Source organism: Mustelus asterias, chromosome 7 (genome assembly GCF_964213995.1).
Source record: "Mustelus asterias chromosome 7, sMusAst1.hap1.1, whole genome shotgun sequence".
NCBI classification, from domain to species: Eukaryota; Metazoa; Chordata; class Chondrichthyes; order Carcharhiniformes; family Triakidae; genus Mustelus; species Mustelus asterias.
The window spans coordinates 55,277,454-55,421,632 of record NC_135807.1 but is presented as its reverse complement, the minus strand read 5'-3'; the positions used below and the strand labels follow the sequence as shown (position 1 = coordinate 55,421,632).

Below are 144,179 nucleotides of genomic sequence, written 5' to 3'. Positions count from 1 at the left end.
AATAAAAGCCTTTATTTCCTGAGCATCAAGCCTCGTGTGTGATAACGCGCATCAATGACCGAGCAGACAACCGTGATGATCAGTAACAGGGAAGGTAAGGTCAGGAATTGTTGGTGAATGGGGAACTTGGGTTACGGTTAATGGTATCACAGTTGACCATGGACAGCCTGCTCAGAAAGGGGCTATGTTGGTTGCCTCAACTCTTCCTGCTCCTTTGTTAGTTGCCATATTGCTGGTGGCAAGGGCAAGTTTGTGCAAGGTTGATGGCGAAGTTGTGTAGTATGCAATGTATTTTGACACAGGCTCTGCCAAGTACTGTTGTGCTTCTTCAAGGTGATCCAGACAGTGGAAGCATTGAATAAACACACCAATTATCTGCATTGTCACATTTCATATGGCAGCATGAATTTTGTTGTATACGTGCTGTCCTTGCCTGTGTGGGTTCTGTACCAAAGGCAAGAGCCATATTGTCAAAGAATTGCCTTTGTCATCCAATTGCCACTCTGGTTTTTCCTGGTGACTCAAATGCTGATGGCACAATAAACTGCATTGCATCATGACTGCTGCCAGGATACTGGATATTGACCTGCATGATACTCCATATGGTCACCCACCAACTGGATGTTGGAGAGTAGGATTTCTTTCAATTGTGATAAGAAGTGTTCACATGTGGCACTTGCAAAGTGATGTACATGTAGTCATAGAGAAGCTTGCAATCCTGGCGATGCCATGCAGTTGCTCTACCTGCTTTTAAAAAATTTATTCGTGGGACATGGGCGTCGCTGGCTGGCTAGCATTTATTGCCCATCCGTAGTTGTCCTTGAGAAGGTGGTGGTGAGCTGCCTTCTTGAATTGCTACAATCCATGTGCTGTGGGTTGATCCAAACGCCGTTAGGGAGGGAATTCCAGGATTTTGACCCAGCGACTGTAAAGGAACGACAATATATTTTCAAGTCAGGATGGTGAGTGGCATGGAGGGGTACTTGCAGGTGGTGGTGTTCCCATGTATCTGCTGCCATTGTGCTTCTAGATGGAAGTGGTTGTGGGTTTGGAAGTTGCCGTCTAAGGCTCTTTGGTGAATTGCTGCAATGCATCTTGTAGATAGTGCACACTGCTGCTACTGAGCATCAGTGAAGGGAGTGGATGTTTATGGATGTGGTACAATCAAGCAGGCTGCTTTGTCCTGGACGGTGTCAAGCTTCTTGAGTGTTGTTGGAACCCATCCAGGCAAGTGGGGAATATTCCATCACATTCCTGACTTATGCCTTGTAGATGGTGGACGGGCTTTGGGGAGTCGGGAAGTGATTTACTCGTCGCAGTATTCCAGCCTGACTTGCTCTTGTAGCCACTGTATTTATGTGGCAAATTCAGTTGAGTTCCTGGTCAATGGTAACCACAAGGATGTTGACAGTGGGGAATTCAGTGATGGTTACACCATTGAATGTCAAGAGGTGGTGGTTAGAGTGTCTCTTATTGATGATGGTCATTGCCTTGCATTTTTGTGGCACGAATGTTACTTGCCACTCGTCAGCCCAAGCCTGGATATTGTCCAGATCTTGTTGCATTTGAACATGGACTGCTTCAGTATTTGAGGAGTCACGAATGGTGCTGAACATTGTGCAATCATTGGCGAACATCCCCACTTCTGACCTTATGACGGAGGGAAGGTCATTGATGAATCAGCTGAAAATGGTTGGGGCGGGAACTACTGTGAGGGACTCCTGAAGAGATGTTCTGGATCTGAGATGACTGACCCTCCATAACCACAACCATCTTCCTATGTACCAGGTATGACTCCAACCAGTGGAGAGTTTGCCCCCGATACCCATTGATCCCAGTTTTGCTAGGGCTCCTTGGTGCCACACTCGGTTGAATGTGGCCTTGATGTCAAGGGCTGTCACTCTCACCTCACCTCTGGAATTCAGCTCTTTTGTCCATGTATGAACAAAGGCTGTAATGAGATCAGGAGTCGAGTGACCCTGGCGAAAACCGAACTAGGTGTCACTGAGCAGGTTATTGATGAGCAGTGCTTGATAGCACTGTTAATGACGCCTTCCATCACTTTACTGATGATTGAGCGTGGACTGATTGGGCGGTAATTGGCCAGGTTGGATTTGTCCTACTTTTTGTGTACAGCAATTTTCCATATTGTCGGCAAGAGAGAATGAAATGTATTCATCTCTCTTGAGGTACCAAACTTCAGTGACCTCTCTCATATAACACTGGCTGGCAAACTGTGTAATATTGTAAATATTGTCTGCTCCAGCCTGAAATGGAGTTGTTGAATATTTTATATTTCTCTGAGCAATGCAGAGAATACACTATTTTCTAAGTGTGCAACAGATTTATTTGCAAGAGTTTTGAAATATCCCTGCAATCAGAAAACTTCTGCAATCATGCTTACAGCTCAGCTTCTAGTAATCTCGTAGTGTCTGTTTATTTTGCCTAGTCTTCAGTAAAGTGAGCATGGGTCAGTTACCAGACTTGCATAATCAAACACAGAATAGTGTAACATTGGAACACAACAGGAGCTAGATAAAAATTTCAAGGCCACATTCATCTTCACAGCCACTGGCAATATCAGAGGGATGTTAAGATGTGGAATTGTTGGTGAAAGGGGAATTGGGGTTGCATTTGCTGGAATCAAAGTTAGATGACTCACTACTGATGCTTGGACCTCTTCCGGCTCTGAGGTTGCAATTCTGATTTCAGCAGCTGGAATCAGCATGGAGCTGACCGCATGTGCAGGAAGTTGTAATAAGTCTGCGGAGGCAGAAGTCCCTTCACCAAAATCCCTTTATTTACAAACAACAGCAGTACACAGAGTGCTATCAGTTAGCAGTCTGTCTCCGGGGGCGTCAGAGGAATTGACACTCACGATTTAGTACAAGGCAAAGACTCCCTGATTGGCCCATCAATTGAATCCTTAATCAGGGACTTCTTTTGATTTTTTTTACATCTTTTGATGAATCCCTTAATCAGGGAGCTCATACTCCAATAGACTAACCTCAATGGCCTGGTTGAAGTCATTACCGAGGCGTCATCAGTTGGAGGAGATCAAATTCCAACTTCCAGAGCTTGAGCAACAGCCGACTTCACTGCCGTACATCTGCAATTGAGAGCTAACACTTTCCAGAAGGTGGTCACCCCACAGCTTAACAGTGCAGAGATGGAATGGTTGATTACCAGACTGACAAGGAGTGGAGGACAAAGCAAGTAGAGCAGGCAAACATTCTCTAAACAGTATTCAATTCTGAGGGGGAGAAGGAAGGTCAGGAAAGTAATAATGATGGGTTATTCAATCATAGGGAAAAATGGGCATTCCTCTGGCTCCAGATGTAACTCCAGAATGTACATTTTCTCTCTGGTGCCAGAGTCAAGGATGTCACTGAGTGGCTGCGGGACATGGTGGGGTGGGAGTTGGTGGTGGGAGTCAGTGGTGGGAGTGGGTGGGGGGGAGGGGTATGGTGAACATTCAAAGGTCATGGTTCATACCAGTACCAATGACATAGAAAGAGGGTGAGGCTCTGAAGGCAGGTTTTATGGAGCAAGAAATTAAAAACCAGGTCCTCAAAGTTAGTAATCTCTGATTACTCTTGACACCATGTGCTGGCCAATGCAAAAGGAGTGTGTGGCTGGAGAGATGGTGCAGGAGGGAGGGCGTGAATTTCCTGGAACATTGGGACTGGTTCTTGGTGTGTTGGGACCTGTACAAACCAAATAGGCTACACCTCAGTAGAGCCAGGACTGATAGCGTCACAGGGAGGTTTGCTGGCGCTGTTGGGGAGGGTTTAAACTAACTTGTCAGTGAGATGGGAATTAAGTGTGATTTGAAAAGGAGAGAAGAAAAACTGAAATGGAAGACAGGAAATTCGTAAGCAAGTATGGAGGTAGAGAAAACAATGGACAACAAAGGAGTTGTTAAGTAAATATGATATATAATTCAATGCCCTGAATCTAATAAATAAGGCAAATTAACTGCACAGATAAACACTTGGAAGCATCATAGCTGCTGCTGAAACATGCCTTCAAGAAGGGCAAGGACGGCAGCTCAACGTTCCTGGTTACGGGGTTTTCAGATGAGATCGAGACAGGATAAAGAAAAGTGGGCACATCACAATAGCTTAGTGGGCCATTTAATATATCTTCCAACACATTGTGAATAATATGGGAAATCCACTGTTCGCTGTACTCTGAAAATAGCGTAGAAAATAAAAAACAAAAAACTCTGCAATGAAGATTCCTTTTATCTTTTTCTTAAGGATCTTAATTGCTTTTATACCGTAGAATGTAGTTCTTTTGTGGGACTGAAGTCATGTTACAATTGTGGAAGTCACAAAGTTCATTGAATTCTTGGCTACACAAGCAGTTTACAGCATGCCTGCCTCATTTCATATCTTTTTTAACAATAGAAATTGCTCTCCACAGTGTCCTGTTTCTTATTGGCAGAACAGCAAATTGGATACTTCACTCTGCTCTTGGGACCAAAAGTGCTTCCTGGGTTAGATTAGTCAGTTTAGCAAGTTAGCAACTCAGTTCACAGATCTGAGAGGCCCCACCCAAAATGTTTGCTTATCTTTCAGATTTTGATTGATTTGTTTTACACTTCCAGTATTTTTTACTTTGTTCAGGTTTCCAGGATGTCTGTCCTCAGAGGTTCTCTATGTCAGCCAAAGTTATAGTGAGAAAGTGGGAGTGGCCCCATGGAAATTCTACCCCTTTATCTCTGATGCTGTAGGCAGTTACAGTATTAGCATTCCTTAGTCAGATACTGTTAGAATTCTTATCTTGATTATAAGCAAGTAATAACTTGATTTTGTACTCAACCATTTTTTTGCTGCATTTATAGCTCCTTAACCCTCTCTATTCAGTCCACTGCTGCGCAGGGTCTCCAGTGACTGATTGGTGATTATGGTGATTATAGTTGTAATGGTTATGATGCACTTATGTTCCTAATCTTATGTAACCCAGAGTTATTTTACAATATTGAATATTCACATTTAAATCATCAAAATACACTCAGACCCAGTGGAAGGAACTACCAGGGGAAGACTTAATATTGCAGTTTAAATTAGTTTACTCACTTTGGAGAGCGTTAGTTCAGCAGAAGCAAGTTGTAATAATGAGACTTGACTGCTATTGTTTTAAGAGGTCACATGGATTGATTTAGAAATAATCCTGATTTAATGTCGAGATTTATCACTTTATCTGTACTCTCTGTTTGAAAATATATTTAAGATGTAATAACACTATATTTCACCAGAGGTCCCCACAAACCTAAGCTATGTGACAATGATGAAAAAACTGAGTTGCCACATAATAATGTTCTTGGGGTGTGCATGAAAGAAATTTCCAAGTGGCAGGTGGTGAGAGAACCAACAAAAGTGAAAAACTTGCTTGTCGTTGCCCTCACCAACCTGTCACAGAACGCGTGCCCATGAAAGTATTGGTAGGAATGACCACCTTACAGTTTTTGTGGAGTTGAGTGTCATTTTCACTCCAAGGATACCCTCCATTTTGTTGTGTGGCACTAACACCATGCTACATGGGATAACTTCAGAGCAGACCTAGCAGCTCAGACTGGATATCAATGAGGTGCTGTTGGCCATCAACAGCAGCAGAATTGCATTCACCGCTGATGGTCATCATATCCCTCACTTTTTCATTACCATTGAGCCACGGGATCAACTCGAGTTCCATGAAAGGTGCAGAGAGTATGCTAGAAGGAGAATTAGGCATTCCTAAAAATGAGGTGCTAATCTGGTGAAGCCACACCACAAGACCACATGCATGCCAAACAGCAGAAGCAGCATGCAATAGAAAGAGTAAAGCGATTCCACAATGAAGAGATCAGATCAAAGCTCTGCAATCCTGTCACATCTCGTAAATAGTGGTGGACAACTAAACTAATGAAACAGCAGGCTGCACAAATATCCCATCCTCAATGAGCAGGGAGCTTAGCACAACAGAGCAAAAGACGAGACTGAGGCAGTTGCAACCACCCTTTCAACCAGAAATGCTGAGTGGATGATCTATCTTTGTCTCCTCCTGAGGTCCCCAACACCACTGATGCCAATCTTCAGCTAATTCGTGATATCAAGAAATGACTGTAGGTGCTGGATATTTGAAAGGCTCTGGGCTTGTTACAAACAGATGAAGAGGAGTTGAATGTCTCCACTCTTTCTCTTCTCCGTGTTTGACCACAATGGATACACTTGCCAATTCCATATGATTAACTGTTTATGTGCTGTGATCATAAAAGACATGATCAAACTGGAGTTTTTTTTTAAAAAAGAAAATAAGTTAGTTTTTATTCTACTTAACCAGGTCAAAGCAAAGTAATAATAATGGACACACACACACACATAGAATGGGGAGGATAGATTAAGTAATTTAGATTCCAGTAAAATGAATGGGGTTTACAGCTCTTGAAGATTGGTGACTTGGCTGGTTTCAGGCTGAATTTGTCAATCCTACTTCTTACACTTGGTCCTTTCAGCATTGACACAGATTAAAGATGCAGACTGATGATTTATCTGTTCCGAAGACAACAGCGCTGGGCTGAGCTTTTAAGAAGGCATCTGTCTGTGGCATCTACATAGTCAAAATTAGTAGTTAAGGTTCAAAACATGTTGGTTGGATGGAGATAAAGAAGGAACGAACCCATTCACGATCTTGTTCCTTCAGTGTCTCAGTTGCTTGTCCTGTTCTGCAAAAAAAGGTACTTAAACACAAAGGTCAGATTGATCTCTCTCCTACTGCCCAAATATGGTCACGGATCATGTATCCTAATGGTAGCTTGATTAGGCCTTGACTAGGAATTCCTCTCTCAGCCAGGGTCCCATTGTCCAAGTGATTATGTCAAATGATATTTCTCCATTCAGTTGAGTACCCAGATGATTATCTGGACACTTTGCTAATGGGACTCCACTTGCCTGGATGAGTGCAGATCCAACAAGAAACGCAACACCATCCAGGATAAAACAGCCCGCTTGATTGGCACTCCACTGCCTTCAACATTTGCTCCCTCCGCCACCTGCGCACATTGGCAGCTGTGTGTATGATCTACAAGATGCATTGCACTGGCTCTCCAAATGAGCATGAAGACTCAGAGGATGGTGGAAATATGGAACGCGCTCCTTGAGAGGGTAGTGGATACAAGCACTCTCACAACATCTCACAGCATCTGGATGAACACTTAAATCATCAATGCAGATCAGGCTTTGAACCAAGCACCGGTAAATGAGATTTTTAAAAATTCATTTGTGGGATATGGGCATCGCTGGCGGCCAGCATTTATTGCCCATCCGTAGTTGCTCTTGTTCAGGGGACAGTTGAGAGTCAACCACATTGCTCCAGAGTCAAATGTAGGCCAGACCAGGTAAGGATGGCAGATTTCCTTCTCTAAAGGACGTTAGTGAACCAGATGGGTTTTTCTGACCATCGACAATAGTCTCATGGTCATCAGTAGATTCTTAATTCCAGATATGTTTTATTGAATTCAAATTCCACCATCTGCCGTGGCGGGATTCGAACCCCGGTCCCCAGAACATTTGCCGAGTTTCTGGATTAATAGTCTAGTGATAATACCACTAGGCCATTGCCTCCCTTTAGTATAGATTGATATTTGGTGGTCAGCATAGACTATGCTGTATCACTCTATGACTTGTGCCATTTCCCTGTACCCCTGCAAATTATTTCTATTCAATTAATCATCTAATGTCTTTTTGAATGCCTCGATTGAATCTGCCTCCACCACACTTCCAGGCAGTGTATTCCAATCCAAACCACTCATGTGAAGAAGGATCAAATCAAATGGAAATGGGAAGAAATGGCAAGTTTTTCTTGTGATCAGTGTTCAAAAATCTCAATGATGCTGTGGGGCAATCATTCATTCTGGATATGTGCCACGTACTTCAGATTTTCAGCTTTCTTGGCGAGAATTCCGAATATTAAAATGTTTTGTTCATACCAGCACTAAAATACATAAAGGGGATTTTCACAGTAATTTCATTACAGTGTTACTGTAAGCCGACTTGTGACTGATAAATAAACTTTAAACTTTAATAAATAAACTTTAAAAAATGTATTGCTGCCATTTAGACATTCTGGTCTCGAGTTACTTCTAGAACTGGAATTTTGAAAGTATAATTTTATTTTGCGTGCCAGTGAAACACTGTGTTATAAAATCAAGACAGTAACAAATTAACAAATTACATAATATTCAAAACATTAACAGAAGCTGTTCTGTGAATGAGTGCAGTAGGAAATTAGTCACAGTCCCTGCTCCTAAATACATTATGCAAACAAGAGACCATTAAATTACAAAAATATTCAGTGATCTGTAGCCCCGCAGGAGGAATATAAACAGCAGCCAGAACATTTCTGTTTAAAACAGCATGTCTTAAAACTGCATGGATACATTTCTTTGAAAACGGATATTTTTTGATATTGTTTCAATCTGAAAGCAATGTCCTATGATGTTTGAGGAAGCACTGTAGAAGTTTTGTTCTGTACACTGGATATGGCAGGCCCTTTATTGTCAGAGCTTTTTTCCCACAGCATATTTCAGAAAAAAATCACTATGCTGGAAGGCTGTGTAACAGGAATTAATTAAAAAACATCCCATTAGGCTGAATGAATTTTGTTGTTTCATTTGGAAATGATCACAAATCTTTTTCAAGCCATTTGGTTCGCACTTGAATTCTGATTTTTATAATATATTTATTCCTGATGTATTGCTATTTCTCTCCCCACTTCTAAAGGTGCTGACTGTGACTAGGGTCTGGTTTCATGGGATGTTCCTCCAATTGAATTTTCTTCATGCACCTAGATTGTGAGTGGGGGCATTTAAACCTCAGTCTGGGTGAAAAACTGGTGATAGTGAAATGGTTGCTAATTTACATAATGCTCAATTTTCATTTTGAGGTAATGGCTAACAAAATTTAAAATCTAAAATAAATCAGAAATCTCTGGCTGGGAATACTCAGCATATCTGGCAGCATCTGTAGGGAGAGAAACAAGAGTCAACGTTAAAATTTAACCCAGTCACTGGTGCAGACAAGCCAGTGGGTATCAGTGCTGGCACCAACCTGGATAAATGAGGAGGGTTAGCAGCAGGAAGGACATCTGGCCATTAAATCAGCCTCCAAATCCAAATGATGGTTGATATGAATGAAAATTGCACCCATGTTAGGGCTTATCCTGCAGGCGACCTGCAGGGACCCTACCTGAACCCTGTGAAGAATGGGCAAGGGTTACCATCCAATGGACAAGGATGGCTAAAGAAGAGGTGAAAAGATGACCAAACTCAAAATATCAAGTCTAAGTGGCAGGGAGAAGCAGTAAAGTCACTTCCCCAAAGCAAATTAATCATATTAGAGTTGAGGGGAATATTAAGGCCAACCCTGGGAATTGAAGGGGGACAGCAAGGAAAATATAACTCACTTGAAAATTTGGGGAACTACATGTCTACTTCACCCCCTCCAATGGTTGCAGACGTTTGAATAAATACCTTTGTGCACTGTGACTTGCCATGCTCATGTGACTATGTAAATGAAAGTTTTAGGCAGAATCTATTTTATGCACCACATGGAACGTGGTGTCAGACATGTGTAGAGTGGATTTTGATAGCTGTGACAGAAGCAGCCATTATAAGCATTCGATGTTGTCCAGGACATCAGCTGCTGGGTGAATCATTTTGAATATTCTAGTACAGCTCCTATAGAAATGAGGGGAGATTTGAGACTGAAATGGAACTTCTTCCAGTCTCAATGGCAGAATTATGGTGATGAATATTACATGCACAATCGGGACTGTTGCCAACCTGAGCATGTGTCAAATCTGGTATCATGATAGAATCATAGAATGCCTATAGTGCAGGAGGAGGCCATTCGGCTCATCAAGTCTGCACTGGTCTACCATAATATAAAAGTCAGGCAGGTGTCGAGATTGGCAGTCACCTGCTATTTTAAAAATGAACTGAAGCTGTTAAGCTTGTTAACAAGACTATTGACCACAATTTTAAGTTTCTCACACCTTAATCTTTTATCAGGAAGTGTTGCAAAAGTGGGTATAAAGTCTGCAAGCGGGACTATGGCTGACTTCACCAGAACAGAGCTGGGAGATGGGAAAAGTGTAAGGTAATGCCTTTGGGGAGAGGAAACAATGCAAGGGACTACTCAATAAATGAGAAGTAATTGAGAGTGGTGAGGAATTGAGAGACCTTGGAGTACATATCCACAGGTCCTTGAAGGTGACAGGACAGGCGGATAAGGTGGTCAAGCAAACGTATGGAGTAAGGTCAATTACCAGGGGCATAGATTGAAGGTGATTGGTAGAAGGATTCGAGGGGACACGAGGAAAAGATGGTGGGTGCTTGGTATTCACTGCCTAAATTGGTGGTTGAGGCCGAAACGTTCAACTCGTTTAAAAGGTACCTGGATCTGTATGTAAAGTGCAGTAGCCTGCAAGCTTCAGACCAAGTGCTGGAAAGTGGGATTAAAATGAACGACTAGTTTCTTTTTTCTCTTTTATGGCCGGCACAGATGTAATGGGATGAATGGCCTCTTTCTGCGCCATAACTTTTCGATGGTTTTATGGAGACCACACTACTGCTGATAATTTGGATTTTCATTCATTTGAACACTGCATGAGGGCTTTTCCTGCGGGAAGGAATCAATCAGGAAGTGCTGCTACCAATACTTTGCAGTGCAGGATTTGTGCTGAATATTGCTGTTCCCAAAGGGAAATTGTACATTCTCTGGGAAGCTCCTCCTCCAGTGAGAAGCAAAGGAGGAGAAACAAAAGGCAGAGGAAAGCTAGCCAGGGACAGATGCACTTCAAGGTCCAGCAAGTGGACAATCTGCTTCAAAGCAAGGACCTGTGGAGGGGAAGCAGCAGCAGCCAAACAAGTGGAAGAGAAGATAGTATCCTGCTAATAGAGTCTACTGGACAGGACACATACTTACACATGACAGAGCGCCAGTGCCTCCGAAGACTCCAGCTATGGCATGATGGCTGCTGACATTGCATCCAATTGTTTTGGTGGACTCCTGATACCTGTGGCTTTGGAGGTGACTGTGGCCCCACTGGGCCCTCCCAGTCCTCAACTGAAGAGCTGTGTGGGATTTCACAGCCGGTTACACATCACTGCATCAAGGTAGAGACTGATGTAGTATCAGGCTTGTGCATGAATTTATTTCATTTACAGATGACAATGCCAGTCAGGCTGAAAGACTTTGCCAGCACTGCCAGTTTTCCAAAGGTACAGGGGACTGCATGCATATGGTCACTAAAGTGGCTTCCAGACAGCCAGTGGCTGTCATAAACAGAAAGGGACATCATTCCCTTAATGAGCAGCTGGTATGTGAGCTCAGGCAATGCACCATCCAGGTTTATGCATGCTATCCAGCCACAATACCTACACACTGATTCCCAGGAACATTCAGCGGGCTGCAGCGTTTGGATAGCTGGCTCCTGAGGGCAGAGGCTGCCCTCTTATGGGATGATAGATGATGTCAGTATGAAACCCATAGATAGAGGCTGAGAGCAGATACAGTGAGAACCACGCACACATCACTGACCAGACCATTGGTGTACTCAAAACGTGGTTCTGTTGGCTGGATCGATCAGGTGGCACTCTGCAATACGCCATCTGGAAGAGTGTCAGTGCCTGCGAAGACTCCAGCTATGGCATGATGGCTGCTGACATTGCATCCAATTGTTTTGGTGGAATGGTTGTGGTATGCTAAGCATTACACTACCTGGCCTCTGTAGAGAGAAGAACGATGTTATGAAGAATGCCCCCATCTTCTGATGAACAGGAGGCTGAGCCACACCAGGCACGCCAGACTGCAGGAGGGTCTGGATGCCGGGAAGATGAGATTTATGAATTATGAGCTGATTCCATTAGCAATGTATCTGCAACGCAATAATATCTTCTTGGCCTTGGCCACCTTCTCATCTCCCTCATGAATACTAGGGCCATGTCTGCTAAGGGCAATGCAGAGACAAAACAATAATGCCATGCAGAGGGCCCCGCATGAACATAAACTCCCCTAAAACCATCTAGTATATCCAATTCAAAAGCACACAGAGGTAAAACATTAGTACAGCTAGATCTTCATCAAACAACACTCATTTAATAACATAAATAAATAGCATCAATCCAAAATCACATATGAAAATCACCAATGTGAATGCATGTGTGACTAATGAAGTGTTTTCTCAAATTGTTGTGGGTATTATGGCATGGTGCATCCCCTTCACGGCTAGTTGTGCTGGCAGCCGGCTTCTGACCCATTTGCCCCTCCTGTGAGAATTTTGGTGCACATCCTCTGGTCATCTAAAGCCATGAGGGCCCTGGCATGCTGGGAGTCTCTTGCACGATGGCAATTAGTTCACCTTCACTGCTGCATTCAAGAGGCATCTGTGTCAATGGAGGGGGGGGGGCGGTGTGGTGGTGGAGGAGAGGCTGACTTCACCCAAGAGGTGCCCCCAATGGCAGCACCAGCTGCTCATCCACCACCATGAGGTCTATTCTGATTTTCCTGCTTTCCTGAGAAGATTGGACATAGATGTGACTCCAAGCTTCATGTTTCCCTCTCTTGCCCAAGCTCGGGGCCCCGGAGCTCAGGGACAAGGCGATGGAGTCCGGATATCCCATCGACAAGCTACTGATTTTGCCCCTCCATGACAGTCACTAGCCTCTCAATGGAGGAAGATATGCATTCTGAAGAGTGGGCGATCGCTGCACTGATGGCCTGGATGGACTATCCTACTGTCCATGGCAAGCAATCCCTCTGGAATCCTTCAGGCTGTACATCCAGCATCTGCTGCCTGGTGAATGAGTCCAGAGGCTCGTCATTCGCCTGGAGCTCAGCATTTAGGTCACTTCCAACACGCCGAATGCCAGATGTCCTGCTCCATCTCAGTCTCACAAGCTATTCTTATGACTGCGATGTCCAGTTTCTCTGGAAGACCCTTCAACCGCTGACCTCTGCTGCAAACTCCAGTCAGGCTAGTTTTGTCTGGCTAGGGGGTCTCCTTGTCCCATCATGAGGACATCCTACACACTGTTAAGAGGCGATCTCGCAGGGAGACATCACCAAACTGTGGGGCCGCCCTGGATTGGGACCCCTTAGCGGATGGTGGCTCCATCTCTTCATCTATGGAGAGACAAAAAGAGAGGGTTGAATTTAAAATCTTTTCACAGACGCTTGCTATTCATCGGGGGAATGGGTCAGCTGTATTCAAATCTCCTTTCCTCCCTGGCAGTTGATTCACTATTAGCACAAACACCAGACTTTTACTTGAATTCAGACTTTTACTTGCTGCAATTCTTCAAATAAAATAAACATCTTCCTGCAAAACACTTCAAAGTATTAGTTGTGCTGCAGCTGCCACAGTTGTGTGACAAGTGTACCTTTAAGTTGGTAGCAGTGACTGACTTCTGGTGCACAGCCTGGCCCTTCTGCCCCACCCCCTGCTGGAGCTCCCTGCTTGCATTTTTGATTGGATGTGCCATCTCGCTGCCATTGGTCAATGTCCCACCAGGTGCCTGATAATTGAAGGAAGGACACATTATCAGGCCTCATTCAATGGCAGGGCAGGAGTTGGTGATCTCCCCACTTCTGGCCGGTCTCTCACCCGCCAGAGAATAATGTAAATTTCACCCCATGAGATTGCTAGACAGTTGAACAAGAAACTTGAACAATAAGAGTAGCAACTCTATTTTCACTGCTGGGAAAAGAGCGCTACAAGCTGTATTGCACCCTAGACTTTGTGGATGAACAGAAAAGCAGACTTGTTCCTTTTAGAGGCCTTGAAGACCCCTTTGAACCATGTACTGTTATTTATAAATGATATGTGTTTAACATTAGAGCTCAGGAAGAGAGGGAGAATATTGATCAGTCTGTGACTGCAGACATCTAACTGGATTCTGTGAGTTTGGACAACTGAAGGATGATTTCAGAGATTTAGGGTCAAGGAATCCTGCTGTGAGAGCACGTCTGCTGAGAGAGAGAAACTTTTTTTAAGTTGAAGTTTATTTATTAGAGTCACAAGTAGGCTTACAGTAACACTGCAATGAAGTTACTGTGAAAACTTACTGTCAACAAAACTATTACCATATGCAGAAGCTGTGACGTGGTTAATCATCAGCTGAATAGCATTGACAGGAGAACTGAGGAGGCTTTGCACTGTGCTGAGAGGCAGTCCAAGCACAAAATAATAGAGAAATGGAAGGATATTTTACAGAAGGGACAGCAGAACAACCGAGGCCTGAGTACTGGATGTACACTGCACAGAAGGAAAGGAAGCATGTCCAGCTTGATGAAGGCAATGCTCTAACTGCAACAAGCTGAAATACTTGGCACATAAAGTGTCTTGCTGGAATGGAGTAAAGCAACCCAATAAAATGGATGCTGCAGAGAAGTCAGGCAATGATTCTGGAGAATTGTTTCACACCAAGAACAGGTTGACATTGTCAAGTCTCAAGGTAAAAAAGTGCTTTGTGACTTTTGGAATGCAGAAGGAGGGCATCATATGAAGTAAGAAGTCTAACAACACCAGGTTAAAGACCAACAGGTTTATTTGGTAGCAAAAGCCACGAGCTTTCGGAACAGGCTGTCCCTTCGTCAGTTGGGTGGGAGTTCGACAAAGGGACAGCCTGTTCTGAAAGCTCGTGGCTTTTGCTACCAAGTGTTGTTAGACTTCTTACTGTGTTTACCCCAGTCCAACACCGGCATCTCCACATCATCATATGAAGTGTCAGATCGACATTGGTGCTATATATTATGTCATGAGCTTTGCAGATTTTTGCAAAGTTGCTCAAGTTGGTGACCCGAAAATGAAGCTAAGGGGAGGAGTTAATCAAATAGACAACACCCACTGCTGCTAAAGAGTGATGTAATCTGGTTTAGAAGCGTATAACTGTTCAAGTTTCTTTCTATAATAACAGGAATATTGTAGAAGGGTACAGAGAACCCTCTCACTATTTCTCAGGTTGTTGAGCATTTGGATATCGTAAAGCAGACAGCTTTTGTATCCAGCTGCCCAACAACTGATTCACTCAGGAATTCAGGCCCAACATTACTTTGAATGTTGATGGATATTCTTAAATTGATATTAGCTGTGGCATTGTATTTTTAAAGTGTTAATGGATTCAGTATTAGAACCAAGACTATCTTTTATAGTCATTAACTTTGTGATGTACTTATCAACTATAAAACTGTACTGCATATTAAATAGTTCCAAAATAAATGGTAAATAAGTTAATAAAGTATAATGTCTCTTGTAGTCTTCTTCATGCAGTATAAGAACTCACCTTGCTTATATTTTCTGAAGGTGGGAAGATACAATTTTTGTCGAGAGCAAACCACCCCCGCCCCCCGCCCCACTCCTACCACCCAACCCTTATATTATCTGGGTAGTTAAAACTTGACCAACAAATTATTTAATGGGTTTTCTGGGAAATATCTCTTAATAGTTGCTTTCCTTAGGGAAGACATGGTTCATTTTCTCAGACCCAAAGTAAATGTTCGTGTGAATTGGCTGCCTTGAACTCAGGTGAACGTGATTGTTGAGGGAGTGCTCCCAATCGAGGATACTTTATAAATAGGGCTAGAGTTTTAATTCACCTCAACAGGGAGAAGGCAGGGGAACAGGACTGCATGATATTGCTCATTTGGAGAACAGGCGCAATGGGCTGAATGGCTTCCTTCTGTTCTGCAACAAACCTATGTTTCCGTGATTCACTGTAGGACGGAGTTCATCGATATTCCACCAGAATCAGAGCATTTTGGTGAAAACCTCAGAGAAAAGCTATTTGAGCCTTTCTCTGGCGTTCCAGCTAAAGTTAAAGTGGGAGATTAGGAGTTTAAACCACTGTAGAATTTAAGCCGGCTAAGCACAATGTTGATGTGAAGTGGAATCCTTTAGCTCTGTGTCGTTGGTGTTGTGTTGGATTTCATGTGTTCTGCTGCAGGGGTTGAGGTTGGGACCAAGACTTACAACTTCATTTCAGTTGCAATCCTGACACTGGTGAATTTCCTGCATTAAAGGACATTTAAATACTTACAATGGATACCTGGGTCATTTCTAGTGCTACTGGAGTACCTGCCTTGAAAGGGTGTGCATAAGGATAAAAGCTGTAGCACTTTGTTGTGCCATAAGTGGGACAAAGCCCAAAAACACATTTTAAAGTTGGAAGACATTAGCTTCATCAAGGGAAATTGGTCATTTCAATTTTAAATTCCTTCCTCCTCCAAAGCTCTTGGCAACATTAGGTAACAGAGACACTGGTGTCAGGCCATTTCAGGGTTCAAATGACGAGAGATACTTTGAATTACACATGCTTTCGTTTACATGTTATCATGATATTTACGTCACAAATATGGTCTTTTTGGTGTAGCTAGGCTTAGAAACTTTGTAGCCATCATATACTTTTTTTCCTCAAATATATTTTATTCACAAAAATTTGTAAAACTCTGTAACAGTTCAAATTGGACATTCCTGAAAGTGCAAGACAGTTCAAGTTCTTTTCATAACAGTATATGATACTCTGACCTCAATACGATTGCAATTACATGTGATATTTACACTGTACAATGACAAAGATAATGTCCAATGGGCTCCAGTTCCCAAATATGCTATGGCAGGTGGACCTTAGAAAATGCCCTCCCCCCAGGAACATGTTAGTCCACAGAACTGGAAGAGCAACAAGTTCCAGGCAAACAAAAGAGCATCTTTCAGAAAGTTGATAGCTCCTGTGAACCATCTGTGGATCACAGAGTCCTGCATTGCAGAGCTATTCGGGATGAACCTTGACAAAAACCGCTGCAACACCATCTAGTCCTTCTTTGCAAAGGCACATTCCAGAAGTGGGTGGGTGGCAGTCTCTTCCTCATCACAGCTGCTTCAAGGATACCATGGGGTGGCTGGTTAAGATGCTCTTTCGGAGAAGCGTGCAGACAATGGGCCAAATGGTCTCCTTTTGCACCGTAGGGATTCTATGATTTCAATGTAGACTCAAGCATACAGGAAGGATCTGATTGGGGTCTTTCTTACCACCAGCTAAGCTACCTGTTGGTGCTTGTTTGAAAGTTCTGGTGATGAGGCATTCTGCCAAATGACTTTGACAGTCTGCATAAGGGACCATCTGACAGGATCTACCATCTTCTTTTCCCTCAAGGCCTCAAAAGTATGTTCAGACCACTTGTTGCAAATATATAAATGAACCCTTAAAATAAGGAAAACAGTAGCTAGGAAGGAGTGTAAGATAGATATTGGCTCGGATGACAGTAAGCAGCTAAACGGATGGATAATTGCAGGAGAGAACTTTGCTGTAGATAAGATGAAGCAACAGCAAAGACTTTGGGTGGGATTTTCCAGCCCTGTCCCTCATCGCCCGCAGCATGATTTTCAGCCATTGGCTGCCGGTGGGATCTTCTAATCCGGTTGATGTCTATGGCATTTTGTGTGGCTCGGTGAGGGAGGGCGGCGGGGGGGGGGGGGGGGGGGGGGGGGGAAGCGGGTGGGGGGGAATGTTGCCTTCAGCAGGGGGGGGAGGCAGGTGGGGGGGAATGTTGCCTTCAGCAGGATCGGAAGATCCTACCCTTTAAGTCAATGTGAGTCAGTGAACAATTGAAGAGCTGCATTTTAAAGTAGCTCCAACACAGTCAGTGCCTGTAAACCATAGCTGTGAAATCTAAATGTTTATTCCATCTCAGGTGTTATTCGAAACAATTGTAAGGGATATAAATTGTAATCTGATTAACTCTGCTTAGGGTGCATGAACATAGTCACAGATTTTATTCTATTTTTAAAAAACTCAAATCTGGACATCTGGAGACTGAATAATTTTCAAAGATTGCGCATCATTGCAGCGAAACTGTTTAATGGAATAAAAAATAGTCGCGAGCAGGAGGATGAAGCAGATAAAATTTAATTACCAGTAATATCAGCTTTACCAGTGATGTCAGGGAATTGGTGGCTAGAGGGAAGAGTCCAGGTAATGTTTGTTTTGAAATACAATTAGTGTCGCTTTGCAGTTACAGGAGCATAATTATAGTCTGTCCTGTTTTTCAAAGCTAATAAAGGTTGTTTCACCATTCAGAGATCCAGTTAATGTCATAAATGTGGGGCAGAATGGTGGCACAGTGGTTAGCACTGCTGCCTCACAGTACCAGGGACCCAGGTTCAATCCCAGGTTGGGTCACTGTCTGTGTGGAGTTTGCACGTTCTCCCCGTGTCTACGTGGGTTTCCCCTGGGTGCTCTGGTTTCCTCCCACAGTCCGAAAGATATGCTGCTTAGGTCCATTGGCCATGCTAAATTCTCTCTCAGTGTACCCAAACAGGCGCTGGAGTGTGGCAACAAGGGGATTTTCACTGTAACTTCATTGCAGTGTTGATGTAAGCCTATTTCTGACACTAATAAACAAACTTAAAAACGTAAAGCTTGAGCACATTGCAGAGTTTTCCAGCTTCCAAATTGTTTTTAAAAAATGATATACACTTTGGAATTTGAACCTTACCTTCTTCAGGCACCCTAATGATATTGGGAAGCAGTTCTGCATCACACAAGGAGGAAATAGCTTTATTACCCTTATCTGCTTTAGAAGGAGACTTGGGAGGCTGTGTTATACGCTACCCAGCTGATCATGTGCTACAGTTGCCTTGTCAAGGATGAGTATGGAAAGATGGAAACAGCCTCTGGAAGAACCTGGATGAATGATTAGTGAGCCAATCAGAACAGCCATTTGGAACAGCTCATGAGAGGATATTGTGTCTGACGATTCTCTTTAAATTAAATAGATATCCTTTATTTAGATTGTATCACCAGGATGACTGTGCAGTGTCACAGAGGAGATTAGGTTAGAAGGTAATGATTCCAAGTTTACACAGAGCACTGTTGGTCTGACCCCAAGTGAAGTACTGTGTGCAATTCTGGTCTCTGACTTAGAAAGGATACAGCAAAGAATAGCTGTACAGATAGCTGGGATTAGGCACCCAGGCAAGAATCAGCAAATTCAATAGATAGTTTAAAAAAGCCGAATGTAATTTTTCCAAGATTTCGGTGGCTCTTCTGCAGATGTTTTAGTGAATGATTGGGAAACAATTGATAAATGTATTCCTATTCAGTACAATTGTAATATATTTTCTCTGCTATTTTAAAGGAGGCCTGAATCAATTTAAAGTAAATTGCTAATTTGATAACATGCTTTAGAATTTCACATGATAATATTACACTATATTTTACACAGGTGCAACACTTATGTATCTATCTTTTATACAGAGTAACATGAGTGAAACTATTATAAGCATATATTACGGAGAGTTAATTCTTAAAGCAAATTACCATAAAATCATAGACATTTACTGTACGCAGTCCATTATGCATGTGCCTGCTCTTCTATGGAATAATCCAAACTGAATCCCAATGTCCACACTCTTCCCATAGCAATATATGTCTATCAGTTTAACCACTGGTTCCTTGAAAGATGCAACATTAAAAAAAAATCACTGCCAATGTTAAGTCCAGTTATTGTATATGGTGAAGGAATAAGTGGGGCAGAACGGTGACACAGTTGTTAGCACTGCTGCCTCACAGCACCAGGGACCACAGAAGCTTGTCTTTTACCTGAAGCAAGTTTATTCTCAGACCAGTTTAGGAGAATAACAGCTTCTTTCTCTTCCTCCAAATCCAACTGTTCTAGCTGTATCCAGTTCTAGTTGCGCTAATAATGATTCTCATCTGTCTTTAACAATGCAATTGGTTTAACGGCATAATTACCAAAGAATGCAATTGCTGATACATTGACAGGCAAGGGTGGCATTTAGCCTAAATAATTCCCTGTGGCAAACCACATTTGCTATGTAATAAAGATCTAAATAATTCCCTGTGGCAAACCACATTCGCTACATAACAAAAGAGCTTTCCTGTCAATTATTTTCTCCTCCCTTGCCCTCCTTACCTAAAGATTATTTTTTGGTTTATGGTTTTGTAAATTTTGGTATCTTGCTTAAGAGGTCATTATCTGGGTGTGATCCTTAAAAGTAAGTGTTCGCAGATTATTTCACTCCTGGACCGTCATCAGGCAAGATCCTTAAAAACGTAGACCATTTTCCGTATTTTGGGAGCCTCCTCTCGACAAATGCAGACATGGGTGACAAAATTCACCATCAGCCTCTAATGTGCCAACTCTCTGAGGAAAAAGGATATCTTAGGACCAGGATCTTAAATCCAAAACTAAGATCATAATTCATCAGGTTGCATTGATCCCCAAGCTCCTATATGCTTTGGAGACTTGGACGACCTACAGCAGGCATGTCAAAGCACTGGAGAAGTACCACCATGTTACCTTCATAAGATCCTCCGAATCTAGTGGCAAGAAAGGCTAGTTAACAGCAGCACCCTCTCCCAAGCCAACATGCCTAGCTAATCAGTCAAAACCATCAGTCATATGCTTGATGTCAGGAAATAGAGGTATTTTAAGTAATTTATATTTGTTTCTGTGGGTGTTAGAAATAAGGTATAGCTTTAAGTAAGCTTAATTTTATGTTTCTCTATTTGTATGTTAAGAACGGGTTAATAATTTCAGTTTGGTTCAGAGGCCTGTGTTGTAATGAGGGTTTTATGATGTTGAAGCAAATAGGGTTGAAAGAAAAATTAGGCTCTTGCTTAGCAACCAGGGGGCACACTGAGACAGCAAGATCTTTTGAGTTAGCTGTAGATAGAGCCAGGAAGAGTTAGGCAGAGAACAGGAAACTACAGAGAGCAGATTTCCCAAAAGTCCCAGAAAGCAGGAAAAGGGACAAAAGAGATTTCCAGGAAGATTGTGAAGTCAAAGGAGCAAAACCCAGGAATCTGAGCAATGTCTTGTCCAGGGAAATTAAAAGTAAAGAGCAGAGAAAGGGCTCCAAATTAAAGAATCAATCTTTTTATTAGCTTCAGGAAAGAGGTTTAAAGTCAACTTGCAATAAACCATATGTGCAAAGCAACCAAAAGGTTGGTGACACCTTACTACAGCCTGAAGCAATGGTGTTCTGTTGGTGTGTCTGGGGACCTGAGAGATTACATGCAAGTTTACAATTCTGTATGTATCTGTAAAGATCATAGAATTCCTACTGTGCAGGAGGCCATTCAGCTCATCAAGTCTGCACCGACTCTCTGACGGAGCATCTTACCCAGGCCTATGCCTTGCTCCATTCCCTTAACCTCACTAATCCCCCTAACCTACTAATCTTGGGACACTAAGGGGCAATTTACCATAACCAAACCACCTAACCTGCACGTCTTTGGACTGTGGGAGGAACCTGAGCTCTTGGAGGATATAGGTGGGGTGAAAGAGTGTATTGTAATTAATCTTTTCTTGTTTAATAAATGTTTTCTTTGTTAAATGTTCATTGGCAGTCTTGTGACACTGTTCATCCATGTATCTAAACAAGAAAAATAAACATTAGGATCTATCAAGCAAAGTTCCATCCTAGAATCTGACTTGTCCAATAATAACATCAGCTGGGATTGCAACACCTAACACCAGACTCCCGAAGCAACACCTCTACTTGGAATGTGGCCATGACAGGATAACCCAGGGAGGACAGTGGAGAGGCTTTAGGGATGCCCCTGAAGAAGTTAAACATACTTAAACCAATTTATAGCAGACCCTGACCAAAATGGAGAAGGCCCCAAAATCAGAAAACCCCACCTATAGTCAATGGACCTTTCCATGGTCTGCCCCTCGCCTGCTACGATTCCCGTGGCTGCAGAAGGGGAAAATTAGCCCCTTTGACATTGTTGCAAGAAGTGAAGTTGAGGCATCTGACTGAGTGCACAGACCTCTAAACAATCCTTAGTTTTGGGTTTGAGATCCTGGTCCTAAAATGCTTTTTTTCCTCAATGGAAAACTAAGATCACACGTTGGTGGTGAAGAAGAATTTTGTCAACTATGTCTTCACCAAAAGGAGGCTCTCAAAATATGGAAAATAGGTCATATTTTCCAGGATCGTATCATTAATGTTAATTGACATTGTGGGAGGTGTTTTGCTGTGTGTGAACTGGTTAGAAGAGGACCGTAGTTTTCTGCATTTTTAGTGAAAGGCCAATTTTCTCATATTTTTCGGAGGAGTAGACAATGACCTCAGTTTCGGAGTCAGCGCACACCCAAACATAATTGTATACTTAAGATTTAAGGCTTGAGGGAGGAGTAATTCCAGTTTTAGATTGAAAGTGGTGTAGGTTGAAGAGTTTTCTTTCCACCTGTTCTGTAGATTACCTCCAAGCCTGTGGCTGATTTGCCGAAGGTGAGATGCAGTATTGCAGTGAGGAAAATCGAGTAGAAAATTTGGTGCAATAAACAGCCTTACATGACCCCAATTTTCACTGAGATAGGATGGTTGGTGATGTTATTAAACTTAAGGGACTAATGAACACCTTAAACATATTTAGTAAGGCGTTAAAGAAAAAAATTAGATATGCAAATCTGTATGAAATACTCTGACTAAAAGGAGTCAATGCCAAGCTTGTAAAACGTAGGCAAAGAACAGAAAAGGTTAAAAGTCAGCCTCACTCAAATTTATCCAACCTAATCGGCCTTTTGGCTAAGATCAAGTGTAGTATGGTTGGCAGCCCATGGTCGGCCGCACTTGGTTGAGGTCATTGGGTTGCACTGAAGCTTCATATGTTTCATATGAAGCAATTTTTTAAAGCGGCATCTCGGCCTTTTGGCTAAGATGCAAATGAGCTCAAGTCTTGGAGGAGGAACCTCCCCCTTCTCCAATCAGCTTGGCTCATGTAGATCAGGCCCAGGACAGGGTGGTTTGGTCGCTCGCCCTGTCTTGTCAGCCTGGATCTGAAATGTCTCAACTTGTTGAGACTCTGAATTGGATATGATTTGATTGAATTGGAAAAGTATTTTTAAAAAAAATTGATTCAGCTACGTCCAGAGCCCGGCTGGAAACAGTCAAAGATGCCAAGCTGCTCAACGTCTTCAGCAACCCAGCAGATGGAGGGCAGCGTAGATACACGTGGTCGCGGCCAGACGGGTCTGTCCGCTCCAGGATCGACTTCATGTTTGCATCCCGCGTGCTCACGGTCAAGTCCACCGACGTCAAGCCGGTGTTCTTCTCTGACCACTGCCTGCTGCTGGCAGACTGTCAGCTGGCGGAAAACCAGAAAGTGGGCAGGGGGTCCTGGAAGCTAAATGTAGAACTGTTGACCCCAGAGAACCTCGAGGAACTCAAGAGGGTTTACCACGGTTGGAGAACCGTGAAACCCTTCTTTGAGTCTCCATCGCTCTGGTGGGAAACCATCAAGGGCAACATCAAAAGGTTTTTTATCCGCAAAGGGGTTCAGAAGGCCAGGGAGAGACGGGGGGAAATGTCCCGACTCCAGAAAAGCATGCAGGAGCTACTCCAACTGCAGTCGATGGGGGTTGATGTCAAGGAGGATCTCCAGGAGGTGAAGAGCCAGCAAGCCTCGCTCTTTGCCTCGGAGGCCTCCAAGGTTATCTTCCGGTCCAGGGTCCGCTCCGTGGAGCAGGACGAAACGTGCTCGCGTTTCTTCTTCCAGAAGGTGCACAGAGAAACCTGTGTGATCAGTAGCCTGAAGGAAGAAGATGGCTCTGTAAGGTCATCGCAGCTGACATTCTGAGGATATGCAAATCCTTCTATGCCGGACTGTATGACCTGAAGCCCAGTAAGAAGTTTAACAACACCAGGTTAAAGTCCAGCAGGTTTATTTGGTAGCAAAAGCCACACAGGCCTTCGGAGCTCCAAGCCCCTTCTTCAGGTGAGTGGGAATTCTGTTCACAAACAGAGCATATAAAGACACAAACTCAATTTACATGAATAATGGTTGGAATGCGAATACTTACAACTAATCAAGTCTTTAAGAAACAAAACAACGTGAGTGGAGAGAGCATCAAGACAGGCTAAAAAGATGTGTATTGTCTCCAGACAAGACAGCCAGTGAAACTCTGTGGGGGTTACAAATAGTGTGACATGAACCCAATATCCCGGTTGAGGCCATCCTCGTGTGTGCGGAACTTGGCTATCAGTTTCTGCTCAGCGACTCTGCGCTGTCGTGTGTAAATTGAGTTTGTGTCTTTATATGCTCTGTTTGTGAACAGAATTCCCACTCACCTGAAGAAGGGGCTTGGAGCTCCGAAAGCTTGTGTGGCTTTTGCTACCAAATAAACCTGTTGGACTTTAACCTGGTGTTGTTAAACTTCTTAATGTGTTTACCCCAGTCCGACGCCGGCATCTCCACATCATGACCTGAAGCCAACAGACAGCACGGCCTCCCAGTCTTTCCTGTCGTCTATCACGCAGGTCTTAGACGACGGCGAACGGGAGAGCCTGGACAGACCGGTAACTCTGGATGAGCTGACAAAGGCCGTCGAGTCCCTTCAGAAGGGTAAAACTCCTGGAAGCGACGGCTTACCGGCTGAGTTTTACTCGGCGTTGTGGGACTTGACGGGCCCGGACCTCCTGGAAGTATACGAGTGTATTCTTCTGGAAGCCAGCATGTCAGAATCCATGTGGAAAGGCATCATTACCCTCATCTACAAGCAGAAGGGGGAAAGGGGAGAAATTCGAAATTGGCGACCCATTTCACTATTGAACGTGGACAATAAAATTCTGGCCAAGGTCATCGCCAACCGGGTCAAGTCTGCTCTGGGGTCGGTGATGCATCCTGATCAAACCTGTGCTGTACCAGGCAGGAAGATCTCTGATAGTCTCGCGCTACTCAGAGATATGATCGCCTACGTGCAGGACAGGCAGGTGGACTCCTGCCTCATCAGTTTAGACCAGGAGAAGGCGTTTGACAGAATATCGCACAGCTACATGATGGATGTGCTCTCCAAAATGGGCTTTGGGGAGGGAATCCGCAATTGGATCCAACTGCTCTACACAGACATCAGTAGCGCAGTTTCAATCAATGGGTGGGAATCAGATATGTTTCAGATCAGGTCTGGAGTCAGGCAGGGCTCCTCCGTCCTTTTTGTGTGTTGCATTGAACCCTTTGCCGAGGCCCTCAGAAGCGGCCCAGGCATCAAAGGGGTTACAATCCCAGGCAGCGGAGGGACGCAAGTCAAAGTCTCCCTTTACATGGATGACGTGGCTGTTTTCTGCTCAGACCCCTCGTCTGTTCGCAGGCTCCTTCAAGTCTGTGAGCAGTTCGAACTGGCCTTGGGGGCCAAAGTCAACCAGGGTAAGAGCGAGGCCATGTTCTTTGGGAACTGGCCTAACACATCCTTTGTCCCCTTCACTGTCAGGGTAGACTACTTCAAGGTGCTGGGGATATGGTTCGGAGCGGCAGGGGCATGCGCCAAAAACTGGGAGGAGCGCATCGCCAAAGCCAGGCAAAAATTGGGATTGTGGGAGCAACACTCCCTCTCTATCACTGGAAAAAACCTTGTGATTCGATGCGAGGTTCTGTCCGTGTTGTTGTACGTGGCGCACATGTGGCCTCTCCCCAAATCCTGCGCAGCAGCAGTGACCCAGGCCATCTTCAAATTTATCTGGAGATCAAAGATGGATCGTGTCTGGAGGGAGGCAATGCACAAATCTCCAGAGAACGGAGGGAAAAACGTGCCCAACGCCACCCTCATCCTGATGGCCACCTTTGTGTGCGGCTGCATCAAGCTGTGTGTAGATCCTCGGTACAGTAACAACAAGTGCCACTATTTTTTGAGGTTCTACCTGTCCCAAGTGTTGTGGAGGATGGGTCTGGCCACATTGCCGCGGAACGCTCCAAGTAGTTGGACCGTACTGCAGCACCTGTCCTTCGTGGAGAAATTTTTCCGGAAACACACCTTTGACCACATGGCTATCAAGCAGTGGTCAGCACATAATGTCCTTGAGGCCCTGAGAGGAAAGGAGATGGTGGATCCTGTCAGATGGTTCCCTGAGCAGACTGTCAATGTCATCTGGCAGAATGTCTCATCACCAGAACTCACAAACAAGCACCAAGACCTGGCTTGGCTGGTGGTGAGAAGGGCACTTCCAGTCAGATCCTTTATGCACGCTCGAGGTCTCAACCTCACCGCACGCTGCCCTTGAAGCGGCTGCGGGGGTGATGAGATGGTCGCACACCTCCTTGTGGAATGTGCCTTTGCAAAGAAGGTCTGGAGTGAGATGCAGTGGTATTTGTCACGGTTCGTCCTGAGCAGCTCGGTGACGCAGGACTCTGTGCTCTACGGGCTGTTTCCGGGGACGCACACCGAGACAAATATCAACTGCTGCTAGAGGGTCATCAACTCGGTGAAGGACGCACTTTGGTCCGCCCAAAACTTGCTGATCTTCCAGCTGAAAGAATTGTCCTCGACCCAGTGTTGCAGACTACGTCTGAGGGACGCGCTCAAGCTTGGGACAGCCGCCGCAAAGGCACAATGGGGAAAGGCCTCAACCGAGGCAGACCAAGGGCCCGGTAACTGCAGAATACCCTCGGCCTGCGTAACTGTGTCCCAATCTGAAAAATAACAGCACACAGTAAACTCTGATGTATGTACATCATTTTAAGTAATGAAATGTAATGAATGTAATGTTTTGTAAATAAGCACTGTATTGTACTGTAAAAATGATTCTTTTGGATCTGTCGTTTTGCAATGTTTTATTTGAGGGTTTTTTTTATGAATAAAATATATTTTTGAAATTAAAAAAAAATTTGGTTCAGCCTTTTGGCTAAGATCAAGTGTAGTATGGACAGGCTACACTTGGTTGAGGTCATTAGGTTACATTTAAGCTTCATTTGAAGCAATTTTTAAAAGCGGCATCTCGGCCTTTTGGCTAAGATGCAAATGAGATCAAGCCTTGGAGGAGGTGAGTCTGCACCTACTCCAATCAGCTTGGCTCAGACAGGAGTGGAGGCCCTGTCTTGTCAGCTTGGATCGGAAATGTCTCAACTTGTTGAGACTCTGAATTGGACTTGATTTGATTGAATTGGAAAAGTATTAAAAATTTTTTTGACTCAATGGGGGAGAAATCCAACCTTGTTTCATCAGGCTATTAGGTGAAAGGTTAAGACTGTAAGAACCAATTCTGGATGTCCCTACCTCTGACTATGCAAATCAGTGTCTTAGCACTTGTCTTAAACCCAGTAACAAAATTAGTGAGTAAATGAGTAGAGCATGATGTACCATGGAGTTCATAGAATCATAGAAACCCTACAGTGCAGAAGGAGGCCATTCGGCCCATCGAGTCTGCACCGACCACAATCCCACCCAGGCCCTACCCCCACATATTTTACCCACTAATTCCTCTAACCTACGCATCCCAGGACTCTAAGGGGCAATTTTTTAACCTGGCCAATCAACCTAACCCGCACATCTTTGGACTGTGGGAGGAAACCGGAGCACCCGGAGGAAACCCACGCAGACACGAGGAGAATGTGCAAACTCCACACAGACAGTGACCCGAGCCGGGAATCGAACCCAGGACCCTGGAGCTGTGAAGCAGCAGTGCTAACCACTGTGCTACCGTAGATCTTCCGCAGCCTAACCAGCGGTCCCTTTAAGAACTTTTAAATCATTTGGAGGTCATCCACGAAAAGATAAGCAAACTTTTCCATTGTTTCATTTTTGTGGAACCAGGATGTGAACATATTTTATAATGGATGTCCATGGAAAGAGAGAGGAAGATAAGATTACATATCTGTCATCCAGTAAAAAAATGGTGATATATAGAGGGAGGTGGTGGGAAAGAGAGAGTGAGAGAGAGAGAGGTGGAAAGAGATGGAGGTGTAGTCAGAATGACACTATTAATCCAGAGACCCAGGTTAATGTTCTGGGTTCATATCCCATCATGTAATTTATCAATTAACTAAAACTGGAACTGAAACGTAGTCTCAGTAATGGTGGCATGAAGTTATCTTGATTTGTCATTAGTGAACCAGATGGGTTTTTATGTCCATTAGTGGAGGAAATCTGCCGTCCATACCTTGTCTGGCCTATGTTTGGCATTTGCTACCAAATAAACCTGTTGGACTTTAACCTGGTGTTGTTAAAACTCTTACTATGTATGACTCCAGACTCGCAGCCATGTGGTTGATTCTTAGCTCTGAAATCAACATCCTGGGGGTCAGCATTGACCAGAAATTGAACAGGACCAACTATAGCTAGTCTAGCTATACAAATACTGTGGTTACAACAGCTGGTCAAAGTCAGGTAACTCATCTCTTGCCCCCCCACAAGCTGCCATCATCTACAAGGCACAAGTCAGGAGTTTGATGGAATACTCCCCACTTGCCTGGAGGTGCACAGCTCCAACACTCTGGAGGCTTGACATGATCTAGGACAAAGCAGCCTGCTTGATTGGCACCCCGTTGACAACCAATCACTCCCTCCATCACCAATGCAAAGTAGCAGCCATGTGTATCATCTACAAGATGCCCTTCAGGAACTCACCAAGGTGCCCTAGACAGCACGTTCCAAGCCCACAGTCACCACCATCTAGAATGACGAGGGCAGCAGATACATAGGAACACCTTTACCTGGAGGTCCCCTCGAAGCCACTCACCAACCTGCCTTGGAAATATATTGCTGTTCCTTCACTGCCACTGGGTCAAAATCCTGAAACACTCCCTAACAGCACTGTGAGTGTTCCTACACTACATGGACTGCAGTGGTTCAAGAAAACAGCTCACCATCAACTTCTCAAGGGCAATACATGCTGACCTAGCCAGCGATGCCCACATTTCTGTGAATGAATTAAAATATGTTCTAATAAGCCATTCAGTTCAAAGGCAATTAGGGATTGGCAACAAACGCTGGCCTTGCCAGCAACTCTCATGTCCCATCAGAGAATAAAAATGAGATCACTCCAGCCATCTCCTGCACAATGTCAGCAAACTAAGAGGACATTGCTGAGTTTTTGCTCACTGTTTTGAAGAATCCAAAGCAATTTCTACACAAGATAAATATAGACACTGCAGAGCTGCACACATATATATCCCCAGATAATAGCTGTGGGTCGTAGGAGACATGCTGCAAAAGGTACACATAACTCTTTACAGCTGCCAATGAGAAAATGATATGGCCTGGATGTTGTGATCAACAGTGAAGCAAGGGTGCTTGCCACAGACCATGAAGTAAGTGTTGGACTTTAACCTGGTGTCGTGAGACTTCTTAATGAAGTAAGTCTCTCAGAGATCAAGCGATCCCTCTGCTGATAATTTCCAATGCCGGCATCTCCACATCATAATTTCAGCACCATCATTATGCAATGGTACATTCAGATATACCACATTCACCGGTTCCCCGTTGTCCACCGCTCTCATAATGTCCTTAAAGAATTCCAGTAAATTAAACATGACCTGCCTTTCATGAACCTATGCTGCGTCTGCCCAATGGGACAATTTCTATTCAGATGTCTCTCAATTTCTTCCTTGATGATAGATTCAAGCATTTTCCCTACTACAGAAGTTAAGCTAACCGGCCTATAGTTACCAGCCTTTTGTTTACCTCCTTTTTTAAACAGTGGCGTCACATTTGCTGTTTTCCAATCTGCGGGAACCATCCCAGAGTCCAGCAAATTTTGGTAAATTACCACAAGTGCATTTGCTATTTCCCCCGCCATGTCTTTTGGTACCCTGGGATGCATTCCGTCAGGGCCAGGAGACTTGTCTACCTTTAGCTCCATTAACTTGCCCAACACTACCTCTTTCGTGACAATGATAGTTTCTAGGTCCTCATCTGCCATCGCCATCTTGTCATCAATTTTTGGCATGTTATTTGTCTTCCACTGTGAAGACCGACACAAAATACCTGTTCAATGCCTCAGCCATTTCTTCACTTCCCATTATTAAATCCCCTTCTCATCCTCTAAAGGACCAATGTTTACCTTAGCCACTCTTTTGCATTTTATATATTTGCAGAAACTTTTGCTGTTTTTATGTTCGGAGCTAGTTTACTCTTATAATCTATCTTACTTTTCTTTTTAGCTTTTTTCGTGGCTTTCTGTTGATCTTTAAAGGTTTCCCAATCCTTTAGTTTCCCACTAATGTTTGCCACTTTGTTATTCTTTCAATTTGATATCCTCCTTTATTTCCTTAGATATCCATGGCTGGTGATTCCTTTTTCTACAATCCTTCCTTATCACTGGTATATACTTTTGCTGAGCACTGTGAAAAATCACTTTGAAAGTCCTCCACTGTTCCTCAATTGTCCCACCATAAAGCTTTAGCTCCCAGTTTACCTCAGCCAACTCCTCCCTCATCCTATTGTAGTCTTCTTTGTTTAAGCACAAGACACTGATATTGAATTTTACCTTCTCACACTCCATCTATATTTTAAGTACAACCATACTGTAATTGCTTCTTCCGAGAAGATCCCTAACTATGAGGTCATTAACTATTCCTGTCTCCTTACATAGGACCAGATCTAGGATAGCTTGCTGCCTCGTAGATTCCATTATGTACCGTTCGAGGAAACTATCCTGGATATATTCTATGAAAGCTTCCTCAAGGCTGCCTTGACCGATCTGTTTTGACTAATCGACATGTAGATTAAAAGCCCCGTATAATTGCCATACCGTTTTTACATGCATTAGTTATTTCTTTGTTTATTATTCGGTCCACCATGATGTTATTATTTGGCGGCCTATAGACTACGCCCATCAGTGACTTTTTCTCCTTCCTATTTCTAATTTCCACCCAAATGGATTCAAACCTTTTTCGCCATAGAATCTATATCATCTCTCACTATCACCTGATGTCATCCTTAAATATCAGAGCTACCCCACCTCCCTCATCTTCTTGTCTGCCCTTCCGAATAGTCTTATACTCCTGGACATTTAATTCCCAGTCATGACCACCCTACAACCATGTCTCTGTAATGGCCACCAAATCATACATTCACGATGATTTGTGCCGTCAACTTGTTTACCTTGCTTCGAATGCTGCGAGCATTTAGGTAAAGTGCCCGTATGCTAGTTTTTATACCTTCCTTTTGAATCCTAACATTGCCATTAATAATTTCTCCTGAGTTCTCCTTCCTTTTAACTTTTTTCATAATTTTCCATGTAGTTGAAACCTCCTCCCCTCATGCTAACCTGCTGCTTTGCTTCCTATTAACCATTATACTTCCCATAGTTTTATCCTTCCCTTATATAAAAATGCGTGGTGTGGCAGAACATTATAAAGCTGAAACAGAGCGCAAAGTTTATAAATGTCACAAGCGCCATTCGTTGTAACTCAATGTAAAGTCAAGGACTACCCTGTAGCTCAAAACGCTATTAATTAATCAATTAACAGCATTTCAGAATTGCAATTTATTCTTTCAAGGCAAATTCTGTTGTTGTCAAACTTAATACAGTAAGACATCTCACAACCCCAGGTTAAAGTCCAACAGGTTTATTTTGGAATCACGAGCTTTCAGAGCACTGCTCCTTCATCAGGTGAGTCTGCGATCTTCTTGGAGATCCTCTCCACTTCAATAAAAACAGTTGCCCCTGACTTAACAAGGTGCAATTTCTTAAAAGGTTTCAAGCGTGATGTGGGAAATGGCAAGTTGAAGTTCTCATTGATTTCGGGGATTGCCAGCTCTGCGGAAGTCCACATTAGAGCCTACATCCGAACCCCAGATCAGAACTGCAAGGTTTCTGTGCTAATCTGCACATTATTGACTTTCTGAAGTTGCAGTTAGCTTCAGATGGGTAAAATTGCCAGTTCTGCATCAGCAAAATTCAGACCAATGAATCTTAAGTGACTGTCTTTGCTGCCCTGGTACACCGAGAGTGGCGAGGTTATTTAATTTGCCAATTGTGACAAGGTAGGAAATTAACAGGTTCTATGCTGTTGTCTGACATGTCTGATCAGGTGTCAGGTGAAGGAAGCTACCCTGAAATGAGGGCCTGAACAGGCCAAAGATTCTTTTTGGCTTTAACTTGTTCTGTTACCATCTGTCTGGGGCCTTTACTGTGATCTCCAATATATTATGTGGGAGCCAAAACAAAGTACTCGAAAGAAGGTGGAACTCTTTTTATAGGAAATCGCTGCAATTAAGCATTCTTATCAAACGCTGGAGAGCAAAACAAACCAAGTACATGCAATGCTGCAGCATTACCGTAAAAGGAATAATGACTTGCATTCAAATAATGCCTTTAATGTAATATATCCCAAGGCATTTCACAGAAGTGAAGTCAGACAAAATTTGACACTGAGCCACAAGACACATTAGTATAGGTGAGCAAAACCTTAGTCAAAGAGGTAGGTTTCAAGGGAGAGTCTTAAAGAGAGATAGAGATGGAAGGGTTTCAGGAGGCAATTCCAGAATTTAGGGTCGAGACAAATGAAGGCACAGCCAATGGTGGACCAAAGAAAATTGGTGATGCACAAGATCTCAATATCTCTGAGGGTTACAGGGCTTGAGGAGGTTACACAGATTGGGAGTGGTGAAGCCATACAGGGATTTGGAAACAAAGCAAATAACTTTAAAATGAAGGTTTTGATGTAGAGGAGTTAATCTAGGTCGGGGTGATGGGCAAAATAGGATTTGGTGTGAGGTGGCATTAAGTAGCAGAACTTTGGACGATATCATATTTACAGAAGGCGAGGGGGCAGCAAGAACATATCGGAATAGCACAAATTACAGTGTGGATTTTCAGCTTCATATTAAGAAAGGGTGCCACATGAAAAAAATGACTCTCACCTGTAGATTAAAGGCTTTTTCTTGAGCATTCATGTTCCAGTGATTTGCTATTAACATAAAAGCCTCATTTATAATCCTGTAGGAAGCTTTAGAATAAAGCATTCAAGTCATAACAGTCTTAAACATTGAGATATAATGGTGGATGACTTGAAATATTTTTCTCATTTTTTAAACATACCTCCTTCATCCAAATAAATAGCCCATTATTCAATTAGGAGATAAACGATTGGTGCATTGTTCTTTGTCAGCTGCCTCCATGCAGAAGCTCGCTTTTGTATGGTTCTTTCTGTTGCTGTATTAAATGTGGTCTCAATGTGACATCCAAATTCAGCTCCCAAGACAAGGCAGCAACAAAGCTGATGCAAAATACCCACAAAACACGAGAAAATATGGTCTGCGTTGTCAGTGAGATAAATAAAAAGGGATTCTTGTATGAGAGTTTGCTTTAGATTCAAACAAACAAATGCATACCTATAGCATTCAGTTTATGACAAAATTGGCAGCCTTCATGCTATTTATTAGCTCACAAAATACTTTAATTGTTGAACTTCACAACTTGCCCTGGTAGCATTTGAACTTGATATCTATCTTTGGATTACATGCGCTACTACTGTAACAAATACATTACCATTACACATGTTGTAGATCGTCTCCATAGATTATAACATGATGGCTTGAGGTCTTGAAGTAGTTCAAGAAAGATTTGAATGCTATCATATGGATAGTAACAGCTCAATCAACATAGAAAAATGTTCAGAAGCCTGTCGCATGAAGAAAATTCTCACCATGCCAAGAGGAGAAATCAGGGAGAGGTGAGCAAAAAGTTAAAATGGTGGCTCCTAAAGCAGGAGAGGAAAATGCATTGGCAGGAAGATCTAGTACAGGCATTTTGGTCAGTTGGACTTGGCAGTTGAAAGTGTCTGGTGGGCCAATGTTGGGTGAAGGAAGGTAAGAGGGTGCAAGAGTACTGGTGTCACAGGAAATTTGGGTGGTTTGTAAGAGTTGGAAGACATGAAAGAAATCAAACATTACTTTAAAATGGATTTTGCTGGATCAAAAACATGGCTTCTAAAGGTCATATGATTTGCAAATTAGCTACAGTTCTGGAAACATCCAACAGTAATTACAGGACAAAGCTCAACCCTCATCCTTGTGGAATCTCACACTTATCATTACGTGGACCCATTACAACCAATAAAACAAGGGAAGAGCAGACAGTCTTTTGATGATTTATTATTGTCACATGTATTAACAGTGAAAAGTATTGTTTCTTGCACGCTATTCAGAAAAAACATACCGTTCATAGAGAAGGAAACAAGAGTGCGCAGAATGTAGTGTTACAGTCATAGCTAGGGTGTAGACGAAGATCAACTTAATGCAAGGGAAGTCCATTCAAAAGTCTGACAGCAGCAGGGAAGAAGCTGTTCTTGAGTCGGTTGGTACGTGACCTCAAATTTTTGTATCTTTTTCGTGAAGGAAGAAGGTGGAAGAGAGATGCATGGGGTCCGTAATTATGCTGGCTGCTTTGCCGAGGCAATGGGAAGTGTAGACAGAGTCAATGGATGGGAGGCTGGTTTGCGTGATGGATTGGGCTACATTCATGACCTTTTGTAGCTCCTTGTGGCTTTGCGCAGAGCAGGAGCCATACCAAGCTGTGATACAACCAGAAAGAATGTTTTCTATGGTGCATCTATAAAAGTTGGTGAGAGTCGTAGCTGACATACCAAATTTCCTTAGTCTTGAGAAAGTAGAGGCGTTGGTGGGCTTTCTTAACTATAGTGTCAGCACGGGGGACCAGGATAGGTTGTTGGTGATCTGGATACCTAAAAACCTGAAGCTCTCGACCCTTTCTACTTCGACCCCATTGATGTACATTTCCTGAAGTCAGTGACCATCTCCTTCATTTTGTTGACATTGAGGGAGAGATTATTGTTGCCGCACCAGTTTGTCAGTTTGTTCACCAGTCTGTCTCCCCAGTTTGGACTTAAAACAACGAGCAAGCCAGCAAAACTCGTTATAACTGTGGATGCACTACTAACCACCATCTATCTTCCAAGGTGAACAATGAATTTTGACCAGATGTGATATGTATGAGGGTTTCAGCAGCAAACAACCTGAGGCGGATGCAGTTATGGCACTGAAAATAGGCCGTTATTGTGATGGAGTTAGAAACACTGAGTTGGGTTGGGGAACATACTATTTGTGATGGGAACTTCCCAGCATTTAACTGCAAGAAATTAAGACTCAGCTGGAGAAAAGGTGTTGGACAGTCTGACAGCAAAGAGTTGAGAGCAATGGAGAGCCAAGTATTATTAATCCGCATGTGGAAGTTGATCTAGTTTACAGGTGATGTTGCCAAAGAGGACGAGGATGACAAAAAATGGTTCTGGGAAGATTCCATATTTGGCAGTAGAGGGGAAAGAGAAACCATTGCTGGAGACGCCTGGCTTAAAAGATAGGTAAAAGTTAAAAGATAGTTTACCCTAGTCCAACGCTGGCATCTCCACATTAAAAGATAGGTAACAGTGCAAAAGAGGAATTCAAATGCATCCTGATACTTTCCAGAGATATGTGTATTATCATTGTAAAACTCTAGATACTAAATCTTCAAAGGAATTTAAAAACTTCTAGGTTACAAGGATGAACTAACCTTGGCTGAAAATCCAGGAAAATCTGTTCCAATTTCACCCTGATTGGCTATGTGCATGTTAATATGATGGGGGAATAAATTCTCACGTCAGTAGTCAGCAAATGCAGTTACTCAGAAAGGAACATAAGAACTAGGCACAGGCAATTTAGCCCCTCGAACCTGTTCTGTCATTCAATACGATCTCATCTTGGCTGATCTCATCTTGGCTTTAATATCCTAGTTTATGGCTGAGTCTCTGGATGTGCACCCAATTTACAAGTGTCAAGTGCTTTAAGCATCACATGAAATTATCGTCTGATACAGACAGATGATACTTTTCCCTTTGAAGAACTACTTAAAGCTATTAGCCAAATCATGACTTGCAGTAAGAAAATGGAATTGTACCCTCAAGTGATATGTGCCTTGTTAATGCATTTACAAATATGGTTTAATATTCACCAGTCAATCCTTGTGGAGATGCAGGAAATCACCACAAATTCTAATTTGAGCTTAAATACCAGTAAGTGCTCTAGTAGCAGGTGGTATACATGGTGCATCTGTCAGGGTAATGAGATTTGGCAGTTGATCTTTTGAGTATTGCTACCTTTATGGTATTTGCTTTGGGTGGCACCAAAGAAATTGCTGATTATTTGAGGGTCTTACAGATTCTGAAAGAAACTGAGGAGTGTCAAACTTGATACCTTTAACAAGTTAACTCTGCAGCTACTGTGGAACAGACCTGGACAGTCTGAAATATAGCTTTACAAGTACCATGGACTAAAATTAATGAACTTGCACTAAGTTTTGATTAGCTATAAAGCTCCACAGGTACTAAATCCCCAAAGGAAATTTGTGACATTTGAGTTTAAACTTTTTTGGGTTCCAAGGATTTTATATAATTGATCAACCCTGGCTGAAAATGCAGGAAAATCTGTCCCAAGTTCTCCCAGGTTTGTTTAAGGCATGTTAATGTGTGGGGTAATAGATTCTGACATATCAAAGTCACCAAATCCAGTTGTGCAGCTTAAGTTGCACTTATAACTTCCTGCATCATTCCCCAATGTGGGAGCAGTCAAATCTTGGAGTAAGCAAAATAGAGCACAGCCTGACTGGAAAGCTGGTTACTTTACTTGTATGTTCATTAAGCTAAGGGACATTAATGCCAGATAATGGAAACAGCATCAAGCCAGGCATCTCACAAATATAAGTAAGGTCCACTTTATAATGTGCCTCACACCCCAACATTAAAAAAGCAATCTGGCCAATGTTGTTGCACATCACAAACTAGATTACAATTAATGCTAAATTAGAGACATTTTTGTGCTGTCAGTCCTGGTTTACGAAGGAATCTTCCATTCCATCAGCATAGGCTGGATTTGAATCCAAGCCCCAGAGGTGAAAAGGGGAATGTTCAACCCACACCAAGACTTAAACCCCCAAAAGTCAGCATATAAACATAAATGAAATCTTCACCAAAAGTCTCAAACAATTCTAATGTTTCAACTGTGTAGCATTAAAAACAATGAAAACAACACAGATTAACATATAAATTTAAACAACAGGGCACCTTTCTCTGGTATCCTAAATATTTTAACAAAAAAGTGGAATTACATTAGCTTAGCTCCTGTAATGTATTAAAAATAAGGTAAGAGACCATGTAACTCAAATGCAGTAGTGATATCCATCCTCCTATAGGGCTCAGAGATGTGGACTATGAACAGCAGGCATCTCAAAATCCTGGAGAAGTACCATCAGTGCTGCCTCTACAAGATCTGGCAGTCCATTGGCAGGATAGGTGCACCAATGTCAGTGTTCTTGCTCAGGCCAATCCCAGCATTGGACATGCTTGATCAGCTCCGCAGTGTGAACCACATTTTCTGCATGCCGGACCCGAGACTCCCAAAACATGCTTTATTGTGATCATCGACATAGGAGGTGATCCCCAGGAGGGCAGAGAAAGTGCTTCAAGAACACCCTCAAGCCTCCTTGAAAAAGTGAAACATCTCCACCGATACCTGAGAATTTCTGGCCTAAGACTGCCCGAAGTGGAGGAAAAACATCAGGGAAGGAGCTGAATACCTAGAGTTTCATTGCCATAGAATCCCCTATAGTGCAGAAGGTAGCCATTCAGCCCACTGAGTCTGCACCAACTCTTTGAAAGTGCATCTTTCCCAGGCCCAGCGAAAAGGGATCAAAATGTGAATTGCCTAAAATGAAGCCATCTTTTTCCAAGTGAGGCATTAATTAAGGTGACACAAATTAGTGTTTATTGACTGTACAAATGCTATTACAGGAATGATTCAGTTTACTAATTAAACAAAATGACATTACCAGAGAACATTTCTGGCAGTGGAGTTCTGATATTCGTACAGAAAAGACAACCAAGCTTGCTTATTTTCAATGTTACAAAAATCATAGAATCTGTCATTTCATAGAGACTTTTAAAACTGCTATCACAAAATAAATTGGAGGAGAAAAATGTACAAATGATGGCACTGATTAGGGTCTGTAGAACAATTTCCACAGCTAGAGCAAGTCCTGTAAACATTTGAAAGTTAGAATTCATTATCTGGAAATGCTGTTGCTCATTTTCAGGGCATTGTGCTTCACAATGATAAGATCATGACTAAGTTTCAGCATTCCTTCCCACAGTAGACAAAAAATCTGGCAGCTGCAGTTCACACATCATTGACACATCTTGCTTGGTCACTATCACAATTGCAGCAGTACCACTCCATTAATTATTGCTCGATATGTCTGGATCTGCAAGTTAGGATTATTTTGTTCATGATTTCTGATTTTCAGCATGTGTTTCTTTAGTAGAAATAAGCTATATCCTTAAATATCAAACCTTTTACAGTCACTAATGGACATTTGTTCATTCTGAAATCAACTATTCCTAACAAAAAAAATCAAAAAGCACCCCATACCTACCTCCATGAAGCTAATTGTACATGATTTCAAGTTTAAAAGAATTGTAGTTTAGTTTATAAACAATGTTACAAAACATTAGTTTCAATGAAATCCAAGCAAACTATGTATAAAAAATCTCATGCTGCATTTCCAGTTACATCAGTAGAAATATTGAACACAGTGCAATACTCACACATACGACCAAATTATTGGTCTCCCAATAAATCAAGATTAACTCTTGCACTCATTCTACATTTAACAGACCCTTTCAAATTTAGACTAAGTCAGATTGTTATATCAATACTCTAAAAAGTTAAAGACTTATTCCTCTCCAAAAATACAGGACTTTAGTTAATACCTAGGTTAGAATTTTATAAGATTGTATAAGTCTTCACATTTAGAAACATGGGCCTTGATGTTCCTACACCAAATTTAACCTAAAAATGATTAGTGTTCACAAAAATTCCTTTAATACCCTGATGTGGAATGGCAAAAGGATGAAAAGTGTTCAGTTCATGAAAAAAGTGGTTCTGTGCAACCGCGCAGTAGCATTCCAGATTGTGTATATCAATGTTGGTTCAGTATTGAATAGCAAGACACCATTTTGGAGTCCTTCAGTTTTGCAAACCAACAGCTTACTGCAGTTGACTTGATTTATAGATTATCTCCAGGTTGGTACTGGGGCTCTGTAGCAGTAAAGTAGTCTTCTAGGAAGGACTGTATATATTCAAACGTTGGCCTTTCATCTGGGTCCTTTTTCCAACACTGTTTCATGAGCTCATGGAGAGACTCTGGACATCCATGAGGGCAAGGCATTCTGTAGCCCCGTTCCACTTGCTCTAGAACCTCCCTGTTCACCATACCTAAGGAGTAGATTTGAATAATTAGCAAATGACATTTCTCTTTAATTAAAAGATTTCCCATTCCTTATCCAAAATGAAAAACCAGTACAATTTTACTGCAGCGATGACAAACTTGCACTGTGAATCCATTAAACAGAAACAAAATTCAAGGACAGATTTTACGTAGAATTCTTAAAAGATACCAAAGAATACCACTTTGAGTGTCTGGTTTGGCCTTAAAATCCCAAAACTATTTTTAGCCGTGCATTTTTATAAGCAAGATGATTGTTAGAAATCATAATTTCAACTATCCAATACAACAAAGTATTCATTTTACACCTTTTCTCAGCAGTCCACATTTTGGAGTTATGACAAAATGCAAATGCTGGCAAATTTGCCCAATTTTATCTTCTGAAAAGGCTAAATGGACTCTTTTCTCAATCGTGAGTGCCAGACTCCCCTCTCCTAGCTTGTAGTGTTACTTCACATTCTACTACACACTTCTGCATTGGCCTACAGATTTTCTAAAAGACTTGAGTCCATAAATGTAAGCTGATGCTTCAATATAGACTGGGAAGCTCCTATGACATGGTTCCATTCACAAGACCACATTATAGTTGAGACTGCATTATAAAGTGGTGTTTATAAAGAGGCGTGCGTGCGTGCATGTAAAGCAGTACAGGTTGTTGATGATCTGGATACCTCAAAATTTGAAGCTCTCGACCATTTCCACTTCATCACCGTTGATATAGACAGGGGCATGTCTGCCACTACATTTCCTCAAGTTGATGACTATCTCCTTTGTTTTTTTCCCCATAGAATCCCTACAGTGCACAAGGAGGCCATTCAGCCCATTGAGTCTGCAGTGACAACAATCCCACCCCAGACCCTATCCCCCCAGCTCCACACACTTACCGGGCTAATCCCTCTAACCTACACATCCCGGGACACTAAGAGGCAATTTAGCATGGCCAATCAACCTAACTTGCACATCTTTGGACTGTGGGAGGAAACCGGAGCACCTGGAGGAAACCCACGCAGACAAATCTGGGGAGAATGTGCAACCTCTACATAGACAGTGACCCAAGCCGGGAATCGAACCCTGGTCCCTGGAGCTGTGAAGCAGTAGAGTTAACCACTGTGCCACCCTAAATTTTTTCTGACATTGAGGGAGAGATTATTGTCATCATACCATTTCACCAGATTCTCTGTCTCTTTCCTGCACTCCATCTGGTCATTGTTTGAGATCCGACGCACTACGGTGGTATCAGCAAACTTGAAAATGGAGTTAGAGCAGTATTTGGCCACACCGTGATAAGTGCATAAAGAGTATGGGGCTGACGGCACAGCCTTGCAGGGCACCCGTATGGAGGATAACCATGGAGGACGTGTCGTTGCCTATCCTTACTGATTGCAGTGGGGTGATGAAATCAATAATTTAAAACTGTTTGCATTTATTCCTTGCCTCTGCCTTTGTCAGGTGTAACATGTTTTGAAGTTGTGTCACATCTGCAGCACTTGATTTTTCGTTAGTTTCTAACCATGTCAACAATTCATCTATGTAATGGATGACCGTATGGAATGAAGACACTCGCTTTGAGTCAGCGATATCATAGTCATCATCATCTTCATCTGGCCAAGTTCAGATGTTTCACACAGGCCAAAATTTAATCTTATTATCTCACTGGTAGCTGCTTGCATGTTGATATTGAGCTATGCGTTAATGTTGGCAGTAATTAGTTTGACTCCAAGCACAAACCTGATATTGTTATTGTGGAACCAGTCTGTAAATTGATGAAGTCATCCAGGCTGTGATGCCCAACGAGTATTAGCCTGGTTGTGATTTCTGATGATGGAAGTAGTGTGGTTTGGTAAATTTTCTGTTGAACAGAGTCAGCTTACGCAGAGTAGTTTTGATGTAACAAAAGTGATATGATTTCCTACAGCATCCGTTCTTATGGCTTGAGTTCCAATTTTGGACTGGTATCCATTGGGAAATGACAGTGTGTGTGTGAATTGTACTATAAATGGCAGAACCCTTAGGAACATTAACATCCAGAGGGATCTGGGCGGACAGGTTCACAGTTCCCTAAAAGTGGCAACACAGGTGGCCAGGGTGATTAAGACGACATATGCCATGTTTACTGGGGCATTGAGTACAGGAGTTGGCAAATCATGTTGCAGCTACAATGGGCGGCACGGTAACACAGTGGTTAGCACTGCTGCTTCACAGCTCCAGGGACCTGTGTTCGAATCCCGGCTCGGGTCGCTGTCTGTGTGGAGTTTGCACATTCTCCTCGTGTCTGCGTGGGTTTCCTCCAGGTGCTCCGGTTTCCTCCCACAGTCCAAAGATGTGCGGGTTAGGTTGATTGGCCATGCTAAAATTGCCCTTAGTGTCCTGAGATGCCTAGGTTAGAGGGATTAGTGGGAAAATATGTAGGGATATGGGAGTAGGGCCTGGGTGGGATTGTAGTCAGTGTAGACTCGATGGGCCGAATGGCCTCTTTCTGTGCTGTAGGATTTCTATGATTCTACATAAACCCTTGGTTAGACTGTATTTGGAGCATTGCAAGCAGTTCTGGTCACCACACTACCAAGACGTGGAAGCTTTTGAGTGTGCAAAGAAGGTTCACCAGGATGTTGCTTGGTCTCGAGGGTGTTGGCTATGAGGAGACCTTGAATAGACTGGGATTGTTTTCACTGGAAAGACGGAGGCTGAGTTAAAGTTAATTTATTAGTCACAAGTAGCCTTACATTAACAATTCAATCAGGTTACTGTGAAAATCCCCTAGTTGCCACACTCCGCCGCCTGTTCGGGTACATTGACTGAGAATTTAGCATGGCTATGTCTTTTGGACTGTGGGAGGAGACCGGAGTACCCAGAGGAAACCACGGGGAGAACGTGCAAACTCCACACAGACAGTGACCCAAGCTGGGAATCGAAACTGGGTTCCTGGTGTTGTGAGGCAGCAGTGCTAATCACTGTGCCACCCTGAAAGAGGTCTGATAGTTTTGTAGATCTCTATCAGGTCTCCTTCTATGAGAGGCATAGACAGGGTGGATAGTCAGAGGCTTTTCCCCAAGGTGGAAGTGTCAATTACAAGGGGGCACAGGTTCAAGGCGAGAGGGGGAAAGTTTAAAGGAGATGTGCGGGGGAGGTTTTTCACACAAAGAGTGGTGGGTGTCTGGAATGCGCTGCCAGAGGTGGTGGTGGAAGCAGGTACATTAGCAACAAAAGAGGCATCTGGATGGGCACATGAACAGGGAGGGAATAGAGGGCTATGGTTCAAGTAAGAGCAGAAGCTTTTTATTTAGCTTAGTTAGGGCATCATGATGGGCATGGGCTTGGAGAGCCAAAGGGCCTGTTCCTGTGCTGTACTTTTCATTGTTTTTTGACAATGGATTGTAAAACTGATTTCACATAACTGGTCAATGTTAGAGCCATTCTTGATAAATATTTGGGAAAAAGGATTAGTCTGCATTAGTCACAGAATCTGGTAAAAATCCCAGTCATGGATAATTTTAATCATACTTTGGGACAAGATGCAAGATAATCAAACCATCAAACAACTAGGAAAGAGCATCTCATGGAGCATAAAACCTTTCTGCCTCGGAGGGTGCAACCAATTTTAATATTTTGTTTCTACATAATTTGCTCATTTTCTTTTCCTGTTCACCATGGTTAAAGTGGTAAAGAATATGGTTATTCCTGATTGGTGGCACCCCAATCTTTTGGTTTATGGGACAGTTGGGGGAGGGGCAGAAAGAGAAAAAAGGATGGACTGGAAGTTTTGGCACATTTATGCACACACTAAGCTTTTAATGGCACTTTTCCATGACTCTGCTGTTAATAATACTTGCGTCATTACCATAGATCCTGACTGGAGGACATGTGCACTCCTCCCAAAGCAGTGGTAACTGTCTTACTTTGGAAATAAATATTTTTAATATTCATTCACTGAACAGTGGTAGCGTTGGAATGGAGAGTTGGCATTGTACTTGGCAAGTGTACGCTGGAGAACAGCATGGAAAAGACAGTCAGCTAATGGAAAAGGCAAATCTAATGCTAAAATATGAAAAAAACCACCTCAGGCCATCGTTTTTTTAATTATGCTTCAAAATCATGGAGCCACACAATCCATAAATAAGGTACAGATTTAATTTTGACATGCCAAAAATGAGTGACAGCATTGCTGACAATGTTAAAACTTCCACAAACCAAAACAACAATTCCAGTTAAAAACGCTATTGCCTTTGTTGCACGTGTTCCAAATTAGGTCAATTGAATTATTTAAATATGCATCGTGGATAGGGGGTGCCTTGGGCAAGCATGTAACCATAAAGGACCATTGTAAAAACATTAAGGAGATGCAGCCACTAAAGCTAAATAAGTGAATCCCTGTAACTAAAAAAAGTCAATAGCTTTTAAAATTCTCACCAATCAGATGGATCTGTCCATGACAGTGTCAGAGTGACTACCACACAGTCCTTGTGGAGGCAAAGTCTCGACTTCATATTGAGATACCCTCCATCGTGTTGTGTGGCACTGCCACTGTGTTAAATGAGAGGGATCTCAAACAGATCAAGCTTGGGCATCCATGAGATGCTGGGGACCATCAATGGCAGAATTATACTCAACCACAATCTGTAATCATGGCCTGACATATCACCCTCTCTACTATTACTACCAAGCCAGGGGATCAACCTTGGTTCAATGAAGAGTGCAGGAGGACATGCCAAGAGCAACACCAGGCGTACCTAAAAATGAAGTGCCACTGTGTACAGTCCTGGTCACCCTATTATAGCAAGGATATTATTAAAGTAGAAACAATCCTCAGCCAGAAGTGCCAAGTGAATGATCTATCTCAGCCTCCTCCAGAGGTCCCCAGCATCACAGATATCAGTCTTCAGCTAATTTGATTCACTCCATGTGATATCAAGAAATTGCTGAAGGCACTGGGTACTACAAAGGCTATGGGCCTTGAAAATATTCTGGCAATAACACTTGTGCTCCAGAACTTTCCGTGCCCCTAACCAAGCTGTTCCGTACAGCTACAGCACAAGCATCCACCCAGCAATGGGGAACATTGCCCAGGTATGTCCTGTATGTAAAGAACAGGGCAAATCCAACCCGGCCAATTACCGTCCCATCAGTCTACTCTTGATCATCAGTAAAGTGATGAAACTCCCCAACAGAACTATGGGTGTACCTACACCTCAGGTATTGAGGTGGTTTAAGGCAGCAGTTCACCATCTCCTTCTCAAGGGCAATTAGGGATGGACAATAAATGCTGATTTGGCCAGTGACACCCACATCCTGTAAATGAATTTAAAAATAGCTTTAAAGTGCGGTGGAAGCAACAGCTGAAAGTGATGGGACGAATTCTAATAGGGAGGGTTAAAACAGATTGGTGGGACAATGGTGCAGCAGCACGAGCACTGATCCCCTTGCTTAATGGCTGAAGTGGACACACTGCTGCAGGTGAATGTGAAGACTGTGAATCCCGTTCAGAACTCAATAACATCCCAAGAGGACAGCAGTGCTTCACAGCTGTCAGGAATAGGTGATATGCTCAATTTCTAATATCAGAAGAATAAGAACTAGGAGCAGAAATAGGCAATTCAGCACCGAGCCTGCTCCACCATTTAATACGTTCATAGCTGATCTCATCTCAGCCTCAACTACACTTACCTGCCCATTCACCAGAGCTCTTCAAACCCCTAACCAATTAAAAATCTGCCCAACTCTTCCTTAAATTTACTCGAAGTTCTGGATCCACCATGCTCTGGGGTAGTGGATTCCATAGACTCACGATCCTTTTAGAGAAATAATTTCTCCTCATCTCGGTTTTGAACATGCTATCCCTTATTCTAAAACCAAGACCTCTTGTTATAGATTGCCCAACCAAGAGGAAAAATCCTCTCCACATCCACTTTGTCAATTCCCCTTATTCAATGCAACTACATCTGTCCTCAAATAAGGGGAACGAAACTGCACACAATATTCTAAGTGTGGTCTCATCAATGCTTTGTACAGGAGCAGCAACACTTCACTATTTTTATATTCTATTCCTTTAGCAATGAATGCCAAAATTCCATTTGCCTTCCTTATTACCTGTCATACATACTAGTTTCTGCGATTCATACACGAAAACACCCAGATCCCTCTGCACCGAAGCACTACGAAGTTTCTCTCCATTTAGATAGTAATTTGCCTTTGCATCTTTATGTGCTTATAGAAACTTTTGCAGTCTGTTTTTATATTTTGTGCTAGTTTTCTTTCATAACTTACGTTTGCTCTTTTTATTACTTTTTTTAGTGATCCCTTGTTGATCTTTAAAAGCTTCCCAATCTTCCAGTGTGCCACTGGCCTTTGCAATATGGTATGCCTTTGTTTTTGTCTTTATGGTATCCTTAACTTCCTTGCTTAGTCATAGAAGTCTTTCTCCCCCTCTTACTACCTTTCTTCCTCTCTGGAATTTTACTTGTGAGGACGTGAATGTCTCCTTATATTTCTGTCACAGATCATCAACTATCTTACCTTGTAGTCTTCCTGCCCAGTTCACTAGGGCCAAATCTGTCCTCATGCCTATGTAATTTCCTATGTTTAAATCCTGAATGCTAGTGTGGGACTCCAGTTTCTTGTCCTCAAACGGAATTTGAAATTCTAGCATGCTATGATCACTCTTCCCTAGAGGATCCTGAAGAGATAATTAATTAATCCCTCCTCATTATACAACACCAAATCCAGAATAACCCACTCTCCGGTTGGTTCCACAAAATATTGCTCCAAAAAACAATCCCTAATACATTCAATGAACTCTTCCTTGAGGCCACCCTTGCTAATTTGATTATTCCAGTCCATATGCATGTTGAAATCACCCATGAGTATTGCCGTTCATTTCTTGCAAGCCCTCAGTATTTCTTAAAACCCCTCAGTATTTCTTAAAACCATGTGCCACTGTGGAACTACTGTTTGGAGACCTTTAGGTTACTCCCACCAGGGCCCTCTTTCCCTTGCTATTTCTTATTTCTACCCAGAGCGATTCTATATCTTGGACTCCAGTTCTATATCATTTCTCACTACAGCACTGATCGCTGCCTTCACCAAAAAAGCTACACCACCTCCTTTTCTTTCTCTCCTATCCTTCAAAAATACTGAGTACCCTTGAACATTCAATTCCCAAACCTGGTTTCCCTGCATCCATGTCTCAGTAATTGCCACTAAATCATACCCACTTCTCACAATTTGTGGATGTTAACTCAATTTTATTCTGAATGCATCGTACATTCAAATACAAAGCCTTTAAATTCATTTTATTATCCAATTTCCCTCCTCTTGTTTGATCCTTAGTGCAAAATGACTTTCATAAGATTTAACACTACCTTTTGCTTTCTGTTGACACTCAGACTCATCACTAACCTGTACAACTATCATTAACTTGTACTGCTACTTTCTTTAACCTTGACTTCCTAATTTTCCATGCAACTGAACCCTCAGCCCCACTCTTTAGTTTAAAGCCCTCTCTACTTCTCTAGTTATATGGTCCACGAGAACACTGATCCCAACATTGTTCAGATGTAGACTATCCCAACGGTACAGCCCTCACTTTCCCCAGTGTTGATGCCAGTGCCCCACAAACTGAAACCCACTTCTCCCACAACAGTCTTTGAGCCACGTATTCATCTCTAATTTTTTGTACTCTTTGCCAATTTTCATGTGGCTCAGGTAATAATCCAGAGATTCTAACCTTGAGGATCTGTTTTTTAATTTAGTGCTTAATTCCTCAAACTGCCTATACAGAACCTCTGTCCTTGTTCTACCTATGTCACTGATACCTATATGGACCATGGAATCCTCCTCGTCCCACCGCAAGTTCCTCTCCAGCCTAGAGCAGATGTCCCGAATGAACCCTAGCACCGGGCAGGCAACATAGCCTTTGAGATTCTCAATTCTGCCAACACAGAAAAATGTCTATTCCCCTGACTATAATATCCCAAATTACGACGACATTTGTCTTTTCTCCCTTGACTTGAATGGCTCCCTGAACCACAGAGCCATGGTCATTGTGATCATCTTCCCTACAGTCCTGCTTTCATCCACATAGGGAGCAAGAATCTCAAACCTGCTGGACAAGGGCAAGGGCTGAGGTGTCTGCAGTGCTCTCTCTTGGATCCCTTTCCCTGCTTCACTTGCAGTCACATCCTCCTGTCCCTGACCACTGACAGAATATAGGCAGTTAATCTTACTGCCTCATGAAACAGCAGTCAGGTAACACTCCCCTTCCCTGATGCGTCACAATGTCTGAAGCTCAGACTAGAGCTCACTGACTCTGGGCCAAAGTTCCTCGAGCAACCAACATTGCTGCAGATGTGGTCGCTATGAACCACAATATACCAGCAGCATATGGAAGAAATTGGGCGTTAAGCAATCTGGCAAGGCTGAGCAACAGTTACATGCAAATACCCCATGATGTAATGCCACAAAGTGTTGTCTATCGATCAGTCGTATTTTCAGTTTGCCATGAGAATCCTTCACACAGTTTTACAGTTGTGTCTTTGCATTGCCTGCAAGGCATACAGTCAAAATGCAATGTCCAATTGACAGCCTTATTACATGCACATTTACCGTTGCCCTCACATATCAAAGCTATGAACGAACCTTCCCATTTTTCAACACCTGGGAGAAGCTCATGTTAGGCTCAGGGCAGTTGTAAGCTTGCATTTTAGGAAATGCGCCAATGTGGTGACATCCAGTAGAAGGGAAAGGAAACGCAAGCAGCAACCATGCTGACTGACACATTATTCACCTGTTTAATTTATGCAGGGGCAGCATATTAGTTCCTTTGCAGCACTAGCCAGAAATGAATGATTTACATGCACAACTGTAGAATGCAGTAGAGGTCTTGCAAACTGGTTGCAAATGTTCCTACCACAGATGGGAAAGTTCTGCTCTCCAGACCCAGAGCAAGCTGAAGCAGCTGTCTCGTCAGTAGCAGTCGTTGCATCAAGTCTAGATCAACTCATTTTAACGCAAATCCTGCAGAATTATGCTAGGTATTAATTTAAATATTTTTACATCAATTCTGGGAGCTTAATAAGACCTAAGGCATAAAATGCACAAGCATTTCCATTTACTAAATATAGAAAATTGACTTACAGCTCAGAAAGAAAGTGGGGTGGAGTATACTATTCCAATTACGCACTGCCTGATTTGGGAACACACCTACTTTCCTGATGTACAGGACCAGGACATAGGCACTCAAGTTACATCTCTGAAAATCAACTTCCCTCCATTAAATGAAACATCTGAACATTTTAGCATTTTATTGGAAGACCGATCAGTCAATAATTTTGCCTTTTGTTTACCTGGATATGGCACTCTTCCCTTAGTAACCAGCTCTATCAACAGAATTCCAAAAGACCACACATCAGATTTGATTGTAAATCGCCCATATAAAGCAGCCTCTGGAGCTGTCCATTTGATAGGAAATTTGGCTCCTAAATGAGAGGAACATAATTATTGATGGGACCAATATAGCTTTACAAACTTGTGCATGCTTCGAACAAAGATGGAATAACCAATCTTTACCTTGTCTTGCTGTGTATTCATTGTCTTCAATCAATCGTGCCAAACCAAAGTCTGCAATTTTACATACGAGATTGTCACCTACAAGGATATTGGCTGCCCTCAGGTCTCTGTGGATGTAGTTCATTCGTTCAATATACGCCATGCCATCAGCAATCTTAGTGAACACAAAAGTTTGGATTTTAGCAGGAATTTCACAATTTATCAATAATAAGTAGAATGATACAAATTCAGCATTTGTTGTTAGAATAGCACTTTTTTTTTACTATCAAGTAGAAACATCGAAACAGAAAATAGGGGCAGGAGGAGGCCATTTGGCCCTTCGAGCCTGCTCCAGCATTCATTACGGTCATGGCTGGTTGTCCAACTTAATAGCCTAATCCTGCATTTTCCCCATCTTTGATCCCATTCGCCCCAAGTGCTGTATCCAACCACCTCTTGAATACATTCAATGTTTTGGCATCAACTACTTCCTGTGGTAATGAATTCCACAGCTCACCACTCTTTGGGTGAAGAAATGCCTCCTCATCTCCATCCTAAATGCATCCTTGTATCCTCAGACTGTGACCCCTGGTTCTGGACTCCCCCCCCGCTCCCTTCAACATCGGGAACATCCTTCCTGCATCCACCCCATCTAGTTCTGTTAGAATTTTAAAAGTCTCTGAGATTCCCCCCTGCTCATTTGTCTGAACTCCAGCAAAAACAATCCTAACCCAGTCAATCTCTCCTCATACATCAGTCCCGCCATTCCCAGAATCAGCCGAGTAAACCTTCGCTGCACTCCTTCGAGAGCAAGAATATCCTTCCTCAGAAAAGGAGACCAAAACTGCACACAATATTCTAGGTGTGCTCACCAAGGCCCTGTATAATTGCAACAACACATCCCTGCTCCTGTACTCGAAACCTCTCGCAATGAAGGCCAACATACCATTTGCCTTTTTTACCGCCTGCTACACCTGCATGCTTACCTTCAGTACTGTTGCACAAGGACACCCAGGTCCCGCTGCACAATCCTCTCTCCCAATTTACAGCCATTCAGGTAGTAATCTGCCTTCTTGTTTTTGCTTCCAAAGTGAATAACCTCACATTTATCCAAATTATACTACATCTGCCATTGATTTGCCCACTCACCCAACCTGTCCAGATCATGAAGAAGGATCTCTGCATCCTCGTCATAGTCCACCCTCCCACCCAACTTGGTATCAACTGCAAACTTTATGTTACATTTTGTTCCCTCATCCAAATCATTAATACATATCGTGAATAGCTGGCGTCCCAGCTCTGATCTCTGTGGCAGCCCACTAGTTAATGCCTGCCAATTTGAAAAGGACCCATTAATTCCTGCTATTTGTTTCCTCTCTGCCAACCAGTTTTCTAACCATCTCAATACACTTCCCCCATTCCCAGCTTTAATCTTGCTCGATAATCTTCTATGTGGGACTTTGTCAAACGCTTTCTGAAAGTCCAAATATACCACATCAACTGGCTCCCCCTTGTCAACTCTACTCATTACATCTTCAAAGAATTACAACAGATTTGTCAAGCATAATTTCCCCATCATAAATCCATGCTGACTCTGTCTGACCCTATCACTGCTTTCTAAATGCTCTGCTATAAAGTCCATGATAATGGATTCGAGAATTTTCCGCACTACCGATGTTAGGCTTCCTGGTCTATAATTCCCTATTTTCTCTCCACCCCACCTTTTGAATACTGGAGTGACATTAGCTACCCTCCAATCTGCAGGAATTGTTCCAGAGTCCATAGAATCCTGGAAGATGACCACCAATGCATCCACTATTTCTTGAGCCACTTCCTTAAGTACTCTGGGATGTAGATTATCAGGCCCTGGGAATTTGTCCACCTTCAATCCCATCAATTTTCCCAGCACCATTTCTCTACTAATATTGATCTCCCTCAGTTCTTCCCTCTCACTAAATCTTGCATTCTCCATCATTTCTGGTATCTGATTTGTGTCCTCTTTTGTGAAGACAGAACCAAAGTGTGTATTCAGTTGCTCAGCCAGTTCTTTGTCCCCTATTATACATTCCCTCATTTCTGTCTTTCTCTTCACGTATCTACAGAAACTCTTAGATTTTATGTTCCCTGCAAGCTTACTTTCGTACTGTATTTTCCCCTTCTTAATCAATCCCTTGGTCCTTCTTTGCGGAATTCTAAACTGCTCCCAATCCTCAAACCTATTCTTTTTCTTGGCCAATCTGTATGCTTCTTCCTTGGATCGGATACTCTCTTTAATTTCCTTTGTAAGACATGGATTGGCCCCTCTTATCTATTTTGCTTTTGTGCCAGACAGGAACAAACAGTTGCTGCAGTTCCAACACACGTTCCTTGAATGTTTGCAATTGCCTATCCATTGTCATCCCTTTAATTAACTCTCCTCAATCTATCAAGCCCAACTCATGCCTCGTATCTTCATAGTTTATTTTATTAAGATTCAGCACTCTAGTCTCCGAATCAACTACTTCACTTTCCATCTTGATAAAAAATTCTGTCATATTATTGTCACTCATCCCCAAGGGGGTCTCGCACAGCTAGATAGGCAATGATTCTCTTCTCATTACACAGTACCCAGTCTGAGATGGCCTGCTCTCCAGTTGGTTCCTCCACATATTGGTCAAGAAAACCATCCCTGGAATTGCTCTTCTACAGCATTGTGGCTAATTTGATTTGCCCAATCTATGTGCAGATTAAAATCACCCATGGTCAACAATATTCCCTTTTCACATGCATCTCTAATTTCATGTTTAATGCTATTCCCAACATCACCACTGCAGTTCGGGGGTCTATATGACACCCATTAATGTTTTTTGTCCCTTGGTATTTCTCAACTCTACCCATACGGACGCCACATTGTCAGAGATAATATTCTTTCTCACTATTGTGTTAATTTCCTCTTTAACCAGCAGTGCCACTCCACCACCTTCTGTCTTATGTCTGTGCTTCCTGAATACTGAATCGCCTGGGACATTCAATTCCCATCCTTGGTCACCCTGCAGCCATATCTCCGCAATCCTAATTATATCGTACCCATTTACATTTATCTGTGCAATTAATTCATCCTCTTTATTGCAAATGCTCCATGTGTTAAGGCACAGAGCCTTTAAGCTCGCCTTTTTAACATCGTTTGTCTCGCTTCCAATATTTTTCTCTATAGGCCTGTTTGAATTTTGTCCTTGGTTTCTCTTTTCTACCTTTTGTTTTTGTCCTTGCTCCCTCCTTCTCAGACTCCTTGCATAGCTTCCCATCTCCCTGGCATATTAGTTTAAACGCTCCCCAACCGCTATAGCAAACAGTCCCCCTAGGACATCAGTCCCAGTCCTGCCCAGGTGCAACCCATCCAATTTGTACAGGTTCCACCTTCCCCAGAACCGGTCCCAATGCCCCAGGAATTTGAAACCCTCCCCTTGACACCATCTTTTCAGCCACGTATTCATCCGATATATCCTGTCATTTCTACTCTAATTAGCACGTGGCACTAGTAGTAATCTTGAGATCGCTACTTTTGATGGTCCGATTTCTTAACTTTCTTCCTAGCTCCCTGTATTCTGCTTTTAGGACCTCATCCCTTTGTTTTTTACCTATGTCGTTTGTTCCGACCAGTGGTTGTTCACCCTCCCCCTCCAGAATGTCCTGTACCCACTCGAAGACATCCTTGACCTTAGCACCAGGGAGGCAACATATCATTCTGGAGTCTCATTTGTGGCCACAGAAACGCCTGTCTATTCCCCTTATAATGGAGTCCCCTATAACTATTGCACTGGCACACTTTTTAACCTCTCCCTTCTGTAGCAGAACCAACCGTAGCTGGGACATAAAAATGAATCACTTGCGAGAATTAGCGAAATTACTACAGGTCGAGTAACCTTTATCTGAAACCTTTGGGGCTAATTGTGTTTCGGTGTTCAGATATTTTTGGCTTATTCTTGAAATTATTGTTGGTATTATTCTTGGAATTTACACACTTAATTTTACCATCTGCAGAATAATGACAGGAAGAATAAGGGATAACAGATTGTATTAGCAAAACATATAAATCAATGACAAAATAAGTTTGGATATGTCAGAATCATTGTTTCAGCTGATACTCAAATAAGGGCTTGACTGACCAATAGAACTTAAGTTTTTCAAATCTAAAACTAGACAGACTGAATGGGGAAGAGAGATTTATAAGTGATAGGAATGTGGATGCAGGAGATCCCAATTGGTATTACTGTAATGATGAGAACTGCAATAAAATCAACACCTTATTTTTGGCAAAAGATATGTATAATTTGCCCTGATCATGAATCTTGGTTTACGGATTTAAATTAGTCAACTCCCACCATCCATGGGGATTACATTCCCACGCGGTTTCGTGGAGGGTGAAATCACAAACAGTGAACAGTTTATAATGGAACTGAATTTGATGTGTTCCAGCCATCTCCACATCACCATTTTACATTAATGGAGTCAATAAAAACTATTTTTTGATTAAATTGGAGAATTCTACTGAAAAAAATTATATGTCAACACAAGGAAACAAAAACAATGTAAAACCTTTCAATTACAAAATACAGCAGCAGTTTATAAATCATAGTACATTACATCAAAGGCAATTTTACTGAAGAAATTTTTTGTCAACACAAGAAAACAGAAACAATTTAAAACTGATCAATTACAGAATGCAATACATACTTGTAGTACAATTTATAAATCACAGTAGTGTATATTATTGACTAAACAGTACATATCATAGAATCCCTACAGTGCAGGAGGGCATTCGGCCCATCGAGTCTGCACGGACAACAATTCCAACCCAGGTCCTATCCCCGTAACCCCACATTTACCCCACAAATCCCTCCAACCTACGCATCCCGGGACATCAAGGGGCAATTTAGCATGGCCAATCAACCTAACCTGCACATCTTTGGACTGTACGAGGAAACCAGAGCACCCGGAGGAAACCCACGCAGACACAGGGAGAATGTGCAAACTCCACACAAACAGTGACCCAAGCCGGGAATCAAACCCAGGTCCCTGGAGCAGTGCTAATCACTGTGCCACCCTAAATGGAAGCATCCCTGCAATTCTATTGAGTATTCACAGCATAGTAACAGGTTTTACATGGAATACGGTTCAAATCTACTTGTTACTCCAGTACCTTATTTCTCTCTATAACTCTCTAATATACTGTACTTGAGACTGGATGTCAATGGAATTGACACGGGTGATTCAGCTGAGATTTTGTTGGCTGTTTCGCCTTTTGTTTTTCAATTTTGCAAGTTCTCTGTAAGGAGCAACAGCTGTGTCAATCGCTCTACAAAAGGCAATCCTTCTTTCCAAGCTTGTATCATGGTCTTTTCCTCCTTTTTTCAAATCTTCGGCTAACCGCACAAGATCTGCCATTTACTTGATGAAGTGCCTTTTTAGGTTCTCCTTGCTGCTCCTGCTTAGGCTCACTTAGTTTCATGAGTTCAACCAAATCTTTTGTAGAGAGTTCTCTTGATGAGATTGAAGCAAATCATCCACTTCAGCTGTGGTGATGGTCTTGAACTCCCTCTCTTCTAACTTGTTTTGTGAAGTCAACAATCCTGCCACTTCAGCTTCCACATTGGACAGCCCTGTGAAATCATTCACAGTTCCGGGACAAACTTTTATGCATGATTACTTAATTATGCCAACTGCTGGAGGATGTCGATTTGATTCCAACAGTCACAGGCTGTGGTTGAGTGGTCTGCTCTCAGAATATGAAGGATGTGCTACCATTCAAGGTCTTTGTTTCAAATGAATGGACCATTAATTGTGGTACTGCTTTGATGCTGGTGCTTGATCCGCACATTGAGTAATCTCTCCATGTTCTTTAAGTATGGATCTCTCCTGCTCACAAAAGTTAACTTGGCAGTACGATTACAAGAAACGCTGACCCTTATTCTTTCATCAGACGGCCTAATGTATCTGATTGTGGATTCATTCACAGAGTATTCCTTGGCCAACATGGGAGCACTTGTACCATTTTGCAGTCTATCTAGGATTGTGACTTTTTGTTCAAGTGTCATTACCTTCCTGGGATGTTTGCTGCTCGTCTCCAACTCCCACTTTCTTGTTTATTTAAAATTCATTTATGGGATGTGGACATCACTGACTAGACCAGCATTTATTGACCTTTCCTAGTTGCCCTTGCGAAGGTGAGTTGCTTTCTTGAACCACTGCAGTCCCTTAGGTGTAGGTACATCCACAGTAATGCTAGGGAAGGAATTCCAGGATTTTGATCCAATGACAGTGATGAAATGGCGATATATTTCCAAATCAGGATGATGAGCGACTTGGAAGAAAAATTCCAGGTGGTGGCGTTCCCAGACATCTACTGCTCTTGTACTAGATGGTAGTGGTCGTGGGTTTGGAAGGTGTGGCTAAGGAACCCTAGTGAGTTCCTGCAGTGCATCTTGTAAATGGTACACAGGACTGCCACCGTTCATTGGTGGTGGAGGGATTGAATGTTTGTGGTGGAAGGTGTAGCAATCAAGCCAGTTGCTTTGTTCTGGATGGTGTCAAGCCTCTTGAGTGTTGTTGGAGTTGCACTCATCCAGGCAAGTGGAGTGTATTGCATTACACTCCTGACTTGTGCCTTCTAGATGGTGAACAGGCTTTGGGGAATCAGGTGGCAAGTGACTTGCCGCAGGATTCCTATGCTTTGACCTGCTTGGGTACCTAAAGTTTCCATATGGCTAGTCCAGTTCAGTTTTGGTAACCCCAAGGCCATTGACGGGGGAGGGGGGGGCAGCAATGGTAATGCCACTGAACGTCAGTTGATTTGATTTATTATTGCCACACGTATTGGTATACAGTGAAAATAATTGTTTCTTATGCGCTATACAGACAAAGCATATTGTACATAGAGAAGGAGACAGTGCAGAAAGTAGTGTTACAGTCATAGCTAGGGTGTAGAGAAAGATCAACTTAATGCAAGGTAAGTTCATTCAAAAGTCTGATGGCAGCAGGGAAGGAGTTCTGTTTGAGTGGCTGGGTACGTGACCTCAGACTTTTGTATCTGTTTCCTGACAGAGAAGGTGGAAGAGAGTACGTTCAGGTTCATCAGGTCCTTGATTATGCTGGTTGCTTTTCCGGGGCAATGGGAAGTGTAGACAGCGTCAATGGATGGGAGGATGGTTTGAGTGATGGACTGCGCTTCGTTCACGACCCTTTGCAGTTCCTTGCAGTCTTGGACAGAGCAGGAGCCGTACCAAGCTAAGATACAACCAGAAAGAATGCTTTCTTCGGTGCATCTGTAAAAGTTGGAGAGAGTTGTAGCGGACATGCCAAATTTCCTTAGTCTCCTGAGAAAGTAGTTGGTGGGCTTTCTTAATTATAGCGTTGGCATGGAGGGACCAGGACAGGTTACTGGTGACCTGGACACCTAAAAACTTGTAGCTGTCGACTATTTCTACTTCATCCCCATTGATGTAGACAGGGGCATGTCCTCCACTATGCTTCCTGAAGTCAATGGCTATCTCCCTTGTTTTGTTGACATTGAGGGAGAGATTTTCGTCGCACCAGTTCACCAAATTCTCTCTTTCCTGTACTCCATCTCATCATTGTTTGAGATCCGACCCACTGCGGTGGTGGTATCAGCCAACTTGAAAATTGATTTGGAGGGGAATTTGGCCACAGTCATAGGTGTATAAAGGTATAAGAAGGGGCTGAGGACACAGCTTTGTGGGCACTGGTGTTGAGGATGATCATGGAGGTGTTGTTGTTGCCTATCCTTACTGATTGTGGCCTGTGGGTTAGGAAGTCTAGGATCCAGTCACAGAGGGAGGTGCTGAGGCCCAAGCCACGGAGCTCGGAGATGAGTTTTGTAGGAATAATAGCATTGAAGGCTGAGCTGTAGTCAATAAATAGGAGTCTGGCATAGGTGTCTTCGTTATCTAGGTGTTCCAGGGTTGAGTGTAGGGCTAGGGAGATGGCATCTGCTGTGGACCTATTGCGGCGATACGCGAGCTGAAGTGGATCCAGGCAATCTGGGAGGCCGGAATTGATTTATACTATGACTAACCTTTCGAAGCACTTCATAATGATAGATGGTAGAGCCAGCGGACGATAGTCATTAAGGCATGCTGCCTCGCTTTTCTTTGGTACTGGGATGATGGTCGTCTTCTTGAAGCAGATAGGGACCTCAGATTAGAGAGGTTGAAGATGTCAATGAATACCCCTGCCAGCTGATCCGTGCAGGATCTGAGTGCTCGTCCACATACCCCATCCGGGCCAGTCACTTTGTGGGTTGACCTTCAAGGCGGCTGCTCTGATGTCTGCAATGGTGACCTCAGATACAGGTTCGTCCGAGGCTTCCGGGGTGGAGGATGTGCTCTCGCTGACCTCTTGTGCAAAACGGGCATTGAATGCATTGATGTCATCGGGGTGGGGTGCTTGGGGACTGATGATTTTCTATTCCTTCATCTTGTAGCCTATTATATCTTGCATACCTTCTATAGTCGGCGGGAGTCCATGTGGCTTGCCTGGGACTCGAGCTTGGTCCGATACTCTCTTTTGGCATCTTTGATGGATCTCCATGGCTTTCTTGTATAGATAATATCCGCATCATGACATCCACATCATGGCTACCATTGACACCCTTGGTGGATCTCCATGGCTTTCTTGTATAGACGATATCCACATCATGGCTACCATCGACACCGCAAACTGCCAGCTCCAAGTGGAGAGGATCTCCAAGAAGATCGCGCATATCGACTTCTTATTCTTTGTATAGGTCAGGGTCACCTGACTTGAATGCCTTAGACCTGGACTTCAGTAAGCAGTGGATATCCTTGTTCATCCATGGTTTCCGGTTGGGAAACACACGGATTTGCTTCTTCGGATGTCAGGGGGCGATGGTTCTATCCTGTCCTGTCGGAAATGGTCATTACCTAGCACTTGTGTGGTGTGAACATTATTTGCCACTTATCAGCCCAAGTGTGGATATTGTCCTGGTCTTGTTGCATTTGGACACGGACTGCTTCTGTATCTGAGTCATGAATAATACTGAACATTGGGCAGTCATCTGTGAACATCCTCACTTCTGACCTTATGATGGAAGGAAGATGAAGCAGCTGAAGATGGCTGGGTCTAGGTCACCACTGTGGAACACCTGCAGTAAAGTCCTGAAACTGAGAAGATGGACCTCCAATCACCACAATCATCTTCCTTTGTGCCAGATATGACTCCAACTGACAGAGGGTTTTTTCCCCTCAATTAAATTGACTCCAGTTTTGCTAGGGCTCTTTGATGTCATACTTAGTCAAATGCTGAATTTATGTCAAGGGCAGTCACTCACCTCCGCCATTCAGCTCTTTTGTCCACGTTTGAACCAAAGCTGTAACGAAGTCAGGAGCTGACTGACCCTTGTAGCTGTACTGCAAATAACAGTGAATCACAGCAACATGCACATGTAGACTGCACATGTGGGGAGGCACGGTAGCGCAGTGGTTAGCACTGCTGCTTCACAGCTCCAGGGTCCCGGGTTCGATTCCCGGCTCGGGTCACTGTCTGTGTGGAGTTTGCACATTCTCCTTGTGTCTGCGTGGGTTTCCTCCGGGTGCTCCGGTTTCCTCCCACAGTCCAAAGATGTGTGGGATAGGTTGATTGGCCAGGTTAAAAATTGCCCCTTAGAATCCTAAAATGCGTAGGTTAGAGGGATTAGCGGGTAAATATGTGGGGGTAGGGCCTGGGTGGGATTGTGGTAGGTGCAGACTCGATGGGCCGAATGGCCTCCTTCTGCACTGTAGGGTTTCTATGATTTCTATGTGCAATGTATGGACCTTTGCACTGCATGAATTCTTCAATGACAAGAGGAAACACTTATATGGTTTCTGAAGAATTTAAGGTACAGTATGTTATTAATCTTTCGCAACCAGGTGCATGTACGCTGTTTAAATGCAAGTGTGAACCTGTGGCTTTCTGCAGGTTTGATAAGCTGCATGAACTTGAAGCATGGAAGCAGCAAGTCTGCAAAAGGAGACAATTTCGTATCTCTAAAGTGTCTTGTGGTTTTTTGGTGCGAGTTTTTACATTGATGGCATCTGGTTGTTACATTTTTAATCACGGATGAGTGAACGTTTGAGGGTGTGAACCACAGGAGTTGACTGTCCTTTCAGCAGTACTTATAACATATTACTGCAAAAGCATTTGTTAATCTAATTTATAATTTCAAAGTGGCCTGTTTACTTATAGGTAACAATTCTGCTAGATGGGAAGTTCATTAATTGATTAGGCACAGAATAAACCCCAACAAAGTCAGACAAAACTCTCATGCAAAGTCTTCCACACCTATATACTTGCCAAAAAGGCAATCACTGAAGTTTTGTATGTTCAGTTAAATCTCAATTTCATGCATGCTTCTATACTTAAACAATGTTAAATTTGCTTCAATATGTTTTCTATAATAGACAACTTACCTGCGCCGCCATATCAACAAGCTGAGGAAGTTTCAGAACTTTCCCATCACCTTCCTTTACAAAATCCAATAAGCTTCCTATAACAATAAAAGTTAATCTTCAGTTAATTTTTACCAATTTCATTCATTTTTTTTTTAATTAAGTGAACATGACTACAGCCACTTTATTTACTTTTAGGAGTGCTGGACCCCAACTATTTACAATCTATATTAATTACTTGGATACAGGGATAGAAGGTACTATAGCCAAATTTACAAATGGATATGGACAGGTTAGGTGAGTGGGCCAAAATGTGGGCGATGGAATTTAACGTGGATAAGTGAGAGGTTATCCATTTTGGTCAGGAAAATGGAAAGGTAACTTATCTAAATGGAGAGACACTTTGGTGTGCTTTAGTGCAGAGGGATCTGGGTATCCTTGTGCATCTCTTTCAGAAAAGGAAAGCAAATGTAATTTTGGCACTTGCAGCTCAAGACAGAGTATAAATGTGAGGGAGTGTTGCTGCAACTATACAAGGCATTGGCGAGACTGACAACAGCATATAACGGTACAAGTTTATCATGACGCAATTTATTCATAATGTGAGCCTCTTGCAAAAAAGCTTCTGGAGTACTGTGTACAGTTTTCGCCCCCTTATTTGAGGAAGGATGTAGTGGGGATTATAGGCAGTTCAGAGGAGGTTCACTAAATTGATTCGAGAGATGAGGGGTTTGTCTTATAAAGAGGTTGAGCAGTTTAGGCCTAAACACTCTAGAGTTTAGATGAATGAGAGGTCTAATTGATGGGTGTATGATAAAAAGTATTGATATAGTAGACAGAGCGAAAGCTTCCTCTTGTGGGGCAGTTTTATGATAAGGCTATAGTTTTATGATAAGGGGTAGCAGATTTAAAATAGAGATGAGAAAAAACTTCTTCCCTCAAAGGGTCGTGAATCTGTGGAATTCATTACCCCAGAGTACTGTGGATGCCTGGCTATTGAGTAAATAGACAGATTTCTTATTAGTAATGCTTCAAGGGTTATGGAGAACGGGCAGAAAAGTAAAGTTGAGGCTGAGACAAGATCAGCAATCATCATATTGAATGGCGGAGCAGGCTTGAGGGGTTGAATTGCCAACTCCTACTTCTTATGTTCGTATCACTGGATGAAACAGAAGCAGCATATCGATACCATGAAATGGGTTAGCTGATAGTACAATAATGCTGGTTGGGTTTTATCGATAGCTTTGCTGGAGTCACACTTAACATGCACAACAAACATCTTAGAAAGCTGCACTTTTCTTACAGCTGATCAAACAAAAACATTTGTTTGATATATATTTGATCAGTTTACTAGCGTAGAATCTGCTTTCTTCAGAGTTGCACTTCAGTGGACCTCAGAACAATATATTTTACTCTGACAAAGGGTCATCCTGACTCGAAACGTTGGCTCTATTCTCTCTCCACAGATGCTGTCAGACCTGAGATTTTCCAGCATTTTCTGTTTTTGTTTGGAATATATTTTACTTTATTAGTGAAATCCACATCCAATCACTCTAAACTTGGCAGAATGAGTTGCTTTTCATATAACCATTGATAGATGATTTAATGAAGCTAATCTGTGAATTTGATGTTCTCAACTTGGTGCACAGCGAGTCATGGCAAAGCACAAACAGTACCAAATAATCAATTTTACATTGAGGTGATTTAGCTTGGTGCTGGAAAGCTAAAACACTGATGCTAATTCAGTATTTGCACAGCTTTATCCTGTGCAACGCTCGCACGTAAAGGAAGCTTCTTGCAATTTCTCACTTCTATTTCATCATCTATCTGCAGTTTCCTCCTCTTCAAAGTGGTATTAATTGATTGGTCCATTGTCAGAGATGCCATCTTTTGATCACTCCCTAATTCTCAATTGTAATTCATTTTTCAACCAACACCACTATAAATGGAATACCTGATATCCTTAGGACATGAAGTCTTGTAATGTTTGTTTTTCCTTTTCTGAATATTTGTTACAAAATCACTTCAATTCCCTACTTGGCGTCAACTGCATAAATATTTTATTTCCGGCTGTTTCAGATTCCATTAATCTAAAAACCTGTTTCTTCCTTCTCAGTAACAGGAAGAGAATACTTTTAAAATATTTAAAATGATAGTAAGAACATACAAAGAACAAAAGGAATGCGCTTTACACAAGTGTCTTTGCTGTTCAATTGGAATTCACTTCAAAGTTATGTGCATGTATTTATATATACACACTAAATCAGGTTTACAACAGTCATTTACAAATAATCTAACCTTTTGCCATGTATTCTGTTACAATGTAAATCGGCTCTTCTGAGACAACAGCATATAACGGTACAAGTTTATCATGACGCAATTTCTTCATAATTTGAGCCTCTTGCAAAAAAGCTTCTGGAGACATGGTACCCGGTTTTAGTGTTTTAATTGCCACTTTTGTAGTCCCATTCCAAGTTCCTGAAAAATGAAAATGGGGATAATATAGTCAAGTGGAAGCATCTCCATAATTCATATGCGCTAACTTAGAGCAGGTACACTGTACCTGAAAAAGCTAACAGACAGTTCTCTTTGCGGGAACAGAACTATAATCTGACATTTCAACCATCATCTGTACAAGAATATTTACACAGCTTTACCCCAGGAAAAAAGCAGTTTCTTTGCTGCTCTAGAGACAGGTTAAGGAACTCCCTATTCACCAAAAGCCATTTGCTTCATGAGGCCCGCTGCCACCTCACGCCAAGCTGAAAGCACCAACCTCACCAGCCCACTGAATCGTGAAAAGCAAATGTGAACAGTGACGAGGTCACCCTCTCCTAGCCTTGCCATACCTCTTTCAGTGGTTAGTTGTACCTCCTCTACCCAAGTCTGCCATCGATTTCTTTCCTTTGATTTCAGTTGGTGGATCTGCTATTTTGAGGAGCTTTGGGAGTTAAGGTGAATGCTGACCCAAGTCTCTTGACTGATATACTGAGTAATGGACAGGCCTGTCAATCCCAGCTATTAGTGCACTTGCCTGCAGGCCCAGTCCTCAACCAGAAAATCTGTTGCTCCCCCTTTCAGATGTTAATTGTGATGATTGGGGTGTAATGGATAGGAATATATAGAGTTTTTTTCTGTTTAAACTGAATTTTTAAAGATTTAGCTTTGTTTTGTGGGCAGGCAGTGTGTCTGGAAAACATTTAGCTCAGATGCTAGGAGAATAGCATAATTACTAGTTTTAGCCATGTAGTATGTACTTAGGATGGAGCTTTTTGTTAATCGATGAAGATTCCCCCTGGGTTTTTGATTAAGTTGATTGACAGAGTCATGTCACAATGTGTTAATGGGAAGAGCTAGGTTTGTAGGAATAAAACAACTTTTCAGTTCTGGCTTGGGTTTTCTTGAAGACAGAGTTACACAAGCTGTTCTAGAACAAAGAACAAAACAGCACAGGAACAGGCCCTTCGGCCCTCCAAGCCCGCGCCGCTCCCCGGTCCAGGATTGAATCCTGAATCCAGGATCCCCGCCCAATTTTCCAGCCTATCTACATCCTAATATCCTATCCACCGAGCTGTCCCTCACAGCTACGATGCTTTGTTCATCACAACCTATTAACTCACCCCCACCCCCCCATTCCAGACCATGTGATCTCCAGGGAGAGGCGAAAACCCAGAGTGAAAACCCCAGGGCCAATATGGGGAAAAAAAAATCTGGGAAATTCCTCTCCGACCCCGAGGCGATCGAAACGAGTCCAGGAGATCACACTGGCCCTGATCAGAAAATGCTTCCCAACCCTATTCATTTCCACTTCTGCTTTACGAACACCATCTGAATTCCCTGCCCCCGAGACAGGTTCCCAACTATCCGCAGTCTCGCTCTGTACTGGCACCAGCAAGATGATCATAGAATGAAGCCTTGAAACGAGAAACAAAGAACAATTAGCCCGCGCCGCTCCCTGGTCCAAACTAGACCACTCTTTTGTATCCCTCCATTCCCACTCCGTTCATATAGCTGTCTAGATAAGTCTTAAACGTTCCCAGTGTGTCCGCCTCCACCACCTTGCCCGGCAACACATTCCAGGCCCCCACGACCCTCTGTGTAAAATATGTCCTTCTGATATCTGTGTTAAACCTCCCCCCCTTCACCTTGAACCTATGGCCCCTCGTGAACGTCACCACCGACCCGGGGAAAAGCTTCCCACCGTTCACCCTATCCATGCCTTTCATAATTTTATACACCTCTATTAAGTCTCCCCTCATCCTCCGTCTTTCCAAGGAGAACAACCCCAGTTTCCCCAATCTCTCCTCATAACCAAGCCCCTCCATACCAGGCAACATCCTGGTAAACCTCCTCTGTACTCTCTCCAAAGCCTCCACGTCCTTCTGGTAGTGTGACGACCAGAACTGGACGCAGTATTCCAAATGCGGCCGAACCAACGTTCTATACATCTGCAACATCAGACCCCAACTTTTATACTCTATGCCCCGTCCTATAAAGGCAAGCATGCCATATGCCTTCTTCACCACCTTCTCCACCTGTGACGTCACCTTCAAAGATCTGTGGACTTGCACACCCAGGTCCCTCTGCGTCTCTACACCCTTTATGGTTCTTCCATTTATCGTGTAGCTCCTCCCTACATTATTCCCACCAAAATGCATCACTTCGCATTTATCAGGATTGAACTCCATCTGCCATTTCTTTGTCCAAATTTCCAGCCTATCTATATCCTTCTGTAGCCTCTGACAATGTTCCTCACTATCTGCAAGTCCTGCCAGTTTTGTGTCGTCCGCAAACTTACTGATCACCCCAGTTACTCCTTCTTCCAGATCATTTATATAAATCACAAACAGCAGAGGTCCCAATACAGAGCCCTGCAGAACACCACTAGTCACAGGCCTCCAGCCGGAAAAAGACCCTTCCACTACCACCCTCTGTCTGTTCTGAAACTCATTTTTTCCTCTCTGAAAGCTTCAAGACTGTCTACACTCATTATAGCACTTGCTGACTGCATTTAAAGTGGCACTATAAGTCCAAGAGGAATGTTGCTTATTTGGAACTGAAACAGTGATAAGTTAAAAGTTAGTTGTTTTCTTTCATTTTTAAATATTGTTCAATTGCTAATAGCTAAGCTGCTTCATTCATTATGTTAAAACCGTGTTATTAAATAAAGCTTGCTTTACTATAAAAGATCCCTAATTTGCCAGTGGACTTACTCCTGGAGCGAAGCATCCTATCCTCACATTAATGCCGAAATAGAAAAATTGTTGGGGTTTAGTCTGGCATCCTAATATAAAGAACAAAGAACAAAGAAAATTACAGCAGAGGAACGGGCCCTTCGGCCCTCCAAACCTGCACCGACCACGCTGCTCAACTTAACTAAAACCCCCTCACCTTCCGGGGATCATATCCCTCTATTCCCATCCTATTCATGTATTTGTCAAGATGCCCCTTAAAAGTCACTACCACATCCGCTTCCATTACCTCCCCCGGCAACGAGCTCCAGGCACCCACTACTCTATAAAAAATTTGCCTCGTACATCTCCATTAAACCTTGCCCCTTAAACCTGTGCCCCCTAGTAATTGACTCTTCCACCCTGGGAAAAAGCTTCTGACTATCCACTCTGTCCATGCCTCTCAATCATGTAGACTTCTATCAGGTCTCCCCTCAACCTCCGTCGCTCCAGTGAGAACAAACCAAGTTTCTCCAACCTCTCCGCATAGCTAATGCCCTCCATACCAGGCAACATCCTGGTAAATCTTTTCTGTACCCTCTCCAAAGCCTCCACATCCTTCTGGTAGTATGGCGACCAGAATTGAACACTATATTCCAAGTGCGGCCTAACTAAGGTTCTATGAAGCTGCAACATATCTTGCCAATTTTTAAACTCAATGCCCTGGCCAATGAAGGCAAGCATGCTGTATGCCTTCTTGACTACCTTCTCCACCTGCATTGCCACTTTCAGTGACCTGTGTACCTGTACACCCAGATCCCTCTGCTTATCAATACTCTTAAGTGTTCTGCCATTTACTGTAACTTGGGGTTCTGGTCCTGTACCTTAACACAATCCATTCTAAGGTTTGCCTTTGGAAGCTTCACTATAGCAGTACAATCTGTCATCGTATTTCTCCCCTTTCTTTGTTCTGTTATTGGCCTAATGCTGCTAAGTTATTCTCTACTCCAGTGAAATCAGCATGAAATAAAATGGGGATTTAGATTGCAAAATTGTTAAGGAAGCAATTTAGCATTGGTCTGTAGGAGGAGTTCTTGCATTGTTATAGCTGATCATAACAATCTTGTACAACCAGGTGAGGTTAAGAAATGTTTTAAAGCTGTATAAAGAATGACCATTTGAAAATAGGATTTGTATAACCGATACCTGTCAAGTGCCTTTAATTCACAGGTTGCATTGCATTTTTTTTTTTAAGGAGCTAAAATACTTACCCATCCAGACTTCACCAAAACAGCCTTGGCCAAGTTTAATTTCCAGGCGCAAGGAATCCCGAGGAATTTCCCATGCATCTTTAGCCAGTCCCTGGGTTTGTGGTTTTACAGTAGGGCACACAGTAGTTAATCTATGGCATAAACCATCTGCATGATCTAAAGAAATAGGTAAAAAAAAAATTCAACAAATTTTGAAAAGTAAAATACACATTGAAAAGATATAATAGAGGGAATGTACAAGGAAACATAATATTACAGCATAGTCAAGAACCCCATGTATCCAAGACATACTGTCTTCCACCTTCTTCCGTCGGGAAAAAGATATAAAAATCTGAGATCACATACCAACCGACTCAAGAACAGCTTCTTCCCTGCTGCCATCAGACTTTTGAATGGACCTACCTTATATTAAGTTGATCTTTCTCTATACCCTAGCCATGACTACAACATTATATGCTGCACCCTCTCCTTTCCTTCTCCCCATATACTTGATGAACGGTATGCTTTGTCTATATAGCATGCAAGAAACAATACTTTTCATGGTATCCCAATAAATGTGACAATAATTCAAATAAAAAAAACCCCAAAAAACAGGGGGCGGGAAATGGGAGAAAGTGGGAGGGGAAAGAGTTTGAGGGGAGGAGAGAGCGTGTGCGCGGAGCTAGGTTTGTCCACAAGTCTGGTTCACTCCCACCATTATGGTTTTCATTCATCCTCACCCACACACACCATCATGTACTCTCATCTCAGGCACAGAGCACCGAGACTGGGAGTGAACCAGACAAACACATACTGCCTTACTCTACTTCACTCTAATACTCATTTTTATCTATTGCTCATTGTTTTTACATTTCTAAGCAAGTCATTTATTTTCATACCACATTTTAAAAAATTCATGTGTAACACTGCAGCAAACTTTCTTACTGAAATTTGCTCAGCGTTGCCTTGAGGAATATTTTGAAATATGCCCCTAACCCCACCTCCCCCCAAGCAAAAATGTTGGACAACCCTGCCTAACAGTTAATGAAGTATTTCCTGAAATGCAGACACTGTTGGAACAGAAGAAGCACAGTAGCTAATTTTCGCTTGGCAAACCTCACAAACAGCTATGTAATAATGACCGGATAATTTGTTTTTCTGAGGTTGACTCAGGTATAAATACAGGCCAGAACACCAGGAATCACTCCCCTACTTTTCTTCAAAATATTGCCATGAGATCTTTTATCTACGCCCCGTGCAGGCAGATGGGGCCACAGTTTGATGCTTCATCCAGCAGCCAGCAACCCTGATTGTGCAATTGCTCCATCAGTACTGCACTGACCTGGAACGGGACTTGAATCTGGAACCTTGTGATTTAAAGACAAGTGTGCTATGAACTGAACCACATCTGACACACAGCTTGCACCTCAGTGAATTAAGTAATTCTTTGGATTTTCAAGCTGCACTTGTTTCATTATTCCACTTTTGAAAAACTACAAGTATTTCTGAAACTAATTTTTCTGAACCTTTTAGAAAAGGAGGTACCTGTGTAGTGTTTCACCAGTTTCTGTAGTGATTCAAACTGTGCTCTTGTTGTAATATAATAACCACCGCTGTCAAGTTTTCGGATTTTGTAGTGTTTGACATTATCACCTTTAACTTCATCCCAATCTCTTATTGAAAGAGAGAATGCACCTGAAAGAAAATTTAGGAAATATTAAATTTTAAAATTCTTGTTTCCATCTTTAATAGATTTAGTGAAAGCACATGCCTCAAGTTTATTGATCAGTTCAGGTTTTCACTTGTACCAACCAAATAGATAAGAGGATAAATATTTTTAGCTCCCCTTCGATCAACATTACCGTTCCACTGCAATGTCAACACCTTGTTCAGGAATAGAACAAGTGAGAGGTCAGTCCTAAGTTACTGTGACACCTAAATCTCAAACTCCTTCCTTTTGCAATCCTTCATTTCCTTAACTATGTCATTGGCAACACTGCCTGAAACAATTGTCCACTTGTGCTCTAGGCATGCTGTTACTTGCAACCCGAGCCTTCGATTGTTGTGAACCTTTGTTCTAGTCAGTTTATTGTAACTCTCCTTGCTCACATCAGAGCCTCTCCTCTATCAACAGCAATCAATACTATGAAAATGAACTCATTGTTCTTACGCAAGTGCTTATGCACTACACATTTAAATGCACAATTTACTAAAAATGACTGATGCATATACTATTACATTCTTGTAGACTAGAAATTTTTCAAAATAAATTTGAGTTATTCACTGAATTACACCAAAATATTTAATGTTTTAAATTAAAACCTTTAGTGTACAATACTTAAACAGGACAGGTGCAACGAACAACACTATATTTTCATAGAAATCATTGAATCCCTACAGTGCAGAAGGCCATTTGGCCCATCGAGTCTGCACCGACAACAATCCCACCCAGGCCCTATCCCCATAATCCCACATATTTACCACTCTAACCTACGCATCCCAGGACACTAAGGGGCAATTTAGCATGGCCAATTAACCTATCCAGAACATCTTTGGACTGTGGGAGGAAACCGGAACACCCAGAGGAAACCCACGCAGACACGGGAAGAATGTGCAAACTCCACACAGACAGTGACCCAAACTGAGAATCGAACCCAGGTTCCTGGCGCTGTGAGGCAGCAGTGCTAACCACTGTGCTGCCCGAAATGTAAACACTTGCATTTTAAATTTGAAAGTCTCAATAAATCACTTCCTATTCTACTTTTATTTCATCTAAGAGGTTCCCTATATCTTGAGGGTTCCTTCCCATCTCCTGGGATCAAGGTAAGCCACAGCTCTCAGGAATTCACTTTCATTCACCTCAATATTCCTTCTATTTGCCAAAGTACAAAGGACAAAGAAAAGTACAGCAGAGGAACAGGCCCTTCAGCCCTCCAAGCCTGTGCCGATTGTGATGCCCTAACAAAACTAAAAAAAAACCTTCTGCCCTTACTCAATCCGTATCCCTCTATTCCCTCCCTATTCATGTACCCACCCAGATGCCTCTTAAATGTTGCTAATGTGCCTGCTTCCACCACCTCCTCTGGCAGCGCGTTCCAGGCACCCACCATTCTCTGCGTGAATAACTTCCCCTGCACATCTCCCTTAAACTTTCCTCCTCTCACCTTGAACCTGTGACCCCTTGTAATTGGCACTTCCACCCTGGGAAAAAGCCTTTGATTTTTTGGGAAATTTGGGCTCCTTCCAGTCACATCCAGCTAGACGACCCTCCAATACTCAGTACCTCGTGAACTTGAACTCCCAGCTCAAGCATCAGCCACACTGCATTCTTGTTTGGTGACTCCAATTCACCCTTGGTTTCTAATCTCTTGGTTCCAGCTACTCCACTACTCCTGGCAGATATTGTCTCTGCCTGTCTCAAATCTGCTCCAAGCTAAGTTCAAATAGCTGTTTCTGTGAGAAACCTCTCAGATAAAATCATACAGCAGTCTACTACCATGGCAACATGGCACACCTAGGATGTCCTAGATAGAGATCTAAACTAATCAACTTTACTTGCAAAATATCCTTCGATTTTCGGACTTGCACAAATCTGATTTCTGTATATCTCGCATTGGGATAACAGCAATTTTAGCAGACACACTAGTTCCATTAAAAACAAAGAGGACCACTTGTTTATTATTTCCACACCTCTAACTCTAAACTCTAAGTGAACATGGACCACTGTTTGAACTATTAATATCATGAGGCTGCTTACCAGTTTCTCAAACCTAGTTCTTTCCTCATTTATCCTCTCTGTGCTTCTGAGGGACCCAGATTTATTTTTGCTAAATTCTTTCCTTTTTACATACTTATAAAAACTTCAACAATCTTTGTATTTATTATGAGTTTACTCTCATTCTGATTTCCCCCTTCTTTAAAATCAATTTCTTCTATTGCTGATTTTAATACTGTCCCAATCCTCAGGCTTCTTAGTCAATTTGGTGACATTTTAAGCTTCTTCTTAATACAATCCTTAACTTCGAGTTAGCCATGGCAATGTCACTTTTCTAGGGGAGTTTTTACCCCTCAAGAGAATGTATATTCATTGAGAATTATGAATGATTTAAATGGTTGTTGCTAAAACCACTATGCTCTTTAATCTAATTACCCAGTCTATTTGAGCCAACTTGCTCCTCATAGCTCTGTAATTGGCTCAGCTTTAAATTTAAGACCTGTGCTTTCACTAAGCTACCTCACCCTCAAAGTTAATATGAAGTGCTATCATATTATGATCACACTTCCCTAGAGGATCCTTTATGATGGTTACTAATTAATTTTGTTTAACTGAATACATTTAAAATAACCTGTTCCACCCATTGGTTCCTTGACATCCTGTTCTCGAAACCATCTGAAATACATTCCATAAATTCATCATCCAAGCTACTTCTGCCAATTTGTTTGTTAAGTTTATGTGAAAATTGAAGTTCCCACATTATTGCAATACTCTTGTTGCGTGCTTTTATAATTTCCTGATTTTTTAATTTATTCACTGTTGCTTCATAAAACCTCCTGCATTATTTCAAATTTTCTGGACTATTTACTGTTGCATTGAACACTTAAAATGGCTGTTACCTTTTGTGGTTTCACTCTCTCGAACTAAAAATGTGCCACGTGGATTTCCTGGATGTAGCAGTAACCGTTCTGCATCCTTACGACCCATTTTACCAAAATACCACCTAGAAACAAATCACAAAGAACGAGTAACACTGGTTAACAATGTTGTCATAAACATGAGCTTTCTAACCAAACCATGTAGGAATCTAAAAACCAGGAAAAGCGTGCTACATGCCTGAAAGTAATGACAAAGAATAGTGCTTTTGTCAGATTTTAAGTCTGAATCTTTTTTGCAATTTATGCATATAAAAACTATTTTGTAAATTAGGTTGATCATAGGAACATCCAACTAGAGGATGAAAATATAAAGAAATCAGTCTTGGCTCGTGAGTAAAAAACCAAAAGAATGAGGGGTTAGAATTGTAAGTTTGTAGTGAGAATCATTGAAAAGAAAAAAAAACTTTAGAAATTTCAGAGACTAATTGTACATTTACACCATAGTGTCAGTGAAAAGCAGGTTCATTTGCAGCAGTCCAGTTTTAAAGGTATATTCTGCAAGGCCCTGAAGCTCAAATGATATGATTCGAAAATTGCTGTAGCAGGTTTCCAGTATCAATGTTTTTGTTGTGCCATTGTGAACAAACTTTTCTATCACCAAATTTATCCTTTTATTTGTCCAGGATGTCAAGGAATTAATGGTGGAACAGGTTATTTTAAATGTATTCTTCAGTTAGACAGAAATAATTAGCAACCATCATAAAGGATCCTCTAGGGAAGATTGATCATACAGCCTTTTAATAGCTGTTCCCTTAGTATAGTTTTTAATTCCCAGCAAGTGTGCTTTCTCTCAAAGGGCGGTGGACACAGCATATACCCCGTGTTAAGGGCACACAAATGCAAAAATGAATTAGCAAAACTAGAGGCCACTGCATACATATTGACTAATCTAGATTGACTAATCCCTGACCTGACACTGAATAAGTGAAGAGAATTAATTCTGCTTCGCTTTGGAGTCAGTTTGCCATAACTCCACAGCTATTGTTTTAAAGTTTATTTACTAGTGTCACAAGTAGGCTTACATTAACACTGCAATGAAGTTACTGTGAAAATCCCCTAGTCGCCACAGTCTGGCACCCGTTCAGGAGTATTTAGCATAGCCAATACACCTTACCAATTAACTAATTAATTCTAACTTAATAATGCATTTAAAATAATCTGTTCTACCATTGGTTCCTTGACATCCTGTTTTCGAAACTATCTGAAATACATTCCATAAATTCATCATCCAAGCTGCTTCTAGTGGAGCATAGGAGGCTTAGAGGTGATCTTATAGAAGTCTATAAAATAATGAGGGGCATAGATCAGCTAGATAGTCAATATATTTTCCCAAAGGTAGGGGAGTCTAAAACTAGAGGGCCTAGGTTTAAGGTGAGAGGGGAGAGATACAAAAGGGTCCAGAGGGGCAATTATTTTCACACAGAGGGTTATATGGGTAAGATGGGTATAGAGGGATATGGGTCAAATGCAGGCAATCGGGACTAGCTTAGGGATTAACAAAAGGGGCGGCATGGACAAATTGGGCTGAAGGGCCTTTTTCCATACTGTAAACCTCTATGACTGTAGTTCACAAGTTTGCTGACAGTGCAAACCCAAAACTATTGTGCATCAATGCAAATATATTGTAAATTTAGTCTTTGGACTGACATAACAAAAAGGAAATGGAGAATGTGCATGTGTACAAAATGTTTGGAAAGCAAGTTGGTGATTTGCACATTGTAAGATTGGCCTATTGGGAAATGCAATTTATCAATATATAAAATTGGGAACTAATTATTGCTATATGATGGCTTGAAAAAAAAAATCTGTAACAAAGTGTTGGTTTGATTTGAAGTGGAAGTGTCAAGAGAAAAGTGATAAAAAAACTTGCATCATTATTTAAAAGGGGCGGTTGTAAAAAGTGCTTCTCTAATGTGTTTGAAATAGCTCATACAATTTTCAAGTGCTGTAATGACAGGATACACAGCTATGTGGGATTCAGATAATCAGCATTTAGGCAATATGTCACACCAAGAACATTGCAGAGTATGAAACAGGGAACAGTTGCTTTGAATTGAATTTGGAACTGCTGGGGCACTAAATGACAGAAAGGCCAAATTTTACTCAGGCTAATGGCCTTCATTTTATGGCTACACGAGCATGGAGTTTATGTTAGAACAGCACAAATCAGTAGTTAGGTCACAACTCAAGTACTGCATGCAGTTCTGATCGCCATATTACAGAAAGTTGGTGATTGCACTAGAGAGGATGTAGAGGAAAATTACAAAGTCATTGACAATGATGGAGAAATTTAGCTGTGAGGAAAGATGTGATAGGGTATTTTGAGAGTGGAGACTCAGCAGAGATTTAATTGAGGGCTTGGACTGAATGGATAGAAAGCTATTTCCCTCAGCAAGAGAGGTCCATTACCAGGTGTTACAGGTTTGAAATAATTGGTAGTAGGGATGGAGAGGAACTAAGAATGGTTTCACCCAAAGGTAAGTGGGAGATCTAGAACTGAGCAGAAACCTTGTTCGCATTTAAAAAACAGCCAAATGTGCTTACAAGGCTACGGACCAATAGCTGGAAAGTGGAATCTGGCTGGATATTTTACAGTTGTTGCATAATTCTGTGATTCTTAGAAATAGTAAAACCTTGTTGCGACTACCAGATTGGCACAATTGTTTTTTGATGCTAAAAAAACAATAAGATGAAGCTCGGACTGATTTAAGCTCACAATCCAAAAGTGAAAATTGTTATTTACCTAGAGGTGATATTTGTGCATGTATAGGGTGGCACAGTGGCGAGCACTGCTACCTCAGCGCCAGGACTCGGGTTCAATTCCAGCCTTGGGTGACTGCCTGTGTGGAGTTTGTACATTCCCCCAGTGTCTATGAAGGTTTCCTCTGGGTTCTCTGGATTCCTCCCACAGTCCAAAGATGTGCAGGTTAGGTGGATTGTCATGCTAAATTGCCCCTTACGTGTTCAAAGATGTGTTGGTTATGGGGATTAGTGGGGTTATGGGGATAGGGCCTTGGTAAGCTGCTCTGTCGGAGGGTCAGTGCAGACCCAATGGGCTGAATGGCCTCCTTCTGCACAGCAGGGATTCTATGATTCTACTTCTTGCAATTAAAGAATTGTTCAATTTTAGTTAAATGTGGAATGCAAGAAAAAAATACTTTCATTTGTTTTAAAATATTTGAATGCTTAGTGATTATTTCAGAAAAAATATTGAGATAGTTGCTTGAGGAATTACGTGTGAATTAATCCATTAAGAAGCACTCATTAATAAAGTCTATTACTTCTATCTCTAAAATTGCCCAGCTGTGGAAGTGGTAAATAACTAAGCAACTTTCAGGAAATGGAACTTCACCGCCACACATTCATAAATAAAATTGCTGCATCATGAGTGAGATAAATGGATATCGTGATATCTTTGGTGTAACATTGTGCCTTTCATGACCTCAGGACATCCAAAGGACTTTACAGCTAATGAAGTATTTCTGAAATTTAGTCAATGTGGTTATGTAGAAAACACAACAGCCAATTTCCATATAGCAAGCTCCCACAAACAGCAATGTGATAATGACCAGATATTTGTTTTTGGAATGTTGATTGAGACACGAACATTGACCAGGACACCAGAAATAACTCCCCTATTCTTTAAAATAATGCCATGTGATCTTTCACGTCATCCGAGAGTAGACTTGGTTTAAGGCTTCATTTAATTTTCAAAACAATGCAAAAAGAAAAATAGCATAAAATAAATTGATTAAAGTTGTGGGAAATACTTCGCAGAATTGCAAATTTATGTTAAATGCCATACAAGAACAAAAACTGGGCCTAAAGCACAAATATGCAAAAATATCAATTCAATATTTACCAAGGTGAAGATTTCTTGGCAGTCTGTTATATAAATGGCCAGTTTTTAGCTTTTGGAGGGGAGAAAAAAGGAAAAGAAGGAAGGGAATTAACTGATTTTGCAGAGAAGGAACAAGAGTGTTTCTAGTGGATAACCATTTAAAATGGCTATAGATTTTTCCCAAGTGACAGGCAACTAAATAATGAAACTAATTAAACAGTTTTCAATTTATTTACTTCTTAGACAACAGACCTGAGAAAACAACCATGCAAATACTACCTCTGACAAGTGGGAAATTAAACTGGTCCTGCAGCAGTTGTTAAGCTTTCTACTGTTGCAGAAACAGCACAAACTTTAATTGACCACTCTCCTAGTGCATTATTTCCTTTCCAATATGCAAGCTTTTTGAAGCCTGACTTTGCCAGTTATTGAAGAAAAATAAGGATGACAGAAGGCTCTGCATAGCACAAGTCAAATAATATTTAATGTGCATCAACAACGCACATGGAAAATTGGGAAAGAGCCTTATGTTTGGGCTGGGGGAGGGAGAGTGGGTCACCCCAACCACATTAAATAGTGTAATAATACCTCGATATGATTCAAATCAAAGCAATTAGATATCTACCTTGGGAAGGACCGGCAGTCTGCTCCTCCCCCTTAAGGAAGGAAAATTCTGTATCGTCTGTTAAGTTGCCATTAGTTTATTCATTAGTGTCACAAATAGGCTTACATTAACACTGCAATGAAGTTACTGTGAAAATCCCCTAAAGTCGCCACACTCCGACACCTGTTTGAGTACAATGTAGGAGAATTTAGCACGGCCAATGCACCTAAGCAGCACGTCTTTTGGACTGTGGGAGGAAACCGGAGTACCCAGAGGAAACCCATGCAGACACAGGATTATGCAAAGTCTACAGAAACAAAAACTGAACTAAGGCTTAATGAAAATATTATTCAACTTAGGTGGATTGAAGTGGACTGTAATGCTCAGTACATAAATGAGGGTACAGGATAATGCAGTCTGGTGGCCAGAAGAAAGTAATTTCCAATATGGGAAGGAAGCTCTAATCCAGTAGTGCCAACATAAAGACTGCTAGAAAAAATTATCCAATTATAAAAAGGGCTTTGTTGCTGCTTTGCATCCCTATTTGAAACAGTCCTTAAAGACCAATATTACAGAGTGATAATTCCATTTGGAGGGTATGGGCATGGTCAGTCTTTACAGCTCATTCTTAATTGCCCTCGAGATACAAATCAGCAGCTTACAAGGCCATTTCAGTAGCTAGTTAAGAAGCAACCCACATTCTTGTGGGTCTAGAGTCATAGATTGACAAGACAAGGTAAGGATGGCAGCTTTCGCTCCCAAAAAAAGTGAATTAGATGGGGTTTTACGATAATCTAGTAGTTTCATGGTCAGGATTAGCCATAGGAACATTAGAAATAGCAGGAGGCCATTCTGCCTACTGAGCCATCCAATTCATGGCTGATCAGCTACATCTTGTATCATTTTCCCCATGTCCCTTTATGTCATTTCTATCTTGAACATACTCAATGACTGAGCTTCCACCGCCCTCTGGGGCAGAGATTCTAAAGATTTCCATGTTCCGAATGAAGAAATTCTTCCTCATCTCAGTCTTATTGGCTGCATCTGCATGTCAGCTTTCAACAACTTATGAACAAGGACACCCAGGTAGGTCCCTTGGGACATCAACACTTCCTAATCTTTCACTATTTAAAGCAGATAAATTCATACTTATGTTATATTCCATCTGCCATGTTCTTGCCCATTCATGTAGCCTGTCCAAATTCCCTTGGAGTCTCCTTGCATCCTCCTCACTTTACCTCCTAGTTTTGTCTCATCTGCAAGTTTGGAAATATTACATTTGGTTCCCACAACCAAATCATTTATATAGATTATGAACAGCTGTGGCCCAAGCACTAATCCTTTCAGCCTGCCACCAGAGAACGATTTGTTTGTTCTTACTTGTCCAGTAAGGTAACAACTATGCTTCCATACCCATTACTAATATTTGACTATTTATATATGGGTATACAAAGTACTGGTGATTAGATAGCCTCAATCAATCATATAAGATCATAAGATGTAGGAGCAGGAGTAGGCCATTCACATAGAAACATAGAAGATAGGAGCAGGAGGAGGCCATTTGGCACGTTGAGCCTGCTCTGCCATTCATTATGATCATGGTTGATCATCCAACTCAATAACCCAATCCTGCTTTTTCCTCATAATCTTTGATTCCATTCGCCCCATTTGATCCATCAAGTCCGTTCTGCCATTCAAAGGGATTGTGACTGATCTCCAACTCATCCTCAACTCCACTTTCTTGTCTTAACCCTATAACCCTTGATTCCCTTACCAATTAAAAATCTGTCTATCTCAGCCTTGAACATACCTAACAACTCTGTACAGCCCTCTGCATTAAAGAATTGCACAGCTTCACTATTCTCAGAAGAAATTTCTCCTCATTTCGGTCTTAAATTGGTAACTCCTTACTCTGAGATTATGCCCTCTGGTCCTATACTCTCCCAAAAGGAGAAAAGAAAATCTCAGCATCTACCCTGTCAAGCTCCCTGATAATCCTATGTTTTAATAAGGTCACCTTTCATTCTTCTAAGCTCCACGGAGTACAGGCCCAATCTACTCTAAAGAAAATCTCTCCATACCTGGGATCAACCAAGTGAATCTTCTCTGGAATGTCTCCAATGCCTGTTTATCTTTTCTTAGATAAGGGGACCAAAACTGCTCACAGTATTCCAGTGTGATCTAACAAATGTCTGGTTTAGTTTTAGCAAGAACTTCCTTTTTAAAAACCCCATTCCCTTTGAAGTAAAGGCCAATATTCCATTTACCTTCCCTATTACCTGCTGAGCTTGCATGCTAGCTTTTTGTGATCTTTGAATCATAAAATCCGTACAGTGCAGAGGGAATCCATTCGGCCCTTCGATTCTGCACTGATTCTCCGACAGGGCATCTTACCCAGGTCCGTTCCCTTAACCCCATGCATTTACCTGGCTAATCCCCCTAATTTACACATCTTGGGACACTAAGGAGCAATTTAGCATGGCCAATCCACCTAACCTGCACATGTTTGGATTGTGGGAGGAAACCAGAACGCACGGAGGAAACCCACGCAGACACGGAGAACACGCAAACTCCACAGTCACCAAGGCTGCAACTTGGGTCCCTTGTGCTGTGGTGCAGCAGTGCTAACCATTGTACTACCGTGCACCCAAATCCTCCATGCTGCAGCTTTCTGCAGTCTTTCTCTATCTAAATATTCAGCTCCTTCATTCTTACTAAAGTGCATAATTTCACATTTTCCCACATTATATTCTATCTGCAAGTCTTTGCCCACTCACTTAACCTGTCTACATGTTTCTGTGGAGTGTGTGTGTGTCATCCTCACCACTTGCCTTCCGACCTATATTTGTGTCATCCACAATCCCGCTAATAGTACGCTCACTTCCCTCATCCAAGTCATTAATATATATTGTAAATAATTGTGGACCCAGCACTGATCCCTGCGGCACTCCATTACTTACAGGCTGCCATCCTGGAAATGCTCTTATCCCAACTCGCTGTCTTCTAATAGTGAGCCAATCCTTTATCCATGCTATACTATTTGAGTCCGTTGCAATTAAAAATTACATTAATTTAATAACTAAAATGAAAAATAAAAATTTTATATTTCATATTTTCACATCTGAGAAACATTTCAAATATTGAAATGCAGTCAAATATAGCAGTCAATTAATACACAAAATGATGGAAAAGCCTAGCTGCTGGTCCACAGAACCTGCCTCACAGTCAATGTTGCAGCCATACATCAGAACCGCCACTTCCCTCCACCTGCCAGCAGAAAGATTCTGGAAAATTCCTCTCCGAAAACCAAAGGCAATGAAAATGAGTTCCATAAGACCGCAGTGACCATAAAACAGCCAATGTCCTACCTGTTTTTTTGTACATTGTGATACTAGTCTTAGCCAGAAACTGGTCCTGCTCCCTTCGAATGCTTGCAGTGAACCTGCACCAACCTCATGAGCTGACAAATTTATTTCAAAGGGAAATTACCTTCTGAAGAAAACTTTTGAGGTGAGATCTAGTGTTATTTTTATGCAACTTACTCACATACCTCCCATTTCACCCTAACTGATCTAAAACTATAGCTATTAACACTGCTGCCTCACAGCGCCAGGGACCCCGATTCGATTCCCAGCCCGGGTCACTATCTCTGTGGAGTCTGCAGGTTCTCCGTGTGTGCGTGGGTTTCCTCGGGTGCTCCGGTTTCCTCCCACAAACTGAAAGACGTGCTGGTTAGGTGTATTGGCAATGCTAAATTCTCCCTCAGTGTACCCAAACACACGCTGGAGTGTGGTGATAGTAATTTCATTGCAATGTTAATGTAAGCCTATTTGTGACACTAATAAACTTTTAAAAAATTCAAAAAGTCCATTCATGTGGACATGTTCCAGTCCCTTCATTTGTTTAAACACCTTGATGGAAATTCCCCAACATCTATATTTTCTGGAACAACACACAGCTCCCTTAGCCTATAATGATAAGGGGATTTAAACAATTTTGGTCAATCTAATGGCCCTCCTTTGAACCCTTTCCAAGACATCCATATTGTCCAATATGTGAAGGAACCAAAACTGGTTTAAGTATTTTAAATGAGGCCTAACCAAACAAACTCCCACAACAGTAATGGACAGAGTTATGTTATTTGTGGTGGTTGAAGACTGAGTGTTTGTTCAGCATTGCACAACATCCTTTGTAAAGTGCCATGTAACCAAGATGCTCATCCGAAAAATCTATTTCATGTTTATTTGAAAAGCAGTGACAATGCAACATTCACTCCACACCAGACTGAAGTGTCATCTTTAATCATCAATGAAAATTCTACAATGGAACTTGAACCCAAAACCTTCTGAACGAAGGATAGATTGCGACCAGCTGATAACCTAATTGACTTCAGGCAAGTTCAGAAACATTGGATAGTAACTGACAAAACACTAAATCAAGGGGTTTGGAGCACACACAAGTGCTTGCATAAACTGGAGCCACTCCTTTGAACATTTGGGCCAGTGTAGTTGCTCAAATACAATCTCCCAATACACACAACGAATACTCTCCATGGATTGTAATAAAGGTCACGCAATTCCACTCAGGGTAAAGTGGTCTCAACATCCCTTTACAATAAAATGTGCATGTATACACACAGATAACTAACTCCTTCCATGTCCCTCCCTTTTATCATTGTTCTCCATCAGATCTGTCATAATTTACCCATGATACTATACCATATTAAATCCTGAAAGTGACAACTGCAACTGCAGGATAAGAAATATTTACCATGTTTATTTGTAAAACTATTAGCTTACTTCAGTCTTTAATGGTTATAAGTGTCTTAGAATTACAAAAGTGAAAACTGATGACAGAACTGTATGAAAAATGCAAGGAAGAAAGAACTGCAACAGCAGAAAGAGTACATCATACCGTGTAGCTAATGAAAATCTTTGAGTCAGCTACCAACCTCGATCCTAACAAACATGTTAAGATAAGCAATTTTTAAAAAATGAAACAGCTAGCAGACTTCAAATGGTGAAATTTTAGACACCTGCATCAAATTTCCTCAAATACTTGAAACAGAGAACAAGATCTTACTCTTCTGCTTGGATGGAGTCAGCAGGAGCCACATAATTGCTGGGAATGTAACCATTTTTTCCTGTAGTGATAGATCGAGCTTCCCACCAGTCTCCTTCCCTGTAAAGGCAAAAGAGCACCAAATATCTAGCAGTTCTTTGAGTTGGTCATTCTAGGATATTGCAATAAATGTCACTTTAAACACTTCAGAGAAGATCTGAAGTATGAAACTGGATTTCAAAATCACGTCAAAAATTATTTTAAGAAAGCACACAGAAGATAAATTTATGCAACACTTCTTACATCCTTGGGTTGCCTCAAAATATTCTGCACTCAAATTACTTTATGACTCATAATCACCATTTCACTAAAATCCTTCAATCACATTTCTGGTGGGTTTTCTGCATGCTGAATACTGGCTAGAGAACTGTCCTTTTTCAAAATAGTGCTAAACAAGCTCTCAATTTAACATTTATGGCACCTCCCATAATGCAGCACTCACTGCATTGTGTTATCAACATTGTTTTCTCTGAATTTGAAGTGTTAAATACACAACAAAAACGTCAATGCTTCTGAGCAAATAATTACATCAGGAAAATGGAATGGATTCAATCATACAGGAAAAGTGAGAAATTTTAAATAGAGATCATTTTTGCTAATGTCTATTGCATATTGACACTCAAATTCATAGATCATTTGAAACGAGGTGAAGCTGTTACGCCCCAAAATGCTCCAAATCACAGTACCTGCAGTCTGATTTAGATTAGTAGTTCTTAACTTTAAGGCACAGCTCACTGTTGAGTTGCCTGGAGTGCCCAGATGGAGCATGGCAAATGGGTTGAGGAACAAAACACCAATATTCCATGTGTAGCAGCTATATATGATGTGGAGATGCCGGCGTTGGACTGGGGTAAACACAGTAAGAAATCTCACAACACCAGGTTAAAGTCCACCAGGTTTATAGTCCAACCTCTTGGACTTTAACCTGGTGTTGTGAGACTTCTTACTGTGTAGCAGCTATATAAGCATCATGCATGCCAACAAGTCAGTGGAATCCCAAAAGCACTTTCTGTTAAAGGGTTAGCACTTCCTTAAAAGGTGTAATGCCTTTTCTATAATAACCTTTACTTAACAGCCTAGATTGTTAACATTTCAATCAGATCTGTAGAAATTAATTGCACTTGAAAGACAAATATATTTTGGACCTTAAAAATTCCTTGAATATTTGCAAAACATAAGTGTCAAAATCATGAAATGAAACAGAAATAAAAGTGTAAAACATTGAGAAAGACTCAGCAAGTCTGGTAGTGTCTGTGGGAAAAAGAAACAGAGTTAAGGCTGGGTCTGTGTGACTTTTCTTCAGTCATAAGGACTCGCAATGTTAACACTGTTTCTCATTCCACAGATACTGCAGACCAGCTGAGTTTTTTCAGTATTTTCTGTTTTTATTTCAGATTTCCAGGAACCGGAGTATTTTACTTTTATTTTAGTCAAATTCATGTTGTTCAAGAGCACAATTTTACTGAAAAAGTTTGCAATTGCAATGCTTAAACCTGTGGCCTGGGTGAGATATACATGCATGAAAATGAAGGCAATCTGTCAAATAAAATTATTGTAAAATCTTATGAATCCCACAAAATTTCAATAGGATTTTCTATTTTGCTTTTAATTTACCTCCACTCACATATTGCAATTTCTATTAAAGATAACCAGCATCAGTATCTAACTATTTTACCAGTGTCAATATGCATTCAAAAGGAAATACTGCAGATTTGAAATAAAAACAGAAATTGCTGGAGATTCTCAGTTGGCCAGGGTGCATCTGTGAAGAGAAAGTTACTTTTCAGGGCAATTACCTTGCATCCGAACTCTGACCATTGACCTGAAACATTAACTCTTGCTTCTCATTAGAATTTAGAAGAATGAGAGGGAATCTTATAGAAACATATAAAATCCTGATGGGACTGGACAGACTAGATGTGGGAAGAATGTTCCTGATGTTGGGGAGGTGCAGAACTAGGGGGTCACAGTCTAAGAATAAGAGGTAAGTCATTCAGGGCTGAGATGAGGAAGAATTTCTTCACTCAGAGTTGTGAACCTGTGGAATTCTCTACCATAGAAAGCTGTTGGGGCCAGTTTGTTAGATAAATTCAAGAGGGAGCTGGATATGGCCCTTGTGGCTAAAGGGATCAAGGGGGTGGAAACAAAATGGAAGTGGGATATTGAAAGTGCACGATCTACCATGATCATATTGAATGGTGGTGCAGGCTCAAAGGGCTGAATGGCCTACTCCTGCACCTATTTCCTATGTTTCGCTTTACTGATGCTGCTAGGTCTGCTGACTATCTCCAGCATTTTCAGTTTTATTTAAGGTGCACATCTAATGGGACTCGAAATGTAGTGCAGCTACCAAAAATTTGGTACCTGGTTTAGGGATCTTTCAGTATGGTGATGTCATCAATGCTTTTCAATGGAAACCAGTGATAAAGGGATGCGTACAAGTGACTTACAACTTTAGTGTAGCATAGTGTTTAAGCTTTGAGTTGTTCATCACAAAATCCACTTAATTTGTAATTAACCAGCTACCTCCAAAAGTCCAAAATACTTACGTATTGTTTATGATCTGGAATCTCTCACCCTTTTTGAAGGACAGATCTTCTGTTGTTCTTGCTTCATAATCGTATAAGGCCACAAAAATAGTTACTCCACCTTCAAGAAGATGCATAACTTCAGTTACTTTTCTAAATTTGCAGTTTTCAAAAATTAACACAGTATTGATAACAAACTCAAAACCACAAACACTAAAATTACTAACTTCATGGTAGTTAAATATCAATAGCTGCTACTGGTTCACACACCCAGGCTTGCAAGTTATAAAAGCCTACGTGAAGAGGAGATTTATGCAATGGACTTTGCTCCTGATTCTCTTAGATAACTAATTACTGTCAGCAGGCTTTCCTATTCTTAAGCACACAAAGCAGTCTCTGTCATAAAAATGGCAAGCAACAGCCACAACTAGAGAGTCATCTATGGGCGAGGCTGATCTTAACACCTTCATCTTATTAAACAACAAACAGAGCTCTCCACTGACAGCAGTTTATTGTGAAATACAGTTTTGGCTGGTATATGAAGCTAGAGGCCCTCAGCTTTGCAGTATAAATATAATTCGCAAATTAAACAACTTCAATTACACTAGAACTATATACGAGTGAAATAGTATGGATACATATGATATGCAAACTGCAGAATGCTTCACTGTTACATATTTTATAACAGCTTTATAAATGTTTATCATAAGATGTAATTTGAAGAGACAAAGCCAACAGAGCAAGGACTAAAGTTAAAAGGGAAGTTCAGAAAGCTGTGACTTCAGCTGCTTTTATTACCTTCCTTTAATCATAAAGTCAGAAGTAGGGACGTTTGTTGATGATTGCGCAACGTTCAGCACTATTCGCAATGATTCAGATACTGAAGCAGTCCATATGCAGCAAGGCTTGGACAATGTTCAGCTTGGGCTGATAAGTAGAAAGTTACATTCATGCCACACAATTGCCAGGCAATGACTATCCCTGAAAATAGATAATTCAACCATCTCCCATTGTTGTTCAATGGCATGATCATTGTTGAATCCCCCAGTATCAAGTTCCTGGGGGGTCACCATTGACCAGAAGCTGAACAGGACCAGCCATATAGTGCGGCTACAAGAGCAGGTCACAGACTGGGAATTCTGCAGCAACATATCACCAAACCTACAAAAACCTATCTATCAACCATTAGGCACATATCAGGAGTATGTTTAAATGCTCTCCACTTGCCTGGATGAGTGCAGCTCCAACAACACTCAAGAATCTCAATATCACCCAGGACAAAGCAGCCCTTTTGATTGGAACCTCATCCACCATTTTCAACATTCACTCACTCCACCACTAACACACAGTCACAGCAGTGTGTACCATCTACAAGATGCAGCGCAGCAATTCACCTGGGCTCCTTCGACAGCATCTTCCAAACCTGCACTCTATACCTCCTACAAAGCCAAGGGTAGCGGACCCTCCAATCCACACACCATCCTGACTTGGAACTACATCACCATTCCTTCACTGTCACTGGGTCAAAATCCTGAAACACCCTTCCTAACAGCACTGCGAGCGTACCTACACCACATGGGCTACAGCAATTCATGACAGCAGCTCTCCACCACCTTCAAGGGCAATTAATGATGGACAATAAATGCTGCTTCAACCAGTGATGTACACATCCCCTGAAAAAATAAAAAAAATGCTACAGGGGCTTAGTGAGACTGCATCTGGAGCAACTGGTACAGTTTTGGTCTCCTTACTCAAGAAAATATATATTTGCATTAGAGAAGATCCAGGGGAGGTTTGCTCGTCTGATTTCTGAGATGAAGGGATGATCTTCTGAGAAACTACTCATCAGATTAGGCCTGAGGGAACTTGACAAGATGGACGCTGAGAGAATGTTTTCCCTTGACGGGGAGTTTAGAACTAGGGGAACACAAATTAAAGATTAGGGGTCTCCCATTTAAGTATGAGATCAGGATATGTTTGTCTCAGAGGATTATTAATCTGTAGAATTTTCTTCCCCAGAGAAACAGTGGAGATTGGGTCTGTGAATATATTCAACGTTGAGTTTGATAAATTTTTGATCAACAAGGTAGTCAAGGATTATGGAGAGCAAACAAGAAAGTGCAGTGAGGCCACAATCAGATCATTCATGATCTTATTAAATGGCAGAGCAGACCTAATGGGCTGAATGGCCTACTTCTGCTCTTAATTGTGAACATTAAAAAAAATGTTGGAAACACACAACAGATCTGGCACCATCTTTAGCAAGAAGAGTTGCCATCTCAGGATGATGATCTCTCATCAGAACTGGGAAATGTTGGAGATATGATTGATTTTAACCAAGTACAGTCTGATGGGGGATAAAGAGTGGGAAAAAGAATAAATAAGGTCCACAATTGAGGGGAATGCATCCACAGTATTTTGATCTTGTACTCATGAACATTGCTTAATGAGAGGTCATATAATGATAATTCATATTTACAAATGGCAACAAATCTTGTCAAAGACAATGGCAAATCATTTTCATAAGAGACCAGACAAAAGTGTCACTATTGGAGCAGACAAACTGAAGACAGTCATAGAAAAGACCATTTCCCAGTTTTCTTTTTACATTGCTTCTGCATCAAAATGCTCCAAATTCCCTTGTTAGTGTCCCTTTATAGTATCTCATTCAATCATTTTAAAAAATGTAATGCTCTTCTGCAACATCAGGCCAGTTTGTAATCTATTTCACAATTCTATACATTCTTGTGGAAAAAAAATTGTGATTTTCTATTTTAGTAATGTTAATTTGCTCATTGTTCTTCAAACCCTGTACCACGCAAAAGACCTTTCTTGGATCCAAATGGTCTAATGTTCTGCAAATGTTAAGGATCTGCATCAAGTCAGCCCTTATATGCCTTTTAAGGCAGTAAATGCTTGTGGTAGACAATCTCAGCCCTTAGTGTTCAGGAATTATCCTCAAAGTTTTGCTCTGGGCACCTTACAATAATTCTGCATCATTCCAGTAATTTTGAGAGCAAAACTGAACTGAACACAATTCTCCAAGGGCAGCCTCATTAAGGTCAAATATATCTTAAAAATGAGCTCCTTTGACAAGTCTCTAATTTAGCAACAAATTCCAACGTTATTAGTTTCTACATCACTTGTAAACACAAAATTGATGGTTTGAATGACTTATTCACCAAGTAGTCTTTCTTGCTGTTACCTGAAGCAGAAACCTACTTCACTACAAAGTCATTGGTCTTCTGCCTAATGCCTGACTTACAATCACTCTATTGACTTAGAACTGCCAGCTCTTTGTCCAATGTCCTAACCAGTCTACATCCCTTTTGAATTGCTGTACTTTGGCTTGAATGACAATAACACCCAAATTGATGCCATATGCAACCTTGAGACACAACAAACAGTACTCGGCCTTTCAAGTAATCAGCAGCAATTCCAACACTGATCCCTGTGGGATTACATAGGTGATCTTTTCCACTCAGACATTACTCGATGCATCAGCAGTCTGTGTCTTTCAGCCATAAGATAAGAAATAGGAGCACCAGTAGCCATACATCAATGGAGGCTGACATTTTACCATTCCTTCCATGGGACCACCTTTTGTGAATCAGTCAGATTAGATTTGACAGTACCAAAAACCGTCCTGAAATGTAAGCAGATAACATCCATTGCTTGATCCTTATCCACCAGATAAGCAGCTACTCCAAAAGGATTCCAATAATTTGTTCCCATCTGAGCCCATCCTGGTTTTCTTTAAGATTTAGTCTTCCGTAGGATCTCAATTTTTTTTCTACAATCTGGGCAAGATTTACAAGTCTGCCTATTTTCAAGATGATGTTAACATCCGAATTGATTTGAATGTATTTCACACCAAGAGGCTTGCAAGATGTCAGGGGAAATTTGCAAGCTCTTCAGTGAAGCCTGCATGCATCCAATTGAGGAAACTGATCATTCATGGTGCTAATGAAGACTGCACCAGAGTTTTCAAGATGATGGCTAATCCGAGAGATCAAAGAGGTTTCCGTGATTTAAGAATGCACTGATACAAATCAATAACATAGTCTGAAGATAGAAGGAGCTCGTTGCTCATGAGTAGGGTGAATATGAACAAATTTTCATGGAAAATAAGGTAAAGGTGGGTCCAGAGGCACTTAAATAGGAGGCAGATTATCATAATCGTATTCAATTCTGAAGCAGGCTCTAGTGGCCATATATTCCATGTGGGAGTTTGACCCCCACAACCAAACAGTAAATTGCATTTCCATAGTGACCTAATGTAAAAAATATTCCATTGTGAAAACAGTAAGAAGTCTCATAACACCAGGTTAAAATCCAACAGCTTTATTTGGTAGCACGAGCTTTCAGAGTGCTGCTCCTTCATCAGGTGAGCGAAGAGTTGGGTTCACAAACAGGGCATATATAGACACAAACTAAATTACAAGATAATGGTTGGAATGCGAATCTTAACAGGTAATCAAGTCTTTGCTGGTGCAGGCAATGCGAGTGGAGAGGGGGTTAAGCACGGGTTAAAGAGGTGAGATTTTGCATGCCCAGGTAAGTCGCAGCGGTTACAGATAGTGTGACATGAACCCAAGATCCCGGTTGAGGCCGTCCTCATGTGTGCGGAACATGGCTATCAGTTTCTGCTCGGTGATTCTGCGTTGTTGTGTGTCTTGAAGGCCGCCTTGGAGAACGTTTACCCAGAGATCAGAGGCTGAATGCCCTGGACTGCTGAAGTGTTCCCCGACAGGAAGGGAACATTCCTGCCTGGTGATTGTCGAGCAGTGTCCATTCATCCGCTGTTGTAGCGTATGCATGGTCTCGCCAATATACCATGCCTCGGGGCATCCTTTCCTGCAGCGTATCAGGTAGACAACGTTGGCCAAGTCGCAAGAGCATGTGCCGTTACCTGGTGGGTGGTGTTCTCACGTGAGATGATGGCATCCATGTCAATGATCCGGCACGTCTTGCAGAGGTTGCTGTGGCAGGGTTGTGTGGTGTCGTGGTCACTGTTCTCCTGAAGGCTGGGTAGTTTGCTGCATACAATGGTCTGTTTGAGGTTGCGCAGTTGTTTGAAGGCAAGTAGTGGGGGTGTGGGGATGGCCATGCCGAGATGTTCGCCTTCATCGATGACATGTTGAAGGCTCCGGAGAAGATGTCATAGCTTCTCTGCTCCAGGGAAGTGACTGGACGACGTGTCTTGTTTGTCTTCTGAGGAGGTCGGTGCGGTTTTTTGCTGTGGGGGTCGGAACTGTCGATCGACGAGTCGAGCGCCATATCCTGTTCTTACGAGAGCATCTTTCAGCGTCTGTAGGGATCCTCATTAGACCAGATCCTGTGTATATGGTGGGCTTGTCCATAGGGATGGCTTCTTTAACGTGTTCAGGGTGGAAGCTGGAGAAGTGGAGCATCGTGAGATTATCTGTGGGTTTGCGGTACAGTGAAGTGCTGAGGTAACCGTCCTTGATGGAGATGTGTGTGTCCAAGTTGTAATTGAGTTTGTGTCTATACATGCCCTGTTTGTGAACCCAACTCTTCGCTCACTTGTAAAAGAGCAGCGCTCCGAAAGCTTGTGCTACCAAATAAACCTGTTGGACTTTAACCTGGTGTTGTGAGACTTCTTACTGTGCCTACCCCAGCATCTCCACATCATTGTGAAAACAAGAGTGGAGCATTGGAATTTTAGGAAATATGAAGGTAGCATATTCATTTTGGCTTTAAGGAAGCTTCGGATGGAGGGGAAAAAGCTGCAGTTTACTGGTGTTTACTTATGTAGACCCAAGTGACTATTATTTGTCAACTTAAAGTACTCTGTAAGCAGCCTATTTGGCTTTGTGCTCAGAGGATACAAAAATCGAACCCTTCACCTAACAACCATAAAAGAGCTTCCAGGACAGGACACAAGATAGTGATCAGGAAGAGGAACCATGAAGATATCACCTCTGTAGCCGAGGAATATAATTTTTAGCAGTTTATCATGTTTTGAGATTTTTGATTATTTTGTTTCCATCAGAAGATTTGAAATATTCAACATCTGTTCTTGATTTAAATTCACAGAGATTTATATAAAGAAACAAGCTGCAAAAGAGACAGCAAGGTTTAATGTATCTGTGAGGCAACTACCCTCATCAATGTCCACAATGACTGGGACAATTAAGCAATTCATTGTTTCTGATGGCCTAACAAAAACACACCTGTTACAGTAGGGATAATTCCATTCATGTGAACCCAGGATGGCTGCTGAGAATATACTCTTGGAAGAAGAGGTAGTCTGTTTGGTTGACAAGCCTACTGACGAATATCTGAACAGGGAAGGAATCGGAGGCCCCACCCTTCCACATCCTGTGAATACTCAAGAATAAAGGAGAAAAAGAGACAAATGGACAGGTAATGAGGTTTTAAAATGGGAGATTGTGTAAGCTAAAATAATGCTAAGTTTTGAAATTAACAGTTCTAGAGAAAGGAAAGTAATACCAAAAACAAGTGAGTTAGCACACAAAAGACAGGGTGTGTGGTTTATTATATTTTTCAAGAAGAGAACAGAATTGAATGAATAAAATGGGATTTGCTTTAACCATTTCTTTGCTTACTCACTTGTTACAAGATAAAGTAATTTAACTATTTGCATTAGGTCTCGTCTCACTAGCACCTCTGCATAGTGAACATTTGAAAGCGCACACGTGATGATACATGCAAAAGATGCAATACATAGTTCACACCAATCGGTTATTCTATTACATAATTAAATACTGGGCAGCACAGTCACAGTCCCGAAAATGTTACATTTTGGGAAACTGTATACTAGTGACTTGAAACATGACATGTACTTGGAAGGAACAGGTGACTTTGGACCAACAGTTCCCAAAGCTTGTCACAGTGAAGGATTTGGCAATCTTATGAGTTTCTCATGAATAGAAACTGTAGACAAGTGTTAGTCAAGAGCTCTGTTATTGCTGCATCACGCTGTCGAAGGTGAACCAGATAAACTAAATTCTCTTTTCGGCTAACAATACAGAATGAGGGTTAGATTTGGCACTTTATGGTTCAGAAAGTCACTGGAAACTTTTTCTGATTGTGGAGTCTTAGAAATAAATGTCTGGCCAGAATCCTTTGCACGTTCCCTCAAGATAAGGCTGCTACATAAATAGATGATCCAGCTAACATTGCTTTGGATCAATTCCAGTGGCTAGACAACCATGACATTCTATGTAAATTTAAAAACTAGCAGGAAGGCAAAATGAATTGAATTACGCCATTAAAGTAGATCCAAAGTGCTGATACTGAATAGGCCGAGGAATATAACTGATGCCTATTGGAAAGTGAAACTTTGCCCAAACCTTTCAAATCAGATTTTTATTTGAAGAACTAGCTATAAGAAACTCTGGTAATTTCCAATGAAAACAAAAGACAGAATAATAAAATCAATGCCATTTCTCATTTTCTCCTTCGTATTTTGCCAATTTTAAATACGGACCTATATTTTCTGACCATATCAAGGGTAACATATTCATTTTAAATTGAATAATCAACATTATGAATGGATAACCCAGATATATTTGCAATCTTGCTCAAGTGAACTCCAACTGGATAAGTCAACATGCCTTGGGAAGGGTAGAGGTGGGGTAAAGAGAGAGAAGGGAAAGAGTACATCATAGTTTGAGCCGATCTTGTAAACGTGCACATCGAGCAAATATTGTTGGATACTGATCAGAAGTAGGAGCTTTGAAGTCAATTGTAGTACATTTACCACTATTGTGGCAAAGATCAATTACTCAAAACAGACTGGTGATTAAAGCTGGAACACTGTTCACTTTATGGATTAACTATTATTTTAACCAGATAAGCCATTATGCAGGCAAATATTTTTCTGAGCAGACAACAGACTTGGAGGAAAGGACTTTTTTTTTATTGGGGTGAAAACCACCTGATGAAAACAGCAATTGAAAGTGTCAAATTTCTTAAAACAATCTTAATGCTCTAGAGGCGTTATTTTCTTCCCTTATTTGAAAGTTTATGGAGAACTGCAGAATAAGTGTTATGACTTCCATGACTATTTTAAGATCTTGAAAACATCTAGAAAATATGGTGATATTACTTTGTAGGAAAGCTAATCAGCCCTAAACAACTCCATTGATGAACATGTTTGCTGTATTTTGAGAGAAAAAACGTGCACAAATGTTTGAGGCTTCAAGACTGGTCCTATTCTATTCTACAAACATAGTACCCTAAAACCACCCAGTCAACATGATACAATTGAATGGCCGCTAATTAAAATCAGATTTTCCAACTTTACTCTTCATTTAAGATAAACTTAAAATGAATTTCTCCAAAATGGAGCTAGCTGGCTCTAATTGAAAAGGGGATTACTATGTATAGTTTTGATTATGCTCATTTAAGATTAATGAATGAATGTAGAGTAAATTTATAAAATAAGCAATGCAAAATCGAAGCAATCTTGAGTAAAATGCACCCATTTATAATGTGTACACAGAAAAAATGTGGCGTGCTCATAATGGTCATTGGCAATGTTGGTACATCCATAAAGGTGAAGCACAGTTGAGCAAAACATGACAATCAACCTAACCCCTATTTACACGACATTTGAGGTGTGTGGGGGAGGGGGGGGGGGGAATGGCAAGGACAGTGATATTTCTGCATTTCAGCAGCACCCTCACTTTTATAGTCACCCAATTCAAAAACATAATTTTCTAGCTGGAAGCTTTATTCAAGATATACTAATACAAATATGGCTTCATCCACCAACTTGATTAGAAGTTGTCATTTTGCAACATAGCTGCAGAACACTATATTGTTATCATGAATTATTGGAATTTAAAGAATCAAGGTCAGTTATACACCACTGATGTTGCAACATACTTTGCCACACAGGGTAAGGATGTGGATGTGACAGATAAGTGGCCGTAGTACAGCAACAACCCAAAAGTCAAGAGTTAAAATCCATCATGGAAAGCTGTGATATTGAACTTAATTTTTTACATATATATAATAGGCAAAAACAAAAACAGGTTCACTCATATCTTTTAGAGAAGGGAAATTGTCACTTCTACCCAGTCAGACTGACCCATGACTCCGGGTCCACAAAAGTGGCCCTACTTTTCAGTGCAACTAAGGATCACCCACGTGCAGAAAATAAAAAAGAACAAAATATTACTTCCACATGGTTCCTGATATTACCCAGGGAATCAACTAGAATAAAATAGCAAAGGTAAATCAAATGAGGACAGTCACACAGATGTAAAGTTTAATTTGACAGCATGTCTGCAGTGGTCTGGGAGCATGGTGCCAATCCACTTTAGGGAATAGTGGAAGCACGAAGTGGAATAATGTCACAGTGGAAGAAAAAGAAACCAAAAAATGAAGGAATGTTGTGCTTTTCTACTAGGAAACTGGAATGAAGATTCTTACACTGCTTAAATTATTCAAAGGATGGTGCTCCTAACACAAATTGTTTGATCTAAGTTGCCATTTGGTTACAGCTGAACTGCCACTTTGTCACTGCGCCTGAAAAATTTGTTCTGGCTGCAACAAGCAGAGGATGAACAATATTCTAATCACATTTACACCTCCAGCTATAACGTTTCTAGTTAAGGTCAAGTCAAGTGTAAGATCTTAAAATCACAAGTTAAAACTAAAACTAAGATGGGAGTCTTAGTTCAACAGATCATTGCTTGTTTTATGAGTGATGTGCTGCCTAAATTTAAAAACATAATGAGATTGCAACTATTACGATCTTTTAAAATAAAATTCAACTGGGTAATAAATTTGTCTCTGGGTTCGATCATCCTGTAAGACTAATATCCCTTCCAAAGGAATTGTAGCAACTGAGCACTTATGCAATTCTAGAGCAAAACATACATCTTCACAGGCAACAAGCAATTACTCATGTAATAAAAACAGAAAATGCTGGATAAACTCAACAGGCCTGGCAGCATCTGTTGAGAGAGAAACAGAGTTAACATTTAACATTAACTCTGTTTTTCTCCACAGAACCTGCCAGATCTGCTGAGTTTGTCCAGCGTTTGCTGTTTTATTTCAGATTTCCAGCAACTGCAGCATTTTGCTTTTGAGCAATTGTTTATGGTTTGATTGTCCAAATAAATTTTCTGAAATCCACAGCTAAGATACCATTGTGTCCAAGTAATTTTTTTAATCACTATCAGAGTTTTATTGTTCACTGACACAAGGTAATTTTTCCAAAAATGCAAAGCGGCAGCATCTGACCCTGGCAACCACCCGAACAGCTACAGATGCATCTTTATCACACATTAGCAGTACGCAGAAATCTTACCAACTCTTCAAATATCATTTTTTGTGCCAAGTCCATGCGTAACATGGCAGTCTGTTTGCACGTTGTGGAATGACAAGGTACAGAGGCGCATTCATGTGCTCAAAAGCTGATGTTGAACTCACCTGTAACACCAGTTGTGTACTGGCTTGACACAATGGTAAACGATGAAGAAGCACCTCCAAATGGTGCCATACCAGCTGACCCACCAAATGGTGTGATGAAATTACCCGATGGTTTGTTGAAATTACCCGATGGTCCCTTTGGTGCTGGTGATTGTGTTAGTTGGGTAGGATCAGGGCCATACTGAGTAATGTGTGCACCAACAGTTCCGGCAGTATCACCTGGTCTGTATTTCATTGCTGGCCCTTTGTCTTCCTTGCTCTTTATGCAACCCATAATTGAAGCTGCAAATAAGAAAAAAATATTAGTGCTCACTATTAAACTGATATCCATACAGCCTTTAAACATAAGTTACAAAAACAGAGCACAGAAATACAACAAATGTATGGGAAGGAAAACTCACCCTGGGGATAAAAGCAATGTACTTGCCTGCTTACACAGTGGTTACAATAAAGGAATGCAACCTTGAAAGGATGGGGCTAATTATTTGGGCAAAAGAATATAAAGAATATAAAATTATGAAACAGTATTTGAATGGTAGACAATAAAAGAAACTCTTCACCAGGCTGCAAGGTCTTAGGTTTAAAGCGCTGAGGTTCAGGTTTCCAAACATTAGGCAGCAATGGTAGACGCAGGCGTTAATGCGAGTTTGAGCAAAGGTGAGGGGAGAGCAGTGATGGTGGCTCAGGTTAGGCCAGGAGTGTGGGTCAGGAAACAAAGAGCAACAGAGTAGGACAGCACAGTGGTTAGCACTGCTGCCTCACAGTACCAGCCTTAGGTGACTGTGTGGAGTTTGCACGTTCTCCCCATGTTTGCGTGAGCTTCCTCCAAGTGCTCCGGTTTTCTCCCACAATCCAGGTTGTGGATTGGCTCCTTAGTATTGAAAAATATGTTAGGGGAATTAGCAGGATCAATGTGTGGGGTTACAGGGATAGGGCAGAGGGGTGGGCCTGGGTAAAATGCTCTGTTACAGAGTCGGTGCAGACTCGATGAGCTGAATGGCCTCCTTCTGTACTGTAGGGGTTCTACGATTCTATGAAAAAGCCAAGTAGCTAGTCAAATTTGTAAGGAGGTTTCAATTTTTGTGCAAAGAGATTTTGATTGTAGGATTTGCACTGTATCTAGGGATTCTGACTTTAGTAATGGCTGGTTAGGAGTTTTTAGATAGTGGTGGAAGATTTGCATGCAACGACAGTTGATATGAAACCACTTTTCCATACGTGTGGAAATATCTTTTAAAAAATCAAATGGCGGTGTTGGACTTTATGCTTAATCAGATTTTCCTTGATCAACAAGTATAAACAGCCCAATCACTGGCTGAGGTACATATGCGTATCCAACATCCGGTTCTTAACTTGGACTGACAAGCTCTAACAGTGGATAGATTAGTTACGTACCATTGTTTTGAACAGAGGTTACCACTTATTAAATAGGCTCTCATTAATAACAGCAAAATACTATCGATGTTGGAAATCTGAAATAAAAACAGAAGGTACAGGAGTAATCAGCAGGTTTGGCAGCATCTTAGGGTCTTGAGGTGAATAGGATTCTTCTTCAGGGTCTGGAGAAGTCACATTCAACTAGAAACATTAACTGTTTCTCTGCCCACGGATGGTGCCGGATCTGCTGAGTATTTCCAGCACTTGCTGTCTTTATTTCAGGCTTTCATATTGACTACTTAATATAAATCTCTTTAAACTCCATTTAATGAAGAACTCTTAATTTTTAGACCTAGCATCAAATTAGACTTTTAAAATCAATGAGACAGAAATCAAGTTCCAGAAGGGATTTTTTTCCCCCAGTTACCAGCTGGTAATGTTTTTGTTAATTATCAGAAATGAGGCACTAGCTCTGGTTAGCTGAAGAGGAAACTTCCACCGTCCTTTAAGAGAGCAGAATGGCATTGACATATGAACATTAGTGACTTGTTAAGGTTTGTTGCATCATTAGCTACACAAAAATGCCCTACAGTATGTTCCCAGTTTTTCACAAGTTCAGCTTGCAGCAGCTGGCTCTGTGACATCTGCTAACGAAAGCTGTGTTTGATCTCCTCAAAGCATATGCTCAATGTCAAAAAATCTGACCACCCGAGAAAATAATATTCAGAAAGAGTAAAACCTGCAGGAAATTATCCCAATTAAAAAGTAATCAAAACTAAAAATTCAAACCATTTCAATCAGCTTTAGTATTTTCCCCCATTTAAGTTACAAGATTCATTTACAGAAATCTGGCAAACTAAACTTGCCCACTAATATACCAATTAGAGTCCATATATGTACGTAATCTTAAAATGGTGTCCAATACCAAAATCTGCAACATACAATAAAATCTTGATTGGTAACAGAACGTCTTATCTGTATCTTGCAAAGAAAGCACCTCACATACAAATTAATTTTGAAATACGCTGCAAATGATTTATTGCGCAGGCAAACATCATAGAAATCATAGAAACCCTACAGTGCAGAAGGAGGCCATTCAGCCCATCGAGTCTGCACCGACCACAATCCCACCCAGGCTCTACCCCCACATATTTTACCCACTAATCCCTCTAACCTACGCATCCCAGGACTCTAAGGGGCAATTTTTTTTAACCTGGCCAATCAACCTAACCCGCACATCTTTGGACTGTGGGAGGAAACCGGAGCACCCGGAGGAAACCCACGGAGACACGAGGAGAATGTGCAAACTCCACACAGACAGTGACCCGAGCCGGGAATCGAACCCAGGACCCTGGAGCTGTGAAGCAGCAGTGCTAGCCACTGTGCTACCGTGCCGCCCATGTCATCCATCTTATCATCCATCTTACATATCATCCATCTTACATATAATAAGAGTTCACACAAATTGTGATTATTTTAGTTTTACTGATTAAGGGGGAATTACTGCCCAGGATACCAGTAAAATTTCCTGATCTTCTAATAGCTTTCAGGGGCCAGTTAGCTCAGTTGGCTAAATGGCCAGTGTGTGGTTCAAAATACATCCAACAGTGCAGGTTCAATTTCCTTTCTAGCTGAGGAAGTCTAGGGGCCTGCCTCCTCATCTGCCCCATGTTTGATGCAGTGGTGTCCTCAAGGTATAGAACCAAATGACTCTAACAGACACAGATGCATACAGTCCCTTGTGGATTATGTCTAGTTACCTACCTACATATTAGCTTTATAGGATTTCTAACATGCACTTGATTTAATGATATGGGAAACTGGGCCTCTGTTTAAAATATCCATTGGACAGACAGCACCTCCCTTGATACAGCACTCACTCAGCAGTGAATTGAAAGCACAGTTCAGATAGTGACCTGGACTTAGAGTAGTAACGGTGGTGAAACTTCTAGCATTTGTCATTACCCTGTGAAAATGACAGCAACTTCTGCTGGTTAAATCCAGAAATTGCTTCCAATGATTCCTTGCTCCTCCATTGGGCGTGCTGTTGACATTCCCGCAGATGACAATCTTTAGAAATCACTCGACTGATGAGAACTTCCCTTTTTCTGGTGCAATATCGCTGTTATAAACCTGCAAAAAGGTTACGCCTCATTAATGAGATGTAACTGAGTTTTTAACAGCTTGCTAAGTCATAACCTCCCTGAAAAACCTAATTTTAAATTTGTGTAACATCTATGATAAAAAAATTTCATGATATTAAAATTTCTAATTATGTTCATGAAGATTGAAGGAAAATCAATGCATTTTACTTCCTGGTTTGCTGGGAGGGAGATTTCTTCAACGTGATTTGAGGCTTACCCTGTTTAATGACTCTAAGTTTAATAGCTCCAAGTTCCGCTTCAATGATCCCTTGCTCAATTATATCACTGTTGTCACATACCGAGCAATCTCCTTGAACTGATGCCAGATTCAAATTAATGTTGGGAAATGTGAAATCCCAACCACAAATCACTAGATCTTTGTGCACTGCTTTCCTGGAGGTCAACAGCAAGTACTGTATTTTGCTACTGACTGAAATGTGGCACTTATGATTTTAAACTGGGATCCTAGAAGTGGGTTGAAGCTATTAACTTGCAGCACATTTCTAAATTTTCTATTTTAGTTGACTTTCTAGCACAATTTCCATGATACCTTAACAATGAAATTTTTTTCAGCAATGACAGTCTGTTTTCATTTGAGTAGCTCAGATTAATTTTTAGAAAAATGTAGGTCCCTTGGATTGTTGTTGATCTTCGCAGGCGGTGCCCGATACAAATGGACATTTAAAAACCATTTCTTTGCTGAAGAGCTCAATTTGTGTACTGGGCCTTAAACTCAATTTCCAGCATTAATGTTTGATCACTAACCCAAGGTCAGATAATACAATGGATATTAATCAGTTTCACAATTGATTAAAAGGTTGCCAGCCAGTGCAAGGTTAACAAGTTGTAGCTCAATGTTTGACTTCTAAATCTGCTATGTAAGCTTGAAACGTAGATAACTAAATATATTTATGACAAGCTCATTAAAAAATATTCAAACCACATTTCCCCAAGTGTAAGAACGAAAACTTCTTTCTTCCAAATTGCCAATGATTTGTGAAAGAAATTCATTCTTGAACATCCTACTAGTCAAACAGTACTATATAAAGAAAAACACATGGCAGCAAAAACAAGATAGGGGAGGAAACAGAATGTTGCATCATCACCCATGCCTAGAGGTAGGAAGTGAATATGTGAAACCTATGCATCCTCCTTGCCTGATGGTAGGAACACCCTTAAAGAAAGCAGAAGTTTCCCACTACCCCCTTTTTTAAAAAAAAGAAATTTCAGAGAAAAGCATACAAATATATTTAACTTTTACATAGACTTGGCCAGCCTCAGACAGCTGGGATGGACATCTCATTTTTCAGTCAGCTGTTCAAAATTCACAAAGTAGGTTCCTTTCACTTACAAACCATGACAGCTGACAGAAAGGTCACCCCCAGCTGTGGTCTAAATCTCCGTCTCAATGGAATAAAGAGCTTTAAAACATCAAATTTCAAATTGCTTTGGCAACATTTGATTGGGAAAATAGCAGCTGTATTAAAAGGAATGCAATGTGGTGCATTGCTGGAAGTGGTCAGGGAGTAAAAATGAAGCATTACCTGTAACACCACTTGACACCATCAACTGATATGACTATTCATCCAGGTTAACATACTGCCTCCATTGTCCTTCATAGTAAATGCCATTTATTTAAAGATAAAAATCTTTGCTCCTCCTCCTAACATTTTTCCAATGCCTTTTTGGCTAGGGAGAAAGCTTCTGGTCGTTACAGCACTTCATTTAAAAGAATGTCAGCCATTACAAGGTAAACCAGTTTAAATTAAATCCAAATCAATTATAGTCATTTCAAGGTCAACAGGCTTAAATGGAATCCAAATTAATTTCAGTGTTGCTACATATTTTTTTTATACTTTTCCAATTCAATCAAATCAAGTCCAATTCAGAGTCTCAACAAGTTGAGACATTTCTGATCCAAGCTGACAAGACAGGGTATGCAACCCCTACCCTGTCTTGGGCCTGATCTACATGAACGAAGCTGATTGGAGTAGGCGGAGGTTTCCTCCTCCAAGGCTTAATCTCATTTGCATCTTAGCCAAAAGGCCAAGATGCCGCTTTTAAAAATTGCTTCATATGAAAATGAAGCTTAAATGCAACCCAATGACCTCAACCAAGTGCAGCATCAGCATAACTACACTTGATCTTAGCCAAAAGGTCGAGTGTTGCTACATATACTCCAGCTAGACAGGTAGTTGAGAGGGAAGGACAAGGTGGAGAAAGGATGAGGGAATAACTTCTTACAGAGCTATCAGCATTCTTGCTAATCTACTGCTAATCATTTATAGCCATTGCGCTCCTAATCCAATTCAAGGAATCCCAAATATTATTTCATTAATTTAGTTTTTTTGGCAATTTTTAGGCAACCACAGTTAGCAATTCGACTCCCAATAGTTAAGATTAGTTTTTGCTGTTCTATGCATAATATGGTTTTACTAATTATGAGTATCTGCATACATATGGACTACTTCATTGCTTACTTGTTTAATTTTTTTCAATTCTGACACTATTTTCTTCAATCATTTAATTTGGTTATTTCTAGTCCACCAGCACCAGGATCTACCACGTTTAGGATTTTTTTTGGTGGAGAGGAATTAAGATCCAAGTGCCATAAACAGGTGTGGGTCGAAAAGGAGAATGAGATTCTGACCATTAAAAATAATTAACATTTTACAACAAGCTATACTTTGTATACTTCATTTATTAGAAAATACTGTAACAATTACCAATGAACATTCTGTACTGTCCTACACTGTATAACATTACTGTAGCTACATTGTAAATAAAAAGCAAGCACACACCAAGCAGCTATTTGCAAGGTCAGTTGGCTTTTTCAGAAGTTGACAGCCTTACAGAACCTAGTGAAATCCAGATGCTTCGAGTACGTTTAGGTTGCATTTTCTGAGTTGTACAATTCCACTGAATCTAACTAATTCTAAGAGTTAAATATTTACTCTATATATGCCAGTTTTCCAGTTGTCAGTAAGGAGACATTTGTAGCAAGTTACGAGAACAATATACATAATTATGTCATAATGCATGCTTTTCTTCATCGAAACTTAGAAACTGCTCTCATGCTGCACCTACCTCATTTCCTCAGCTGTAAGCAAGCTACAATCAACAATTTATCAAAGTTATCAGCAAAGAAAAATAAAAACATTTTGAATTTATCAGGAACATTCCTCAATATGTGAAGAGTGAAGCAAAGACATGTCCTGATCAGAAAACTTCAAGATCGGCTCCAAAAGCTCATGGATGGTCGGTGCCATGCCTGCATCATATTCTGCCTCACCATCATTGTCAAGAAAATTAGATAAGAGACAAGGTGTTGTGTCTCCACTATTGATCAGGCTCAAGAACGCACCACTGGAAGCAGTCATCTTGGACTTACCGCAACAGATAACTTGTTCTTGACGAAGAGTTGAGACCATAAGATCATATGAAATGGGAACAGGAGGAGGCCATTCAGCCGTTGGAGCCTGCTCCACCATTTAATAAGATCATGAGTGATCTAACACTCAAGAGTCCTCTTTCCTGTCTTATCTTTAACTCTTAATTCCCCGACTGATTAAAAACCTATCAATCTCAGCCTTGCAAACACTCAAGGACATGGCCTCCAAAGCTTTCTGGAATAAAGAATTCGAAAGATTCACCACTCAGAAGAAATTCTTCTTCAAATCCATCTTAAATGAGCACGCCCTTATTCTGCAACTGTGCCCTCCAGTCCTACACTCTCCCATTAGTGGAACCATCCTCCCAGCATTTACTCTACCTAACCCCCTGAGAATCTGATCTGTTTCAATCATTTCACTTCTCATTCTTCTGAACTCCAAGGAGTACAGAACCAAATTGTCCAATCTTTCTTCATATGGCAATGTCCCAATTCCCAGGATCATCCAAGAAAAACCCCCCAGAAAATGCTGGAAAGGTCATCCAGATTCAAAACGCTCGCTCTAGTCTGTCTTCACAGATACTGTCAGAAATGCTAAGATTTTCCAATATTTTCTATTTTTGTTTCAGATTCCAGCATCTACAGCAATTTGCTTTTATCATCCTAGAAAACCTCCTGTACTGCCTCCAATGATAATATATATTTCCTTAAATAAGGGGGCCAAAGCTGTACAAGTATTCTAAATGTGCCCTCACTAGCACCTGTACAGTTGCAGCAACTCCTCTGCCTTTATACTCCAGCCCCCTTGAAATAAAAGCCAACATTCCATTTGCCTTCAAGAAGAAGAAGTCCCAAGTCCCTTTGTGCTACAGCTTTCTGCAGTCTCTCTCTATTTAAATAATAATTCTTTCTCTCAAAATGAATAATCTCACATTTTCCCACATTGAATTCCACTTGCTTAATTTCTGCCCATTAACTCTGAAAACTATTTATAACTTTCTTACAACCTATTCAACACATGCACTGGAAAAGCAGTCACAAATTTAGAACAACTAGCAAAGAAGGCATGGAAAAACAAACTGACCCCTACAGGAACAAGATGCTCATCTACAAGGCCTGTATCCACAGCACATTGTTCATTGCAGCAAAGCCTGGTAAATTTACACCTACCAAGAAAAAATTATGGCTTAATAATTTCCATCTCTCGTGTCTAAAACATCCAAGTCACCACTGAAAGAGCCCTTTCTAGGACAAACATGTTGGCGCTAATCAAGCAAAGAATGTTTCCCTGGACGTGTGTATAGGATGGAGGTTACTGGGGAGGTAGCTCATGCCAAGAGGGCAGCAGGGCACCCATAGCTCTGATTCAAGGATGCTGTCAAAAAAGGCATGAAAGTTTTCAGTATCAATCTCAGCAAATGGAAAACTCTAGCTGACAATTGATGCCAATGGCCACACCAGCCATTGTTACCAGCCATTACCAGCCAGAAATTAGCCACCACAAAGATATGGGGTTTCAGAAACACCAAAACACTACAAACAAGGCTTCAGCACAGATCATCCTGCATCACTGGCAAGGAACAACTTTATGCATGTACTTGTAGGAGGGTCTGCCTTTCCAGAATTGACTTGTTCGGTCATCATCCATTCATGGCTTGTGCGCATCAGTGGCTGGGCTAGCATTTATTGTCCATAAATAGTGCATATTGCCCATCTGATCTAACTGAAGTCCCAAGGCTGCATTTCCATCATGTTTTACAGATGGAAGGAAGTCAATCAAACCAATAATTTAAGTTGCACATAGTCGAAAGCCCTTTATGTAAAATAAATCTATGCATGGCTACAGGCTATAAATGTTAGACTACAGGCTATAAATTTATAAATGTTATAAATCTGAACCCCAGATATTGTACAATGTTTCATTAATGCCAGTAGATTATATTTGATCTTAATGACCAGTATAATGATTTTATATAGCTTCTTAGGTGCCACAATAATGAAAACACATGTAATCTGCAGGCCTATAATTAACCAACGCTAGGTCCTCCAAGGACTGATTCCAGCCTAGAACATTTAATCATAGAATCAGCCCGAGGGTACCTTAATAAAATGATGGACTTCTTCAGAATTATTATAATTCACTATATTACTATATTTTACACTTTTAAAATTAAAACTTTAGAATGTCAACAAAATTTTGATGCGACATGAGGTTGGATTTTATACTTCTTCAGACTTCTTTCAAGTACTGATTGTTTTGACTAAAATGGACAGCAAAACTGCAGACAGAGCACTGAACTAATATGACTGCATACAATGTAAAGTAAAAATGTATTTATTAGTCACAAGTTAAGTTTACATTCACATTGCAATGAAGTTACTGTGAAAGTCCCCTAGTCGCCACACTCCGGCCCCTGTTTGAGTACACAGAGGGAGAATTTAGCACAGCCAATTCACCTGACCTGCACATCTTTGGACCGTGGGAGGAAACCGGAGCACCGGAGGAAACCCATGCAGACACGGGGAGAATGTGCAGTGACCCAAGCTGGGAATTGAACCCGAGTCCCTGGCACTGAGAGGCAGCAGTGCTAACCGCTGTGCCACCATGCCGCCAGGAGAGGAAGAGAGCAAAATCACCTTTCCAGTGAGACTTGTACCATTCTTTTTAAAAGGTTGCCTGTTTGCATTGTAGTTTGTTCAACGTTTTCAGTATTTAGCTTGATATGTTGCTAAAATAATCAGCATCATAAACAATATACAACAAAGCCTCTCCGTAGTTCAGATATACAGTGAAGCCCCATGTCAAAACAAAACTATTGTTTATCACAGTGGACTTTACTACATGGCTCTCAAAACAGAAGTGTGAAGGTTTGCATATCATCAATATAATAGCTTAGTTATGTCCTTTTCGGAGGTCCTGCTGATGATTGATCAGTTTAAGGATTATTATTTATGTTTTGAGCCTAAAATAATACCCGCTCATGAAAGTTACAATTTTTTTCTGTGTTGTCACCTTAATGCTCATTTCACTAATTTGATCTGTTTCTCTTGTGGTTTTTCACTCAAGTGTTCCAAATTTTGTACACAATTCTTGAATTTTCTCTTTTTTTTGTATTTATTCATTACAAGCAACTGTTAAGATCTCATACACACAAGGCTTAGAATGGATTAAAAATGTTACAGCTACAAAGCGATGGATTTACTTTTGTAACTAAGTCACTGAAATGAAGCAACAATAAATCCAAACTTACAGAAGCAATTCTGCACATAGCATTTTTTTTGCTTATCCCAGATAAAGTGATGAGATAAGCATCTACTCATTGTAACACTGTGCCAGGGTCCTTCAATACTAAACAACACATTTACAACCTAAGACCAATGCAGTGGATGACCTACAAACCATCATTGGAAAAGGCATCACTACAGTTAGTGTGAGCCTAAGAATTTCTTTCTAATCATTTAGGAAGAGTGCAGGTAACTTTTCAAATGAAATAGGCCAGAGTGATAACCTGGAATTTAGTTAAGCACAATGGTGGTTTATCACTGTCGAGACAGAAAAAGTTCAGCTCTAACAAACACAAGATTATAAAACGATATTGATGGGTTGATGGAATGGGCAGTAAAGTGGCAGATGGATTTTAACAGAGAGAAGTGTGAGGTAATGCACTTAGGGAGGTCAAACAGTTATAAGGAATACACTAGTTATAAGGAATATAGTAAGAAGCATAGATGAAGTGAAAGATCTTGGCGTACAAATACACAGGTCCCTAAAGGCTGCAATTCAAGTAGACATGGTTTTAAGGAAGGCATATAGAATGCTCGTCTTCATTTGCAGAGGTATAGGATATAAAAGGATATAATGCTTGAATTGTATAAAACACTGGCGAGGCCACAACTGGAGTATTGTGTGCAGTTCTGATCAAAATAGTACAGGAAGAACGTAATTGCTCTGGAGAGTGCGCAGAGGAAGTTTACAAGAATGCTGCCAGGGCTAGAAAAGTGTAGCTGTGAGGAGATTGGATAGGTTGGGGTTATTTTCCTTGGAACGAAGAAGGCTGAGGGATGACTTGATAGAGGTTTACAAAATTATGAGGGGAAGAGATAAGAGTGGACAGGATAAAATTATTTCCCTTGGAGAATTCTAGAACCAGGGGACATAGATTCAAGATAAGTGGCTGCAGGTGTAGACAGGACATGAGAAAGAACATTTTTACGCAAAGAGTGGTGGGTGTCTGGAATTCACTGCCCGAGATGCTGGTGGAGGCAGAGACGCTAAACTCTTTTAAATAGTACCTGGATCTGCCCCTTAAGTGCTGTAAGCTACAGGGCTATGGGCCAGGTGCAGAACAGTGGGATTAGAAAGGGCACCTGGGAGTCTTCTGGCTGGCATGGACAGGATGGGCCGAATGGCTTCGTTCTGAGCTGTAACTTTTCCATGGTTTCTATACTCAATAATGTGACTTACATTTTGTTACCAAAATATATTACAGAAAATATTCCCAAAGTGTATGTTAGTAATTTCACTGGCCATATTTATTGGTCATTTTTGACTGTAAAATCGATTAGTCCTACATTTTTGAAAAAAATGCAAAAAGCTTGAAAGATCTTAAATTGATCCCTGACAATTTCTTCACTTGCTAATTAATGCAAGAATCTCTTAAAATTAATGCTGACCACTTCATGAAAAATTTAAAAGCCTGAGGAAGCTGGCAATTAATTCTATGCTCCATGTTGTTTCATTGAAACTAAATTAGAGTCTGACTGTGCCTAGTTACAATATTGCCATTTGTACCGAGAATGTTTCCAGGATGCATGACTGATAATTCCTCATTATAGTGGTTGAGCTTATTTTCTCAAATGAACTCAACTTTGAACTCCCCTCAGCAACAGAATGTGTCACATACAATTTTCATTGTAATACATACTGATTCGATCAGATTTTTGTTAATGTGGCATCTAACACTTGGATAATCTAAAATGCTTAATGATTTCCAAACCATATTACTGAAGAATCCAAAAATGGCAGTTCTATTTAGCAGACATGTAGTGCATACTTGTTTCCAGTGGGAACAGACCCCTTTTGCACCTCAAATACCTAATTATATTGTTGCAACATTGAATTTTAGATATTTAGCTAACACAAGGCATAAAATGGACAGATATAAACAAATTATAAGTGCTTGAATCTGAAACAAGAATAGAAAATGCTGGAAAATCTCATAAGGTCTGACAGCATCCGTGGCGAGAGAATAGAGCTAACGCTTCGAGGGTAGATGACCCTTCGTCAGAACCACTTGCAAATAGGAGGACAATAACACTGGATCGCCATCAATCTGGTAAATCATGAATATTGTTCACAGGAATATTTGATAAGCACAGGAAACATGAGACAATTGGGGAATTTTATTGAATAATATAATGTTCTCCTGATGACGTAACTTAGATATCATCCAATTCTCCAAAGTTACCGCAAAATGCAATGCAGGAAATCTGAACCCTAAACAAAAAAATGCTGAAAATACCCAGATCAAGGGAGAGAAAGAAAGTTAAGTTTTCAAGTTGGATTTTGCCAATGTTCTTACTTTTTAAAACTTCTTTCATGGGGCATGGGTGTCACAGGCTAAGACAGCTATAAGACGTGGGAGCAAAAGTAGACCATTTGACCTATTGAATCTGCTCCACCATTCAATGAGATCATGACTGATCTGATATGATAATCCACAACTCCACTTTCCTGCCTAATCCCCATAACCCTCTATTCCCTGACTGATTAAAAATGTATCTATTGCAGCATTGAGCATACTTAATGACCCAGCCTCTAGAGCCCTCTGCGATGAAAAATTCCACAGATTCACTACACTTAGAAGAAATTCCTCCTCATCTGTGACGGGTGGCCCTTTATTCTGAAATTATGCCATCTGGTCCTAGACTCTCCCACAAGGGCAAACAACCTTTCAGCATTTACCTCATTAAGCCCCACTGAAAATCCTATATGGCTCAATAAGGTCGCCTCTCATTCTTCTGAACTCCAATGAGTACAGTCCCAACCTACTCAACCTTGTCTCATAAGAAAATCCCTCCATACCCTGATCAACCTAGTGAACCCTCTTTGGACTGCCTAATGCCTGTTTATTTTCCTTGGATAAGGGGGTCAAAACTGTTCTGTATTCCAGGTGCGGTCTAACTACTGCCTAGACAACAGAGCCAACATTTCAAGTCTGGATGAGTCTTCATCAGAGCTTTGATGCAAGGAATTGGAATTATAGACCAGTCAGCCTGATGTTGGTTGCGTGGAGAAATTGCAAGAGTTCATTATAATGACTTAATAGCAGAGCACTTGGAAAACAGTGGCAAGATCGAACAGAATCAGCATGGATTTATGGAAGGGAAATCATACTTGAAAAATCTACTGGAATTCTTTCAGGATATAACTAGCAGAGTTGGTGAGGGGAAGCCAGTGGATGTGGATTATTTGGACTTTCAGATAGCTTTTAACAAGGTCCCACGTAAGAAATTAGTGCGCAAAATTAAAGTACATGGCATTGGGCGAGGTGTATTGAAATGGATAGAAAACGGGTTGGCAGAGAAGAAACAGAGTAGGAATAAACGGGTCTTTCTCCAAGTAGCAGGCAGAGACTAGTGGTGTGCTAGGACCCCAGCTATTCACAATGCATCTTAATAATTTTGATGAGGGATCTAAATTTAATATCTCCAAATTGGCAGATGACAAAGCTGGGTAGAAGGGTGAGCTGTGAGGAGGATGCAAAAATGCTTCAGTGTGATTTCAACAAGTTGATTGAGTGGGAAAATGTATGGCTGACGCAGTATAAAATTTTAAAAGTTTATTTATTAGTCACAAGTTGGCTTACATTAACACTGAAATGAAATTATTGTGAAAATCCCCTGGTCGCCACACTCCGGTGCCTATTCGGGTACACTGAGGTAGAATTTGGCATGACCAATGCGCCTAACCAGCACATCTTTTGGACTGTGGGAGGAAACCCACGCAGACACGGGGAGAATGTGCAAACTCCACACAGACAGCGACCCAAACCGGGAATCGAACCTGGGCCCCTGGCACTGCGAGGTAGCAGTGCTAACCACTGTGCCGCCCTATAAGGTGGATAATTGAGAGATTAGCCCCTTTGGTAGCAAACAAAAAACAGGAAGGTAGGTTATTATCTGAAAGGCTATAGATTGAGAGAGGGGACTGTGCAATGAGACCCGAGTGTCCTTGTACACCATTTGCTGAAAGTAAGCATGCAGGTGTAGCAGGCGTTGAAGACGGTAAATCGTACATTGGCCTTCATAGTGAGAGGATGAGTATACAGGAACTGCAGTTATACAGAGCCTTGGTGAGACCACACCTGGCATACTGTTTTGGTCTCCTCATCTGAGGAAGGATGTTCTTACTATGGAGGGAATGCTGCAAAGGTTCACCAGACTGATTCCTGGAATTGTGGGACTGATGTACATTGAGTCAGTTAGGAGTATATTTGCTAGAGTTAAGAAAAATGAGCGGGAATTTCATAGAAACCTATGAAATTCTAACATGGGTAGACAGGGTAAAGGCAGGAAGGATGTTCCCAAAGGCAGTGGTGTCCAGACCAGGTTCATAGTCTGAGGATGCAGGTAGGCCATTTAGGATTGAGATGAGGAGAAATTTATTCACTAAGAAAATGGTAAGCCTGTGGAATTCTCCACCAGAGAAAGCAGTTGAGGCCAAAACATTATGTTTTCAAGAAGGAGTTAGATATCTATCTTGGGGTTAAAGGGATCAAAGGGTATGCGGGGGGGGGGGGGGGGGGGGGGGAGGGAATTGAGAACAGGTTACTGAGTTGGATGGTAGCTATGCTCACAATGAATGTTGGAGAAGGCTCAAAGGGCTAAATGGCCTACTCCTGCTCATATTTTCTATGTTTATATATTTTATTAGGGGATAGCCATGCCTTGCTAATTTAATTAATTTTTTTGAGGAAGTAACAAGGAAGATTGATAAGGATAGTGCATTTGACAAGGACGAACATGGCAGACTAGTCAGAAAAGCAAAGGCGCATGGGATACAGCGGAATATGGCGAGTTGGATCCAAACTTAGCTCAGCAGCAAGAAACAAATGGCAATGGCTGATAGGCATTTTTGGGAACAGAAAACGGGTGCAGTGACATTCCACAGGGCTGAGTGTTGGGTCCCTTGATGTTTGTTGTATTTATTAATGATTTGGACTTGAACGTGGGTGGCATGAATAGGAAATTTGTAGACGATACAAAAAATTGGCCGTGTAGTTGATAGTGAAAAGGAAAGCAGTTGTCTTTTTATAGAATAGAAACCCTACAGTACAGAAAGAGGCCATTCAGCCCATCGAGTCTGCACCGTCCACAATCCCACCCAGGCTCTACCCCCATATCCCTACATATTCTACCCACTAATCCCTCTACTGTACGCATCCCAGGACATTAAGGGGCAATTTTAGCATGGCCAATCAACCTAACCCGCACATCTTTGGACTGTGGGAGGAAACCGGAGCACCCGGAGGAAACCCATGCAGACACGAGGAGAATGTGCAAACTCCACACAGACAGTGACCCAAGCCGGGAATCGAACCCAGGTCCCTGGAGCTGTGAAGCAGCAGTGCTAACCACTGTGCTACCGTCTTCAGGATGATATTAATAGTTTGGCTATCCCTGTAACCCCACATATTTAACCTTTCTAACCAACACATCTTGGGACACTAAGGGGCAATTTACCCTGGCCAATCCACTTAACCTGCACATCTTTGGTCTGTGGGAGGAAACCGGAGCACCCAGAGGAAAACCATGCAGACACGGAGAATGTGCGAACTCCACACAGGCAGCCACCCAAGGTCAGAATTGAATCCAGGTTCCTGTCGCTATGAAGCAGCAGTGCTGCCCTTACCACAGTAGAACTTAACTAATGGCCACTGCATTATTAGCCCTGCACCATAACCATTTAGCTACCATGTTCACAATGCTATGTCAGCACAGACGCACCATCTTCAAATCACAAAATGCTGACTTCTCTCGTTGAAAGTGCAGAAGTTCCACAGCAGCTCGCTGCAGCTCAAGTCATGCTGATAATTCAAATCGGTTATTTGAGTGAAGGTCTTCATAGCTACAAACCCAAGTTGACAATATCTAATCAGATGGACATCAGTGAATAAATCTTGCTTCACTATTTTTTTTGAGCTATAGATTTGTTTTGAGCTATAGATTTGCTTCCAGGAATCCATCTGTTTTCTCATGATCAGAGAGCATTAACAGGACGGAAATGAAGGTGAGAGGCCCACCACCAAATTCTTACCCCAAGAAAAGTATCTCAATGATTTGCCTTCCCCACATCATGGCTGGGGAGATATTTGGCAGTCATATCCTGGCTCACCACAATCAAAAAGCAATGCGAGTTGTGGGTAGAATGATGCATCCAGTGGATTCCAGTGGCAAAGGAGTTTTATGGGATTTCTTGCAAAAGACTCCATTGTCATGGAGCAACTTAATTTTTTTCTTTACTCTTTCATGAGGACATCGCTGGAAAGGCCAGCACTTGCTGCCCACCCCTTATTGCCTTTGACCTGAATGACTTGCTTGACCATTTTAGACAGCAATTGAGTCAATAACATTGCTGAGAGTCTGCAGTCATAAGTAGGCCAGACCAGGTAAGAACAGCAGACTTCCTTCCCTAAAGAACACTAGCGAACCAGATGGGTTCTTAATAATGGTTATCATGGTAAGACTAACTTAATTGAATTTAAATTCCACCAGCTGTCCTGGTGAGATTTGAATACATGTCGCCAGAGCTTTAGCCTGGTCCTCTGGGGTATTTGTTTAGTGACATTACCATTACATCACGTTACCTCTACATTTATATTTTCACAAAACATCCTTCATTTCTCAACTTTCTGAAAGAAATATGTGCAAATATGTACATCAAAAGAATATTTAGGATTTTTTGCTATTAAGTTTTCTTTGTGGATGTTTTAGTAGGCATTCACTATGATATATGCACACTGCCAATTTTCAGCACAACTTCTCCATCATTATTCTCAACATATTCACTAACTGAATGTGCTGTAAGCTGCTTGCCCAACATGAAGCATTGGATAAATTGCAGTTCCCTCCAATTAAACGTAGGGAATTTGGTGCCATTGCCAGATTTGATTCTTTTCCTGGTCACTACCTCAGATTTGTGTGTTTGCAACCTCAAAATAGTTTGACCCTGAAGAATCATCAAAATCACATGCACCAAAGTATCTGCTCGCTGGCAGATCGTATCTAAAATGGTTCATCTGAAATTCAAATTTCTCATTCTTTAATGGAGTCATAGATTCCTAACTTCCACCAGCCCTACAACCACCTGAAAACTCAATGATCCACAAACCACAGCCTCTTGCGCAACCTCCCTTCTCCCCATATTGGTAGCCGTACCTTCATGTATAGACATCAAGCTGTTGAATTCTCACTCAAACCCTCTACCTTGTCACCTTCCCCTCTCTCCCTTTTAAACTGTTATCAACATTTGACTAAATGTTTACTATTTTTTACCATCTTGACATTAATTTTTATCTGAATTTTTTAAAAATAAAAGCTTGTAAGATTCTACATTAAAATAACTAGATTTTTAAAGAAACCACAAAGCTCTTTTTATATCGAGTACATTCTAATGTTTCATATCAAGAAGTCATTTTAATCCTTGGTTTAAACTGAAAATTCTGGCAGCAATCAAAAATCTTTCCAGTTTGACTGGCAGTCTCGGATGACATCTGAACTATATTGTATTTACATTTTTAACCACTCCCAGAAGTCTAATGTTGGCACAGTCGAAGTTGCAAATATAAAATGGACAGAAAGTGAAAGCAAGCTGATCACTAAATAAAAATATATACAGTCACAGCCTCTCAGTTTTAGTTTCAAAGTATATACAGTAATCAGAAGCTTGGTTGCATTACAACATACTTTTAAGTAAAGCTTTTCCAGGATGAAACTTCTAGTTTTGAAAAGAATTTAAGCAAGATGTTGATTAAATAGAACAAGGATGCAATGAAATTTAATGTGTTTTTATCTGGTAGATTATATTGTAATTATTAAAATAATAAACCAGCATAAAAAACTAAACTATGTGCAGCATTCTAGTGCTAACTGACTAATGATAGAACTATCTTAGATCTAGTATTGTGTAATGAAGATTAATTATATCATATTAAACATGGACTGGCAAATAGTGATCATAATACTACTGAATTCCATCTTAAGTTTGAAAGTGGCACACCCTGATCACAAACGAGAATCTTAAACAAAGCCAATCAAACAGAAATGAAAGGAGAACAGGTTATGGTTAATTGGACAAATAGACTAAATGTATACTGGTAAATGAACAATGGGAGACACAATTCAAAAAGTTCAACAAAAATACATCCATTAAAAAACAAAAATCTCAGCAAAGTAGATCCATCAATGGCTCACTCAGCAAGTTAAGGATAGTATTAGATTGAAAGAAGCTTACAATCTTGCAAAAATAAGCAGCAAATCTGAGGGTTGGAAGTGTTTTAGAAACCTGTAAAGGACTACCAAAAAGTTGATAGAAAGGGAAAGAGTAAACTAGCTAGAAATAAAAAAGATTGTAAGAGTGTTTATCAGTATATAAAAAGGAAAAATGTAGTTAAAGTAAATGTTGGTCACTTAGTAGAGGCAGGATTAATTACCAGGAGAATGAGAAAATGGCAGAGTACTGAACAAATATTTTGTGTCTGCCTTACAGCAGAAGACAAGTTTCGGACCAGAAATTGACAGTAACCCGAGGGCTAAAAAGTGAGGAAATGAAAAAGTACTGGAGAGATTTGAGGGATTAAAATCCAACATATCCTCAGAAGGTAATGGCCAACACCAGTGGTTCCCAAAGGGTGCGGCGCGCCACACTGGTGCGGCAAGAGAGGATAGTAAGTGTGGCGGGAAGATTCAAGGACAATCAAAGAAACATTTAAACATGGATTAGATATTTTTCCAAAGTGATTGTTTTATACTTTCTGGATGTCCCATGATCATATTATAAAGTAGTTGTGTTCTATGTTATGAATCAAGCACTACTAGTTGTTTTTTTTTGTTTTTGAATGTATTTCTTATCAATAAAAAATTCGGTGTGGCGCGAGCAAATTTTTATTCCGAAAGTGCGGCCCAGTGAAAAAAGTTTGGGAACCACTGGCCTACACCATAGGCTTCCCAAACAGACAGCTGCAGAGATAGTGGATGGGCTAGCTACAATTTTTCAAAAATCCTTATATTTGAGAATAGTCCAACCAGTTTCTTTTCTTTATGCATTCAGGCGATGTGGGCACTACTGGCTGGGCCTGCATTTCGTACGAATCATAAGAACTAGGAGCAGGGGCAGGCAATTTAGCCCCGAGCCTGCTCTGCCATTTAATACAATTATGGCTGATCTCATCTTGGCCTCAACTCCACTTTCCTGCATGTTCACCAGATCCCTTCACGCCCTTACTAATTAAAAATCTGTCCACCTCTTCCTTCAATTTTTTCAAAGTCCCAACATCCACCACACTCTGTGGGAGTGAATTCCACAGACTCACAACCCTTTAAGAGAAGTCATTTCCCCTCATCTATTTTAAATCTGCGACCCCTTCTTCTAGATTGCTCTACCAGAGGAAACATCCTCTCCACGTCTACTTTTTCAATTCCCCTCATTTAGATCTATTTGCATTCTTCTAAACTCTGGGGAGACGGGCTTAAACTGTCCAATCGCTTTTCCCAAGACAAACCTCTCATCTCTGGAATCAATCAAGTGAACCACCTCCAATGTAACTACATCCCTCCTCAAGGGGACCAAAACTGTACACAATATTCTAAGTGCAGTCTCACTAATGCTTCGTATAGTAGCAGCAACACATCACTACTTTTATATTCTATTCCTTTAGCAATTAATGACAATTTTGATTTGCCTTCTGATTACCTGCTGTACCTATACTAGCTTTCTGCGATTCATGCATGAGAACACCCAGATCCCTCTACACCGAAGCACTCCAAAGTTTATCTCCATTTAGATAATTTAGCTTCGCATTTTTCCTACCAAAATGAATAACCTCACACTTATTCATGTTAAACTCCTTCTGCCAAATTTTGTTCCATTCACTTAACCTACCCATACCCTCAAGTTGGTGGTGACCTTATGAAGATTAGCTAAAAGCTGTGAATTTGGTGCAATGCTTGATTTTCTTCACAATAGGTTGGTGTGTGGGCTCCAGAAAAAAGTTACCCAGCGAAGGCTGCTCACTGAAAGTACACTGACTCTTAAATCAGCAGTAGACATTTCAGTGTCAATAGAGCTGGCTGCATAAAAGGCTTCGCAGAAAGGAGTTGTGGTGAAGATCCACAAAATAGAAACCACTAGAAATAACTCTGCAAAACTACAAGCATGTTACCGATGTGCACATGTTGGACACTCAGCAGGGGAATGCTTGTCTAGGGAAAACAAGTGCAAGAATTATGGCAGATAGGGCCATATTGCCAATGTATGCTGGACATGGCAAACTTTCCCTACACCAAATATGTGCAAGAAAAATGAACACCTTGAAGTCTATAAGAAGAATCTATAAGACGACAGGCAAAGATGAAGACCCCTTAGAAGATAATGTGCCAAGCCAACTGAAGCTAGGCGTCTTGTCAGTTCAGGGCGATTTACAACATTTTGCGATTCCCAATATTCAATGGTAAGCTAGTCAAAATGGAGGATGACACTGGGGCGGCAGTATCATTGATATCTGAGACAATATATAAGCAGAAGCTAAAGCATCAGCTGTTGAAACCATCAAATGTTATTCTATGAATGTATCCAGAAGAGGTCATACCACTAGAAGGATACATTAGGGTAAAAGTGGAAGTGAATGGACAAATAGCGGAGCTGCCTCTCCACATTATCTTTGGGGACTTGCTTGCTTTATTTGGTAGAGCCTTGTTGGGAAAATTAAACTCAACTCAAGAGCTGTAAATCAACAGGTTGATGAGAAGACTGACCTACAGCAACTTTTGGAAAAGTACAAAAGTATGTTTGAAAATTCACTGGGCTCAGTGACAGGAATTGAAGCCAAGCTCATAATTAAGCCCAACAGTACACTAATATGTCTAAAATTTTAAACAGCCAGAAGTAGTGATCATGAAATCCATGAGAAGCTGGATGAAATATTTGCTAGATTTGAAAGACCAGAGCAAATAGTAAGTGACAATGGGACACAGTTCACTTCTAGAAGACTATTTGAAAGGAAATAGTATACAACACATCAAGTTGGCTCTGTACCATTCACCCATAATGGATTGGCTGAATGATCTGTACAGTCACTTAAACACTCAAAGCATCAAAGGACCAAGGGACATTGTCAAAACGGGTAAATAACTTCTTGACATCGTATTGGAACACTGTGCATGCAATGACACAGAGTTCACCAGCTATGCTGTTTTTAAAAAGAAAGTTTGACCTTTTGATACCACCTGATACTTCAGAGGTTGTCAAACAACAACAAAAAGCACAAATTGCTTAGAGAGAACGGAACTCCAAAAAGAGAGCATTTACTCAGGGAAAACAACCAAGTTACACAACCAATGAAAAACCTCATTTCTTTTTGTTCAAGTTCCCAATCAACACAAGCTGATTTTTCCCTTCCAATCCACGGCCACTGAAGCTAAGTATAGCGCTGTAACTGCTTTTCAAAGTATGAGCAGTTACCTCTGCATAGTCCGAAAACTTTGGACCTTTTCTCATCTGTACAACTTAATGCAACATTAAACAGTGCCTTTATTCACAATGCCATACCACGCACAGCAAATCTTCATTTCCATCTCCTGTGCCATACTGCCTCTCTGAATCAGTCTGGAAGGCAGAGCATATTGAGCCATAAACTTCCACAGTTCAAGTCAATGTTTTGTGACTGGCTGTACTGGGGGTTGGCAAGGGAATAATTTTTTTTCTCCCCCATACCTTCCTCCATAAAGTGAAATGTGAAACATTTGTGGTGGAAGAACTTGCTTAAGGATAACAAGTTTAAACTAATCAAAGTATGCATTCGAGACTGGAGTTCAGCATAGCAAGAGATACCAGTTTGTTCCATTTTTGGCCTCAATACGTTGAACTATGAAACTGCAATATGCAGAGTGCAAAACAGCCACAATATTAGTGCACATGAATCTGTTTTTCCTGGAAACAGACAATGCTCAGACAAGCAGACACTGCCTTGCAATGTAATCTCAAATACCAACAGAATTTGATGTGCTTGAACAGGTATGTGCACAGGCATGCAAAATATCACGTCACAATAAATTAAGTTTCCCTTTGTATTAACTGTGGACTCCACCAGAAGTGGGTTTTATATCTTCTGAACGTTCTTTTCAAAGTGGCATGAGGAAATTCAAAACTGGAAAATGTTAATAATATTCCTACCAACCAAGGAGAACTGCTTAAGACTATAAATGTTGCAGACTAGATATATCAAAATGTGTCTTTATACTCTGATTAATGTATTTCTTTAAAGTTCAAAATTAAATACCTTGTTATCGACTTCGGAATAATAGCATATCAGTGTTTAATGAGTTAATCGGAAATCCATCTAAACTTAAGTGGGATAACATCCCAAATAAGTTAATGGAGAGGAACTTTTCAATAAATATATTAAACATCACGTAGTAGTACTGTATGGACTAATTTTTAAGACCATAGAAAAAGAAAAGTTCAATCCCATGTTGTACACAAATGCCTAGCTAAAGCGCAAGCATGTTACTAACAGCTGTAAGGGGATAACTTGCACTTTATAGACACAAGTAATTTTGTTAACCTAATCTGAGGAAGTACAACAGTGTATAATATGCCAAGATTGAAGAGACTAATAATCAGGAACCAAGGAGGCAATGATTATTTAATTCTAGCCTTGGATTTTAGAAGCATAAAGATTGCAAGAATTCAACAGTTTTACTATCCCTTTAGATGTGGTGTTAGAATACACTCCAATATGAAGTTTAAAGTTTATTTATTAGTGTCACAAGTAGGCTTACATTAACACTGCAATGAAGTTATTGTGAAAATCCCCACACTCCGGCATCTGTTCGGGTACAGGGGAATGACTCACATTAGACTTTACCAGTGCAACAGTGAGTTCAAAAATCACTAAGAACAGTGGAGATACGGTGACAGGAGTGAAAGCATGTAATTGCAAGTTTTGTTAAAAGGAATGATATTCTGAGAATAATTTCTCCCAAAAATGCTTGGAGAAATATGATGCAACATAGAAGTTCAGGAAAATGTGTGTACTAAGATAACTTGCAATTTACAGTGAACAATTTTTATTAGCTAATGTGAGGGGTGGGCAAAACTGTAGTACGAAACAATGAGGAAATAGTTCAGGCACAGTACAGGGATGTTCCCAGAAGAGGGAAAAGGCAGGACAAAAGTCCAGAACTCTCCAGATAACAAGTGTCAGATGAGGCAGAAAAATGCGCATATGACAGATATCAAGTTGATAATACAGGTGTGAAACAGGTTGAAGAACATAAGAAATAGGAGGAGGAGTAGTCCATCTAGCCCCTCGAGCCTGCCCCGCCATTCAATAAGATCATGGCTGATCTGATAGTGGTTTAGTTCCACTTACCCGCCCGCTCCCCATAACCCTTAATGATCAGAAATCTAACTACCTGTGACTTAAACGTATTTAACGAGGTAGCCGCCACTGCTGCAATGGGCAGAGAATTCCAGAGATTCACTACCCTCTGAGAGAAGAAGTTCCTCCTCAACTCTGTTCTAAACTGACTCCCCCTTATTTTGAGGCTGTGTCCTCTAGTTCTTGTTTCTTTTCTAAGTGGAAAGAATCTCTCTGCTTCTACCCTGTCGAGCCCCTTCATTATCTTATATGTCTCTTTAAGATCTCCCCTCAGCCTTCTAAACTCCAACGAGTACAGGCCCAATCTACACAATCTCTCCTCATAAGCTAACCCCCTCATCTCCGGTATCAACCTGGTGAACCTTTTCTGTACTTCCTCCAAGGCCAATATATCCTTCCGCAAATAAGGGGACCAAAATTGCACACAGTATCTAGTTGCGGCCTCACCAGTACCTTGTACAATTGCAGCAAGACCTCCCTGCTTTTATACTCCATCCCCTTTGCGATAAAGGCCAACATTCCATTTGCCTTCTTGATCACCTGCTGCACCTGCAAACTGAGTTTTTGTGATTCATGCACAAGGACCCCCAGGTTCCTCTGCACAGTAGCATGTTGTAATTTTTCACCATTTAAATAATAGTCCATTTTACTATTATTTCTTCCAAAGTGGATAACCTCACACTTGTCAACGTTATACTCCATCTGCCAGATCCTCGCCCACTCACTTAGCCTATCCAAATCTCTCTGCAGACTTTCCGCATCCTCCACGCAATTCGCTTTCCCATGAATATAGAAAGTTCAGAGGGGAATTGGAAAAAGAAATGTGAGAGAGAGGTTTGAAGCTTGTATAAAAGGGAAGCTAAGAGTCTTCTATCAGCATATAAAGCAAGGGTGGCGAAAGGAGTGGGACCACTTGGGGTCCAAAAATAGGGATTTGTGCATGGCGGCAAAAGACATGGCTAATGTACTAAATGAGTGCTTTAGCCAAGAAAGGTGCTACCCAAGACAGTGAAAAAGTAGTTGGGCTAAAAGTTAATAAAGAGGTATTAGAAAGGTTGGCTTTATTTCAAGCTGAGAAGTCATCAGGATTGGATCAGATGCATCTGAGGATGTTGAGGTTTTAGAGAAACTGACCATAGTTTTCCAAACTCCCAGGGGTAGTTGAAAATTTCATGTGTTAATCCTTCTTCAACAAAGTGTGTAAGGAGAAGTCCAGCAACTACTAACCAGTCAATTTAGCCTCAGTGGTGAACTTGCTTTTAGAAACAAAGATTTTGGAGAAAATTAATAGTCAATTGAACAATTGGGCCTTAATTAACATAAACCAGCATAAAAAATGCAAGCATATATATGAACATACAAATTAGGAACAGGAGTAGGTCAGTTGGCCTGCTCTGCCATTCAATAAGATCACACCCAATTCGATTGCAATCTCACCCACATACCTGCCCACTCCCGATAACCTTTTACTCCCTTGTTATTCAAGAATCTATCTAGCTCTACCGTAAAAAAATTTATAACTAGGTTTCCTACACCTTTTGAGGAAGAGAGTTCTAAAGACTCATGACTCGAGAGAAAAAAAATTCTCATCTGTCTTAAATGAGCGACCCCTTATTTTTAAAGTTATCCCTAGTTCTAGGTCCTTCCCCAGGAAGAAACGTCCTCTCCATATCCATCCAGTAAAGACATCTCAGGATCTTTTGCATTTCAATCGAGTCACCTCTTCCTCTTCTAAACTCCACCTGATAAAGGGGCAATGCTCCGAAAGCTCGTGCTACCAAATAAACCTGTTGGACTTTAACCTGATGTTGTGAGACTACTTACTCTTCTAAACTCCAGCAGGTACAAGCCTAAACTGTCCAACTTTTCCTCATAAAACTCACCCATTGCTGATAATAGTCTAGTAAACCTTTTCTGAACTGTTTCTCATGCATTTACATCTCTCCTTAAATAAGGAAACCAGTACGGTACACAATATTCCAGATGTGGTCCCACCAATGCCCTGTTCAAATGAAGTATAAACTCCCTACTTTTGCAATCAATTCCCCTCACAATACGCAATAACATTCTATTAGCTTTCCTAATTAATTGCTGTGTTTACAAATATTTTGTATGCTCGATGCCGCAGTTTTGGCCCAGGGCCAGACCCGCATATTCCATCCAGGCTCTATTTCCTTTCAGGCACTTTTTAAAAAATTAAGGATCGCACTTGTAGGACAGAGATGAGGAGAATTTTTTTCTGAGGGTTATGCGACTTTGGGATTCAGAAGGCGGTGAAGGTGGGGGTTACTGAATATTTTTAAGGCGGAGGTAGATTGATTCTTGTTAAGAAAGGAATCAAAGGTTACCATGGTAGATTGGAATGTGGAATTCAAAACTCAAAAGCTGTGTAAGTGCTGCTTGATAGCACTGTTGACAACACTTTCTATCACTGTGATGATCAAGAGGAGGCTGTTGGGTTGTAACTGGCTGGACTTTCCACATTAGCTTGTAGATGCTAGTGTTGTTGCTGTGTTGGAACAGCTTGGGTAGAGGCACAACTTGTACTGGAACACAAGGCTTCAGTATTTTTGTCAGGGCCCATAGCCTTTGAGCTTGGCCAAGGGGTTGAGTTGGAATATCTGATCAGTACTTCTAGTTGAAGGAGACAGCAAATGCTTCAGTGTTGTCTTTTGCACTGATGTGCTAGCCTTCCCCATCATTGAGGAAGGGGACATTTGTGGAGTCTTCTCCTACAGTTTGGAAGGGTGGGGCTATGTTGGGCCATGAGATTAGAGATTGCAGTTGAATACAATTCTGCTGCTGCTGATGGCCCACAGAACCTCATGAATGCCCAATTTTGACCTGTTAGATCTGATCTGAATACATCCCATTTAGCACAATATTTGAGCCACAAAACATGGTGGAGGGTTTGTGACGATTCTGTGGTGGTTACCTCTAATTATCCTGACATGGACAGATGCTTCTGCAATAGATGACTAGTAGGCTTTTCGCTCGTTAGTTCACTCACCACCTGCCACAGGCCCAGTCTGGCAGATTTTTAAAAAAGTTTATTTGTGACAAGGAGGCTGACATTAACATTGCAATGAAGTTACTGTGAAAATCCCACAGTCGCCACACTCCGGTACCTGTTCAGGTACACGGAGGGAGAATTTAGCATGGCCAATGCACTTAACCAGCACGTCTTTCAGACTGTGGGAGGAAACCCACGCAGACATGGAGAGAACGTGCAGACTCTGCACAGACAGTGACCCAAGTCAGGAATCGAACTTGGGTCCCTGGCTCTGTGAGGCAATGCCATTCAGGACTCACCGAGCTTGGTCAGTAGTGGTGCTACCAAACCATTCTTGGTGATGGACATGTAAGTCCACCACCCAGAATGCTTTGCACCTTTATCATGTTCAGTGGGTCTGAAGCATGTGCTGGATCATACCATAGTAGTGCAATTCCAAAATATTGTTTTCACCTAATTTCACATTATTACATACTCACCTTCCCAAGCACGTGTTGTAATTTGAACTGCAGTACTTCTCAACATACACAGATGGATTTCTGGCAGCATTTTTTTCACAAATACCCTGATGATCACAATGCCAATTGTGAAACATGTTGAATCTACTACTGAGTAACACAAACGTATACTGCAGCCTAAAGAGAAACGCTCAACAAAATAAAAGCCATTATTTATTGCTAAATATCCTTCACTGGAAGTGGTTCAGCAATATATAGTTTTTGATCATTTTGTGGTTTCTCATCTTACATTTTCATTTTAAATATGCTTTTGTTCACCAACAGTATCTTTCTTCTAGTTGCCACTTTATCAATGCTTGTGACATAATGCACAGTATAAATTGAGAATATCACTCCTACATTCTCTCCTCACTGAAGACAAAATGGGAGCTTAATTCCACTTAATACCACACCATGCTTTGGCTTGGAACATGCTAGGAGAGCTTTAAGTAGGGAATAACGTAAATGCTGTTGCTTGTATCCCAAGGTTATACCGGCCAACAGATCTCTTTATATTTCAAGGGCACAATGTCATTACTTTCAGTATTAAGTTATTGGATAAAGCAGATCTCTGTCAGACTTGTTTTTGATTAAGGGATTTTTTTTTTTAAAGAGCACTGTTCTGACTAACAATATTTTAAAATTAAAGTTAGTGTAAACCATGTAACACTAACTTTCCTGTCAGGCAGCAATATAGTTACAATTATGATTTCTGCTCACCAAATGCAATTCATCTCCATATTATTACATCCCTTTCGACACTAATTACTTTAAAAAAGGATCTGAATTCACAGGGACTAACTTGAAAGGAATTGTGTGACAAGATTGCGTTCTAAGAATTTTACTGTAACAAAAACTAAAATCAATATTGACTAAACATTTAGTTGGCAACCAATATTCTAAACTACAAAAGATAACATTTGTTACTGTCTTAACGTGACCACTAACCACACACACAGACATATATTAAATAAAAGGTTACATTACATTCTCCGCAGAATTGCATATTGATCGAAAATAGTCCAAAGGCACTCCTTGCTTCCAATGCTCTTCTCCCAGTTTTGCTGAGTTGACGTTCAGTGACTATTAAAAACCACGACCCTCTGTATCTCCTGAGAACTCCTGAACTAACTTTCAGCAACCAGGTCCACTCTGAAGATTACTTCCCTCGCCATACCAGGAAGAAGCTTCCAGAATCCTTAAATTTCCACGATTCTACTTCTTTGAACAGAACATCGTCTCATCCATATTTTGTCTAAAAGTTAACAGAAAAAATGTATTTTCTCGCTGCTCGCAGCAGCTGCTCCCTGTCTCCAGTCTGAGACAGTAAGATTGCAATACCAAAAACATCTGGCTCTCTGTATTCAGGTATTAAATCTGGCACGCGCATTTCAATAGCACTCAATCTGGGCCCCCGCTCCCCATGCTAACTATTGCCTGGCAAAGCCTACTATCCCTCTCTCCCATGGCAAAATTAAAAGAGACTGTCCAAACATAACCATCTCATAAAACCTTGCATTCGTAACAAAATTGACTCCCAGAGGTATGTTGGGAACAGTCATTCCAATGTAATGACATCCCCATTGAATGGCTTTGTGAATGGGAAATATAGACTCTGATAAGTATTCTCCATTCATGCCATCATTGAAAAACTTTAGAATATTATTCTGAAAGTTGCGGAGAATTTTCTTAAGGCTATAGACGTTCAGTTTTATAATGGCAGATGCCAGACAGCAACTTCCAGAGTGTGCGGCACAGTGGTTAGCACTGCTGCCTCACAGCACCAGCGACCCAGGTTCAATTCCGGTCTTGGGTGCCTTACTGCGCGAGTTTCCTCCAAATGCTCTGGTTTCCTCCCACAGTCCAAGTCATGCTAAATTGCCCCTTCGTGTCCCAAGATGTGCAAGTTAGATGAATTAGCTATGGTAAATGTGTGGGGTTACAGGGATAGGTTGGGGGAGAGGGCCTGAATAAGATACTTTGTCAGAGAGATGATGTAGACTTGATGAAGCGAATGGCCTCCTTCTACACTGTAGGGATCCTATGCACTTTAGTTAAGAATGGAAATCTGTAAGCTGCTGTTAGTTTATCCTTTTCCTCCACAAGGTGCAATGTTGCAGTCCTCGCTAACAGACCCAATTTTGAAATGACTGCAATAGTTTGAGGCTGAACTTGATCACCAGTTCCGCACTGAAAGCAGTTGAATATGTTTGAGTTGCTGCAATCAGGAGTAGTTGAGTTTTAAATGGAGCGATATGTAAAATTATTGAAAAACTTCTCAGGCCCAGAAACAGTATGGAATTTTGCTCCCTAAGAAAACTTGTGCTGGAGATTGTAATTTTTGTTTAACCTTTTCTGTTTATCTCTCTCAAGTTCCACCTGTATTTCCCAACCTAGCACAGTAGCACAGTGGTTAGCACTGCTGCCTCACAGCACCAGGGACTCGGGTTCAATTCGCAGCTTGGGTCACTGTCTGTATGGAGTTTGCATGTTCTCCCCATGTTTGTGTGGGTTTCCTCCGGGTGCTCTGATTTCCTCCCACATTCTGAAAGACTTGCTGGTTAGGTGCATTGACCCAAACAGGCGCTGGACTGTGGCGTCTAGGGGAATGTCACAGTAACTTCATTGCAGTGTTAATGCAAGCCTTACTTGTGACAAACGTTTTTAAACTTTACCTTAATTTAAGAACAGACAAATTAGGAGCAGAAGGCGGCCACTTGACTCTGCTTCACCATTCAGTAAGGTAATGCTGATCCGACTGCAGCTTAGCCCCACATTCCTGTCTACCCTAAATCTTAAATCTGCTATACTCATTGGAATTCAGAGCTATACGCATTGGAATTCAGAAGAATGAGAGATCATATAGAAACATATAAGATTATGAAGGGAATAGATAAGATCGAAGTAGGGAAGTTGTTTCCACTGGTGGGTGAAACTAGAACTAGGGGGCATAGCCTCAAAATAAGGGGAAGGAGGAACTTCTTCACACAAAGGGTTGTGAATCTGTGGAATTCCCTGCCCAGTGAAGCAGTTGAGGCTACCTCATTAAATATTTTTAAGGCAAGGATAAATTTTTGAACAGTAAAGAAATTAAGGGTTATGGTGAGTGGGCGGATAAGTGGAGCTGAGTCCACAAAAAGATCAGCCATGATCTTATTGAATAGCGGAGCAGGCTTGAGGGACCAAGTCATAGAAACCCTACAGTGCAGAAGGAGGCCATTCGGCCCATCGAGTCTGCACCAACCACAATCCCACCCAGGCCCTACCCCCACATATTTTACCCACTAATCCCTCTAACCTACGCATCCCAGGACTCTAAGGGGCAATTTTTTTTTTTAACCTGGCCAATCAACCTAACCCGCACATCTTTGGACTGTGGGAGGAAACCGGAGCACCCGGAGGAAACCCACGCAGACACGAGGAGAATGTGCAAACTCCACACAGACAGTGACCCGAGCCGGGAATCGAACCCGGGACCCTGGAGCTGTGAAGCAGCAGTGCTAGCCACTGTGCTACCGTGCCGCCCTCCTGCTCCTAGTTTTTTAATAAATGGCCTACTCCTGCTCCTAGTTTTTATGTTATGTTTTATGTTCTTAACCCTCCCGTTAATCAAGAATCTATCTAACTTTGCCTTTAAAACGTTCAAAGACTCTGCCTCCTTTGCCTTTTGAGGGAGAGGTCCAGAGACTCACAACCCGCAGAGAAAACTCTCTCATTTCTTATTTCATTTTGCATACACTATTTAAATCTAATTCATGTTTCCTTGTGTATAATCTTTGTGGCTCTGTGAGGATCCTTCAATCTGATTGACTTATGATGATACTGTGCTTTTAAGTGACATCCCCATAAACGGCTCTGTGAATAGGAAAATTAGGCTCCGATAAGTATTCTCCATTCATGTCACCACTAAATGCTTTAGAATACTATCCTGAAAGTTGTGATGAGAATTTTCATAAAGTATAAACATTCGGTTTTATAATGGCAGATGCCTGACAGCAACTTCCAGAGTACGTGCACAGTGGTTAGCACCGCTGTCTCACAGCGCCAGGGACCCAGGTTCAATTCCGGTCTTGGATGACCGTCAATGTGGAGTTTGCATGATCTCCATGTCTGCATGGGTTTCCTCCGGGTGCTCCAGTTTCTCCCACAGTCCATGTTGCCTGATGTATAATCATTGTGACTCTGAGAGGATCCTTCAATTTGACTGACTTGTGATGATACTGTGACTTTAATAAATGTATTTTAATCATGTCCCTCTGTAGGAGGTTTTGTCAGCACCGTGTTGTCTATAGTCAGTATCCTTTATTGTTACTGAAGCAGTATAATTGACATCCTGTTGATTTTAATCAGAACTAATGCAGTGTTCTGTGGTTTTAATGTTCCTCTGGGATTGCTGAGTGAAGCTTGATTGGGGGTGATTGACAGGTCATGTCATGTGACTGAGGACAGCTATTTTTCACAGAGCATTCTAGTTTTAGTTTTTCTTTCAAAATCTGCTTGAAACCGAGAAACAGCAGTGTTTCATCCTCCCCCCCCCACCACCCCCCCGCCCCCCTTCCCCCGGAGTTGGAATTTTGCTGTTTAAGTGTACTGTGAGGAAAGCTGCCACAGACTGGTTTTACCTCTGAGATTTTACTGTTTGGAGGAAGATAGATGTTGGGTTCGCTGTCCTGAAGTGTTAAAAAGCTGGAAATCCGGCATTATGTGAGCATACTTGTTTTTGTGCTAATGCGAGAGAAGGATGTTATGTCTGTGGGATGGCGCTTTAACTTGGAACAAGCTGTTAAGAGTTGTGTGTCATGTTTAAGTCTTGTAATTGGTAAAAGTTATGCTAATTATTTTGTTAAATTCCAACTGTATTTTTAAAGAAACTTTCTTTGATAAAAGCTTCCTAATGAGTCACTTGAATCATACCTTGAGTGAAACACATGCTCACCAGTGCCAAAATCAAATATAAAACTCAGGGTCTAGGCTAACTTCACAAAACACTTTGGAGCCCTTGACTTGGGTCTTAACAGACTGAAGAGCCATGCTGATCTTTGCCCTGCTCACAGATGCCACAGATCCTATATAGAGGACACAGTGCTAGAAATGATGCCAGACGTCAAACAGAAATCCGTAGGTAGCTAACAGCAAGATGAATGACAAACTCTTTGCCATCCAGGAGACATCAAAATCTAAGCCTAAAGTTTCGGCGAATGGGAAAACATCCTTTCATTGGCATTGTTACCCGCTGGGTGAAACAATGTCACAAAAAATACATTTGCATCCAGTTTCCAACTACTTTATAACAGGGTACAATGTATGCACAATGAATACATGGGTAGTAACTTGTTAATTACTCAATAACAAAACTATGCTGCACAAGACTTTTTAAAATGGAGTATGGGAGACAGTTTACTATAAATCCTAACGTGTTACATCTTGCATATTTTCAAATTAGACTACTCAGTTACAATTTAAAAATGTCACTTTTTGCCACTAAGATTCAATGTTTCTCCTACTCCTACACTTTCACAACTGTTTCACTAAGCATATATTAATTGTGGTTTATGAACATAGTTAATCAGACACTGAATGACTGGTGTACACAACCGCCACTTTTATTTTAGGGTGGAGTTTCTGCAATGACAAACCTTACCTCACCTAAATAAATAAGTTACATAAGATTTAAATAGGTAGGTCTACCAAAATTAGTAAAGCACAGCACAGTAATCCACAGGGTCCGAACAAGGCTTCCAAAAACAGTGAAATATTTCATCTTTTAAAAGCACATTCCTCTTTGAGTGAAGGGCAAGGCTGGTAGAAGTAGGGAACCCTGGATGACCCTGGATATTGAGGCCCTGGTCAAAAAGAAGGAGGCACCTGACATGCATAGGCAGCTGGGATCAAGTGAATCCCTTGAAGAGTATAGGGGGGTGTAGGAGTAGAGTTGAGAGAGAAATCAGGAAGGCATAAAGGGGACACAAGATTGTTTTGGCAGACAAGACAAAGAAGAATCCAAAGAGCTTCTACAAATACATAAAGGGCAAAAGGCTAACTAGGGAGAGAGTAGGGCCTCTTAAGGATCAACAAGGTTATCTGTGTGCAGATCCACAAGAGATGGGCGAGATCCTAAATGAATATTTCTCATCAGTATTTACTGTTGAGAAAAGCATGGATGTTAGGGAACTTGGGGGCATAAATAGTGAAGTCTCGAGGAGTGTACATATTACAGAAAAAGAGTGCTGGAAGTCTTAAAGTGCATCAAGGTAGATGAATCCCCGGGACCTGATGAAGTGTAGCCCAGGACATTGTGGGAGGCTAGGAAGGAAATTGCAGGTCCCCTAGCAGAGATATTTGAATCATCGATAGTCACAGGTGAGGTGCCTGAAGATTGGAGAATGGCAAATGGCCTTTGTTTTAAAAGGGCTGCAGGGAAAAGCCTGGGAATTACAGGCAGGTGAGCCTCACATCTTGGTGGGTAAGTTGTTGGAAGGTATTTTGAGAGATAAGATCTACTGGCATTTAGAGACACAAGGACTGATTAGGGACAGTCAGCATGGCTTTGTGAGTGGAAAATCATGTCTCACAAATTTGATTGAGTTTTTTGAAGGGGTAACCAAGAAGGTAGATGAGGACAGTGCTGTTGATGTTGTCTACATGGACTTCAGCAACGCCTTTGACAGGGTACCGCATGGTAGGTTGTTGCATAAGGTTAAATCTCCCGGGATCCAGGGTGAGGTATCTAAATGGATACAAAACTGGCTTGTTGACAGAATGTGGTGATGCCAGAATGTGGAGATTGACAGAAGCCAGAGGGTGGTTGTAGAGGGTTGCTTTTCAAACTGGAGGCCTGTGACCAGCAGTGTGCCTCAGGGATCAGTACTGGGTCCACTGTTATTTATCATTTATATTAATGATTTGCATGAGAATATAGGAGGCATGGTTAGTAAGTTTGCAGATGACACCAAGATTGGTGGCATAGTCGACATGAAGGTTATCTTGGATTGCAATTAAGCCAGTGGGCTGACGAATGGCAGATGAAGTTTAATTTAGATAAATGCAAGGTGATGCATTTTGGTAGACTGAACCAGGGCAGGACTTACTCAGTTAATGGTAGGGCATTGGGGAGAGTAACAGAACAAAGAGATCTAGGGGTACAGGTTCATAGCTCCTTGAAAGTGGAGTCACAGATGGATAGAGTGGTGAAGAAGGCATTCAGCATGCTTGGTTTCATTGGTCAGAAAATTGAATACAGGAGTTGGGATTTCTTGTTGAAGTTGTACAAGACATTGGTACGGCCACATTTAGAATACTGTGTACAGTTCTGGTCACCCTATTATAGAAAGGATATTAAACTAAAAAGAGTGCAGAAGAGATTTACGAGGATGTTACCGGGAGTTGATGGTTTGAGTTATAAGGAGAGGCTGGATAGACTGGGACTTTTTTTCTCTGGAGTGTAGGAGGCTGAGGGGCGATCTTATAGAGCTCTATAAAATAATGAGGGGCACAGATCAGCTAGAAAGTCAATATCTTTTCCCAAAGGTAGGGTCGTCTAAAACTAGAGGGCATAGGTTTAAGGTGAGAGGGGAGAGATGCAAAAGTGTCAAGAGGAGCAATTTTTTCACACAGAGGGTGGTGAGTGTCTGGAACAAGCTTCCAGAGATAGTAGTAGAGGCAGGTATAATTTTGTCTTTTAAAAAGCATTTAGACAGTTACATGGAGAAGATGGGTATAGAGGGATATGGGCCAAATGCGGGTCAATTGGGACACTTAGGGGTTTAAAAAAAAGGATGGCATGGACAAGTTGGGCCGAAGGGCCCGTTTCCATGCTGCAAACCTCTATGACTCTAAAAGTTCATTAAGACGTAGTAAGTTACAGGGAGATTTCTAGTACTGTAACATCACTGCTTTTGCATCAATATGAAGTAATTTTAGATACACATTGACACGAATGCATAATTTGAATTGGGGGGGTGAAGGGGAGAAACCAGAAGGGGGGGGGGGGGTGGGAGCAGTGAGGGGGAAAAAACCAGAGGGGGGGGGGCTAAGGGGGAGAAACCAGAGGGGGGGGGGAGGGCTAAGGGGGAGAAACCAGAGGGGGGGGGGGCTAAGGGGGAGAAACCAGAGGGGGGGGGGGGCTAAGGGGGAGAAACCAGAGGGGGGGGGGGCTAAGGGGGAGAAACCAGAGGGGGGGGGCTAAGGGGGAGAAACCAGAGGGGGGGGGCTAAGGGGGAGAAACCAGAGGGGGGGGCTAAGGGGGAGAAACCAGAGGGGGGGGGCTAAGGGGGAGAAACCAGAGGGGGGGGGGCTAAGGGGGAGAAACCAGAGGGGGGGGGGGCTAAGGGGGAGAAACCAGAGGGGGGGGGGCTAAGGGGGAGAAACCAGAGGGGTGGGGGGCTAAGGGGGAGAAACAAGAGGGGGGAGTGAGTGGGTGGCGAGGGGGGTGGAGATACCCCCCAGTGGCAAGGAGGGGGGGGATAAACCTGGTTTTGGGTGGAGTGGGGTGGGGGGGGGGGGGGGGGGGGGAAGAGGGGGAAACCTGGTTTGGGGGTGGGGGGGAAGAAACCTGGTTTGGGGGTGGGGGGGGAAGAAACCTGGTTTGGGGGTGGGGGGGAAGAAACCTGGTTTGGGGGTGGGGGGGGAAGAAACCTGGTTTGGGGGTGGGGGGGGAGAAGAAACCTGGTTTGGGGGTGGGGGGGGGAAGAAACCTGGTTTGGGGGTGGGGGGGGAAGAAACCTGGTTTGGGGGTGGGGGGGGAAGAAACCTGGTTTGGGGGTGGGGGGGGAAGAAACCTGGTTTGGGGGTGGGGGGGGAAGAAACCTGGTTTGGGGGTGGGGGGGGAAGAAACCTGGTTTGGGGGGTGGGGGGGGGGAAGAAACCTGGTTTGGGGGTGGGGGGGGAAGAAACCTGGTTTGGGGGTTGGCGGGGGAAGAAACCTGGTTTGGGGGTGGGGGGGGGGAAGAAACCTGGTTTGGGGGTGGGGGGGAAGAAACCTGGTTTGGGGGTGGGGGGGAAGAAACCTGGTTTGGGGGTGGGGGGGGGAAGAAACCTGGTTTGGGGGTGGGGGGGGAAGAAACCTGGTTTGGGGGTGGGGGGGGAAGAAACCTGGTTTGGGGGTGGGGGGGGGGGAAGAAACCTGGTTTGGGGGTGGGGGGGGGAAGAAACCTGGTTTGGGGGTGGGGGGGGGGGGAAGAAACCTGGTTTGGGGGTGGGGGGGGAAGAAACCTGGTTTGGGGGTGGGGGGGGGAAGAAACCTGGTTTGGGGGTGGGGGGGGAAGAAACCTGGTTTGGGGGTGGGGGGGGAAGAAACCTGGTTTGGGGGTGGGGGGGGGGAGAAGAAACCTGGTTTGGGGGTGGGGGGGGGGAGAAGAAACCTGGTTTGGGGGTGGGGGGGGGGGGGAGAAGAAATCTGGTTTGGGGGGGGAGAAGAAACCTGGTTTGGGGGTGGGGGGGAGAAACCTGGTTTGGGGGTGGGGGGGAGAAACCTGGTTTGGGGGTGGGGGGGTGAAACCTGGTTTGGGGGTGGGGGTGGGGGGGGGGGGGAAGAAACCTGGTTTGGGGGTGGGGGGGGGAAGAAACCTGGTTTGGGGGTGGGGGGGGGGAAAGAAACCTGGTTTGGGGGTGGGGGGGGAAGAAACCTGGTTTGGGGGTGGGGGGGGAAGAAACCTGGTTTGGGGGTGGGGGGGGGAAGAAACCTGGTTTGGGGGTGGGGGGGGGAGAAGAAACCTGGTTTGGGGGTGGGGGGGGGAGAAACCTGGTTTGGGGGTGGGGGGGGGGGAAGAAACCTGGTTTGGGGATGGGGGGGGGGAAGAAACCTGTTTGGGGCTGGGGGGGGAAGAACCTGGTTTGGGATGGGGGGGGGGAAGAAACCTGGTTTGGGGGTGGGGGGGGAGAAGGAAACCTGGTTTGGGGGTGGGGGGTGGAAGAAACCTGGTTTGGGGGTGGGGGGGTGGAAGAAACCTGGTTTGGGGGTGGGCGGGGACGAAACCTGGTTTTGGGGGGGGGGGGGGGAGAAACCTGGTTTGGGGTGGGGGGGAGAAACCTGGTTGGGGGTGGGGGGGGAGAAAACCTGGTTTGGGGGTGGGGGGGGGAGAAACCTGGTTTTGGGGGGGGGAGAAACCTGGTTTTGGGGTGGGGGGGAGGAAAACTGGTTTGGGGGTGGGGGGGGAAGAAACTGGTTTGGGGTGGGGGGGAGAAACCTGGTTTGGGGGTGGGGGGGAGAAACCTGGTTTGGGGGTGGGGGGGAGAAACCTGGTTTGGGGGTGGGGGGAGAAACCTGGTTTGGGGGTGGGGGGGAGAAACCTGGTTTGGGGGTGGGGGGGAGAAACCTGGTTTGGGGTGGGGGGAGAAACCTGGTTTGGGGGTGGGGGGGAGAAACCTGGTTTGGGGGTGGGGGGGAGAAACCTGGTTTGGGGGTGGGGGGAGGAGAACCTGGTTTGGGGGTGGGGGGGAGAAACCTGGTTTGGGGGGTGGGGGGGAGAAACCTGTTTGGGGGTGGGGGGGGAGAAACCTGGTTTGGGGGTGGGGAGGGGGAGAAACCTGGGTTTGGGGGTGGGGGGGAGAAACCTAGTTTGGGAGTGGGGGGGGAGAAACCTGGTTTGGGGGTGGGGGGGGGAGAAACCTGGTTTGGGGGTGGGGGGGGGGGGGAGAAACCTGGTTTGGGGGTGGGGGGGGGGAGGTACCCGGTTTGGGGTGGGGGGGGGGAGGAGAAACCTGGTTTGGGGGTGGGGGGGGGGAGAAACCTGGTTTGGGGGTGGGGGGGAGAAACCTGGTTTGGGGGGGGGGGGGGGGGAGAAACCTGGTTTGGGGGTGGGGGGGAGAAACCTGGTTTGGGGGTGGGGGGGGGGGGGGGAGAAACCTGGTTTGGGGGTGGGGGGGGGGGAGAACCTGGTGTGGGGTGGGGGGGGGGAGAAACCTGGTGTGGGGGTGGGGGGAGAAACCTGGTTGGGGGGGGGGGGGGGAGAAACCTGGTTTGGGGGTGGGGGGGGGGGGGGGAGAAACCTGGTTTGGGGGTGGGGGGGGGGGAGAAACCTGGTTTGGGGGTGGGGGGGGGGGGAGAACCTGGTTTGGGGGTGGGGGGGGAGAAACCTGGTTTGGGGGTGGGGGGGGGAGAAACCTGGTTTGGGGGGGGGGGGGGGGGGAGAAACCTGGTTTGGGGGTGGGGGGGGAGAAACCTGGTTTGGGGGGGGGGGGGGGAGGAAACCTGGTTTGGGGGGGGGGGGGGGGAGAAACCTGGTTTGGGGGGGGGGGGGGGAAGAAACCTGGTTTGGGGGGGGGGAAGAAACCTGGTTTTGGGGGGGGGGAAGAAACCTGGTTTGGGGGGGGGGAAGAAACCTGGTTTTGGGGGGGGGGAAGAAACCTGGTTTTGGGGGGGGGAAGAAACCTGGTTTGGGGGGGGGTGAAGAAACCTGGTTTGGGGGGGGGGGGGAAGAAACCTGCTTTGGGGGGGGGGGGGGGGGAAGAAACCTGCTTTGGGGGGGGGGGAAGAAACCTGTTTGGGGGGGGGGTGAAGAAACCTGGTTTGGGGGGGAAGAAACCTGGTTTGGGGGGGGGAAGAAACCTGGTTTAGGGGGGGGGGAAGAACCTGGTTTGGGGGGGGGGAAGAAAACCTGGTTTGGGGGGGGGGGGAAGAAACCTGGTTTGGGGGGGGGGGGGAAGAAACCTGGTTTGGGGGGGGGGGGGGGAAGAAAACCTGGTTTGGGGGGGGGGGGAAGAAACCTGGTTTGGGGGGGGGGGGAGAAAACCTGGTTTGGGGGGGGGGGGGGAAGAAACCTGGTTTGGGGGGGGGAAGAAACCTGGTTTGGGGGGGGGGGGAAGAACCTGGTTTGGGGGGGGGGGGGAAGAAAACCTGGTTTGGGGGGGGGGGAAGAAACCTGGTTTGGGGGGGGGGGAAGAACCTGGTTGGGGGGGGGGAAGAAACCTGGTTGGGGGGGGGGGGAAGAAACCTGGTTTGGGGGGGGGGGAAGAAACCTGGTTTGGGGGGGGGGGAAGAAACCTGGTTTGGGGGGGGGGGAAACCTGGTTTGGGGGGGGGGGGGGGGAAGAAACCTGGTTTGGGGGGGGGGGGAAGAAACCTGGTTTGGGGGGGGGGGGAAAGAACCTGGTTTGGGGGGGGGAGGGGGAAGAAAACCTGGTTTTGGGGGGGGGGGAAGAAACCTGGTTTGGGGGGGGGGGAGGAGGGGAAGAAATCTGGTTTTGGGGGGGGGGGGGGGGGGAGAGAAACTGGGGAGTGGGGAGTGGTGCAGGAGGGGGGAATGGAGATAAATGGCCTTGCACTGATCCTATTTGAACTCGGTTCAGCGAGACGGGCACCCGAACCCTTCCCGGGTACAGACCGGGGTCGCCCAAGCCGCAGGCCCCGCTCACCAGCTCTCCAGTCCGGGCTCGCTCTCCTCCTCACACCCGCATCACTTCCACAACTCTTCCTCCTGCCGCGGGAGCCGCTCCGCCAACTGATCCGGTCCGGCCTGGGCCCGACTCACTGTGCCGCCCGGCTCATGGCCTCTTCCGTCCGCCAGCTCCACACCAAGCAATTAGCGAGAACCCGATGCAAAGCCGAACCGCTGGCTGCAGGCCCCGGGAACTAAACCATCATTCCGCCGGCGACGCCGATTCACTCCAACCTTCCAACTTCCAAGATGGCGACACCGCTGGAAACAGTAGCCCCGCCCCCTGCCGTCCCAGCCCCGCCCCCTGCCGTCCCGGCTCCGTCCCATGCCGCCCCGACTCCGCCCCCCGCCGCCCCGACTCCGCCCCCCGCCGCCCCGACTCCGCCCCCCGCCGCCCCGACTCCGCCCCCTGCCATCCCAGCTCCATCCCCGGCTGCCCGACCCCGCCTCCTGCTCTCCCAGCCCTGCCCCCTGCCACCCCGACTCCACCCCCTGCCACCCCAACTCCGCCCCCTGCCATCCCAGCTCCAACCCCTGCCATCCCAGCTCCGCCCTCTGCCATCCCGACTCTGCCCACTTCCACCCCAACTCCACCCCCTGCTGTCCCAGCTCCGCCCCCTGCCATTCCAACTCCATCCCTGTCACCCCGACTCCGCCCCCCTGCTGCTCCAACTCCGCCCCTGCTATCCCAGCTCCGCCCTCTGCCACGCCGACTCCACCCCCTGTCACCCCGACTCCGCCCCTGCCACTCCAACTCCGCCTCCTGCCATCCCAGCTCCGCCCCCTGCCATTCCAACTCCATCCCTGTCACCCCGACTCCGCCCCCCTGCTGCTCCAACTCCGCCCCTGCTATCCCAGCTCCGCCCTCTGCCACGCCGACTCCACCCCCTGTCACCCCGACTCCGCCCCTGCCACTCCAACTCCGCCCCCAGCCATCCCAGCTCCGCCCTCTGCTGTCCCAACGCCACCTCCTGCTTCCCAGCTCCACCCCTTGCTTCCCAGCTCCACCCCCTGCCGTCCCTGTCTCTCCTGCTGCCCAGGCCCCACCCCTGCTGTCTTGGCCCCGCCCCCTGCCTACAGGCTCTGTCCCCTGCCACCCAGGCCCCATCCTTGCTGCCTCGGCCCCGTCCCCTGCTGCCCAACCGTGTCCCCTGTCACCCTGGCCCTGCCAACCCAATACCATGCTGCTGCCTGCTGCCCCAGTTGCACAACACCCTTTGCCACCCCGGTTCTGTTGTTTTCCATGCCACTCCAACTCTGCACCATGCTCACTCTGCCCAGGTCTGCTGCTGCCCATCTCTATACTGTCCCACCTCCACACTGCCCCTATCCCCTTCTGCCCAGGCTCTGTTCACCTCCTGCATAGGTTGGCATGGATGGGCATTGGGCATGTGTACAGTTGGGGCTTGGGGGATGTTTTGATTTGATTTGATTTGATTTATTATAATTGTCACATGTATTAGTATACTGTGAAAAGTAATGTTTCTTGCGCAATACAGAGACAAAGCATACCGTTCATAAAGCAGGAAAGGAGAGGGTGCAGAATGTAGTGTTACAGTCATAGCTAGGGTGTCGAGAAAGATCAACTTAATATGAGGTAGGTGCATTCAAAAGTCTGATGGCGGCAGGGAAGAAGTTGTTCTTGAGTCGGTTGGTACGTGACCTGAGACTTTTGTATCTCTTTCCCGACAGAAGAAGGTGGAATAGAGTATGTCTGGGGTGCGTGGAGTCCTTGATTATGTTGGCTGCTTTTCTGAGGCAGCGGGAAGTGTAGACAGAGTCAATGATGGGAGTCTGGTTTGCGTTATGGACTGGGCTTCGTTCATGACCCTTTGTAGCTTTTTGTGCTCTTGGACAGAGCAGGAGCCATACCAAGCTGTAATACAACTAAAAAGAATGCTTTCTATGGTGCATCTGTAAAAGTTGGTGTGAGTCTCCTGAGAAAGCAGAGGCATTGGTGGGCTTTCTTAACCATAGCATCAGCGTGGAGGGACCAGGACAGATTGTTGGCGATCTGGACACCTAGAAACTTGAAGCTCGCAATCATTTCCACTTCATCCTCATTGATGTAGGCAGGAGCATGCCCTCTACTATGCTTCTTGAAGTCGATGACTCTCTGCCTTGTTCTGCTGACATTGACATTGTTTTTTGTTTTATTATTTCTCATTCATTTAAACGCACTGCCAGAGCACAGAGGCAGGCCTTGCATGCCTCCGCACCTAGCAGCCTCTACATTTGTTTCTGGATCACCTGCCCCAAGTTTTATTTCAGCCCACTGCCCCATGACTGAAAACCTGACCGATGGGTGGATATTTTTAAAGGTTGGGTTTGCCGAGCCAGAAAATCTCCCCACTCACCGAACACAAAACCAGGGATGAAAGTTTGGGCCATGGAGTACAAAAGCAAGGAAGCTGCAATGAACCTTTGCAAAACGTTGGCTTAAACTCAACTGGAGTGTTGTGTTCAATTTTGGACACCACACTTTGGGAAGGATGCAAAGGCATCAGAGAGGATGAAGAATAGATTTATAAAAATGGTTCCAGGCCTTCAATAATGCGGGTATATTGGGAAGCCGAGGCTGGTCTTCTTTGAGAAGGGAAGGGGAGATTTGACAGAAATATTCAAAATCATGAGGAGCTTGGACAGAGTAGATGGAGAGAAATTGTTACTTAAGGTAGTAGGTGAGGATCAGAGGACACTGATGCAAGGTGTTTGGTAAGAAAACCAACACCGACATGACAAAAATCTTTAGTAGCAAGTGGACTGAATGTGGTGGAGGCAGATCCAATCGAGGCCTTCAAAAGAGAACTGGAAAAGTATCCGAAGAGAAAAACATTAGAGAGTTCTGGGGAAGGGCAGGCATGTGGAGCTAATTGAGTTGTTCTGCAGAGAGTCAGCACAGAGTTTATGGGTTGAATGGTCTCCTTCTGAGTTGCAACTATTCCATCCTATAATTCTACATAACAAAAGCATGAATAAGGGTTTCAGCAGGAGGTGAGTGGAACTCCAGAGGTGGAAGTAGGTGTTCTTGCTAATGGAGAGCTTATGAGCTCAGAAGCTCGTAAGCTCTTGGTCAAATAGGAAATAATAGCCAGGGAGGGTGATGAAACTGACAGTCGAACAACAAAGTTTGTAACAGGGCTGAATATAATCACTTTGGTCATTTTGGAGTGGAGGAGGCTGAGGGGAGACTTAATAGAGGTTTATAAAATGATGAAGGGGATAGATAGAGTGAACGTTCAAAGACTATTTCCTCGGGTGGATGTAGCTATTACAAGGGGGCATAACTGTAGGGTTCGTGGTGGGAGATACAGGAAGGATATCAGAGGTAGGTTCTTTACGCAGAGAGTGGTTGGGGTGTGGAATGGACTGCCTGCAGTAATAGTGGAGTCAGACACTTTAGGAACATTTAAGCGGTTATTGGATAGGCACATGGAGCACACCAGGATGATAGGGAGTGGGATAGCTTGATCTTGGTTTCAGATAAAGCTCGGCACAACATCGTGGGCCGAAGGGCCTGTTCTGTGCTGTACTGTTCTATGTTCTATGACGTTTAATTGGAAGAAATTTCCTCTCATCTGACTGGATAGTAAGTAAGCAGCATGATGAATCAAAGACATTAAAGAAGTTGGAAGAGAGGGTGGCAAGGTGGTGTTGCACTGGGTATGGTCAGTGTACATTTAACACTTGATCATGTGGTGTGACTGAGGGGCAGCCTGAGATATAGAAGGGGATCATCATGAAAGGACAGATCCTCTCGAGGTAATGGTGCAGAAACAGGAAGAGATTACAATCACAGATTACAATCGGGTAGATAAGATTGGAAGCGGGCGAGGGTAATCTCACTTAGTTGAACAATGCAGTAGGGACATTGGAGAAGGATGGTGCGGTCAATTGTGCTAAATGCTTCAGATAGGGAGAGCAGGATAAGGAAGAATTGTGTCTCACATTCACATTGGGGACCATTTGTGACCTTGATAAGGACTCTTTCAATGCTGATTGCAGGCTTCAAGTATGGAATTCCAGAAAAGGGGAGCACAGAGTTAAGAACTTTGGAGAGGTTGAGCATGGGGAGGGGTTGGGGCCAGTGGTTGGGAGTTGTTTTTTTGGGATTTTGAGTAATGACAATGAGGAAAGGTCATTGTACCTGAGGAAAGGGAACGGTTAAGAATAACAGCGAGCAAACACTGTTAGAGGGCTCAACACTGCCACCTGCAGGTTTGCACAAATACTGACAACATGTTTAGCACCACAACCAGATTTATTTAATATTAAATGTCAGTTTAATTTTACTGAAAATGAAAAGCAAGAACATTGTTTGAGCCGAAAAGAGTTCAGCAGAAGTAAAACAGACTTCCTTTTTTTAGGTAAAATGGCTGCATCAACTTCCACAAGTTGTGCCACTGTTAGGTATTTGACGGGATAATGCCATCCATGTGAAAGCTAGGATGGCCTATCCCTAGGACCACTCCTGAGGAAATTATACAAGGGTCATTGACCAGAACAGTGATGCCCAACCTTTTATATGTCATGGCAAACCTCTATACTATAAAAATACTTTGAGGCACATCTCCTATTTTCTCTGTCTTCTTCCCTTACTGGGAACTTCATTTTTAACCTTTCCCTGTCATCTTGCCCGTTTTTTAAAACATCTCCCTGTCTCTCTCGCTTCTCCCAGGGGGGGGCGTCTTCACCCTTTTTGCTTTTTGTGCAGGCGCGTGGGATCTTTGTCCTCAGCTCCAAGTCCTATTGGTCAAGCACAGGGACCTGACCAATGTAAAAAATCTAAACTACGCTGATGCGCGACAATCAAGCACGTGGAACAAGGCTTCAGCTATTGAAGGCTTTTATTAGCAAACAATGGAACTAACTAACACGAGTACACCAGTTCAGACTGGAGGGGTCCCGCCGGAGCAGAGGGTCTTATACCTCTCCCCAGGAGGCGGGGCCCAACCGGGATGTGCCATAACAACATTTACCACAGGTAAACACCCTAACCCAACAACATTATACAACCCCCACAGTGGCAACACCCTAACCCAACAGTAACATAGAAACAACCCACAGTGGTAACCAACGATGGTTCACCACATTCACCCCTCCTTTAAAAACAAAGGCCGGCGGGGTGCGAAAACAGGTCACATATGTACAAAATTCACAAGTCCAGACGGTCTGGAGGACCGCACCGTCGCTGTGATCTCCTCAACACCGGTTGCGACACCGGAGGAGGTGCTTGCGGTGGCGTTCTCTCCAAAACAGCGTCCGGCTGTCCCCTCGAGGACTCCCGGGCCAGTTGACCCTGGTGAGGCGATGGTGCAGGGGATCCTGGAACCTTCTGTGGTGGCGCCGATCTCCGAGTCTCAGGCAAGCTGTACATGGGAGTATAACTGTTATGCACTGGTCCCGGTGCTGACCGCGCCACGTCTGGGGAAGAAATAAGTGATAGGGGATTCGTGACAGGGGGTATGGGAGCGACAGGAGTTGCTACGTCCCCTGCGGGCACCAGGTCTCGAATGGAGACTGTGTCCTCTCGCCCATCAGGATATGCCACATAGGCATACTGAGGGTTGGCGTGGAGGAGTTGGACCGGTTCGACCAAGGGGTCGGACCTGCGGGCCCTCACATGTCGCCGCAGAAGGACGGGTCCTGGGTACGTCAACCAGGCTGGTAAGGAGATCCCCGAGGACGACTTCCGAGGGAATGAGAACATCCTCTCGTGGGGAGTAGCATTGGTTGCCGTACACAGGAGGGAGCGAATGGAATGAAGCGCATTTGGAAGGACCTCCTGCCAACAGGAGACTGGAAGGCCCCTGGATTTCAGCGCCAGTAGGACAGCCTTCCAGACTGTAGCATTCTCCCTCTCCACCTGTCCGTTACCCCTAGGGTTGTAGCTCGTGGTTCTACTAGAGGCAATCCCGTATGAGAGCAGGAATTGCCTCAAGTCGTTACTCATGAACGACGAGCCCCTGTCGCTATGTATGTAGCAGGGGTACCCGAACAGGGTAAAAAGGTCACTGAATGCCTTAATCACAGTGGCAGTCGACGTGTCCGCACAGGGGACAACAAACGGGAACCGGGAGTATTCATCTATTATATTGAGAAAATAGACATTCCGGTCCGTTGAGGGAAGGGGGCCCTTAAAATCCACACTCAGCCTCTCAAAGGGGCGAGTGGCCTTGACCAATTGTGCCCGGTCCGGTCGATAAAAGTGCGGTTTGCATTCCGCACAAATCCGACAGCTTCTTGTCACTGACCTGACATCCTCCACCGAGTAGGGCAGGTTGCGGGCTTTTACGAAGTGGTAGAGTCGGGTGACTCCAGGATGGCACAGGTCATTGTGGAGGGCCTTCAAGCGGTCCTCCTGCATGATGGCGCATGTTCCGCGCGAGAGGGCATCCGAGGGCTCATTGAGCTTCCCTGGACGATACATAATATCGTAATTATAGGTGGAGAGCTCAATTCTCCACCGCAAGATCTTATCGTTCTTGATCTTGCCCCTCTGCGTGTTACTGAACATAAACGCCACGGATCGTTGATCCGTGATCAGGGTGAACCGCTTCCCCGCCAGGTAATGGCGCCAGTGTCTGACGGCCTCCACAATGGCCTGAGCCTCCTTCTCCACCGCTGAGTGCCGAATTTTGGGGCCTTGAAGGGTGCGGGAAAAAAACGCGACGGGCCTGCCTGCCTGGTTTAGTGTGGCGGCTAGGGCGAAATCAGATGCATCACTTTCCACCTGAAAAGGGATGGATTCATCCACTGCGTGCATCGTGGCTTTCGCAAAGTCGCTTTTCAAAGCCTTGAAGGCCACTTGGGCCTCCGGCGTGAGTGGGAAGGTCGTGGACTTGATGAGTGGACGGGCTTTGTCCGCGTAGTTGGGGACCCACTGCGCATAATACGAAAAGAAGCCGAGGCATCTCCTCAGTGCTTTTGTGCTAGCGGGCAAGGGAAGTTCAGTAAGGGGGCGCATACGGTCTGGATCAGGGCCGATGACCCCGTTTTCCACCACGTATCCAAGGATAGCTAACCTGCACGTACGGAATACGCACTTCTCCCTGTTATAAGTCAGATTCAGGCGAGATGCAGTGCGCAGAAAGTGTTGGAGATTCGTGTCATGGTCCTGCTGGTCATGGCCGCAGATGGTGACGTTATCCAGGTACGGGAAGGTAGCCCGCAACCCGTTCTGGTCCACCATTTGGTCCATAGCACGCTGGAAGACCGAGACCCCATTGGTGACACCAAATGGAACCCTAAGAAACTGGTATAGACGACCATCCGCCTCAAAAGCCGTGTATTGTCGGTCCTCTGGGCGGATGGGGAGTTGATGGTAGGCGGACTTAAGGTCTATGGTAGAGAACACCCGGTACTGCGCAATCTGATTGACCATATCAGAAATGCGCGGGAGAGGGTACGCGTCCAGTTGCGTATAACGGTTCATGGTCTGACTGTAGTCGATGACCATCCGAGGTTTGTTCCCGCTTTTAACCACCACGACCTGCGCTCTCCACGGACTAGCACTGGCCTGTATGATCCCTTCCTTGAGGAGCCGCTGAACCTCAGATCTGATAAAGATCCGGTCTTCAGCGCTGTAACGTCTACTCTTAGTAGCGATGGGCTTGCAGCCTGGTACCAGATTCTTAAATAAAGAAGGTGTGGTGATTTTTAGTGTGGAGAGATTGCATGCGGGGCGCTTTGGGCAATTTGGAGGCTGCGGCTGATTCCCTACTGCCAGTGAAGGGAGTGGCCCACCGTACTGTAGGATCACACTCTTCATGTGGACCATAAAGTTTAGTCCGAGGAGAATTGGCGCACAAAGGTGCGGTAACACAAGGAGCCTGTATCGCTCGTAAATTGTGCCCTGCACCTCTAGGGTTACCATACAACGTCCTTGGATCGGTACAGACCGGGACCGTGATGCCATGGAAATTGTCTGCTTGGCAGGTAGAACCCGGAGTCCACACCTTTTTGCAGTGTCAGGGTGAATAAAACTCTCGGTGCTCCCACTGTCAAACAGACAATACACAGTACGACCATTTACCTTGATGTTCATCATGGAATTATCAAGCCTGTGATGCTTTGTCTGGTCCAGAGAGATCGACGCCACCGTTGGCCCCTGGGCGTCACTGCATGCAGCCGAGATTGATACTGAGGACCCCTGCTGGTCGCTCCTAGTCGTCGTTGACCATGATGGCCGCCCCCATGAATCGCACGTGGGTGAGGGCGCCAAACGTAGCGACTCCTGGTGGTCTTCCTCCTCCTCCGTCAGCCACGATGGCGCCGTCCTGGATTCGCACGTGGTCGGACCTCGTGGGTACCGCGACGCCGAAGGAGATTGTCTCCGCTCTGGAGGGTCACAGGCTGCACTGCCGTTTTTGGGCTTTGACCTGCAAACTTTAGCATAGTGGCCCTTTTTACCACACTGGCTGCAGATCGCCGTTTTTGCAGGACACTGTTGCCGTGAATGCTTGGCTCCGCCGCAAAAATAGCATCGCTGGCCGCCTGGAGCTGCCGCCGTCGTCGGATCGATATGGGAGCGTGAGCCCGTGGGGCGAGGAGGGATTTGTGCTTGCTCTTGCCACGTTGTCTCCACGTGGTCTTCGGGGTACAGAGCCAAGCTTTTCGACGCTGCCTCCAGCATCTCAGCCATCTCCATCGCTTGGGTCAAGTTGAGGTTCCCTTTCTCTAATAGCTTAAGCCGGATGTACGAGGACCCTACCCCTGCTACGAACGCATCTCGGGCGAGGTCGTACATATATTGCTCTGCTGACACATCTTTACAGTCGCAACCCCTGGCAAGCTGCAAGAGCTCATTGGCGTAGTCCTCCATGGTTTCGCCCGACTGCCGACGTCGTGTAGCGAGGAGGTAACGAGTGTGGATCTCGTTGGGTGGTCTCGTGTATCGTTTCTTCAAGAGCTCGATGGCCCTCGGGTAAGTGGTGGCCGCACGAATCGCAAGATAAATCGTGTCGCTTACCCTCGCGTGGAGGACCTGGAGTTTGTCTTCGTCTGTAGTAACAGCTGCAGAGGCTGCCAGGTAGTCTTCGAAACACTTCCACCAGTGGTCGAAGGTGTTAGCAGCACCGACCGCACGTGGGTCCAGCGCCAGACGCTCTGGTTTTAATATTTGTTCCATACTCCCTTTTCCTGTTGAGAGTTTTATGTTTGCTAATAAAATTGATGCGCGACAATCAAGCACGTGGAACAAGGCTTCAGCTATTGAAGGCTTTTATTAGCAAACAATGGAACTAACTAACACGAGTACACCAGTTCAGACTGGAGGGGTCCCGCCGGAGCAGAGGGTGTTCTACCTCTCCCCAGGAGGCGGGGCCCGACCGGGATGTGCCATAACAACATTTACCACAGGTAAACACCCTAACCCAACAACATTATACAACCCCCACAGTGGCAACACCCTAACCCAACAGTAACATAGAAACAACCCACTGTGGTAACCAACGATGGTTCACCACATACGCATGTGCAGTTCTTTCCCAGTCGGCACAAACGTGGTAAGCCCAGGGTTTGCTGGGTCTTGGAGATGCCAACCACAGAGCTGAAGATGAAGGTTAGTTTTAATATAAATACATGAATTTTGAATCATTTTGGATCCTTTTTCGCGGTGCATTTTGGGGGTCTTCTGTGCCATGGCACACTGGTTGGGAACCAGTGGATTAGAAACTGAATTGGACCAGCCATATAAATGCTGTGGCTACAAGAGCAAACTTGAGAAACTCGGCATCACCACCAGCAGCAACCAAGCCTCCCCCGGTACCACAGTAGAAAACAGTACCACTGCAGGGAAGTCCATTGTCAACTTGTCCGACTACACACTTCAACCAGATGAAATCGAAGTTCTCAGCCGAGGGCTTAATTTTTGCCCCACCACCAAAATAGACCCCATCAGTCTCGCAGCAGACACAGAGGAATTCATCAGGCGAATGAGGCTGCGGGAGTTCTTCCACAAACCCCAAGAGGCCAACAGCGAACACAATGAGACAGCCAATGAACCGGAACAGCCGACAGAGAGATCCGCAGTGCATCCGAAAAGGAAAGAGTCGAATTGGACTCCTCCGGAAGGCCGCTGCCCTCGACTTGACATGTATGCCCAAGCCGTCAGGAGGTGCGTCAACACCAAATTCATCAGCCGCACTCACAAGACAGCCCCGAACATCACCCAAGCACAACGTAACGCCATCCACGCTCTCAAGACCAACCGCAACATTGTCATCAAACCAGCAGACAAAGGAGGGGCCATCGTCATACTGAACAGAACGGATTACTGCAAAGAAGTGTACCGACAACTCAACAACGAGGAACACTACAGACAGTTACCTGCAGATCCGACCAAAGAACACACCCGTCAACTCAACACTCTGATCAAGACCTTTGATCCGGACCTTCAGAACACCCTCCGTGCTCTCATCCCACATACTCCCCGCGTTGGAGATCTCTACTGCCTCCCGAAGATACACAAGGCAAACACACCCGGCCGTCCCATCGTATCGGGCAATGGGACCCTGTGCGAGAACCTCTCTGGCTATGTCGAGGGCATCCTGAAACCCATTGTACAAAGAACCCCCAGCTTTTGTCGCGACATTACGGACTTCCTACAGAAACTCGGCACACATGGAGCAGTTGAACCAGGAGCGCTCCTCGTCACAATGGATGTCTCGGCACTCTACACCAGCAGCCCCCATGACGATGGCATTGCTGCAACGGCCTCAGTGCTCAGCGCCAACAACTGCCAGTTTCCAGATGCAATTTTACATCTCATCCGCTTCATCCTGGACCACAATATCTTCACCTTCAACAACCAGTTCTTCATCCAGACACACGGAACAGCCATGGGGACAAAATTCGCACCTCAATATGCCAACATCTTCATGCACAGGTTCGAACAAGACTTCTTCACCACACGGGACCTTCAACCGATGCTATACACTAGATACATCGATGAAATTTTCTTCCTTTGGACTCATGGTGAACAATCACTGAAACAACTCTATGATGACATCAACAAGTTCCATCCCACCATCAGGCTCACCATAGACTACTCTCCGGAATCGGTTGCATTCTTGGACACACGCATCTCCATTAAGGACGGTCACCTCAGCACCTCACTGTACCGCAAGCCCACGGATAACCTCACGATGCTCCACTTCTCCAGCTTCCACCCTAAACACGTTAAAGAAGCCATCCCCTACGGACAAGCCCTCCGTATACACAGGATCTGCTCGGATGAGGAGGATCGCAACAGACACCTCCAGACGCTGAAAGATGCCCTCATAAGAACAGGATATGGCGCTAGACTCATTGATCAACAGTTCCAACGCACCACAGCGAAAAACCGCACCGACCTCCTCCGAAGACAAACACGGGACACAGTGGACAGAGTACCCTTCGTTGTCCAGTACTTCCCCAGAGCGGAGAAGCTACGGCATCTCCTCCGGAGCCTTCAACATGTCATTGATGAAGACGAACATCTCGCCAAGGCCATCCCCACACCCCCGCTTCTTGCCTTCAAACAACCGCACAACCTCAAACAGACCATTGTCCGCAGCAAACTACCCAGCCTTCAGGAGAACAGTGACCATGACACCACACAACCCTGCCACAGCAACCTCTGCAAGACGTGCCGGATCATCGACACAGATGCCATCATCTCACGTGAGAACACCATCCACCAGGTACACGGTACATACTCTTGCAATTCGGCCAACGTTGTCTACCTGATACGCTGCAAGAAAGGATGTCCCGAGGCATGGTACATTGGGGAAACTATGCAGACGCTGCGACAACGGATGAATGAACACCGCTCGACAATCACCAGGCAAGACTGTTCTCTTCCTGTTGGGGAGCACTTCAGCGGTCACGGGCATTCGGCCTCTGATATTCGGGTAAGCGTTCTCCAAGGCGGCCTTCGCGACACATGACAGCGCAGAGTCGCTGAGCAGAAACTGATAGCCAAGTTCCGCACACACGAGGACGGCCTCAACCGGGATATTGGGTTCATGTCACACTATTTGTAACTCCCACAGTTGCGTGGACCTGCAGAGTTTCACTGGCTGTCTTG

The 144,179-nt window shown here is 43.0% G+C and overlaps 1 protein-coding gene across 4 annotated transcripts; it reads right to left on the bottom strand.

Annotated features, from left to right (window-relative positions):
• Positions 1–37,508: 37,508 nt before the first annotated feature.
• On the bottom strand, positions 37,509–132,401 carry LOC144495723 (tyrosine-protein kinase Yes). 4 transcript variants are annotated; one of them, XM_078216076.1, is made up of 13 exons: positions 132,087–132,355; positions 95,996–96,163; positions 92,654–92,935; positions 82,241–82,340; positions 79,653–79,751; positions 70,087–70,190; positions 67,018–67,167; positions 65,494–65,649; positions 61,350–61,529; positions 59,073–59,149; positions 48,628–48,781; positions 48,405–48,536; positions 37,509–39,056 (listed from the first exon to the last, which is right to left on the bottom strand). In XM_078216076.1, exons 3-13 carry the CDS (start codon positions 92,925–92,927, stop codon positions 38,848–38,850), a joined length of 1,635 nt encoding a protein of 544 aa, XP_078072202.1. In that variant the 5' UTR covers positions 92,928–92,935; positions 95,996–96,163; positions 132,087–132,355; the 3' UTR covers positions 37,509–38,847. The 4 variants fall into 4 exon arrangements, 3 of the variants coding, with proteins under 3 accessions (XP_078072202.1, XP_078072203.1, XP_078072201.1); XR_013498314.1 differs by lacking the exon at positions 95,996–96,163 and adding an exon at positions 47,969–48,075 and having other exon boundaries at positions 37,527–39,056; positions 132,087–132,401; XM_078216077.1 differs by lacking the exon at positions 95,996–96,163 and adding an exon at positions 88,417–88,564 and having other exon boundaries at positions 37,527–39,056; positions 132,087–132,345.
• Between the last annotated feature and the right edge of the window lie 11,778 nt (positions 132,402–144,179).

Coding starts and splice junctions, on each gene's coding strand:
- LOC144495723 (XM_078216075.1), bottom strand. CDS start 92,927: ATGGGTTGCATAAAGAGCAAGGAAGACAAAGGGCCAGCAATGAAATAC. Junction 67,168..70,086: donor AGAGAGTGAAACCACAAAAG/GTAACAGCCATT, acceptor ATTTTCTTTCAG/GTGCATTCTCTCTTTCAATA. Junction 59,150..61,349: donor AACAGAATACATGGCAAAAG/GTTAGATTATTT, acceptor TTATTGTTATAG/GAAGCTTATTGGATTTTGTA.